The sequence below is a fragment of the Saccoglossus kowalevskii genome, chromosome 21, assembly GCF_978046115.1.
Source record: "Saccoglossus kowalevskii chromosome 21, keSacKowa6.1, whole genome shotgun sequence".
Lineage (NCBI taxonomy): Eukaryota > Metazoa > Hemichordata > Enteropneusta > Harrimaniidae > Saccoglossus > Saccoglossus kowalevskii.
Genome location: NC_140661.1, coordinates 18,667,801 through 18,811,979, shown reverse-complemented (window position 1 = coordinate 18,811,979; position 144,179 = coordinate 18,667,801). Strand labels below are relative to the sequence as shown.

Below are 144,179 nucleotides of genomic sequence, written 5' to 3'. Positions count from 1 at the left end.
ATGGCAATATTGGTTCTCAAAAATCGCTGATAACCACATACCGCGATGTGTCATTACCACCCACTATGCGGAGAAGCCTAAATGAAGACATCATCAAATTAAAGTACTACTTTCTCGTATCGTACATGTTTACGCTGTATTTACGATAATGTAACTTTACATAACAAGGGATACACACAACATTATACTAAATCACAATATTCATAATCGTAAACTTTTTTTTACAAACATTTTCTCGATATTATCAATTTCTTGGTATATTTTATATACGAACATTTGTTTTTATATATTTGTTTTTATTAATAATGACAGCGATGGTGGGATCGGATTGCTTAGGCCGCCTCCCCTGTCGTTAAAGGCTAGGAAGGTTGGATACATGATTTCCGGTGTATTGCCTGGTTGTATTAAAATATAATAATGTCATATGACGAGGTAGCTTTTAGCACAACACATCAAATTGAGGATAGTACCAACAAGTAGTTGACGAGCAGCAATTAATATTCAGTATTCATGCAAATTAGTCGCCTTATAAGGAATGTACTTACACGCCCATCCTACGTATTTATCTTTATGGTTGGGATCGCGGAAGATGAGTGGGTAGCTGCACAGATCTATATAAAGTCCGTGCTTGGCAAGTCTATACAAAGACGGCTACGCCAGATATTATACGTCTTTTTTTCCTGGATTTACAGAAGTGGGAAGCGGTAGTTGAAAACAGAGGTAGGTAATGTAAATATTTCATTCATTCATTCATCAGCGGTTGCACGTTGAAAGGCGCTCACTCGTATCTGCACTTCAACCACTGCGCTGTTAAACACACCAATAACACCGCAGTCTCCCCGGCATTAATCCCCTAAAAGGTATCCTCTGCTAACAGGCTACATTACAGACACAGGGCATTTGATAAAATACAATTTAATGTATCAGTCTACTTTCCAATTGTCATTAGTTTCGCTTTAATGAGATTGTTAATTGAATAAAAGCGTTTTTTATTACAACGTCTATTTGGGTTTTAAAATTGAGCGACCAATATTTGAAAAAAAAGTCATGGTTTTAAAAGTGCATATATCAAAAACAATCAAGCAATTGAATCAGATCAGTTACATAAATTGTTTTATATTTGGACCACATGAGGATTAAATGTACTCTCCTGATTGTATTACCTTATACACATTTTCAAGTACTGTATAACTTACTATGCTTAGTATGTACGTGAAATCTAAACACTCGAAAAGATACTTCATTCGCCGCCGATTAAGAGGTATGTCTTGGATCAAAATCTAACAACACACTAGAAAACTCTGACGTCTACCTCACATTTTAATTTTCCAATACTCACTTAAGCCGTGCAAATGTACAATAGCACGTCCCTTGGGTGGGGAGAACATACGCGAGGCGTCGAAATAATAACCGACCGTGAGACATGACGCGCAAAAAGGCGAGAGTGTGAAAAGTCTCACGCGCTTTGACGTAGTAGGGTTCCGTTGAATCGGGCGGGTGTCAGGTTGTTTTAGCAAAAGTACCGAATACATGTAATAACTGACACATTCAATAAATGTGATAGGAAACTCGTTTTCTACATTATGTGATGTTAAAATAAACAGATGATAGAGTAACAACTTAATCGTCCCTGGTGGATTCGTTGAGATGCTTATATCACGTCTTTATGTACGCTCTGATTATACTTGACATTTACGTGGATTCATCTCTGGCACTGATCGAGCCTGTAACACGGCAAAGTAAATTCATTCAAATAATTCATTCATTCATGTCTGACGATCGCGCTCCTATGTCCAATATCGGTCGAAGAAGTACAATTAAATATACGCCAACACAAAATTGAAACCATTGCTCGGTAATAAAACACTATTAAATGTCCAATTCAATCAGTTAACTGCATAATCGTGTAATTTCTATTCATTGGGGATGTTTCACAGATTAAAAAAAAACAAAAAACATTGTCATTACATCGAGTATCTCAACAGTTCAATGCCTCGATGGAATCTTCCGATGAGAAATACATTCATTTATATTCATGTTGTTTTTCACCTTGGTGTTCATGTCTCGAATCTTTGGCTGCATGAAGCGTAAACACAACAAACTGAAAATCCCTCCCATGAATCCCGCTCGTAGCAATATTCTTTGATTTCCGCTTCGCTCTGAATAATTCACTTTTTAATGCTCGAAATGACAGTAGCTTAAGTCCATATGTGAGATAAACACAAACGATGTAGAGATATATATCGAACAACCCACACGACCCGTTAGCGAAACACCTCCGTGCATCCAAGCTGCTTAGACGTTGTAATCTCCGTCGTATACATATAACAATGCCATGCACGTGACGTGGGATCTCTAGAAAGTCTACTATTGGAATGAAATTGAATGCGGGGTTTACTGTGTAACAAACGACTATTCATGATACCGCGTTTTTTGGTATAATTCAATCAAATCCGGCAAGATCTTCCAATTGCCACCTAATAGTTTTCATAGATTTTACAGATTAGAGAGAACAAAATCGCCTGTTTCCAGATAAAAGTTGGCCGCATTTTAAATGTTACCAAATAACATCAATATCGAAATTGTACAATTAACGCGATGAAGAATGCCAATCGTTTCTGAATACAGCACAGTGAGAATAATCTTATTCCATCGTGTCATCATGATTACAGTTTTAAATGTTAAACGACTTCGTACATCTCTGATTCTGAAACACTGGTTACTAGGTTACCCATCCACGTAACCCGGCAGTTGAAGCAATACTATGCTCAACTAATATCCCCTACAATTTGAAAGGAAACTGCATGGTTATTAAATTTATAACGAATCTAAAGTTCCATTTCGGCGTTAGTGTGTGAGCTGAAGTGGTGAACGTATAAAAGAATCGTTTTCGTGTTTTTTTTTTTCAGTTACCCGTGATAAGAAAGCCGGAATGAAAAATTTATAAGAGAGGGTTCAAATGAATAGATAGTAATTGGAGAGTCATGAGAGCCTTGATGTGTTGAATATAAATTAATCCGTGTTTTTCAAATAGAAAATCATTGCAGTATTTCCGTATACTAGGAGATGTTTTCAATGGAAATCATGATCACCGTCTATCACAAAGCCCCTCTCACTGATTGATGGTTTGGATTTGTAATTTCTTTGAATTTTACGCCGATTCGAACATTATTGAGTTCTTTGTTGCAAAGTGCTAAATAAAGTTCCCAACAGTATTGAAAAGAAGAAATATTTTCTATTACTTCGCTTAAACGGGCAAGACATTAACATGTTCTATATATACATGCGATTTGTTGTGTAAAAGCAAGTATTGCCGTAGGGATCGATGGGTATTTTATTGTATGGCATTACCCATGGGCGAACAAAATGTGTAATGGTTTAATGATTAAGATTTGACAGATTACAATTAATAATAGGCAACGCAGAATCGGTATATGTAAAACGGAGATGTTAGTACGATGGCGTGTGCTAGGGAACTTCGACGGACGTACTATCACTGTGGAACGTGTAATTGTCTTGTAACGGACGCACTAGCACTGTGGTACGTGTAATTGTCTTGTAATGAACGAACTAGCACTGTGGTGCGCGTTTGGTAGCATTGAGGTACGTGTAATTGTCCTGTGACGGATATAGTATCACTGTTATACGCGTAATTGTCTTGTCATTGACATAAGTAGCTCTGTTATGCGTGTAATTGTATTATAAGTGACTCACTAACGTGATGGCGCGTGCATTTGTCTTGTAACGGACATATAGTAGTAATCTGGTACGTCTAGTTGTATTGCAACGTACATACTAGCACGCGCAATTGCAATGAACATGTTCTATTCCATTTTAAAGTTTTTGTGCGGGTTCTTACGTTTTTATGTTCTACCTATACATTAAAACGTGTACTTACTTCTTACTTCTCGAAACGTCTAACTATATTTAATAGTTACTTAGAACAACGATTACCAAATATTATCTACTAATATATCACAGTTATATACGGTCAATGGATTCGTGAAGAAACTAGTAGCACTGTGATACATGTTTTTGTAATGTAATGTAAATAGTAGCACTGTGATACATGTTTTTGTAATGTAATGTAAATAGTAGCACTGTAATACATGTTTTTGTAATGTAATGTAAATAGTAGCACTGTGATACATGTTTTTGTAATGCAATGTAAATAGTAGCACTGTAATACATGTTTTTGTAATGTAATGTAAATAGTAGCACTGTGATACATGTTTTTGTAATGTAATGTAAATAGTAGCACTGTAATACATGTTTTTGTAATGTAATGTAAATAGTAGCACTGTGATACATGTTTTTGTAATGTAATGTAATTAGTAGCACTGTGATACATGTTTTTGTAATATAATGTAAATAGTAGCACTGTAATACATGTTTTTGTAATGTAATGTAAATAGTATCACTGTGATACATGTTTTTGTAATGTAATGTAAATAGTAGCACTGTAATACATGTTTTTGTAATGTAATGTAAATAGTGGCACTGTGAATTGTGCAATTGTACTGTAACAGACATTTTAGCTCCCTGATACGGTCAATTGTATCGAAACATTATAGTTTAAGTCAATGTGCACGAAGTATCCACCGCCCAATTAGCCACCTAGTGGCTGTTTTAGTGAATAAATCGGCGATTCAGATCGTAGCTTGACGATTCAGAAGTGAACGTCAGATCAGGACGTCTTGTTTGGCGTCTTGCCACCAATGAAAGGGAGTTCCCGACGATTTGAAAGTATAATAAAACGATGTCTGTTCATAAAAACTGATATTTGCCAAGAGACAGTATGTGTGTTCACGCCTCATAAACACAGATTGCGCCGATGATGAGGGGGGCATATACGCTAACGCTTCACTTCAAAGTGATTTCGTTATCGATTGATGAGATACTTATCAGTCGTGTCTGTTTCAACCTTATAAATCAGTTGTACTAATCTGATTCATTCAATTTACTGAATTTGAGAGTAGTGACGTAAATATACATACTTGCACGAGTGTGCTAATGTGTTGATTAATCCCTACTTTAACATGACACGTTTTTGTAACTCGCTACGTTGTGCGCATTTAATTCGAGCTAACATACACCAGTCATCCGTATTTCTCGTCTTATACCGGTACAGAGAGCGAACTCAATCCGCAATATTCCGAATTACTCCTGTTTCAATTTCTCGCGTTTTTTTGCTCCACGAATCTCTAGTTGATTCGAATTTTTAACAAGCTAACTATAAGTACTGGTTCGTTATCCAACTTTCTTTTTTATCCGAACCCCGAAGCCTCGATTTTGCGATAATGGAATACATTTCTCAGCCGATTTCTGTCGAATTATATAGCAGAGCGAACATTTTATACCTTATTTTATAACAAAATAACATGCTTTTAACAGCCCTAAGACGTGAAAATGGATACAACTGTTTAGCTTCGAGATTCATTTCTTCTTTTTTTTTTGAAACAACTATACGTACCCCCTAGTTTAGTTGACTGGGATATAATGTATTGCGTATAACAAAGCGAACATTGAATGCTGGGACTACCTAGCATGACATATAGAGCTTGATTGGCGGTTGTGCACCCAGAGCTGTGTGGCTTGTATCACGTGGTTCACACTACCGTGTTGCTAAAAATATCAGTATTTACGTGTATCCATCAACATATATATGCTCTGTGCTTGACAAATTGTGTTGAGTGTAGCGGCTTTTTTTTTCATCACGCCGTCGCTGTAGTACTTGATTGGCTATGCAACGGGAATTTACTCTACGTACCTTATTGTCTCTTAAGCGATGGGTTTTATAAGTGTACTCCAACGACGACGAGCGATCGGCAAGAGCAGAAACGTGAGAAGCAATCACTGACACTCGACCATGACGTTTTCTGATCACGTATAACTGAGGTAGTTTTTCGTCGTCATTGATGAAGAACTTACAAACAACATGTATGATATAGTATCGGGGGTTATCTCGCCCTGTTCTGTATCGATGTAGTAGTAGGACTGTAGTAGTAGTAGGCCTGTGACTCGACTGACTGTAAGACGGCCGTCTACTAGTTCAAAAGATGATTCGTAGCTAAACGAAAACAAAAATCTATAGGAAATGTGATGTCTTGCTTCAACACTGACAGTTCTAAAAAATACGGGTATTATTTTGAAGGGCAAACCCCATATCGGATTCCATATTGTATACAATGTATTTAGCACCTCGTGGAATATATAGTTCATAAATGACGTCATTAAATATTAGTAATGTAATTAATTTTTCATCAAGACGTTAGATTCGGACAAACAAACTAGTAAAAAATACTAAAATTACCAAAAGATAAATTTAAAATTGCAGCGGCGTTTTAAAATTTTGTACATACAGTACACTTCATTTGGATTCACAACAAACGACTGAAAAGACACAGTGAAGTCATGGAGTGGAAATCGTCGTTTTCGTCAGTACTGCATTGTATTTGTTTCACAGAACGAACAACGTTCAATGTTTGTATTTTCAATGGTGCCTCTTATGGGACTTGCATCCGAGAAAGACAATCGAGGATTTCCCTTTCCTTTTCACTACGATATGACGTGAATATACCCTCACCTCATCAAATAACCATCATCGAATATGGAAATAACCCCCAAAATACTTTCCCGTCTGTCGAATTCTGTGCGATGTCCATGTACATCATTATATACGTCACATTCGAAAACTTCCCTTCGTTTGCGTCAGACGCAAAAACACTGTAGTGAGTTACGGAATTACGATTACGTCACTGATCGCAAAAGGTGGTACAGGCACGAATGTCGTCGTGAAATGAATTTCGCTGGCAGTTTGGACTTGCTTTATTAGGACTACAAGCAATGAAAAATGAAAAATAATAAGGTTATGGCGAGAATACCGCTAAGTAATATTCCCTCAGGCGGTACGGGGTCGCATACGGTCGCCGTACTGCCTTAGTACATACTTTGCGGTATACTCGAAGCTGTCTTATACTTATTTCTAGGATTATACAAGCACATCCGTAGTTGGTGATACGAATACTTAAATTACGCACTGAAAGAATTATATGTCGGTCAAAAAATCCACTAGGAAGTCTTTGATTTGTTCGTTTCAGAATAAGGCCAAATTGGGGTAATGAAATGCCTACTTCCTACTTTATCTAACGCTGTATGTTGGGGACAAAGCCCAAATATGATAAATATATAATCGTTGACGTCACTAGACATTCGTGACTGCCACCAGAGTGGTAGCAATGAGTCTAACTGCGTGTGATGACGTCAAACTACGCGAGCACGTGTTAGATCCTTTTGATAGCGTGATACCGAGATTGAAGGATAAAGCCTATTGTCGGAATTTCATTGCTCAATATTTACAACATTTTAAAATTGTACAAACACCACTTCAGTATTCAGCGCCAACTTTCGTAGACAGCAAGTAACGGATCACGTGTTGCATTATAGTGATTTATGGTGTACGTATGTGTCAATGGTATGTTTTTTCTTCCGCCGTTTCTTTTACCGGGGACTTCAAAAATAACTACAGTAGTTGTCAAAATTGCTACTACATATTGTGAACTGTCGTTGCGTGTGTATTGTGTGTTTCGGGGTGTATTTAGGCATATAGATAGCATGAAAACAAGATATAATCATAACTCAGTTTCACGTCCGTAGTCACGAACTTGTATTACACGGAGCTTGTGCCATTGAGTAATTATAATCCCCTGACTCCTATCATGAATTTTATTAAATAACATGTTGGTTGTAAACGGCCTTCTCGTGATCGAGGGAAACTACTATTGTTATATTGACCAACATATTATCAGACATACTAACAAGCCGATAGGCTGATTTGCGATCCGCTAGAAAACGCAAACAATCATTTTGTTGGTCGTTGCGATGGTTTAAAAGTTATCCCGACTTCCGGGTCAAATTACTCGACAATGAATCATATCAACAAACTAGTCAAACAGAGTAGAGTGAGATGACAGACAGACAGACAGACAGACAGACAGACAGACAGACAGACAGACAGACAGACAGACAGACAGACAGACAGTCAGAGAGACAGACAGACAGACAGACAGACAGACAGACATACAGACAGACAGACAGACAGACAGACAGACAGACAGACAGACAGACAGACAGACAGACAGACAGACAGACAGACAGACAGACAGACAGACAGACAGACAGACAGACAGACAGACAGACAGACAGACAGACAGAAATAGCATTCTTTGTGTGTTACGGTAACGTACTTTGCAAAACTTGTCCTAATGTTTTTTTTAAATCGTTATTCTTAGAACAATTCAGTAGAACACAATGTTAAACTAAAAAATGTATTTTTTTTTGACACTTTTTAAACCCAGATTTTTAAAATAATGCAAACAGTACGCCATCATTCAAATATATAGAATGTTATATGGAAATAGCATTCGTATTGACCTGATATTCAATGAATGGAAGCCAATTAAATACCAGTCCAGTCAACATCAACCATGATGTGTGCCGATTTAAACCTGTACGATATTGTATCTGGTCATTATTCTGAATATGTATCACATCAAACTAACAAACGTCACTTTCATATTTATCGTTTTATTAGTGATAAATATCTTCTATCGAAGAAGATATTCACGCGGTGCAATATATTGGATTCCATAATTCTTTTTTCAGCGACTTATAATATATCCTTCTTATTATTTCTCAATTTACGTATAAATGTCACACAACTTGAACGGCTATCATAAATTAGCATACCATTAATGGATATCGTAAATCTTAAACGCGAAAAATTGTTGTAAGATGAAAGCCATTCAACAATCAAGGACAATCTCAGGCTTAACATGATATATCTATACTTATTTATCGTTATGACCGGAGTTAACAGCGGAATTCTTAGGGTATGCCTTGTATATACCACATGTGTCTTTCTTGACTTGCATTCATGTTAATAAAACAAAAATTTGACACCGGGGTGTATTTTGCGTAAGCTGTTCCGAGGGAATTGATGATAAATCAGCGTAATTCCGCCTCGTCGTACTCGACGCTATGAATCCGATTTAAGCGTACCAATCCGTGTTTCTGCTTTATATCGCGTCTCAGATGGCATGATTAGGCTACAATTCATTGTGTTCTACGCATGCGTCGTGCCATAGAAGCAAATCTCGCATTATTGTATTGCATTCAATGCTGTCGATTCTACAATCGAAAGTAAACGCTATTATTTTTTTTATTTCGGATTATTGAGTGAACGGATCAAATTAAATGAGCGAAGCTTGCACTACGACTGCAAAATTTCAGTGGCGGCTCTATAATTAGTTGGTGTTTAGTAAAAACGGATGCATGGTCTGATTGTAAGTAATCATAGTAAACGTATTTATCAAATCCTTGGGAGGGAGAGTTGAATTTCGTGAGATTTAAGTTAATTCGGCAATTTGGATATTATATAAACAACCTGGTGTTAGTGCGTTTGTACCAGGACTCATGTACCACGTGAATATGCATTTAACCTATTCAACTTTAGTCGCATTTCATTTTTTTAAATGTGTGTATAAACCTAGCTAGCGAATAGGAAATGTTGAGCATTTTATTGAAAAATGCATAAAAATCGGCAAATTTGTGATTCGAAAATTTCTCGAGACACAGTTTTATTACAATATTCCATCTCCGCTTTACCATTACGTTCGCGTTAAAGTTTCCACGACTTTAGACTAATTATACCACGTATACGGTATGACATCAATAACTATATTTTACGAATTCTAGTGATGCGCCCTTATTACGTTGGCAACAAGGCAAAAAATAATCAAAACGCTTCCTGGAAGAGTCGAACTAATACTAAATAATTGCACACAAAACAATCACCGGTTGTTGGAACATAATACGCACTCTAGCTCATGTTAGCGGCAACCCTGTAACTAGTGTTATCGTTCATTGCTCACCCACAAAAGCTGATGGCGACAGTTAGTCGGAAAATCACTATAACAACCACACACATTGCATTAAATCAGAACCTGTGAATGTGAAGTTTTTTTAAGTATGCGTTTGTACCACAACAGTTACATTGGTTTTTATCATTAGAATTCATCGTCGTGACCTAAATGACATTCTAGCGATTCAATACAGTTATAATGACGATTTCAAAGCGTCGTTGGTGATTTTAATTTAAAGTGTTTTTTTTTTCGTATCCGTAGTTTTCAAAAGTAGACAATATACTGCTTTGTCGAAAAACGTGTACTACACTGATTAGAAAGTATCTAATCAACTACAACGTTTTGGAAATCATTCTATTCTATTCTATTCTTAATAATAAATAAATAAATAAATAAATAAATAAATAAATAAATAAATAAATAAATAAATAAATAAATAAATAAATAAATAAATAAATAAATAAATAAATAAATAAATAAATAATTATCACTTTCCAATGGTGAAATCATACCATACTACGCGACTTTCCTCGGATTCCTAATATATATATATATATAAAGCACATTGCAGTTGTTTAAAATTTGGGCATGTGCGCATGCGCAGTAACTAGTTGACGAGAACCAGTCTTTCGCATCCGAAGATAATATAATGGCGTTGTTAAATAGACATGTATATGTTCCTGTAAATGAATGTGCTTGAGGGAAACGTTATGATAGCACAACGAGAAGTCATTTTTGTTTAGCACTAGATCATATCCTCGGGGGCGGAGCTACGTCACAGACGTTCCACGTTGCTAAGACGCGCACCACTGTACCATGCATTTCTATGGGCTCTTTGCGCGCTGCTGTGGAACGCCGGTCGAGCCGGTGAAAATTCGAGAAAACAACACAAACTCAACTTTGAAGTAATCCCGAACAATCAAATTTATATATGTTACACACGTAGGGCTGCTAATCTTGTTACACTGTTCAGAGGAGTCTCAACAATCATCCCAAAGTACCGTTTTCTGCGAGTTTTGGGCCTTTGTTTTCACCGCCGCGGGTTGCCAGACGTTGAAAATGCCCGGATGTCCGCCCCGAGGATTGGCCCAATGCAATGGAGCCCCAGGATATACAATAATAGACTACGTCAGCTAAATGTAAATTCTTTATCTAAAACTTATTTATCGCCCAGGAAAGAATCTTCACTACTTTTTTTTACAGTTCATAATGTTCTAAACTCAAGTGTAGAGTGTGTCGATTCTATAAAACTGTCCCGTCACTATCCACCCCATAAGCGAGTACGTTATACATTGGTGTTTCTTGGAGATAAATCCCATTTATTCTCAGAGGAGTCACGATTTACAACACGTAGACGACGAAAATTAGATCATTGGTTTACCTCAAACAGGAAATTAACTGAATTTAATCATTGGTCTGTGATCAGTGCAGCGCAGTATTCTCTTTAAGTTCGCTACTTTTTTGAAGACAGTAGTCGGAACTGTATCTCCTGTGCATTGTACTTTCTACGCGTTAAACTGGCTCCGATCATTATTAGGCAAACGTGGTTTACTGTACCGCGTCCTGTTCGATATGGGACTCATAGCGACGTATACAACGCGTGTAAAATACATTGTTTATTTACATGAAATTCGAACACGCGCTGCGCGACGACCACCGCGCTTTAATTTTTCCAGTGAATGTATTCTCTGTTCATAAACGTATAAGTGACACCGCTTTTCATCACCAAATGCAATTAAATTTGTCTGTCTCTCTTGACGCTTGAAGCCGTGCAGCGCGTTCGGATAACGTTTAAACAACGTATTTTACACGCGCTGTGTACGTCAAAAAATTCACATCGGACACGACGCGGCGCAACGACTTGACGTCTTGCCTGAATCATCATCGATTGAGCTGATATACTGATCCGTGATAATTTCAAGGCGGTACGGTGATAGCAACGGGTCGTGTTCGATATGGGTGTTATGCGACGTACTTTGATACACGTGCAAAATATATAGCTTATTTAAAGGGCGGTGGTCGTCATGCCACGTCCTGTTCGATATGGGACTCATAGCGACGTACACAACGCGTGTAAAATACATTGTTTATTCACGCGAAATTCGAACACGCGCTGTGCGACGACCACCGCGTTTTAAATTCGAATGCGCCGAAAAAGCAATTATCGACACATAGAAATACGCCGGTACGTTATATCAAATCATGATGGAAATGGTCAGATTAAAACAACACCACAGAATATAGGTAAAATTGTTATCGGTAACCAGTTCACGGTTGCAATGACACGACGGATACAAAAATAATAGATGACTCCGTTTTGCTCTCGAAATCCATGGCTATTGTGAACAATGAAGCATGCGGAAGAAGTGAGATGTGGTACACTTTTGCACAAAAAACACAGCATTCGGAAAATACTGATCTGGGAATAACGACGTTGAAACAAATGATTTTTATGACTACCGTGTAAGTCACGTGACACACGCTAACAGCTATCCTGGCGACCCGAGATACAACTAGTACTTAAGGGGAGAAAAGAAATGTACTACGTGTCCTGCTTTATATATTTATTTAATTCCATAATACATTTATTTATTTAATACATTTACTCGTAAGCCAAAGGCAAACACATATTCGAAGATTCCAGTCTCTTGACTATTTGATCATTATTATAATACTCTTCGAAAACCATAACTGCATCTAGCTGAATGAATTAACAATGTGATTGACAGAGAAAAAAATGTACATCATATATTTATAACTTTGCCATACTCCCGGCATCTATATTTCATTAAAAGCCCGTACCATTTTTTTTTTATAAAATTTATAAATACTGAGCAAAAAGAGTTGTGTCTTTTGGCCGCTGGGGATTACGACTACACGCTACGAATCTGACAGTTCGTCTATCTAACGTGTAACAGGACGCTAGTGTCACTCTGTAAGACACAGAGAGAGAAAAAAACATGTGTTCGATTGTTTCTGGTACCTTTATCCGAATAAAACATTGTGCCATCGTAATGCATTTGGTACGAGACGAATAGAAACTTCAACATAACCGTAGGCTAAGAAAAAATGTGTATAACTTCCATACTGTGTGAAGTGACCATTTATTTGAATATATTCTAAGAGATATTGGGATTCTGTTTAAAATGGAAGAACAATTTTGTCGACCATTTCACATTCGAATTAGAAGCCCGAGTACATTCAAAACATGGAACTTCATCAGTGTGTCGTAACAAAGACGGCTACCACGCTGTGAGAGCACATAGACTACCGCAGCGTTCTCGATGTATGACGTTTAGAAAAAGATAGGAAAATATTGTATGTAGTTACAACCAAGCATATTTATTGTTTTGAAAACATCGGATCATTGAACGATAACTTGATTTATTGTCATGAGAACTAATTTTCAAATTAGAACTGAGATACTGAGCTAACCGTAATATGTTTATTTACGTAATATGCAACCTTATTTACAAGCGTATTTCGCGACAGTGAAGAGAATCAAAACTAACGTTCACCGTTAAATGACCCTGTGATGTGTTCGTCGGAACGCAATTACCGCAAAGTAACTACATGCTATGACCCTGTGGAATAGTCGTATAGGTGCAATTGTCGCAAAATAAAGGGTTAACTCAGTGATACAGACATGACCCTTTGATGTAGTCGTCGGGAGGTAATTGCCACAACTCGTTAGCTACCTGATATGCTATTGCGATGTGGTCGTCCATCCGTCGTGATACAATAGACCATTTTCCGTTCACTGCGAGAATCACGCGTTATGCGTGAAATCGAACGTAAAAACAGGACAAACAAAGGTCATAGCGTCGTAGTGGCGTCAAACATCGCGTGGGATTCGACAAACGCGAAAGTATTTCGGAGACATTTCCATGCTTAATAATGTGCTGTCCACATTTCATGATAGGCAATTTCGATTAAGTAAGGGTATTCGGAAGCAATATTCCTCTGTCGAAGATCGGCCGGTCAATGTAAGCTACGAAATAAAGAATTCTAGTTCAAAATCAAATCGTTCGATTTTTGCGGCAGACGTTCGACGCGCGTCTTTCATGCATCTCGCGAGATCTCGCAATTGTAGAGAAAATCACCTATTGCCGCACTGTAGGTCGTTAACTACTCCTTGTTTGTTTCGTTATTTAACACATTTAACACGTGACCTGCTTTGATAATTATCGCAACGTACAACCGCTGCCTTAGTTCTAGACGACCAGTTACAGCGTTGTTTAATAAAACTATTTCACAATTTGACGGTTGTGATGAATGTGAAATCACAAATACACTATAACAAGCATTTGACCTCAAATTCGCCCGCAATGCGTCACATTCTATGCCAAATAGCGATAACAATAAAGATGGTGTTTACATGAACTGTATCCGAACTTTATGTGTCACATTATATGTCAAATATCGACAACATTAATGTTGGCGTGCACGTTAACTGAATCCGAACATTATGTGTCACATCATATGTCAAATATTGATAACATTATAGTTGGTGTGCACATAAACTGCTTATGTTACCTATGTGTCACATTCTATGCCAAATATCGACAACATTAGAGTTGGTGTGCACATAAACTGTTTATGCTCTTTATGTGTCACATTATATGGTAAATATCGATAACAGTAGAGTTGATGTGCACATAAACTGTTTATGCTCTCTGTGTGTCACATTATATGGTAAATATCGACAACATTAGAGTTGGCGTGCACATAAACTGTTTATGCTCTTGATGTGTCACATTATATGGTAAATATCGATAACAGTAGAGTCTGTGTGCACATAAACTGTCTATGTTCTCTGTGTCACATTATATGTCAAATTTCGATAACAGTAGAGTCTGTGTGCACATAAACTGTTTATGCTCTCTATGTGTCACATTATATGTCAAATTTCGATAACAGTAAAGTCGCCGTCTGTGTGCATATAAACTGTTTATGCTCTCTGTGTGTCACATTATATGTCAAATATCGATAACAGTAGAGTCTGTGTGCACATAAACTGTCTATGTTCTCTATGTGTCACATTATATGCTAAATATCAACGGCTGCCTCTGACCTCCATTACTGTTAAAGGTTAAAGGTTAAAAGCCGACGTTCCTTATCAGTAAAGACAAATGAAGATTAATCGCTAGTTATGGCACAGTGTGAGCACGGGGTTATGAACTGGTGATTCGTACTGAGCATCTATATACGATAAACAATGTTGATATCGATATCAAGTAAAACTCAAAGTTGCGTGGAATTGTACGAAATGTACCCAAAACAGTGGTTACTCTTGTTAATAACCAAATCAAGAAAATCTTGCTTTCAAGGGCCGAAGTTGCAAAGCGTCGTAAAACTATGAGATCATTACGAGGATACCTCAAAGTATGTACGAAGACGAACAGCGGGAGTATCGACGGACGCGCATCGGAGGTCGATGCGACGGCGTACTGTTTAAATGCTTACTTTAAGGTATTCTCGTAATAACCTTATTATACATCTTTCCCTTTCAAGGATACATCATGGGAATGCTGAAATCCAAAAAGTTTAGAACAAAATCAGCAAACTTCTTTGTGTGGAGTCCGGTCAAACCCTGGCGGCAGCCATGTTTGTTTTTATTATTCGAGAACGCTTACGTACGTAATCATTCTATATTTGGAATTCGCATTTCCTTATATGGTACGATGAAATACCCCGTAAATTACCGGCAAATTACGGCACGATGTAACTTAGGGCATTACGGTGACAGATGTATAATAATATGCAATATTTACAATGCTTGTAAAATACACTGTTTGTTTACACGGAAATGAAACGCGCTGCGCGGTGAGTGCGGCGTATTAGGGTCGTTCTCGGACGTTCGACTTAAAAAAGGAGCGAAGGTTATCACGTTATTTTGTTGATTTAAACACAAGTCATCAACTTGGGGGATTTTTAGCAAGTACGTTTCTCAGATAAAACTGTATAAAAACACTTTTTTTAGAAATATTTTCATAGATATTAATGTTAGGGCTTTATTTCATAAGAATAAATAGTTCTCGTCAGAAATTCATAATAATTTGGGTCACCCACAAGTACCCATTTCATAACTATTTTTCCACCTTATGTACCCCGAACGAAACGAGATATGACGAAACCAATGATAACAAATACAAGAGGCGTTTGACACATGTGACCATACTTTTTTGTCGGTATTTTGTGGGCAACAGCATAAAATAAAACCATGTGGTAAATACCAATCAAAAAAATCCGGGAACCGTTTTAAAAGCACTCAGTTGAAATAGAGGCTCGAGGTCGTGATCAGTATATTATATACTAACAAAAAAAAAATCCAAAAATGTCGGCATACATTTTTCTTCTGTAGACGGTCTCTGCAGACGCACTGTATTAAAACCGCCATCCATTCTAAGGATATCAATTTCCTTCCTCGATTAGGCGTCGATTGAACGGAGCGTGCTTTGATCGATAGCGAACCTATCAATTTGTTAAAGGCACGTCGCCTGGAATATAAGTACGTTTATTCATACGCGCCTATTGCATGTTATTACAACCAAACAATCATTTTGTGCAGTGATTATCCGTATTCTAATAAAAAGTGTCTCTCAGTCTGAGAACACATGTGTCACATCATATAATCCCTCACAGCGATCCTCAGAATGTATAATATTTTACTAAAGATGTAACGTCTTTCGAAATATAACACCAGCGCTTAAAGGTTCGTACTCAGTTCTTCGTCGGATGAGAACGCATTAATTAATTAAGCATGAGGGAGAAGTGCAGTGCACCTTGTCGGCGTTTTTTTTTAAATCCGTTCTCGTGAGACCCGGTTCAACGATTCTGTGTCGTGATTCAAGTAACATCACCGAGCCGTTTTACTGCTAGTACGCGTTGTTAGTAGTAGTTATGAATTTCCGGGTTGCCGTTTAAGAGTTTCCAATAACTATGCAAGACATGAAACGTAATTCATATTGACACGTTCGTGGGTTTATTCGCATACAGTAAATAGTTGGTGTTCGATAGGAACAGTTCAACAATAGGCCATCTATCGTTCTATATTCCATATTTTTTTTAAATAATGCTAAACGAACGCTTATCCTCGCTTACGGCTCAGATTTTTTAGTACACGACTATGATGGTAATCATGCCGGATATTATTTCTGAAAACCACGCATGCGCACCGATATGCATTCATACAAACACATCGATATTTCAAAACTACATGATCACAAAATCCATATTCAATAATTCATTCACGCGCGATTTGCATCGCTCATGGATATGATCGGAAGTTTCATAATTCTGGGGCGTGATCTGTACGTCCCTGGATTCAAAATCTCCCGTGGTCTAATAATCTCCCGTGGTCTAATAATTCTTTTTAAAAAATCGACAGCTTAAATCCCTATCCCTGGTTACCAATAAATACATACAAACATAATAGTTCTGCGTTTTATTATTCTTCAGGTGGGATATAATACAAATCTCCAAAATGCACACAACAACGCTTCTGGTAGTTGCCGTAGCAACGATTGTGTGTATATATGCAGCGCCGTATGACGATTTTTGGAACAAGCAACCAGAACGAAAAACAGACGATAAACGCCAAACGGGAAAAGTCAAGTATAACCAATTCCATCACTTGGGTATAGGCAAGCGAAGAGGTACGTATTCTATTATATTGTGTAGTTCAGCGTGATGTTAACGTGACAATGGCAGTATGGTTACTCATTAGCGCAATAATACTATTTAATTATAAACTCCCTATCGCTAAATATGACATCTCAATTTACAGCATAATTTTATATCAACCCGTATCATCTCCAGAGTCAGATTCTAATTGGGAAATCTAATAATCTGCTGTAATCAATCATAGGTTAACGGAGATTGAAGCAGAGTATATGTTTGTCCAATACAATGTATATGTTATCGAGGAATATGGGTAGGTTTGTTTTTTAGGGGGGGGGGCAAATTTCTATTATTTTGTTAAAGACATGATTTAATTTATCGTCGATATTATGTGTGTTATAATATAAAATTATATAATAATAACAGCAGTCAGCTGCACTAAAAATCACCATTCTGTTGAACTTGTTGATTTTTGCTAGATAACGCATCGTTTCTAATGTTGTTAGAAATATTGTTTCCATGACAACATAATTAATATTCATAACATTATTATTATTATTATTATTATTATTATTATTATTATTATTATTATTATTATTATTATTATTATTATTATTATTATTATTATTATTATTATGAATAGCAATGATTGGAATAGTTCATACATAGTGTCTCTAAGCATAAGGTGGCCTGATTAATTATTCATGAAGACGTTCGATTAAAAGAAATAAACAAAAATAGATTAGCGAGAACGTAATCACGTAATTATATGGAACGTTTAAATACTAAAAAGGGTGTTTCTCAGGCAATACACGTCCTAAAAATCCAAAGAAAGAAAAACACTTGAAGTTGAAATTTCTTCAGAGTATGTTTGACTAATTAGTAACGTTTTTGATAACTTACGAAAATTGTGTGAAATTGTCCATTTCCTTAAAAAGCAAGACTATGTCTATGTCATGTCTATTTCAAAGTTTATTTAAAAATGGAGAGTAACAATTCTATGTCAAAAAGCTCTCTTGATTTGCTAGTTGAATTAATTGCCAATTTAAAGTGCAGAGAGTCGTTCAACTATAAATGTGATCACATTCCCCTTACATGCATTTTTGTATTACAACATAGCAAAAACAATACATTACATTGCGTTGTTAATCATAAATCGCCGTTGCTATTGATCAACATTTTCAATTGGGTAAAAACGAAATTTCGTATCTATTCAAATACGTGTTGAACACGTGTTTAAGTTAACATTCACTAAAACAATTACACTACAGCAACACTGACATTACTAGACGAAAAGTGGAGATTCTCTAACAGTAATTATTAATTATTAATATGAGAGAGTTGTTATACTTCTCCACTTGCAGTACAATATATTATTAAGTTACACACGCTGTTTAAGTCGTTTTATATCACTCAACTTAATTACGTACAGCTGTTGTTTTCACAGTCAATAGAAGAAGTTTCCTCGAGACATGGACTTACTGAATATAATATTTAAAACAGTCTTCGTTTATCTATCATTTTCACAAGATTTCTCGAAATTCGTCTGCAATAAATATCCTAGACGTTCCGATTGCTCACGGCCTTAATCGCTATCTATTTTCGAATGGTGTTCCAGCAGTTTTGGGGTATTCATTTTACGATTTGGAATTCGTACCGGAAACTTAATTTTTTTTTAAATTGCTGTGTGCCCTCTCTTAATGCACTTCTCTTCAACGGAATTATAGAAATTGAGAGACATATATTCCGATTTTTCGGTTAAATCAAACTATTTAGATCTTTAGACACGGATGTCCGTAATTTATCACGTAATTTATTTTTGCACTTAAAACGGTGCTCCATTATCTCACATCGTCGCGTTCACTGTTCTACAGATGTAGAGAAGATGTTTGAAGAAATAGACGACATGATTACTGAGAATGGTGCGTTATTCGCCGAGGAGAAACAAGTGACGCGACTTTCTCACTCACTAGTAATTAGTGTTAAGGATCTTTTTAAAAATTCACTTTTCAAATCACTGTAATCTCAAATCTTATCACCATACAAGATATATAACATAATTAAAATAAGAAATCAGAGTAAATATGACGATTCGGGGAGAATTGTTTGTCGGTGCATTCAATCCTGCCCAGACGCCATTTGGCACGCTCGTTGTAAGTCATGATCGTAGCACTTTCGTTTTTATTACGTTAGTTTAATGAAATCAACAGAAGACAATCGTAGATTTATCACAACGAAGTTAATTGAATAGGGCTTCGGAACAACTTAAAAGATCAATATATACTATCAATGTTATTTATCCTGCTAATAAAAACGTGGAAGTGAAGTCTTACACATCAATGAGTGCTGGTTGAAATCAAATTATCGTCGTCATCTTTGCCTTGATTGAAAACATACATTTGACATAATGATGATATAACTGAGATTACTACGTCACAGACAGGGGCTTTACCGTGGCATTATACACGGTAGTGGCTGTGAATACGAGTAATATAAGCCGAGGAATCTCAGGATGAGGGCAGTAAATTGAGTTCAAGGAATCGTGAAATTATAGTCTAATAATATTTCTTTAGTTGGACTGCATAAGAAAAGACTTCAACGTGTCTGCTGAATATGCACATATCGGAATAATAGTATTACTAAATCCAGCTTATGTGTTTCTACGTCTTACAGATAACTCACTGGAAACACCGGAACACAAATCAGACCTAGAGAAACTTCTTTACCGATACTTCTTACAACTTCTTGATAACGAAATGGCACGACAGACGTTGACCCCTGGCCAAGAGTACGTGAACGAATCAGTGGAAGATGACATGGGAGATGGTTTAATTTTGTCGTAGGTGAGTATCAGAGACCTGTCACATTATTGACAGGCGTGATCGGATTTGTTCAAAAAAAAATAGAATCTAATTACTCACGATAACTAGCTACAGGTGACATATGATTCGTATTTCCAAAAAATCACTCACTTTACAGACCGTTTGTCATTTAGAATATAGCAAGAAACGTTACATTATTTTTAGTAGATGGATGATTAGAAATGAAACCAGTATTTATTTTTCCGAATGTACATATCAAATCAAGTCTGTACGGAAATGAGGTTCAAGTAGACGTCTGTATGTGTCACGACGACAAAAACAAAAATGTTAGTCTGCTGGAATTCGATAAAAAAGGGGTCTTATTTGAGTCACGTCGATTGGTACATCCGCAAGCACAAACATCAGGTCGTACATGTTTCATTACCGGTGTGCGCGTGCCTGCGAAACGCCGCATCTTCGTTTTCCGGGAAAAGGATCTGTGAACTCCGTCACTTGCAACAACTAACGTCACACAAAGTCTTCGTCACCAGCCCTCTGTTAGCTCTAATTCGTTGCATATTTTTTCTTTCACTTATAGGTCGTTTAGCTTCAATAGAGACGTGAATTGATGTATATTTTATCTTTTATTTATTTCTCCTTGGCTCTACATGTGTACCGTAATACAGTTTGGACTCCTACACGATATTTGATCTACGGGATGGGATCGAATCACCGTACTTGACTCTTCACTCTTCACCTATCTATGCGTCGAAAAATCAAACACAAATCGTCTAGTAGTTATTTCTGTAGCATACTATTTTTATCATCAAAACATTCTCAGTGAACATTTTATTAAACTCACGAGTATATACAAAAATGATTTTGATGATTATTTAATTAAATCTGTAAAAAGTATATAAATATATATATTAGCAAATCCGATATTAATGTATCGATACTTTAATCACAGACTATCAGTAGCACAATGGTACCATACTACTACTACTACTAATAATAATAATAACAATAATGAGTAATCAATACTAATAATCCTCGCCCCTACTATATATTTCATTTTTTTCAAATTTAGGTCCACGCCCCCATAGATTGTATTATATGATATTTTATTTACTCAGAGTTTCTAGACTGTACGGAATATTATCATAGTAAAATAGATAAGGCTGTTGTTTCTAAGCATGCTTGGTTTGACTCGTCTTTTATTTGTTGATGTATATTGCACTTACTTTAAAGCGGCGGGGTCGTCACCTGCGCACGCGTGGGAATTGATTCCCAAGCGGCGATAATGACAACACACGCTAAAAACGCAAAGGCTCATGGATAGACGCTTGTTTGTAAACAATGACACGCTGTGGCCATCTGACGCATGCGCAGGTGACGACTCCCCCGCTTTAATAATCTTCAACGAAAACATTGTATAATGTAGCCACACTGTTAATGCACTTACAATTATTCTGTCGAACTTTGCCAGCATAACGTGACACAGCCGTAAAAACATTGTATGACACAGCGTTCGATATGGGTTGAATACGGCGTATAGAGAGCGGGGAAATTACATTGTCAGTTTCCATGAAATTCGATCGCGCGCTGCGTGGCGACTGGTCTTCGTATGTATGCATAGTTTATGGCGAACGTTATACTGATATTATGCATATGTCCGACGCGCTGACAGCTTTAATCTTTCAATACGCCCAAAAGATTTGTTTTATCTGTTTTTTGCCAGATGTTGGTATGTCTCGTATAACTCTTTATTAATACTGAATGGATTGCACCCGTGAACGAAATTACATACATTAAACCAATTCAGCATATAGTGACCGAGGATTATGCAAATTATTATGTGAGTCAGTTCAAGTCATATCGTATATCGGCATTTTGCAAGCAATTACCTGATTACAACAATGTGATTCTATTATTCGAAAATTATGAAGATTTTTGGGAGAGTAAATCTCGATTCCTGTAAGTTTATTATTCATTTACAGGAGTTCGCGATATTTATCTTTCCCGCCGTTTTGCAAATGCACTCAAGACGTGAAATTGGGAGCAATACTGACCAGAAAATGCACAGATTCCCAATTTAATCTTTTCCCGCAAGACCGTTCTATCCCTGCCAGTCATATACACTAGATTTTAAAGAAGCCTTGGAGTCCTTCTATTGAACCCACATAATTCGGCAATGGCGGGCCATGGATAATTATATGATTATTATGATAGAGACTAGTCGCGAAACAAAGCTTGTATGACATTAATTTTTATTTACGGAACTATTTTTTTTTCGTTTTAATTAATTTAATTTAATTGGGCTTCCACAATTACATCCGGAAGTCAATGAAAGTGGTTGAAATTTACCACTTCGGGTACCTAGAAGTTTCTGCGCATGCGTATACTGTCTTGATTCAGTTATAGCTATTGTAGTTGTCCTTTTCCGACAAACAGACATAATATAAATAATGTTATCAGAAGAGGGGTTACGAATCCGAAAGTACGAAGCTTCAACGAGTGATGTGATAAATGAGAATAGAGATGCGAATGTATTGTTCACAATGGCGACACCGTGACACTGATGGAAAGTGTGACGTCATATTTCTTTTGTATGATATCTATTATAATTACATTTGCAAATCGATATTGCATTTATATTTGACAGTGTTAGCTTAATAACCACGTTGACGCTATTGGGCATTGTCCATCATTCTCACTGTGCGAGATATTGGAAAAGAAAAAAGAAAAAGAAATAAAAACTGCAAATCACGATTTTCGAAGCATGTTTGCAACAGTGTATAATTAGGGATTCACATGTGAAATATGGATTTCATTCTTCTTCGTGCTACGCTCGTGTAATTAGTCATGAAAGGAAATCGACAAGTCTGTCTGTGACGGGACGAATAAACGCGTTCTCATCGCCCAAGTTGAATGAAAGTGATGACTGAGTGGTGGATAGTATTTCTTCGTTATTGATCAATGGTTAAATATCAGTCAACTGACGTTTTGAGAAGAATACATTTTCCAAGCTGTCACATATTGTTTGACATCTACATGTATAAAATGGTATCAGGCCGCGAGCAGCGTAGTTTAGGTCACGCGCTTATTCGCGTTCTATGGCGGGTGTATATTTCATGCGTCATTTTGGTGAAACGTCATTATTAAATTGACCATTTTGAATCACCCTTGTTCGTGCTAGTAAAATATTCCAAAAATATTAGATTTCATACCTCGACTCGACAAGTAAATGTTTGCTCTGAAAATATTGCGAACTTCGAATTCGCAGTCGTTTGGCGGAAATGTTGTGCACAATCGAGTGATCGCGTGGAATAAACCCCGAATGAGCCTTCAAGTTTCTGTCGTAATGATCGCTTAAAACATCACGCGCGCACACTTGTCCTATTTTAACTTGCGATTTGAGTTAACTTTATCGTACACAATTCGTTCTGAACTTATCTAAAATCACAAAGAGTGTTGTTGTTGATAAATAACGTTTGAAGCGCAATAGTCGTCACGCATCGCGCGTTCAAATGTTTTCTCACGCTTGTTGCAGGCGTCGCATGTCCACCGTGGCGCCCAAACTCTGCGTCCAGTGGATGCGCGGGTAAATCTGAACAAGGAAGTAATCTATAAATGAAGAACTGGTTTCTGTTATACTACTATTATGGCTGATGGCACATTGATGTTTCTTACCTATACGTGTGACTTATATGACCTTATAAGGAAGTAGAAATCGATCACTGCTCAGAGCGATTATGTGGTATAAGCATAATACTATCTAATTGTAAAATAGCGGCAAAATAAGAATGTTCACGAATTGACAAAACGTTGTATATTACGCCAGTCAGGTAAAATGATTGAAGAGATAGTCTTTGAAATGGGATAGGATCAGATGAACAATTTACGTTCTCCATTAAGTATGCGTAATGTAAAAAGTATGTACATGCGAACTTTAATCACAGTAGTTGAACACCCATATAACAAAGTTCGAAGGAAATAATATTAAATATCTTCCCCGTTAGCTAATCTGATGTACCATTTCCGTCATCTGCTTTGTACTGTGGCAATAACGTATCCACTATACCAGAGGGGGAAAATAATGTCGATATATGCCGACTGAGCAGGACTTCCATCAAACTATATTGGAGGGTATATTCTAAAGTTAATTTTGTGTGTGACAACGCCCGGATTTTTACATTATGAATGTCGTTTCAGATAAAGAAACGTAGCAATAATACGGATGTAATCTAAAATTACACGGGGCCGTCGCGACATGTGTCTGCTTTGTGAGACCTCCGATTGCCAAAAGCAATCATTTCATTACGCTGCCAAACCGTTATTAGGATTGTATGTATATCATGTGATACAGAACGGAGCAAAAACCAGCTCAGATTGGTGTGGTTAGTGAACAGTTTTCAAGGAGGATGTGTAGTATAATTATCGTCTTTATAACAACGTTTGTTTTTCATTGCCGTTTTTTTTAGGAAACTACAATCAGTGCTTCGGTGTTCAGGGCTTAGTTTGTACAATGAAATAAAAACTAAAGAGGGTATTGGAACGGCTTTCGTAACTGGCGTCGTTGGTGCTTACTAACACGATGAGCAGGCTTAGCCCTGTGGCATTTGGAAAGTGTGAAAATATCACTCTGTCACCATGTGTTGGATATGTGTAAAGCTCTACTAAATGCGCATTGGTGACGTTTGTACCGAAGCGGGTTATATCAAGGCGCAGTAATGCAGAGTCTTAGTATCACGTGTATTCTGAGATCGGATTACTCCACTGCCTTGGTCGATAACGCTCATTTTACCGATCGCATCGAAATGTAAAATACACCCGCAGACTTTATGTCGCATTCTTTAATATTTCATAGAAATGGGGTGTTAAAGACTTTCTCGTAGTCTGTCGTACATTTGGAAGATGTTGTCATGATTTAAGCATAGTTTAATATGAAGACTACTACATTTTTATTTAGCGTAATAGCTTTGTCTATAAATTATTTAACACTATCGGGTTTGCTCGGCATAGACGCCTGGTAGGGTACATGTGCGTTCATTCTATTTTTTCAGTCGCCTATGAGACATTTGTGGCGTGTACTAATCATTCGGCCACGTATAAACGGTATCAGAATGGGTATTAGAAGGTTATTGCCCGATACGAGTGACGTCATTGACTATATCGCCAATGAACCGAAGGCGAGTACATCCCACGACGCCACGGCTATGAACCAGCTTAACGAAATACTAATATCGGGTATTAACCTTTCTATCATATCCAATTGCCAAGAAAAGGGAATTAAATTGTGTGTATGTGTTTCGGAACTACACACATGTCACAGTCAAGAGCTATACTGGCGCTTGATTTAAAGCGGGTGGGTCGTCACCTGCGCACGCTCAGGAATTGAGTCCCAAACGACGATAACAACACACGCTAAAAACGCAAAGGCTCATGGGTAGACGCTTGTTTGTAAACAATGACACGCTATGGCTGTCTGACGCATGCGCAGGTGACGACTCTCCCGCTTTTAAACATTCAGTCGCCATCGCTAAAGGCTCGCGTCATTTCACCGTGTTAGCAATCAACACTTTTTTTTTGGCGTTTACTTATATAACGGTGCCGTAACATGTTAGTAAGTAAAAGTGGGTCATAAGGTAACATATCATTTTTATAAAAAATATTCTACTTGCACACCATTTATTTCTTGGTCTTCATTTGTTGGGTTCAATGCTTGTTCAAAACAGCATGATGTGATATTTCCTGACTATAGTATTTTAGACTAAATGCCAATTATTCATACGTTGAATTATCGTAATGACTTTATTATTATACATCTTCTCCATCAAGCTGCTGGGTGTGTGAAGCTACTAGTAATTTTCGCCATTAAACTCGTGTTCGCCTACATATAAATACAATGTATTGTATATGTATTTCGTGAATCTACCTTATAAGTAGGAATGTAGATATCTGGATGTAAAACATGCGAGCAGCGGTAATTTGAGGAGATCCGGTATGGGTGTTTATCTTACAGGGCGCTGTATGAACAACAGGTTGAACGTCGCGTCGCTGAGTTTTGTCAACTGCTGTGTGTTTTAAAGCGCGGTAGTCGTCGCGCTGCGCATGTGGGTCTCATATAAACAAAGATGGCGACTTTGACTGTTGCGCTGATCAACGAGTACGAACTGAGACGTTACCAAGCTTTAATTAGGTAATTTTCATGTGAAGGTGTCGAAAGAGTTACCGGCGGTAAACAGTGCAAGTCGCGCCCAGGTCAAACCTCATACTTGTGATTTCCATTTGAAGTGCGCATTGGATTGTGGGAAAATCAATGCTTATCAACACAAATTTCGCACATGCGCAGCGCGACGACTACCGCGCTTTAATGTAAACTTCACGGCAAAGTCGATGTAACTAAATCAGATTATAAGTTTGTATAGGAGCTGAGGCTGAAATCGGTGAAAGTATGAGCGTCTCAACAGAAGCGTGGTGCCAAAAAATGGGTTTTAGTCAGAATGTCTCGTCACTGCGCAGGATGGCGGTCGCCATATTGACTTTTAACTTGACAGAATTTGGTAGTAAGTGCGGTCTCATTGTAACTTTACTCAAATGTGGTTTCGTGAAATCAAATCAAGGTCGAGGGCAAAATCAGCAATCTGCCTGTAACACTCGGCAAAACCCAAATACATCGATTCGGAATCGGTTACTCAAATAATGCCTTTCTTTGTTACGAAAATTAATAATTTATAACAGTCGCTGTATGTCCGTCATGTACAAAAAATATTGATTCAATTCTTGCTCAGCTTCAGAATGCTACTACGGATCTTACAATTCACTGCGTAAGATGATCTATGCAACGAAATGTAATCAAGACCACTAAGAAGGCAGGTTTAGACACAGAAATTCCAAAGTTTACAATGGGACTCGGAAAGAGCCGTGACGGGAAGCTTGAGGCATGAATTCTTACATAATGGACTTGATATCAACGGAAAACAGATTGATATTGGAAAAAGTACAGTAACCATCGAAAGACAGTCAGCGTCCGATTATAGTTCAGTTTCAAACATACAAGAATAAAGATCTTATTCTACAGTCTTGCAAGAATGTTGTCGACTTTCGGGTTATTAGAGACTTCAAGACTCGTGTTTGCTATTAAAAAAAGCGTCGCGCCGACACGATAAACTGATAAACGGACAATGTAATTCATATTTACGATGAAATAACTGAGATTAAACTGTTTAATGACAAAAAATAGCAATATGAACGAGGCCAACGTAGTTAAAATGACTAGTGTGAATATTAAAAGACGACCACATACTGAATGTACACGTAGCAGCATTATGACGGCTGATAATATCCTTAGAGTTGCTGCTTGAAATATTAATGGTTTGTAGTCCAAATATGGAAATCAGGATTTTTTGAAATATTTGAAACAGTTTGACTTTATCTTTACTGATACACTATCAAGGTGGCCCCCTTCAGGGCGGATTAGTATTTTATGTAAATCATGTTACCGTAATGTCGCCTCAAACATGTGATGATTTTGTATTGGTTGTCTCTGATACTCCGATGGCTATTTCTCCCTTTTTTTTTATTTTTCCTTCGAGAATTCTCAAGTTAAACTAGTCATCAATATGAATGAGTACATAAATTGTAAATTCTTTCTCTGTGGCGATGTTAATGCCAAAACTGTATACTCTATATACACATGAACCTCCATTCGTCCGTCATGAATAATTGTGATAAATTGACTGTGGATGCTACTGAGGATATCCCAAGACGTAGATTCAAATCACTTTGGTCATTTTGTTTCTCGAACTTTGTAAACGAACCGATCACGTGATTGTTACCGGAAGTGTGTGTTATTGGGTATTCTGGTGTTGGCCACTGGTGGCGTCGTGAACGTATCCCACTGTGTATGTGTTTTCCTAATCAGCGACTTTAGTATCATTGCACAGAAACTCTAATCAGGTTTTATGTTAGACTTGCACATTGCTACACATGATTTTTTGACGAATGGTTATTACAAATGGAACTACAGGGAATCCCGTTTTTGCTGGTAAGATCACTGTATGCAAGATCACTAATAGTTTCATACTAAGTTAAATGAATAAAAAAATTGATTAGGTATTGATTATGCTATGAAGAACATGAAGTCAATTTACATTATTATTTTAAATATAGAAATGATGGCACGTTATTTGTTCAAATTTATATCAACGTGAGAAGGGTTAAATATTAAAGAAATATTAAATTAGAAATATTAAAAAATACTAGATTTCCACTGTAAACATCTTACGCACGATTTATTCGACAAAAAAAAACTCACATCGGGTATATTTACCTAGCATGGGTGAAAGGTTTAATTGTATCATTATACAAACAAAGGGGCGTTGGACGATGTGGACATTTCAATTGAAAAGGTATTTTCCTACTACTATATATTTGATGAAATTGTTGTAGTGAGATTATACATCATAAACGGATATCATCCTCTAGTGGGAGAACAGGAGGGTTTCCGCATGAACTGTTATACTATTGATTATATCTACTAAGTGCAGGCTGTTATTTCGAGATGTTTACATATTAAAGATAGCATATACTGTTTTCGTTGACATTCATATACCCAATCTGCCTATACCCATCGTCGTACAAGCTAGATAATAGTGATATTAAAGCGGGAGGGTCGTCACCTGCGCACGCGCGGGAATTGAGTCCAAAGCGACGATAACAACACACGCTAAAACGCAAAGGCTCATGGGTAGACGCTTGTTTTTAAACAATGACACGCTATCAAGATCCGAACAAGAAAAGCCAAAGTTATAATGATTGGTTAATTAATCATTATGTTGATGAAATGAACCAATGGAATCCATGGAAACGACTATAATTATCACTAATTAACAGTTGTTTCTAACTAGAAGTCTAATCATCACATGTTTCAGTATAGCAAATCACACCAAATGCGGCCTGGTAATATATTAGGGAAACCTTTGTTTTAATATAAAAGTAATATTGGAACAGTCGAAAAATACATTCATGTTTACATTATATTGCGATTTTAGGCACTCCTTTATAGAGGGAGTTAGCTTATACGACACTACGCGATATGAACCATATCTGCATAAGATGGGGAAAAATCATAACTTATTATAACCATAGCAACAAAACAATTGTGGTTGCACATTTTAGCTGTATATGGAAAAGTCAATTAAAATTGGAAACACTATGAGTTAGAAACACTATACGTGTGTATTGTAGTTTCAATACATATAGTTATCATTATAAAAAGTATTTACGTCTAAAAGCCTTAACCATATGGATCTTTCAAGTCATCGTTGCTCTGAGCGATGATGGTTTAGGAGTCAATGTAATTAGTTCTCGATATATAACCGAAGAAAGACGTGAAAACCGAGATAATTGAGCGATTTCAAGAAAATTGATAACCTCATTGAAACCCCATTATCTCATATGGGGAATTTTGACATCGTGACGTCATAGACTGATATTCTCCGGAGACGTCAACACATACTTCATTTGGTCACTTGACAAATTATTATTGTAATAACTGTTTGAATTATGGTATACCTTAATGTTTCAGACATTTGTCAAAGTGTTTTTTTTTTTTTTTTCAAAATTTCATATGCGGACTTCAACATCTTCCAGTGTTATTTTATTAGTCATGATATTGTTAGTACACCTTACTCCAATAAATACGTAAATGCAAATTAGTCGTAAAACGTGCGAAATTAATGCTAAAAAAGAATACTTTAGTTAATAAGTTTCCAAAGTATAACTATAAGTACATTACGGTAGGAAGAATAAATTAAGTTTTCAGTCGAAGGTGATACACACCGATAAACTGACTTTCTGATTTCAAATAACATAGCAGCCTCTAAGAAACACCCGGTATTAGTTTTGTCGACGACAAGCTACGAAACGGAATACATGAGTTAAATAGAATATAAAAATCCGTGACCCGTGATATCGGATCTATTTAACGAGTGTCGTGATTTGCATGATCTTATGCAAATTACGAACACTCAATAAATCCGACATCAAAGGTCGCTCATGAGATATTCTATTTAACGCAGTACTTGCGCTGTCGTGTTTATGCAATTATATTACTTTCTATGCCAGCAGCTACAAAGAGTTTACAATTTCTCAGCACTGTTATAGCATCTGCATCGTATACGTAGGGTTACCGTGCACCCTCCATTGTAGCAGCTTTGACAGTTTTACTTCAATGTTTGGATAATTTGCATATTTATGTTTTAAAATGAGCTAGTCGTCTTAATCATTTGATATTTGGACATACATTTTTCAACCATTCTCCCAAACCATCGCGTGATATAAAAATACGATTTTTGTATTTTCACTAAAAGTAAATTTATCTAAATGTATTCACACTATACTCACACTATACGAATTGGCCGGTTATTTATAATGCATATTAATATTAATATTAGCATTATATGTGTCTCGGCTCAACATATTAATAGTCCATGACTACAAAAGGCTAACATACAATGGTACCCCATTTTCACGAAATAGCATTGCGTAATCGTCTTGGCAGCTTCGTACCCATGTATAAAATTTTCGAATCCACACAAAAAAAACGAAAAGAATGATATTGAATGTAGAATTCTGAATTACAAAAAACATTTTTAGAATTTTATTTTATTAGTTGCAAATTGAAACTAAAACTAAAAACTTAATTATAATCAATAAATATTTCCAGGTTAAATTGAAATTAAGATTACAATTTATGTAGTAATACTTTTGTGTAATATGGCAAAAAAATGTATTTTATCATATGCGAGTATGATATACCTGGATGCAATTTTCATAGTTTAATCATATATGTGTATATGAATATAAAAGCAGTTCAATTAATGAGCACTCGGATATTCCTAACCAGTGCTAGTTCGAATAAAAACTGAAAACATGTTTGTGGGTTGTATATTATAGATATTATTGTTCCTTGCTGAATGCAAATCCCCTCCGGCATATGCAATGAATTCATGGAATGAAAAATGAAATGTAAAAAATATTTAACAAATCAAGTCGAAAAAAACAGCTTCAGTTGGATATGTTCATCTTTAGGATTAATTATGGTTATCTTTACAATTGATGGTTATAAATCATGTTGCTATCACAGTCTTCGGTGTTAGTTCAGTGTTCTCTATCAATGAGTCTGTATTACGGCATGTCTCTGTCCTTGTCTCTACAAGTATATATGTTAGCTGTCGCGATAATAGTTCACCATCTGCCACTTAGATTCCAACATATACGCATTACCGTCAATAATATGGTAACATTATTACTTAAAAATTAATTACTATTTTGTGTTCTCGTTTTTATATTGCGGATTGTGCTCATATGCAACATTGGGGGAATTGACACGCATCTAATACAACGTAAATATTATGCCTTTCAGCTTAAGATAAGTATGTGTACATGGCTTCAATGCTGGGTGAATCAAGTGAAAGAAGCAAACGCAAATCTTGAATTGTAATCAATTGACACGCAAGACAATGACAGCCTCTACGTCATATCATTCGGTGCTCACCAAGCTGTGAAATTGCGAAAGATGCTCTAAGAACAGAATTGGCTGTAAAGCGTGTTAATTATTATGCTGGATAATATAAATGAGATATTTGAAAATAGACATATATAAATATACACTTATTTATCTAAAATTTAAGAAAGAATAATTTCTATCAGGATCACATGACATGAAATACCTTACTAATCCCAGTACTTTAGACTATTGGAAGAAATTTAAATCGAATGTGAAATATTAGTATCAATAATAAGGACAGGGAGATGAGCTATTCCACTTAAGTAGAACAATTGATTCGTAGTTTATACGTGGACAATTATGTGGGTGTATATACATATATAATTATGTTTTACGATATAGAACTCGCTCCTAGAGATTCTTCGTTTGCGAGATTCTTGGTATTGTTTTCACTGGTTGACTGCCATGCGCTGAAGGTGGAATTTGCAGTCAACTGTCAAGTTGGAACTCTGTTTGGCACAAAAGCATGTATCCAGAGATCCAGATACTGAGATATTCTTTCAGATCATTGTACGTGAAGGTATTGGGAATACGATACCTTCCAACAAGCAAAGTAATTACCTACTTAAAGCTTGGTAATGTCTGCGCGACATTCAAAGTCGCCATCTTTGTTCATATGAAACCATATATCGCGTATGCGTGGCACGACGACCACCGCCCTTTAACAAAAAAATAAATAAATTGCTGGCGTGGTGTACTGCTGTACTGCAGTGATTAGTCCCCTTGCCTGTGATGCATTTAAAATTATTCTAGTGAAGCCAATCAAGAGACGTTTTATTTGATCCAGAAAAACATTAGGTTCAGTTTGGGTACCGTTTAGTTTATGATTCCTATTAAATATTGTTTGAGCACTCTACTTTTTTCAATCATTATAATCCATCTTTCTATTACAACCATAGTTGGTGGTGAATCTTCGTCATCCTTACAGATATGAATGAAAACATTTGATTTGTAGACTGTACACACAATCCATCTACCGCTCCAATGATGAAATGCATAATTATATACGTTATAATATATTTGAGGTCAACTCAATTGTATTGATTTTGAGGGCACGTTAGTATGAAATATCTTTATTTCCGCGTTACATATATTCTGTTACGTTATTCTTTAAATTTATCTGTTTTGTGTGTTGTATTCAGTGTTTTCATATTCATTGATATATTTATCCTCCGGCATTCTATGAAACGACAGTATTTGTGTCACCTTTCCATGCTACATCTACTCGTTCTCACTTTTCCCCCACAATTTCCATCAGTTTTAAGATCCATTCAACATGGAAATACTTTTCTAGTTTTTTTTTTGCTCTATTGTTAATACGTGATTATAAACAAATTGAAAACAAATCAAATATTATGATAATTTACCACAACAATTATTTACTAAATTATAATGTTAATTCAGAATCACGTGATATATTTAGGCCGGTTGAGCATTTGATATCCTAATATCTAAGAAGATTACGTCATTTCATTAATAATTGCGAAATAAGAAGCACTGAAGTATCCATCCATTAATCTAAAATCAATAGTTATATAGAGAAATTTAATCCACAACTTTTTAATGATGTCATATTTGTTCTACTGAACAACCTGGAAATAACAATGGCAGTGGAACACGAAGCTGCTGTATGGGAAGTATCCAATTTAAGTATCCAATAAGCTATAATGTAGGTTAGGTACATACTAATATTAATAGGCATATCTCTATAACAAACTGCCAAATTTTAAATTTATTTTCTGAATACAAGCCCTTGTTTGATATATATATAACCTTATTCTTTGGCAGAGTACATACATTTCATTTTTGAGCATACGCAATTCATGAAAATCGCATATTCAATAACTAAAATAACGATATCTCAAAATCTGATCTACTGATTGCAGGATTGAATTGCACATTAAAATACCTTTAGTGATGTTTTTAGACATTGGAGAATTACATTATTTTCATATGCAAATTTGGTAAAGACCACCGACTGATATTAACATCATTATGCCATCAAAAAGCATAATAAATGAATACAAATTCAGGGAGATATTTAAGGTTTAATCAACTGAAGAACCGCAACAAATATAATGTCCATTTCAAAACATAAACAATCACGTATAAATTTAGATTTCGGATGTTTTTAATATGTCTTACTTGTAGTATCTAAAATGTTGACAGTGTATGTTTGGATATGTTTGTAATATCTCTTTTTTACAAGAAATATAATATATCGTAATTATGTTCCTCTCCCAACAATGTAAATGTAATAGCTTGATTGATGTGCGATACGGAGTCGGGAAACTCATCTATACAATTCTTCCACGTGAATTCATTTTCGGATATCCAGATGATGACGATGCAACAGTAAAATGAGAAACTCGTGACACACATTTCAAATTCAGCGTGATAAAATCGTAATGACGTGTTCACAACTTTTAAAAAGCAATGTGAAAATATTAAAATAATAACATTGATGCTATACTTGTCAGGGATTTTCGGTAAATCGTTATGCCATACAGATAGTTAAAATTAGGGGTCTTCTCGCGTTCCATTACATCGCTTCATTTCGCGACACCATTCTCCGCATATGCTGCGTCGTGGTTCACGTATATTATGTGACCTGTGCTAGAGTACATGCGATCAATTTGTCAAAATGTGTTACACGAGATAGGGCATACATGGACAGTCGCTTTTGATCTAAGCTGTTCTGTAATTATCCACTCTAGACACGGAGAACGTTTTGATCGCAGCATGTTTCACGAGCTATCTATGTGGCGCGTGGTAATTAGTCTGCTGATACGTAGATCAATGCATCGCTGGTTAGTTTTTATGAACAGAATTTATTTTTTATCGTTTTAAAAATGTTGTAACTGAGCGTCATCATGTATGAATCATGTTTAATAGAAGACAGATTGCGTAATTGATGAAATAGATAACTGCCTGCTTCCCGACGCATAATTACACGTATATCAAAGTCGTCGCGCCGCGATACGTCCTATGTGACGTGTACAACGGTTTAGACAATTATTTATTTATTCACATACAAATTCGAACGAGAGCTACACAACTACTGTGGCGCTTCAAACGAATTCTGCTACAGTTGGACTTATTTGTAAATTATCACATTTCATCGTCCTTGGTACAACGACAAGCCTTGTGGCACAATATGTGATTACGTCCACTCCAGGGTACCCGACTCCAGGTCGACTTAGCGAAGCCATCTGTATGACAGTAAACCCGACAATGGAAAGTCACAATTAGAACGCATCTAAATTTGTCCCCCAGCTGCGTTTACACATTTCTTTTTTTCCTGTTGTCATTTGTGAGTATTTATCAAGGTGATAATTAGTTTAACCCACAACATAATACTACATTAAATCCGTTAATATCTATCTCGATACAGCTGTCATCATAATTATCGATAATAGAGTGAACTCCACTGACAATGTGAACGCATTCATGCATTCATTCGGTAAGGTAAATAAGCTTATTATACGTATTATCGTGATTTCCATTGATCTTAAGTCATTTATTAGCAACAAATCTATTCACATATGGATATGTATAATTTAATAAATGATTTCTCATTTTGTATGTTTTCCTATCCATTACTGACGCGTGCTCTAAAGCAGTCAATTTTGCAAATTGTATTATTATAGTAGTATGTACATTTCTTGAATATTCGATCGTTTTGAGAAACTCGTATACTGGTTCTGGTCAATGGTAGCTGCAATACCTGCGCGACTACAGGTTCGTTTTGGTCTTGCTATGCTGGTAAAACAAATAAAAAACAGGAGGATAGCATACTATGAAGACAGTTCTAAATAAAAGTTTGCTCTAGTTTCATAATGCACACGGTCGCCACAGTACGCCACTGATAGCAAAATACGACTTCAATATAAAAGTAAAATACTAGTTCCACTGCCGTTTTTACATGAACACATAAAAAAAAACTCTCGTTATATTCTGATTGATTCTGTTTTCCTGAATTTGGGCATTTATTATGGTCCTAAAAACAACATGAACATAATAAACCGTGGAACTATCACCCGTCGACTTTTTAAAACTATATTGTCGCTGACTCTCGTTCATATATAGACACATATATCTATGGAAACTAGCATGGTACAACGTGCTGGGCGACGATTCACTATTATTATCGTCTCTCCTGTGATTATGAAACATAAATGTATATAGTATATAAAATATCTGACTTTACATGTTTATTACATTAGATTTATAATATTTTCACAAAACATTGTATGCCTAATATATATATCATAAGTTAAATTGCGTGTGATTGCCCATAAATAATAGTATCAGCTTTAGTAAAATCACGTAAGCGTTGGTAAATGCTTTTTGAAAAACTAATTAATATATTTTTCTTTTTTTCGTGCATTTGTTTTCTAGAACGCATTGTAGCGTGGTGTATTGTACCTGCACAGTGTTACGTGAGCTGAAATAACATAGTCATGCATTATAGTACAGGGGCCTGAGGCTCTTCGCTTCCTTCGTATTAGCTTTACTACCGTGGTTAATACGTTTTAATACGACTAGTTTGTGACACAACAGCGGAGGTGAATAAAAATCAACGTTCACTCTCCAGATTATGACACAAGATATCCACACAGTGCGTATGTAATTTGTAAAAGATCGTTCAAGATGATGTAGCTCTAATGGCGAACCTTGAGGCTTATTCGAGTAAACTCGCCCCTTTAATTGCACTATTGCATTTATTATTGGATTCTTCAACGTATTTATTTATTAACACCCAAAGCATTTAATACTCTATTCTTAAAATGCGCCCTCTAGTGACACAGAGATACTATGACGTAAATCGCTGACAACGAAGTGTGGACATTCCTTTGATCTGTAGTCGGCATCAATGGTCATTAAATTATCTTCAGAGATTTTACAACATTGTAAATTATGAACGAATAAACCGATGTCACGCATTTCATTGGTCGTCTGAAATCAGGATTGAAGATATAGTAAAATGAATAGGGCGTTCAAGTGCAACAAAGTACAATCAGGTTCATGTTGGGATGAACTTAGAAAAATAATGTAATCACCCGTTCAATAAATAGAAGTGGTAAGTTAGCATCAATATATAAATGAATAATATTCATTATTTTAGTCAGTCAGTCAGTTAGTCAGTCAGTCAGTCAGTCAGTCAGATGTAGATACATCTGCATCGGAATATTAATGGCGCCCACTCAAGAAACTCTCCTCTTGCTGGGAGATACAAAACATTATATATCACTACATACATAATTTGTATTCTTAGCTTCACTGTAAAAATTGTAACTACTGTATGTATATGCTGTGTGTCTCATTATGAGCTGTTCCCATAAACATGCATACCCAATGTAACATAGCATATTTTGTGGATGTATTCTATTATGAGCTGTTTCCATAAACATACATACCCAGTGTAACATAGCATAGTTTGTGGATGTATTCTATTATGAGCTGTTCCCATAAACATGCATACCCAGTGTAACATAGCAGAGTTTGTGGATGTAATCAATTATGAGCTGTTCCCATAAACATACATACCCAGTGTAACATAGCATATTTGTGGATGTATTCTATTATGAGCTGTTCCCATAAACATGCATACCCAGTGTAACATAGCAGAGTTTGTGGATGTAATCAATTATGAGCTGTTCCCATAAACATACATACCCAAAGTAACATAGCATATTTTGTGGATGTATTCTATTATGAGCTGTTCCCATAAACGTACATACCCAATGTAACATAGCATATTTTGTGGATGTATTCTATTATGAGCTGTTCTCAGAAACATACATACCCAGTGTAACATAGCATATTTTGTGGATGTATTCTATTATGAGCTGTTTCCATAAACGTACATACCCAGTGTAACATAGCATAGTTTGTGGATGTATTCTATTATGAGCTGTTCCCATAAACATACATACCCAGTGTAACATAGCATATTTTGTGGATGTATTCTATTATGAGCTGTTTCCATAAACATACATACCCAGTGTAACATAGCATAGTTTGTGGATGTATTCTATTATGAGCTGTTTCCATAAACATACATACCCAATGTAACATAGCATAGTTTGTGGATGTATTCTATTATGAGCTGTTCTCAGAAACATACATACCCAGTGTAACATAGCATATTTTGTGGATGTATTCTATTATGAGCTGTTCCCATAAACATACATACCCAGTGTAACATAGCATATTTTGTGGATGTAATCAATTATGAGCTGTTCCCATAAACATACATACCCAAAGTAACATAGCATATTTTGTGGATGTATTCTATTATGAGCTGTTCCCATAAACATACATACCCAGTGTAACATAGCATAGTTTGTGGGTGTAATCAATTATGAGCTGTTCCCATAAACATACATACCCAATGTAACATAGCATATTTTGTGGATGTATTCTATTATGAGCTGTTCCCATAAACGTACATACCCAATGTAACATAGCATATTTTGTGGATGTATTCTATTATGAGCTGTTCTCAGAAACATACATACCCAGTGTAACATAGCATATTTTGTGGATGTATTCTATTATGAGCTGTTCCCATAAACATACATACCCAGTGTAACATAGCATATTTTGTGGATGTATTCTATTATGAGCTGTTCCCATAAACATACATACCCAGTGTAACATAGCATATTTGTGAATGTAATCAATTATGAGCTATTCCCATAAACATACATACCCAAAGTAACATAGCATATTTTGTGGATGTATTCTATTATGAGCTGTTCCCATAAACGTACATACCCAATGTAACATAGCATATTTTGTGGATGTATTCTATTATGAGCTGTTCCCATAAACATACATACCCAGCGTAACATAGCATAGTTTGTGGATGTATTCTATTATGAGCTGTTCCCATAAACGTACATACCCAATGTAACATAGCATATTTTGTGGATGTATTCTATTATGAGCTGTTCCCATAAACATACATACCCAGCGTAACATAGCATAGTTTGTGGATGTATTCTATTATGAGCTGTTCCCATAAACATACATACCCAGTGTAACATAGCATATTTTGTGGATGTATTCTATTATGAGCTGTTCCCATAAACATACATACCCAGTGTAACATAGCATATTTTGTGGATGTATTCTATTATGAGCTGTTCTCAGAAACATACATACCCAGTGTAACATAGCATATTTTGTGGATGTATTCTATTATGAGCTGTTCCCATAAACATACATACCCAGCGTAACATAGCATATTTTGTGGATGTATTCTATTATGAGCTGTTCCCATAAACATACATACCCAGTGTAACATAGCATAGTTTGTGGATGTAATCAATTATGAGCTGTTCCCATAAACATACATACCCAAAGTAACATAGCATATTTTGTGAATGTATTCTATTATGAGCTGTTCCCATAAACGTACATACCCAATGTAACATAGCATATTTTGTGGATGTATTCTATTATGAGCTGTTCTCAGAAACATACATACCCAGTGTAACATAGCATATTTTGTGGATGTATTCTATTATGAGCTGTTCCCATAAACATACATACCCAATGTAACATAGCATATTTTGTAGATGTATTCTATTATGAGCTGTTACCATAAACATACATACCCAGTGTAACATAGCATATTTTGTGGATGTATTCTATAATGAGCTGTTCCTATAAACGTACATACCCAGTGTAACATAGCATATTTTGTAGATGTATTCTATTATGAGCTGTTCCCATAAACATACATACCCAGTGTAACATAGCATATTTGTGGATGTATTCTATTATGAGCTGTTCCCATAAACAAACATACCCAATGTAACATAGCATATTTTGTGGATGTATTCTATTATGGATGTATTCTATTATGCACTATTAGCATACGTTATAGGGGCTGCTTCTCGCTAGCCCCCTTGTTTATTAGTCAATCCTAATACTTACCATATTGTTTAAGTTAGTTTTTGTCTACGTTAGTGGGTAGGAGCTTATCACTGCGAACCAATTAAAAATAATTATATTACCAACCAGGTGCACTGGTCGCCCTAGGATTCTGAGTGATATCTGTAGAGAATATTTATTTAGCTCCATTTTTTCATGCTGAAACACATCAGCTTTCCAAAGCTGATGTAATGGTGCCTGGGAAGGTGGGTGGGTGGGTCAGTTAAGTAATTGAAGTGACTAATAAACAAGGGGGCTAGCTAGAATCAGCCCCTCTAGTTTATGGCACCACTCCAATTACTACTGTTTAAGTTAGATATTTGGACAAAGTTAAACAAAGTAGGGGTTGAATCCAAATATATGAAGCAAAGCCACATGCACACAAAAAGTGAGTGTCAGTATAAAACCATAGTAGACATGAGATATCACGATATTTTCCAGACATTCCTACACACTTGGTGAACTTGAGTCACTATGTGTGTGAGTTTGTCATCCTTTGGTTCACAAAGATCAGACCCAGTCTCAGACAACCAACGCCTTCAAGAGGGAAGACTTGCAGGTAATGGGAAATAAATGTGTTGCGTGGTAGCTTTCAGTACCCCTGTCTACCGCTGCACCGTTACACAACCTGTGGAAGTTAGCTAAATTCTGATAATGCAACGTGGCTGCAAACGTATCCTGTTTGGTGATCGCATTTGAGTATTAAAAGCCGATTTTCTCCCATCTCTGTAATAGGATACAACTCGCTGCCAACTACTGTTTCGTCTCTGCATGGTAAATGACCATATATGTACTACTGTACGCCAGTATTAACTTCCGTTAATGACAGAGTGTGCGCACTGGACACAAAATCTGCTGCCAGATTCAACCATAAGCTACCTAGCTTGCAAATCTCATGTTGTTCATCGTAGATGGGGCCTTCTTATTCATATTTGTCGTATGGCAAATAAGGACTATCAGTTGGAACACATAGAGGGATAGAAATCATGTTGTAAACATCAAGAACGGTAGTACCACAGTCGCAATCACGGGCTGTGTTATAACCACACGGCGCTATCTAGGAGGGAGTGTTTGCAGGTTCCTCAGAAAAATCTCATGCTTATCTGAGCGTGAGGATTGCCCGTATGTATGTAAATGAAACAGCTTCAGTGATGCAAACATGACCAGGTAACTTACAATATTCCTGCTTGGCTGGTGTATCAGTTGTGACCAGAGGAATGGTGTTCAACCTTGACTCGGCCAGTGCAGAGCTATCAACGGCATGTGTGTGTTAGTAGGGTAAAACTAACCTGTAGGGTAAGGTAAAACTAACCTAGTTTGTAGGGTAAAACTAACCTGTCTCACGACGGTCTAATCCCAGCTCACGTTCCCGAGTGTTGTTAATATCTCAGTAGAAATGGAAGGAAAATGTATGCACCTACATTGTTCCCAGTTGATTGACATTGCATCCCATGCCAGAGATGTCTGGCGAGGGATGTATGTCCGGTCTTTGGGTGTTCAGAAGTGTGGCAAAAAAGAATTATGGATGATTCTGGCCAAAGATTGAATAGTTCCATGAGAGAGATCTTCTACAGCACATTTGGTGCACGTCCATGATAGTATGGTGTTGTGGATCCTCCTGATGAGCACTCACTGATGTTATCTTGCCAGCCACCTTCATTAGTTTCGAATGAGTGTTCATTGGCTGGGAAAACATTCGGTATGCGCACCCCGATTCTGTTGTGGCGATTAACCGAGGGACGGAATAGACCCACCGTCCCTAAGTATTGAATTGTTGTTAACTGTTACTTGCCCAATGAACTCTCATTGCTGATGGTGCAGAAACCAGTCGTCTATGATATGGATATGACAACAAGCCCAAAATGCGGAGTTGAACTACCGTCACCATGCAAAGACTAAACGTCTAGAGGTCCATGTTCTGATCGCTCGTGTAGTAACTCTTTTCAATTACCTAACGTCGACTGAGGGGTTCAAGAGTGACAAATCTGCTAGTGGTCTCAGCTCGCCCGAGACTTTTGGTAATATAAACTGGTCGCATAGAAGCCAGAATCGGTCACTGTGCAGGAACATGTTGCGTCCCTGTCTAGTAGGGATGATGTCTCTGCCTGTACTGCCTTTGCTTTCACTTTTGCTTTTACCAAGAGAAATTGGATCTGATGGATGGACCACCAACATCCTGGTCAGATTGGCCAACCGGAAGTACAGCCTCAACCACTGTGTTGATCCAAATCAGCTTTCATCACTTCGACGTAATGCTTCCTAACACTCGTGGGACACCATATCAATTGCTAGATGCAGGCCTCCTGATTCTGAATAACCTATATTGGGTCACATGCCATTGGCATGAAGGTGAGAATTTCAATCTTGATCATCTTCTGGACAAAACTGGAGAAACTGCTGGTGTAACAGTGGCGGCGGCATTGGGGAAGGGCAGGGTTCAGTCCCCCCCCTCCCCGGAAAAAAATGCGCGAGGGATGGTGAGCAGACCCCCCCCCCGTGCAAAATTTTGTGCCGCCGCTTCTGTGTAATATCTGCAGGAGTGCAGATGGCTAGCGAGTTTTTCCTCAACCGATATTCCACGGCGAGGATCGTCATCCAGTTTCCATGCATTGAAATCGCAATTAACGCAAATTACACAACGAGAGAATCACTCACGACATGACACACAGGAAGTAGGTCGTCATTACACAGGCAGAACATCAAAGTGGCATATGTTCGGAACATTACAACTTCCATTTTCTTCTTTTCGAACAGGTGTGCCAATCATCTTGAAATAGACATATAGCTAACATAAATAGGTAACTAAACAGCTTGCAAACTTTGTCGCTGAATTAGTTGATCATACTTCGAATGAATGCACACAGCGACACGGTTCCTAACAGCTGAATTAATTCGATATTTCCGTGTGCGCGTCTTAAAGTGGGGGAGTCGTCACCTACGCATGCGTCAGGTGGCCATAGCGTGTCATTGTTTACAAACAAGCGTCTATCCATGAGCCTTTGCGTTCTTAACGTGTGTTATTATCGTCGCTTGGGACTCAATTCCCGCGCGTGCGCAGGTGACGCCCCTCCCGCTTTAAGTATCTCAGTACATTCTATTTATTTACTTACAGGAACGCCGCTACTTGGACGTACATTACGGCCAATTTATTGGCTGCTATTACATACATCTTGTTCTGTTTCGAACTATACATTTACTTTTTACTAAATTGTGGACTAGTTTTATCAGTGGTCTTCTTACATACTAACAGTGAATCGACAAGCAGTAGTGGTACGGGTTGAAGTATCCGTCGGAAGCGGCGAAATTCTCAAATGCGACTTTAAAATTGAAAACGCGTATTTTTTAATGTATTAAACTATGGGTAATATAGGAAGAACATCCACATTAATCATATTTCAAACAGTGATCACAAGAATTATTTCACTCTGTAGTTATTAAACGAGTTATGTTTTAGCATTTTACGGATCTCTGGATTGTGTCGTCTCAATCCCAAATTGCCTATACGATCCAATCATATTTGTCCATCAGGGGGTGTAATAGGGATATAAATGCATAGCTGTTTGTCACAATACCCAATATCACGTATATTATTCTTAGCATCACAAGTATTACCGATTATCTTCTTTCGATAATGTATATTTGTTTTACCGCTCACTGTAGTGTTGATATACCCAACCACGTAGTGTGGCAATAAACAGTAACATATCATGTATGTTAACTGGCCACAACAAATAGTATATTAACAATATACTTCTTACATTTAAATGTATTGGCTACAGCAATCCACAACAAAAGTTAAAAATTGCCATTCCAACTGCATTTCCTTCCAGTGATCGCGGTTTACGATTATTTACACTGGAATGGGTTCTTAAAAAAGAAACTAACATTAGTCTCACTTTTCAACAAAATAAGCAGACACAGTACGCGATGGAAACGAGAGATAAATCTAATACAAATCCTCGATTAATTGAGTATGTCTCCCATGGGGATGGATATACGTCTTAGTCACTTCGTGTTGTATCAACAACGGGAGACGGGCAGACAACTAAATAATCGGGACATTGAAATTGTGGATTAGAAAAAAATAATACGTGATGGGTCGGCATTGGTTATTATAGTAAGATGCATTGAATGGTGTGACATGAATGATGGCAATCTAATCAGATCGTCGACCTTCCTTGTGGTAAGATAGAAATTATTACTCCGCGGTGATTGTGTTATGTGTCAGGGAAATCAACATAAAGTGCTTTAGAAATTAGTCAAGCATGAGGAGGCGTCATGATCCTTGCAAGATAAGTCACCATTACTCGTGATTAACGTGAAAGCGTAAATAATGACACGATAGTCATAACATATTCAAAGAGATCTGTATTATCCCCATCGCACTTATAATATATACTGGGACATCAGTACACGATGTCTTACTCAAAAAAAAAATCCGGGCATGGTTTAATGACATGCACCTTGCCAATGGGCACCACCATTTCTGACTTTATCGGTAGAGGTTTCGTTATGTGTACTTTTTTTTTTACTCGAGGAAGTGTTATATTCGTGTGCGACGTTTTGGGTTAAGGTTTAACAAAGTAGCGGAAAATGTACATCACTCCCAAGCCTTCGGGTATTGATTTAATATAGGCAAATTGAGTTGTGTAAACATTTGGAACAATCCGGATGCCCACCTCGTGCTCACGTAATGCAATATAATATGCCACAACGGGGTGCTTAGTACGTTGTGAATATAAAGTCTGAAATTGAGAAAGAGCATGAAATCAAATTACTTACTGCCTCAAGTTGCCATGGCAATTTACCTGAAACATCTCTTAGCGAGATAACGCGTACTATTTTCCTACTTTTCCCGGAAATTCGTCCTAACAATCGAAAGCTGCATATTATTGTCATATTCATATGAAAATATTATATTGAACATTTTGCCGTAATATTGAACATCTGGATGTGAAATTCAACATGTTGCCATGGTTTTCTTTGAAAAGATGTTATAGCTAAATAGAAACGGTTACTGGTTTTCCATGCCACATTTGTAGTTAAATGCAATTAGTTCTCAAAGCCCTCTAAATAATTACAATTTTGTTGAATTTATATGTAGATTATGTTGCTTTCTGTTCTCCTATTCGGATAACATCGGTGTAGTTCAATATACTACTACAACTTATTATATTATGTTATACTCGTCGCTTGCTCTATTTCTATGTGGTTAAACTTGTCTGTGTGTGTTTTTTTTGTCATGAAGGAACGACCGAAGAAACGTACGAAGAAACGAACGAATAAATAAATAAATAAATAAATAAATAAATAAATAAATAAATAAATAAATAAATAAATAAATAAATAAATAAATAAATAAATAAATAAATAAATAAATAAATAAATAAATAAATAAATGAATAAATAAATAAATAAATAAATATAAATAAATTAATTAATTAAATAATTAATTAATTATTAAATTAATAAATAAATAAATAAATTATTTATTTATTTATTATAAATTGATTATAAATAAATAAATAAATTATTTATTTATTATAAATTGATTATAAATAAATAAATAAATAAATAAATAAATAAATAAATAAATAAATAAATAAATAAATAAATAAATAAATAAATAAATAAATAAATAAATAAATAAATAAATAAATAAATAAATAAATAAATAAATAAATAAATAAATAAATAAATAAATAAATAAATAACAGGTGCTTGTAACCAGAAAGTAGCATTGCACGTTCAATGCATGAAGCAAGTTGTTTGCAACCTTGATAACAACTATCGTCCATACTTCAAATAATTATGATATCTATAATAGACCCAACAGTTTTCGAGTTTTCGAAATTGCCGAGATTGTTTCATTACGTCATACTTATGCAAACTGGCGTAGTGGTATGGGGGGTTAGTTTACATCACAGAGTGAGAGAGTGACGCAATTATATACAATCTATTAAACATAATAATGTAAGCTGAGACGTAAGTAATTATGATTTGCTCATAACTTACAATGGGTAGTGCTTTTCGAAGTTATAAAAATACATAAAACGTGACCCTCCATAAACATTTGCACGGAGTATGATGACTTCGGGGAATAATGCATTGATAGCTTACCATTCACAATCAAATTATCAACTGTGTCATTGTTACTAACACATATCACATAATTAAAAGATCCAACTAATAGTGTCGAACATGACATATAATGCCAACTACTAAACGCATAGATTAATATTAATTAAGCCATATACCGTAACATTTTCTGAATGGAGACAGTGTGAATGAGAGTCATTGAGTTATTATATGAAAGTGTTCAACAATCTGATTAATTGCAATAAACAACCCCACTATATAATAGTATTTTAACAGTGTGTTAAACAAATCGTGTTATTAACCAAGAATATACACTATCTTTGGTTGTCCAATTATGTGTATTACCCATATATAATAATGATATGAGATTTAATATTCTATGGGCCACAACACTAATCTTTCATTATTTCTACCTCAAACCAAATATCGGTCAGAGAAAACCCACATTCTAAAGACCTTCGAACTCTCCATCATGTGTCCGTCTTTTGATGATACCATTCTGACAACTTCAATGCAGACCACCAACCATGTCTTACATTCACAAATCGCATATTTGTTCAAAAGAAAGAAAAGGAGTTGAACGCTCAGTCAACAGCATATCATCCAACATGTTTAGTATCCCAATGTTTAAGTTGGTAAATTCATTCTTGTAAAGCCTAGACATTGAATTCATAAATATCCAAGGTCGATGTATCGGTTATTTGGAAGCGGTGCAAAAATAAAATGTGACTGTGTCGCACACCTCACGTGTTTTTGGGCCTGTAACTGTGTTCATGGATTTTTAAATGACAGTGCAATTTTTAACCACTCTGCGGCACTGCTCATGAATTATACTTATATATTCGTTTTCAACTGTTTCAACATCTTCGCATGCATTTGTATTAAGATTGTTAACATGTTGTTTAAAGCTTGCTACAAGAATCGAAATACTGATTGGATGTTTTCTTAGCAGCATCAAACTCACTATCCAGCATTGTGACTGGTACCACGCAAAGACATAAAGTTACAACTGAAACAATTCCATGATATTAATTGCAGTTTGATGTTTGTCTTCAATATATAATTTGATTTGTCAATACCATTTTTGACTAATGGAAATGCGTGAGCCAGTGAAACTATTTATCAATGCTACCTTTACGGCTGATGGTGTTTATTTTGATGGTATTTGTCAAATTTAAAACAAACAAATGAAAACACGATTCGAAGGCATTAGCAAATAATGAAAAATGACATTGAATACGGATAAATACACACTCGTTCAGAACGTAATTTGCGTACCATACCGATATATGGGGCAAGAACTAAACTATTATCTTCTGACGGTGCTAAAGTGCTCGTTTACACAACATGATTTGACCCTCCCTTTTTGGCTTCGCACCGAAATCGTAGAAATTATGCTCCAAAATAAAAGGACTCTTTCTTCTGTAATTTGTGTCTAGTTCCTTTTCTATGTGCAAAGTGGCAGTGTTTGTTTGAGCCACTGTGTGACGGATTTATATAGACTTTACATTTGGTGTCAGATATGACATTTTTAAGAAATGATTTTTGGTTATCTGTCGCATATCTAACACATGTTGTCCATCAAAATAAGCTTGGTCAGTGGAAGTAAACTTTATCAAGGTAGCACGAAGAATCAACAATAGACACATCTCATAAACATCAGAATATTATAATTTGAGGTACAATCCACTCGTCCACGTGCCCAATTCACTGGCAATATTGTGGATACTAAAAAAACGGAAGTTCAAGTTGATTTGCGGTATCGTTCTAGTCGAGAACTTGGTCTTTCCAATTGTTGGCCGTCCTACATAAAGTAATTTTCATATTAGTATTGCAATATATTGAGCGGCGTACACTGAATTATTGCAGTGCAACCGTGTTTGCGGCTACATTTAATAACCAAGACCTATTTTTCATTTCATGTAAATAAGATTATTATATGATGTTCGGTGAAATGATAGAACTGAAATGTACGCGACACAGTTTGTATATTTCACGGAACAGATTGGTGCGTATGTAGATATGTTACGCAGCTTATTTCCACCGTGTTTAATTTCTGGATTTTGTTTAATCATTTTAAATGTTTTGATATTGGATCACACAAGGTGTACATCTGTTTCATTATTCCAGTCATTTCAAAGTCAGTCCATTCATTGAAGACATAAGAACCTAATGTATGAAATATGTCATATAGCCCCACATTCGTGTGTGCTGGTTGTCTAGTTCATTAGCGACAGTACCCGAAGATATATATTATAGATATATATGAATTATCCTAGGCCATATATTTCGGATTTAATATATATTAATCTTTAGCAGACCTTCCACAAAATCTTGTATGAATAAATCAACCAAATCTAGTTAAATGTCAATGACGTCATCTTCTTTCAGGGTAAATGATAAGGAATCTCCATGGCGTTCGTCCACACGTGTAGTATTAATTAAGTCTTTGGGCGCCAAGGTCAACTTTCGTCACCTTTCACATAATTAAACCTCATAATTTTGCTTTTAATTTATTTTTAAAAATATGTTGATCACGATGGGAGATTATGGCCGCTAGTCCAAAAAGAATTTATATATAAAAAACGTGTACAAAATTGAAAAATGTTGCAGCGAAAGTGCTACAGACTATTAGACAAACTGAACTTCATAGGATGGCCGCTATTTTTTGTGATTGGCAGCATCAAACAACATGCCCCAGGGTAATTTAGAAAAAAAAGGTAAACAACAAAATACATTTTTATTCGTGAAAAAATTGTGAATAGTACAATATATTATTACACGTATTAAAAAGGTGCGTGGTCACCATGGCAATTATCTATTGTTATGTAAGTATACATAAATGTGTCGAGTGAATGTTTTGTTCAAAACACGATCTATTATATCGCGATCCAGTGTGACCTTACGTACACGAAAATAAAAAGAAAATGAAATACTTCAGTCGGCATCTCCGCCATATATTGCATTGGTAGATCAATGCTGCAGTTTTATTAGTACTGGCATAGATATTCTTGAGATCTTTGGTGATTTGTAAACCACATGCTGATTATTTTCTGTGAATAATATATTGTCGTGGATCACTCGTTATTCCGATACCGTGGGAGGATTTTTTCAGACATGCGGGAGTTGACAAGATCTGGTAGCAATTGACGGCAATATGCGGACGTAATAAATGGTGTCTGTGCCTGCGAGACGAATGTAGGTGTTGAAGTAAACGAAAAAAAAGCTGGCCGCCACGAGCGGTTACATCATATCGGTTGGGTTTAGAATTACCTCTGTGAATTATCGCTGGATGTTTTCTATCATACTAGTATACAGAGTCGCATCAATCAACGTGTAAGGAGTTCAACGTATGTGTGCTGTGCCAATTACTGGGAGAAACCCCGCGGACTAAAATTGCGACTGAAAAGCGTGAACGTACACAAAATTAAAATTACCCTTTCATGACGGAGAGCGAGTTTTCTCCACTTTGATAGAAAGATTACTACAACGCTTTGTCATACAGATATCATCACTATATCTTCTGGTAAGCCGCCTGCCTCTTTAAATGAAGATAAGATATTCTACAACAATTAATTCGGAATGTAAAATAGTTGCCTCAAAAGACCCAACCAGGGAAACCAATTTTTTTACGTTCTGTTTTTGTTTTGTTTTTTGCATACCTTCTATTGGGCCATTCACTCTTTTACGTCATTAAACATCATTAATTTCCGTCACCGCTTCTAGTGTTCCACCAATTTATGTAATCAAGGTATTTGGAACAATGAACGCGGAACAGAATTGAACACAATATAAGAGGCAAATGCAAGTCACGTGGCTTTCTCGTTCTTAACGAGATTTCGGCGGCCATTTTGTGTCGAAGGTGTACGTTTATGTGGCCCAGTAAACACTGTGACACAAAGTAATATTTCAAGATGTATGTCACGACAATCTATAAAAAAACGCCAGTAACATGTTATTACTAATCTTAGTTTTCCCACACAATATTTACTAATTGAATATCGTTCACGCGACACTGAAAAAAAAAGAATATTTGAAGACGTTTATTTTTGTCCGTAACGGCGCAGAATGGGCATCATTTGTTACGCTTACCTGGGTTCTAACCCTCCCGTTGCCATATTTTCTTTTTACAATATTTGAAGAAAAACTCTAATGCCAAAGTTTGTACATTAGCTAAGTTAACAATGTAGATAAAAATGTTGGTTTCCAAGTTTTATTTGTATATACGTTGATTACAAGCATGACAGTTTCCATACTTCATAATTGTAGTATTACACCTGTGTATGCTGTGAGATAATACACCTTCCTTATAAATCGCGCCCCCTAGTGAGGAATCACATCTGTGACGTAAACAATTGACAGGAACGCCGTTCAAAACGTCGATTTTGTTTTGAGCTGTAGTCGTCCATCAATGGATATTATGTTTTTGAGTAAGTTTATTGTACTCTAGACGACGAACGACTACACAATCAAACACAGTTTGAACGACAGTGCCCTTACCCATGTATACGTCATTTTGACGTCACAGAAGCGCTCTGTCAGTAGAGGGCGCGATTTATAGGAATAAAGTATGTGTGTCAATCCTCGGGGCGGACATCCGGGCATTTTCACAGCCTGGCAACCCTCGCGGTGAAAACAAAGGCCAAAAACTCGCAGAAAACGGTACTTTGGAATGGTTTTTGAGACTCCCCTGAACAGGGTAACAAGATTAGCTCTACGTGTGTAACATATATAAATTTGGTTGTTCAGGATTACTTCAAAGTTGAGTTTGTTTTGTTTTCCGGCGTTCTACAGCAGCGCGCACAAAGCCCATAGAAATGCATGTACAGTGGTGCTCGTCTTAGCAACGTGGAACGTCTTGTGACGTAGCTCCGCCCCCGAGGATAGACCATTTTTCTCCTTCCCAAAGTTCCTTGCGGTTAGATCATCGAAAGTATATATTCGTGGAATAGAACTCTGCCTGGGAGATTGCATTTTTCGTTCACTACAATTGAAGATCCCGCGTTAAACAAGTCTCATAGCGTCGTGGTGACGTCAAAATGTCGTGTTTGATTCGACAAATACGAGAGTTTTTTTGGAGTATTTACGCGCCTGATGATGTTCTATACACATTTGATTATGATCAATTTTGATGAAGTAAAGATTTCCCAACGTCATATTCTTCTCTGAAACACCGACATTTCGACATTGAACAATAATAAAGAGAAGTTAAAGTTCAAAAAGCAAATCACCCGATTTTCGCGGAAGACCTTCGATCCGCGTCTTTCACGCATTGCACGAGATCTCGCAGTGAACGGGAAATCGCTTGTGCAGAACCGTGGCGTTTTTTTTTAGAATTAGCGCCAGAAACAAATCTGACACAAAGTGTGCATAGAAGTTGCAGCTACTGCAAGCATATGACATACCAAATAAGGCAAGACGTGGATGACACTCTAAGTGGGAAACACGGTCCTAAATCTAACAGAAAATCTTTGCGGTTTTACTACATTGGTACAGTAGATCATATGTGGAAACCTTCACTGCATGACATCATCAGTGTTATGTATGGCATATATGGCCTACATATGGTAAAACGTGCGATTTGATATACACTGAAGTTAGGCAAGGCGGGTACTTTATAAACAAATTATAAACATAAATATTTATAAATGCAAATGTTATTCAAATCCAAAGAATATGCTTCCGTTGGATATAAAAGACGTTTTACCATTGGCTGATGTATTGCCATGTATCCGTTAACGCGTTGTGATTGGTCAATTTTTTTTAATCATCATTTGAAATTTTTAAAACATATATAAATATCCTATATAAAAATATTCATGCCTTCGCTGAATTCACTGTAAAAGGTTTATTGATTTATTTGTAATTTATTTTTATATAAAGTTTGTTTATAAATATAAGCATGCCTATATAACATCGGTGTTTAACTGATTTAAACATGAAGGTCGACTTGAACAGTTTGATGCCCAAATAAACTGGTCACACTCGGCTCCGCAGCGATATGTACGCACGTAGATGCAATAAATGAATTCCATCTGTTCAGAGAACAGTGATTTGCCGTAGGATATAATGTTTAACCGACCATTTTACGAATACATGCTACAACCTACATGCTCGTATGCTGTTATCGTATCCTTTGGATGAATCTCTCGTAGCATTATGTTCCTATTCGGTTTTCACCTCCTTTCCTTTTCCCTAACCTCCTTAAAACGGAAAAATTTGATTCATTCACAGGATATTTATTTTAACGCGAATCACTACGAATTTGCTGGAGTTGAACATTTAATAGCGCTATTCTTGGGAACGAACATCTGGGCATTGTTACCGCCTGCCAATCACAACCGGTGGAAACAACGGTCGAAAATTCTCAGAAAACTGTACTTTGAAACAGTTGTTTAGACTCCCCTGAACAGCATAACAAGATTACCCCTACATGGACAGCATATATAAATTTCGTTGTTCAGAATTGTCCCATATAGTTGACATTGTACTATTCCCTCGACTTTAGCCGTTTTCACCGGCTCGACCGGCGTTCCAGAGCAGCTCGTGCAGAGCCCATAGAAATACATGGTACAGTGGTGCGCGTCTTAGCAACATGGAGCGTCTTGTGACGTAGGTCCGCCCCGAGAATATATTAAAACTACACTGCGTCCATTGTTCTACGCTGGGGTGTCGCTACGACAATAGTATAAGCTGCAATATAAGAAGATTTGAAAACATGTCTCTTATATCGGTGAGCATACATTGTGATTATTTTAGTGGAAAAATCATGTGCAACTTTCATTTTTTCTGTGACAAATTGTGTAAGGATCTCAAATCGTTTAATAATTTAATAGCGACTGACACTGGACACTGTTTTCCCACGATAAAATTCACCTGACACGGACACCGAAACAGTTTACCTAAATAACCAGGCAGGTGTGTGTTAATACTTTACTACTTTTAAAGCACGTGGATCTGAAGCACCGATGGATTTCACCAAAACAATGTGCCTTTTTGATTGATTGGGTTCTGTATAGTAAGTAAGCCACCCGTAATTAGTCAATCCTCTTTGCAGACATTCTAAATATTGTTCAGTATCCCAATCGGTCGGCGCAGCCACCATTTTCCTCTTGTGGTGAATTCATTTGGGAGAAATGAACTACTTTTCTTGTTATCAAAAGGAACCTTATATATTCTTGCCGGTAATTGGTATGGAAATCGCTAAGGTATTTATCACGATTCGTGAGCTGGGATTTGCCTGCAATTAGCCCTAAACGAAAAACTATCTCTATCTTTGTTACATGCGGCGGTGAATGGGGACGGAGTTAACTACCGTACGGCTAACCACGCAATATTAAGAAATATACATAATCTTATACCGTTGACCTGCGGCAAAGACAAAGTTTAACGACACGACCCGAAAAGAAAACGGAAAAAAACGAGAGGAAAAGTCTTAAATGTGTTTACCACCAAATATGAAAAGCTACATAAATTTAGTGTTTATAGTCGGGTATATACGAATCACGTACGAGTACGCCAATGAGATTTTTATATCCACATCCAACTGAAGTCGAACAATTCAAAGAGATGTATTTAGTCCAGGACCACTTGTCATTACATTTTAACATAACAATACTAACTGCCTTATTCACTATATTTTCAAAAACAATCGGCTACCGTGTGTCTTCCCATAGAGGTAATATTATTACCACCATGGTCTTCCATAGCGTTCCAACAAATCGCGCCCTCTATCGACAAAGCATTTTTGTGACGTAATATACGATATTGCTTTATTTATGGTCAACAACAAAAAACTGCGTTTAAAGATTTTCTATATTCTAATTGACGAACAATTACACAAACAACTAGACTAAACGACATAGCTTGCACCCATTTAGATCATTTTAACGTCACAGAAATTCTTCGCCACTAGAGGGCGCGACCCAATCAAATCTTCCTTCACGATGGTACATGTAAATACGCCCCTACCCCACCAAACCTAATAATGTATCATGTTGGTCATGGCAGGATGTACACGAATGTATATTGTTCTGTGGATCGACAGTCGGCTAGAGGGCTTCTACAAACTCCACATCTCCCTAATTCAATCGGGACACGTAACAACTGCGCCATGCCCAAATTTGCTAGATGCAGCCAGCACAGTTATCAGCAACTGTATGTACTTACGCAATACAATGTTAAAGGGGGTACAAGAGAAGCAAAAACAATGGGCTGGCTTCTGGTGGTAATGAGAGTTCTACATTTTATCTAAAATATGGCTGGGACGAGTTATTTCTACATTTTAACTAATATACGGGGTCTTAATTCTTTAATTTATCTCAACCATCATTATGTTTATTTAGAAAATACAGAGAAAGCAATTGTGACGTAATTGTGCTGGCGACTAAAATGCACAATTCGAATATAGCATCAACTATATGCCACTCTAGTTGGAGACTGGACCACAAACGAGAAAATCATTTTGTTTCACATTTGCGTAACCAATATCCAAGCTGGCAGCTTTCGGAACATAGGGCGGTCACCGCCGAGAACGGCATGCACGTCAATAAGAGCGCGCGCCTCTCTTACTGAATTTCTGAATCCGCCAGTGGTATGGCAGGATTTTGTTTTTTAAAATGTCTTCCTGGTAGAGTACACTAAAGTAATTTGTCTGTGTTTAATATATTCGGTGGCGCGAGTATGCGGAAAAAAATTAGGGGTTATTATTCATAAATTGTTATGACCCACAGTAAGGAAATTGTGAATCTGTTCGAAAGTGTTTTATACAGAGACTGAGTCTGACTGGTACACTATAACATGAGACGCGCAGACGACCAGCTGACTTGAATAATAAAAAATCGACCAGACCAGACGACCAGCTGATCGACACTCACCGCTACTGACGGCATATTTTGGGTTGGCTGCAAGATTGTGAAAGGAGCATTAGGTGTCGGACGAGGCTACTGCTATTGCTATGTCCCCTAAGTTATCGTAAATGAAACGCGAATGATTGGACGAGCCTAAACAATGTCAAAATATGCCGTCGTGCACTCACTAAAAACCGTTAAAATCTCATAATACAAATGTGTCACATAATAGACTCAAAGACACTAATAATCCATCAAGTATTGTACTACAGTCGCTACTAATGACAAATGTTGCGTTGACTGCGAGATTATGAAAGCAGCATGGACTGTCGAACGAGGTTATCGCCCTGGAGTTATTTCTATGCCCCCTAAGTTATCGCAAATCTATCACTAATAATCCAACAAGTACTTGTACTAGAGTCGCTACTAATGACACATTTTGATTTCACTTCGAGATTGTGAAAGCAGCATGAACTGTCGAACGAGGTTATCGTCCCGGAGTTATTTCTATGCCCCCTAAGTTATCGCAAATCTAACACTAATAATCCAACAAGTATTGTACTGGAGTCACTACCAATGACACATTTTGCGTTGACTGCGAGATGGTGAAAGCAGTATGGACTGTCGAACGAGGTTATTGTCCCGGGGGGGGGGTATTGCTATGCCCCCTAAGTTTATCGCAAATGACATTCGAACAATTCGACGATAAGCTGAAATGTTGTCAACATGCCGCCGAGTGTTGTTTCATGAAAATGTACTTTAAATTACAAAAAAAACATCTGTAATCTGGAACTATCAAATCTGCAAAGAAATGACCCACTTTGAGAGAGATGGGAAACATTATTTCATTAAGCAATCTTCTAGTACCTAAATATTCTATAAATATTTATGAGGATTGCAATGCGAGTAGGCTCTTATGGTAAGATGAATCACGTTTAGTCCAACACACTGGAGACCGAAGTGTTCGTTCGTTTAACCTTTCACACATAGTGTTGGTAGAATTAAATACGACACATCCACTTTGATAATCAATGTTGCTACTGGTGTTATAGTGCTACTGAACGCAATTGCCGTTGATCATGATCAGTGGTTTCTATTAGTAACAGTCACGCCCTCTAGCAATAAAGAGCTTCAGTTACGTAAATGGTGTAATAAACGCCGTTGGGGGCGCCAAATTGTTTTTAATCTGAGGACGTCTGTCAAAAAAATATATTTTTGTGGGTGTTTCTTGATTTTAAATTATTTAAATGATGAACGACTTCACATCCAAATAGAGTTGTCTATTTGAATGGCATTGTTTTACACCCATCTAGGTCAATGCCATTTTTATTTAAATGATGAACGACTTCACATCCAAATAGAGTTGTCTATTTGAATGGCATTGTTTTACACCATCTAGGTAAATGCCATTTTAACGCTACGAAAGCGAGTATCTGCTCGCAAGAGGGCGCGATTGTTAGAAACGGTGTATTCAGTTGTAAGCACACGTGTAGATAAAACATATTGCTTCTTGAATCGAATATATTATGTGCGAAAATGACATTCCAGGAATTGAAATGCCCTCGAGTCAATGTTAACAATTTACGAGAGATGTGAATCTAATCAACGTGATTGGCGCTACTAACCCGTGGGGTCTATCTCGCTCTGAATAATATAGGGGTCAGCGTGGTTTAATTGTTGATACGTCACAATATGACACAGTCCCTGTCTGTTGACACCGTAATGTATATACTAATATATATACTAAAGGGTGAAATCGGAGCAGATACTTGACAGATTATGTTCTGATAACTCTTTTAGGTAATGCACGGGATCTAAACATCAACACATGCCCGAGATTCAGTTCCGGAATTGTGGAAATGATGTATCGACAATCAGTCAAATTGAATCAAATCGTCCGCCATATGAATTTATGTGTATTTTATGATACATGCGCAATGTATAAACCCAGTCTGTCCTGGCAACTTAAATGTCTGTTAGTCAGTAATCTTAAAGCGGGAGGGTCGTCACCTGCGCACGCGCGGCAATTAAGTCCCAAGCGACGATAACAATACGCACTAAAACGCAAAGGCTCATGGGTAGACGCTTGTTTGTAAACAATGACACGCTATAGCCATCTGACGCATGCCCAGGTGACGAAACGAATATAAGCACATAACGTACCATGGTATAATCTGTATGTGTAAGTTTGAACAGAATCAAGATTACCATGTTAAAACTATGCTTCTGGTCACGAAACAGCATATTGAAAAACAATGGTCCGCTCGTCGGCCGCTTGGAATCGGGTATAAACAAGAATATTACGCACACTAGGTGCCTATGATCTGTGTATGTACTAATTTTATCTATCACCTGCAATCTTGCTCCGCAGGGAATGGCAAGAATACCTGACACTGATTGCATTGTTAGTCAGTACTGCTAAAAAACGACAATAAGCCACCATGAATTAGATCGCGAATACTGACGACAACACCTCGTTCCAATTGAAGATTCAATGAAACTAAGAGTTTGCGAGTTGTCTGAAAAGAGAAGAATTGAATATACTTGAATTTATTATTAATTGATATTCAAAACAAGTAATTTTTTCATTCGCTCCACTCAATGCATTTCAAATAAACGGTTCAAACCCATCAATTTATTACAAGATGTTATATTCAGTTTCAAACATGAATACAAATGTATGTAAAATCGGCGACACACGTTATACTACGTCAGAAACTTTTTTATACAGCTAATGACACTTGCAAATACTGATATTTTGTGGCCAAAAACGATTGCTTGTCCATTAAATTGTGTGTTAAATGGTGATCACTGGTAAAGGCGCATACTAGTATATAAAACACGGTTAACGAAATTATCAAGTGCCATACCGTCAGAGGGCGCTAAGTCGAAGCACATTAGTTTTTAGTGAAAATTGTCACAATTCTTGGGGCGGACATCCGGGCATTTTTCACCGCATGGCAACCATCACGGTGAAAACAAAGGCCGAAAACGGTATTTTGGGATTGTTGTTGAGACTTCCCTGAATAGTGTCACAAGATCACCCGTGTGTGTGTAACGCATATAAATTTGATTATTCAGAATTACTTCAAAGTTGAGTTCGTGTTGTTTTCTCGAATTTTCACCGGCTCTTCGCTCGGCGTTCCGCGTTCCTCAGCAGCGCGCGCAGAGCCCATATAAATGCATGGTACAGTGGTTACACTATTATCTGTTTTAAAATCAAAGAAGCTACCATCATAATGTTTATAGTTTAGAACATTTATAAATTTGTCAATTACTAGATCACCGGAGATGTTGAGTTTGCAAACTGAATATATTCAGCTCAACACGGTTCATCATTTTCATAGGATTTTTAAAAGACAAGTCATTAGGCCAAACAATGGTCCGGAATCGTTAATTTTAGAGGAAACACTTTTTTACTGCTCAAAATGGTGAGCATTTGACATTTCGGCCTATTAAAAAAAAAAAAAAAAAAAAAAAAAAAAAAAAAAAAAAAAAAAAAAAACGCCACCCAATTTTTCATATTTTTCGGTCGGTCGCTGAGGGCAACAAAACAATTTATTTTGGCCTTACCTATTGCAGGTAGAGACCAGTTCTATAAAGGCATGGGACAAGAGTGGCAAATAACATAACTGGTAAATATATGAAGGCACGTGACCACGTTAGTATGCAAAACTGTTGCAGATATAGAATGTGACCAGTGCTACAATGAAGACATGGGACAAGAGACGCGACTAATGTATCTGGTCACCTCATTAATAAAACTATAACATTTCAAGCACTGTTGCGGATAGACGATATATGATTACGATCTCCCATTAATTATGCCAGAATGCTGCTTTATTTTATTATTATTTTTAAAAACTATTTGATGGTGCACACATTTTGCAGGTTTGATCAAATCACACTTCCCAACTAAACGTTTTCACCAGAATAATTTGTGTGTGTGTGTGTGTGTGTGTGTATGTGTGAATATGAATCACATAACAGTGAACAGTGTGATATGTATCTGCATCATATGTAAATATGTTATAAAAGCCAAATAAAAAAAAGCTGTAGCATTACTTTTGTCAGAATTCATTAAAGAAAATCGTCAGACATACCGTTAAAAATGAATCACAAGGACAATGTCATTACAACAACATATAATTTAACCATAAACAATTACTGTGGAGAGTTGTGCTTAGACCTCGAAAATTGATTTCTAATTTGACGGAGTCGATCTTTTTTATTTAAGTTTCCCCCCACAAATCTGTATGTTTAACATCTAGTTTATCTACAATGTGACATTTGAACACTTTCACACTCTGAAATATTGCAGGATTTGCATATAATACCATTTTAAAATCTGCTTGGCAGTACTCTGTCTATAATTCATAGTTCTTGTTCCTGTATTGCACGATTGAAACATGACTGTCCCATTGTTTAATAATACAGGTGGCTCACAGTCACTGCAGTGAGCATGCTTTGGTGTATCATTTCTCCAAGTAATTTTTCATGGTGTCATATTGAACAAATTGTTATCGTAATATGCAAAACATCGAGTTCGTGTACGCTATCTGTTTACACCAAACACTGACGAGTTTCATCTTTGTTCGTAGATATCGGTTTTTACAAGGCTATGCTGTTTTGCTGAAATATACCGACTGTAGATGCTAATCTGGTTGCCTGGGACGACCACAAAGTTCTGACAATCTTCATCCTTATCATCTGAAAAACGCACGTTCATTCAAGCCATGAATACTATTGTAAATATCGATACAGATCTCTAGCAGAGACAAAGTAGAAATAAAACTATGCTCAATCAACAGTCATAATCCACGAATTGAAATTACAAGTCCGGGAACAACAATTGAAAACGCAATTCATAGTCAAAATATCGAGTCAAGAATATACAAGGAAGAATTTGATACATCTAAAAACTGTCAATTAACAAGCTACTCTCTGATTGGTCTGACGGTTATGTGTTAGGGTTGGGTAGCCAATCAGGAACAATCTTGTAGATCCGTGTAGCTTCGCATTGCAATTATTGAAAGAGTGAGTTCAGCCAAGAAGTAAACATGTTTTGAAAAAAAAAGACACGTAATGCTTCTTATATGACCCGGATCATATAACAATCAAAACCACTGTTGATATTCCGCATTTGAAATAATGCATGGTTGAGTAAGTAATTAACTTGCAATAACCATATCTTGAATATATTTATGTTATCGTACACAATTTGATTTAAAGCTCAGTCATATTTCCGTGAATACGTCTATGAATTGGGATTTAACGATCTTTCAAGCCTAAAATGGCCAGTAGTTGGCTGTATTGAATCTCACAAAAATCTGAATTTAAATATTATTAAATGAAGTTTGACTAAAATAGGTCGATGTGTGTATAAGAAAAAACTCTAACGGAAGAATGTTTGATAATAAACAGCTCTTGCTGGTGAGTCGTGGTCTACATCAGACATTGTAATGTTCCAAATAAGTTGCTCATCAAGGAAAAAAGTCATTAATTTTTCCATCCAGCTTTTGGAATATAATCAGTAAAAAAAATGCGATTAGCATTAATTATTGGTTAAGTGCATTACTAGTTTGCGCAGCTGATTAAAATCAGTGTGGTAAAAACGTTACATTTGCATCCACTTCAAATAGGCCGAATTACATATGGTCCTACAGAGCATGTCAATGGCAATATATGAATTGCATTATGGGAGAGAACCTTCTATTGTATATAATGAACAACTATTATCATCCTGGACATTTTTTGAAATGTTTTCATAATATAATAGCCTGACGTATGCTATATAATCATAAGTTATCTGTGTCATCAACTGTACAGTCAAATGGTGGTACTGCTGTTTCATTAGCCTGACTTTATACTACTCCACAATTCAATAATAATGTATACCCATATTGGTTTATCATCTGAATTCCTTGGGTATTCTGGAGAATCAGGATCGTATTTCATATTGCGATCACTAAATGTAGTCTTCAGACTTTACAGCATTATGAACTTAGACCATAAGTGAGTAAAAGTAAAGATTTATTCTTGACAGTTATTTTGTCGTAACCTCGTCAAACCATCATGTACTGTAGGATTGTCAACAATGCCGTAACGTATCTACCAATGCTGGATTAATCCAGAGTGACAATTGAGTTAACATTTTGTAAAAGTGTTAAATATCCAGTTCGCCATTATAATTCTTGACTTCATTCAGTCTATTGAAAACACAGTTTCTAACACATTCAGTCAGCCGAATGAACAGTGATACGCACGTCACGTTCGTAACGCTGTAGGCTGGACGACTGTTCTTTATCTGCCTTAGGTATAGGTTGTCACAGTAGCACTTTTTTAGAAAATGTCTGAATCACAGATCCTCCTTGCCACCTAAATGAATTCGTATAAAGTGGACGAATAGGTAAATAAATTGATGACCCATTTAAGCAAGTCGAAAATGTTCAATAAGTTAAACAAATGTTGACAGTATAGCCTACAACTAAACGGTATTTGTTTGACATGCTACATATGATAATAATGAGGTGAATAAAAAAGAATATAATGGTGTCAAAACAATTTTATCTGAACACACATACCCAATCTAAAGTATATTGTTATGGTATGTGCTTTGTAGTAGTCTCGAACCATGCATTTTTGCTGAGTGGTACCCGTCTACAAGCATTTACAATAAACCTAGCGGTTTTCAAGACTAGTCCAGACAATGTAGCACAGCTGACTGGAGACTTACGTTTCCCACATTGCATGGCATATTAAGATTGAAGACTATCTCCTTATACCTAATTATTTGGTTTACCCACAAAAATCTAAAAACTGGAGGTGTAACATCGACTGAGCATATAAAAACCATAATACATACCTATTCAATAATAGAAACCCCATCACAGACACACAACCATTGCCACCTTATTTTTGTCATGCCATGGTAGGAAGTGTGATATTCAGAAGACGAGCATTGATATCGAAGTAATGTCACCAAGAGATAAAGCTTGTGGCTCACCACATCAAGAAAAGATAAGGCGACCTAAAAAACGAGAGTTGCAGTTGCCCGATGATCTAGAAATAACAACAATGATCCCCGGCATCAGTTGGGTTGAAAAATTGGGTCTAGGTAGAACCCTAGACAAAGTTAGATCATCCTCTGAATGCTAATACTCAAGAAAATTATAACGACTAATTCAACACTATATTGTCAACTGTGGCATAGTGGGATAGCTACCGATAAGAGGTGAACTTGACATGACATCAATCCCTATTATAGTGCCTCTATAGACAACAATGGTCCCCGGCATCAGTTGGGTTGAAAAACTAGGTCTAGGTAGAACACTAGACATAGATGTATCATCTTCTGAATGGTAACACTCAAGACAATTATAACGACTAATTCAACACTATATTGTCAACTGTGGCATAGTTGGCTAGCTACCGATAAGAGGTGAACTTGACTTGACATCAATCCCTATTATAGTGCCTCTATAGTTTCTGTCGGACAGAGGCAGGTTCATCACCAGCCACAATTCGCCTGTTGCTTTTGGAATAAGGGACAAAAGTGTGCAGTAGTCTGGGGTAAACACAAAAAGCTGGATGGTCTTTGTTCAATAAGATGTTCACTTTTGTCAAGTGTCAGGTGATGTTTTTCGTCTCCTGGCAGCAGTCCAACTGGTGAAAACACTCTCAGAGGAGAAAAATAAGCAGAATCTTGTACACTACCATCTATTAGCATTTTATACTTCTCTTTTGTGAATCATGGAACATTTGCAGTTGTTTGACGATGGGCATGTCCAAGATTGGAGGTGGGACAGATAGGGATCTTTGAGCAGAATTTCTATTTCCAAATCCCTAATTGGCTGTGAAAAAAATGTTGTGGGTGATCTAATTTATCTTGATTCGACTAGCTGGTGCTCACACCACTGTCATTAGATTTGGTGTAACTTGCTGCTTTTATTTACCATTGAACACCTAGCCTTTATCCTTGAGGTAGTAGCTCTGGCTGTATGCGAGATCTGAGGAAGGAATACACGAGTAGCTGGATCATCAACCAGAAGCGGCTTTGAATGTTGGGCAATGATTGAAATCCAACATTCAGAAGATCCAAACAGAAAAATATTTGGTGGTAATGAAGCTCATCAAATCTTTGCCGTGATAACATTAAAATCCATCTTTTCCTGTTTTAATAACTTGATAATTTACCGATACAACAGCTTGAAAAGTCAGCAAAAAAAGTATTTGTGCCTGTGTCATCATTTGTGTTCAGTGACGTGATTTTATTTCAGTCACACAATACATTAATGGTGTGACTGATTGTAAACACAATACGTGGAATGTGCCATCACTGAAGACAGAAAAATGTGAACCAGAGTAGATTAACCATGGGTAATTAGTGTACATAATTGTTATGTATATTTATTACGAAGATAAACTCAATAACAGATCTGGAACAAGGGTAAGTTCTATTCTGTCATTGGAATTCTGCTACTCATTGGGACAAGAAAACTAAAAGGAAATTTTCTATGTCCAGGACAGGAAAAGAACACTGGAGGAACAGCTTTGCATTCCCATCTGATAAGACATCATTCTCCCAACTAGATATGATGCGAGCCAGGGAAGTGGGCAGAATGTACTCTGACTTTACTGTTGAACAATCAACGACCATAAGAGTTGAACCAACCATCTTCTTGGTGATAGGTGGCTATGCTAACCATTAGGATCACATCAGATTGATATGGTGCTATACCACTCTGGGCCGAAAAGGACGGCATCCACTTTCTCTGTTGAGATTTTATATTGACTGACAATACATCAAAGACTGAACATTCAAATGGGGAATCAAAACTGTACCTGTTTTAACCTTGCACTAATGCCTTGCCTTTATCATAAAATATAATTGCAGTCATACTTCAAATTTGGTATCCCAGTGTGCTTTGCATACTTCTTGAAACTTGAAAGTTCTTGAGTTAGTAGTTTGCAGATTGATGATTTGAATAACTACATGTTATTCATTTGTATTCGGTTCAAAAGAGTTTCCCCAGGGAAATATTCTGAAACTTATTAAGGACATACACATACATTATTTATTTATTTATTACTTTTTCTGTACATTGTCTAATAGTGGTGAATGTTGTCAATACGTAGTAGTACACAGTGTACAATAAGGGTATACAACGCATGATTGAGAAGCTGTGGACAGTCACCCATAACCTAAACACATATTCTGAAAGTGCAACATTCCTCCTGACAGACCACTATATGTCTATAAGCAAATGTAGATGTCATTCCAATGTGAAATAAGATAAACATTGAGCCTGAGTTTGTTTGTTTTTTTATTTTTCAGAGTACTTTATATGTATACGTGTCACAATCATCCCATGTTTTGTCGATTTCCTTCACCTCTTCTATGATCTGTAAAGAAATCAGATCAAAATTAATATATGCCAGATGAGACTGCTCAAGAAGAATTGGACAAAGTTATAATTCTGATGGCCAGGAGTTCCTTGTTATATATATATATATATATATATATACATGTATATATATATATACATATATACATATATATATATATATATATATATATATATATATATATATTCAATATATATGTACTAATGATTACAACCAAGTGAGTGAATCAAAACAATGTAATAGTGATTACAATCAAATTCGAGATTCAAATCAATATATTAGTGATTACAATCGAGCTAGGAATACTGGTTAGTGTATTAGTGATTAAAATAAGGCTGGTGATTCAAATCAGTGTAAAATGATTAGTCAACTAGTAAATCAAATTAGTAGTGATTAGTCAATATCACAAATATGTTTAGTAGTGATTACAATCAGACCAGTGATACAAGTCTGATAATAAAACAAGCCAGTGAAGTCAGTGATTACAATCAACCTGTCAGTGCCAGTGGATATTCAAAGATCTGTTAAAAAGGGTGTTTAGTTGATAGAAGCATGTGTGAGCAGACGTGAATGGAAGGTGAGTGTACGTGGACATGCCAATGAATACAACTGGTACATACCATCTCTCCACTCATCCCATTGTCTTGCTTTTTTTAATGCATCCTCGTCATCCCTTTCAATTTCTCTCTCCTTCTCAATTTCTTTTTTTTCAACAGCTTCTCTTTCTGAGAGTGTTTGCTGACCACCACTGCTGTAAAAATATATACTGTAAAACATGTCTTTTTCGCGAGCATGTTGTTTTCGCAAATTTAGCGAGAGAACTGATTCGCTAATTCAAGATGTCGCTAATGACTTTATTATGAATTCAAAATGGCCGCCAAACATAAAAAATCAACAATGACAAGAGAGATTCGCTAAATCATTTCGCTATTACGTCATTTTACCTCAATTCGCTAAAATTGCATGCCGCTTTATCAACATGTTTTACAGTAGTGAATGTAACAGAAACCCTAGTTTGTAGATTACCTCATTACCCACATTATATGTATGGCAAATTGGTCATATCCAATTTTTACCTTTTCCCTATTTTTATGGTTAATAGTCCTATCCTATGTTCTGTATGTATGCAGCTAATCCAATCACCGATAGTGTAGAGATTGTTGCATTGTATTCATGATCAGTAGACCAGAGCTGGAATTCCACTAGGGGTCAATGCTTATAATATAGGTGTGAAATATTGAATGACTACCAAGGTGATAGGTGATATCCATAATATCAATCAACATTGAAAGCTGATATTATTGATATTGCTGAGGTCGTCAGGAAACAAAGATGTACTTTCATAAATATATGGACTTATTTGTGATGTATGTGTGAATTTTAAACTTGAATGGTCCGGGCACAAGATGTGCTTCTGCATAACTAATTTTTTCAGATAAGATGACCACCAGTCAACCATTTGGGATTTGATGGCGACAAAAATGCATGTGTGTTTGAACTTGATTGTCAAGTCAGAGATGTTAATCCGGAACTGCATTCATTAAAACAAAATGGCTATGAGTTGGCCATTTCGGACCCAATCAAAAAAAAAAAACATAATTTAAAGTGAATCAAGATCCCATTGTGTTCATTTTATGTTTAAACAAAATCTGACCATGTGCAACTGAAATCAGGCTCCGGAATGGTAAACATGATTGTGTGATTTTGATACATTTATGGTCTTAAAAAATTGACTGCAGAATGATTTGAAAATGATTGAATCATGACTGGAGCCTTAAAAATATGCTCACCTGTTTTGAATCTTTCCTTCCATTATTTCTTTCTGAAAATAATCTTCTAAAGTCATGGTAGGAATGCTGGGATAGCCAGCACCAAACACCTTGGCTTGTATGTCATCACGAGTCAGAATGAATGGTTTAAGTGGCTGTAAAAAAATACAATATATGTTATATAACAAAGAATTATTAAATAAGGGTAGGTACATGTAGCTAGAGTGATATACAATAAAGATCCCATTTGAAGTCACGCAAATTGCGAGATTATCACAAAATTACTTAACAAATGTACATTTCTAGAAATACAAAATGCTAATGGGGCACTGATTAGCATTTATGCCAGGTCACATTTCCAAGTAGTGTCGAATACAGCGACAATTCTAAAAATCGTTTTTGGTCAGATGTGCACCACCAAAAAAATGCAGGCCCAATTTTTTTTTACTTTGAATTGATTAAAACTGAAATATTTTGGCCATCGATCACAAAGTAATTAGAATAGTTGGGTGCGCAACATTAAAAGAAAGAAAAAGTGCAAATAGTGGTTAATATTTTGGTTGGTATCTCAGGGTATTAATTGCCTTATTCAAATTCTTTTTTCTGAGAAAAATGCTTGTTCAAAGATCAAAAACATAACTTCTTTTGCTTCTCTAGTTGGAGAAAACAAAAGATCACCATTACATAAGAATAAATACTAACCTGTGCAGATGGAGGAGGACGACCTTTTGTCGGTGGTGGGGCTGTGGCTGACGGTGGAGCATCTCCTGAAATTTTTTTCATTTTTGCCATATGGTGTAATATTTCTATTTCTTGTTGGACATTGGAATACTCATCTAGTGAGTCGCTGATCCATTTTTTAACAATCAGAAGATAATACTCTCTCTGAAACCAATGAAATACTGAATTAAAGCTGACAAATACGATTTATTGAGGGGGCTTTGTTATACAATGTAGGTTGTGGTAAAGACCATGCATATACACAAATATATTTTTTTACAGATGCATTATCCCCAAAATGTTGTTAACAAGGGGGAAATAAAATAAAAATACACTTGATGACACTTTCTTTATGCATACCACATTGCAGTTACTAGCATACATTAATGCACATAATTTTACAAATTAATAATTCAAAAAAAATATTAATATAAAAATATTCTATTAAAATACTATTATATTAACCTTCTCATCACCAGTTTCCTCTTTTCACCCCAAATTCACAAAATAGTTTTGTTTATAGTCTGCACTTTCCTTCAGAAGATTGGGGCAAAAATCACCAAATTATGTGAGTAAAAACTGAAAATTTACTTGAAAATTGTCTCTGTTGCAGACAAATTTGGGCAAGAAAGTCTGGTGATGTAAAGGTGAACAAGGGGCTCTTCAAAATTCCAAGAGAAAAATTAATATTAATGTGTTCAAGTTACCCTGTTACCCAGGCAGTGATCATAGTGCATTGTGGGACGATACACTGCATTCAAATCAGAATGATTTAGGATTGCAGGATGAAAACAGACCATTTTCTGCTCACTGCAAGATCTTTCAAATTGTGTGAAAGACCGGACCAAATGTTTGCCGACAAAATTTAATGATTTGATTTTGAACTTGAATTATTTTTTATAAGTCAATGTTGAAATATTGATCTTACAATCAGCTACAATAGATCAATCTGACAAATCATTTACTGAATTACAACATGTATATGAAATTGAGGCAAAACCCATAACTACAGAACACAGAAACAATACGATCTCATGTACTTGGCCGAGAATGAACACCAGTGCTGGCAAGGAGTTTAAAAACAGGCCTTATTTACACATGTACCTGTACATCTTCATCTCGCTGTGTAATATCCACAGGACTACCAAGAGAATTCAGCCTCTCTTCTCTTTCTTTCTTTTCTCTGTATCTTTTTATTTTCATTTCTCTGTTGGCTGCCATTCCCATAAGATTAGGTCTGGCAGCAGACATGTCTGATGATGGTGATGGATTATTTGGTATGTCCTGCAAAATTAAAATCGTCATAAAGATTTAGAGAATTTGAAAATACTCTCAACAAATAATAATAGGCCTACCGGTAGTTATTTGCATATAACCAAACCCTCAATAAAAAAAATCATTCTAAGAAAACAATTTTGTTGTATACATTGATTGAATGTAATTTTTGTACCTTCGTTGGATTAGTACAAAAGATACTATTTTACATGTTGTACAAGCTAGTAATGTAACTATTGTAAAAAAAATAAAAAAATTGTCATCTCTGTTTCAGACCACTAAAGAACAGACTAGCAATGCGGCTTTTCCTTTGATCAGATGCGTGCCACGTTTGATTTTGGGCTTAACTTTTTAATCCAATAAACAACCGATCGAACTAACGCGACTATATCGTAATAACGCGTTATCCATTATTATTTCATCAAATCACGCGAGATACTGCGAGATGTACACAGGTAGTAGTATTAGTTGAGATGTAGTTTAATGACTTCAATCGCTTAGTTGCGTGAGCATATCAAGTTTTCAAACGCAGTGTCCACAAAAACTACGAATTGTCCACACAAAGGAACACTGTCGACGCCAACACCGCCATTTGACCTTTATAGAAAAAGTTTGATAAATGTTGGGAAAAGTCAAAGTAACGAGAGATATTACTATACATTTGCTCATTATGTATTCATAAATATCGTAGACGAAAGTAGGAAACATTAAAAATGCCGTAAATTGACCGATTTGGAACAGAAACGATGACGATGGAATGATCAGAACACATAGATGTTATTTCAGGTTAGATCTGAAAGTATGCGCCTGCGCGTTCTGCAATAGAATGACATTACGAAAACACACGAAGCAGGTAAATGTGAGTACGTTCAAGAATCTTTGGGTAAGCTTGTGTCAATAAACTACCAACAAGGTCTGCCGTGGCAGGCATCGTACCGACATGATCTCCAATTCACACCTAAAACAATATGCGTTGCTAGTCTGTTCTTTAGTGGTCTGAGTCTCTGTACATCTGAATAATAACCATGGAACATTATTGTTTATGTTGTTTACAAAGTTAATCTATCTTTTGTTATCCATTGTAATTTTAATCCAGAAATTAAATTTATTGTGAGATTAGGCTCAACTGAAAGACCCCCCTTTAAACACCTATAGTGTATTTCATAATCAATATCCATAAACAATATGCATGCAGTGTTTGTTCTAAACCCACATCGTACTAACTAATAGACCTACAGCAAAGGTGATCACAATGTCTCTTATCAGTGTACAGTCAACATGTCTGATCAGAGGTCCAGTAATCTGGTATATTTCACTGTTTGATTGTATTAAACTCAGCCCATTTCAATGATTCAAAAAAATTAACATGATAGCAATGTTTTTATGCCAAATTTATGTTTACTCATGCACATGCCAACATTTCTTTGAAATCTAGTCAAACTTGTGGGAAAAAAAGTAAAAGTCACTTGTGGTTCTGTAACAGTGACTTTTTATTGTAAACTCAGACCACTAAGACCACTAAATTCTTTAGTGGTCTGAGTTGTAAGCTACCATTTTTAGCTGTTTATAAGCATGCTTACTGTATTTACAGTACTTATGAAATTTCTTGGCACATTGGGAAGCACCACATCTCCATATATTTGTCTCTGAAACCTCATGATTATAAGCTGTAGTAAATATCATTCATGACACATGGATGATGTAGTAAACAATTTTATTTGTGTTGCTATGCATTTTTGGGATTTTATGATAATAGGATATTAATTCAGAAACTGTCACTGTGAATGCAGATCACAAAGCAATGTGGATTTCTCAGACTCTCGAATTTTATGTATTAGTCTTACCTCAGTGGTTAAACCATAACACTTGCATCTTTTTAAAAAGTCTTTGAAATACACGCTAGCTTTCTGTACTTGAGACAATCTATCTTGGCTTGTTAGCTTCAGCATCAAATCTCCCAGAAATGCTGGCAGTAATAAGTACCTATCAACAAATCAAAGTGTAAGTAATTTATAATTTTACTAACACTTTCAACTTTTCTTCTCTTGTCAACCTTTCCTTTCAGTTTTCTCCCTAGAAATTTAAGCCACTGTGACGTTAGGAATTTGAATGCTAATTTGCATACATTTACATAATATTTGCATAATTTTTCCAAATAGAAACTGTGATCTATAAGATTACACAATGCACTCAATTATTCACTTATAACTGCACACATGTTTTCAGAATTTTACCAATTTGTTTTAAAAAGTCAGCAATATAGCACAGGGGGAAATAAACCACTTTGGTAGTCAGGATATTGTAGTGGTTTCAGACCAGTTAAAACAAAGCACTGTGGCCATACAGCCACGCTGTTTGTATCTTTGGGAGAATACTGTGTGTCATACTACGTTATATAGAATATTTTAAAGAAACGCATGTAGATTTTTACAGAATGTTAATAAAAGTTGTATAGAAAGTGTTTATAATATTTTCTAAATTTCTCAATTATTTAAAATGTTTTTTGAAGCAATTTTCTCAATGTATGATTTTCCATTGAGTCAATGCGACCGGCCAAGGAATAAGCAGAACTTGTCACGTGACGAAAAAATCGACATCAATGACACATCATTGGCTTAGAGGGCACACTGAGAAAAAAACATTGAAAATGATATAAGACTTATAGATAACTATGGAATTCATTTTATATGGTGGAATAATGTTGATAGATGTACATAAAAATTCTATCAAAAATATAATGCTGTTCTATTCACTTAACATTTAATTCTTACTTGAGAGATGATGTGGGTACTTCTTCAATTTCTTCATTATCACTAAACAAACTGAGTTCACTAACCATCATAGTACATTTTTCAAATAATTTGATAGCTTCTTTCACTTTCGTCTGTCATGGAAAAATAAAAAAACATGCATATCAGTTAAACAACTAGTGCAGAGCATGTAAACGTCAACTGTGTTTAATTGACCGATGCAAACCTCTTGTTTCAGGAATAAGGGAATAAGTTTGCCGTGCGAGGGTATTGAAAGATAATGGTATTTCTTGAAACGTACTCATAAATTCAAATACTCAGAATTTACTTATTACTTCTGGGTAATACAAGGATATATATTGACTTAACAAAAATTGGAGATCACCAGCCTAATTTTTAAGAAAATTATGATTGTATTTTAGTGGATGGCGTCCATTTTGTCGGTATTATAACGCTTGTACCATAGGTTCCCATGGCAGGATTGAACAAAATAGGTGAAATAGGCTGAAAAAATTGTATGTTGTGAATGATGGTGTACTTTTAGTTGTTCTGAATTTCTAAAGTCATCTGGGTTTTAAAAAATGATATTTTTCTTTAACATTGTGTACTATGGAATTGTGCACAAAATAGAGATTTTTACAAAATATTAGTTTCTCCGCAAAACACAAAAGAATGCTATTTCATGGTGTCATGAGACAATAGTTATGTGATTTTACAAAATAAACTAATGAACATTATCATGCAATTTATGACCAAAATACTCAATAACTAAGAGTAGGTTTCTTAATTCTACCTAAAAATCTAAGACCAGGAAAAACGAAAATTGAATGGTCCAAGTCGTCGACGAAAATACATACCTGATAACCGTCACTATTCGTTGCATCATTACTAGATTCTAATTCAATGTGAATTTTCCAAGCACTATCGAATATATCTGACAATTTGGGTACTTGCTTCTCTTCGTGGTTCGCCATTTATAAACAATGACCTGACTGTGACCTCTGCACTTTGACGTCACCTAGAGGGCGCTATTGCTGTGATCAGCTGAGTGCGTTTCACGTGTTGTCAATTCCCGAGCCTTGATTCCATGTGTTCCTATCACTTTGTGGAGCTGTAATCAAGATTCAGAGGTGAGTTGGAATATGACGATTTGCTTTGTTCTTATTAGTATGTGCAGTTTCACAGTTTCGACAGCAATGCCCGGTGTTGAAAGCTGTCAGATAATACACTCTGTATTTGAGTAAAACGCATGCTGTGTGACTGTTGGATCACAGATACTGAGATAGTTGTATGAGGTTGGATTTACATCCAGCACACAGAAGCATAAAGATGTAATAGTGTGGTTGGTTACTAATAATACATGGACGTCTATGTCCCGATACGTTCTTTATCCTAGCTCAAACAAATTATAGAATTGAAACAGTACGTAATGTAATTCAAGATTACAAACAAATTTATTCATCCACGCTCGATCCCCTAAAACACCGTGACTAATATTTTTTCTGCCTGATCACCGTGAACTATTGGATTTGGACATATTCTTTCTTCCCCCCAAAGAAGTTTATGTAATGACTTCAGCAACCAATAAGAACAATACGTATACAGATCGCCAGGCCCCTGTGATCCAGCACTGTGTCGTAGAGGTAGTCGGATGTCTGGTTGTATCCACTCACTTCGCTTGTGTTGCATGATGGCTTACTTGGGGTGCACATATGTATCGCCCTCTAAGCTGAATGCTGATTGCTGATTGGATGAATCTAAATTTCAAAATTAGGTTCATCCACAGCAGTGATATAAACATTACAGTTGCTGTGGTTGGTCGAATGGTTTTCAACTGCCATGTTGAGTTCTAAATGATATTTATATATTATAAATTTATTTTTTATAAATTATTATAAATTTAATTGTAGTAATGCTTAATGTTTATTTTCAGAAATTTGTCATTTTCGAATTGTATGAAAATGTTAGCAGTGAGAGGATTGTTTCAACTCGGGAGAACATGTTATTGTTTTATTGCAAGGCCTAAAACAACTAGACTGGTAACATCAACAGTGTCATGGAAACCATCACTATGGCAACCACATATACGTGGAGTGTCTTCAGTATATATACAAAAAAGGTTCTACCAACCAGATACTATGCTGCGTATCATTCTGCAGTGCCACGATGTGCCGCATATATTCCGAGTTATTTCCCAGAACCCTACTAAGGCATACCCACATCACTTAGCGATCGGTATTAGATACGCGGTAGAAGTTTGCGACGAGAACAATGAAGGGTATGAGTTTATCAATACCAGTGAATTTCAACAAATATCCGATAAACTAGCATTAAACTGCGGCACGTTGAGCAACGTGAATCTTTTACGAACTGTAGAATGTCTGAAGTCAATTGGTGTTGCGAATAATATGACTTTACTTGTAGCGTTAGTGAATGAGTGTAGTCGTCGAATTCCTGCCTTTGCAGTTCACGATGTATCAAAACTTTTAGAATATCTTATTATTCTTAAAGTGGATAATACAGCTTTAATTGATTCTTGCGTTAATCGTATTGAGTCACATTTAAATCAGATAACCAATGGGAGAATACTCGTCCCTTTGTTGGGTTATTATGAGAAGAAATTTAACGAATTGACTGAAAAAAGCAGTGACGATCATCAAACTGAGTTGAAAATCTTGAGTCAGCGTGTCACCCCTATATTGGAGGTATTTTTACGATATAACAAGTCTCCGGTAATTCACGATATTCTTAAAATTGGTAATTTAGCATCATTCTGCCTACAGTGGGGAATTCAAAGTGATGACCAGGTGCTGCTGGAGTCGCTACTCCATAACCGCACATTCTTTCAATTCCCACACGAGGAATTTATCCACACACTGTGTTGTGAAATGCCGCAGCATTTCAAGACTTTAGACTTGTCGACAATCAGTCTTATAAATCGCTATGTTTCGTGGCACGCTGTAAGGGACACAATGTTATTGGACGCCATCTCCGAGTTCATCACCGACAACATTTCTCGTCTGAAAGTTGCCGATCTGCAGCGACTGTTACTGCCACTGGGAAAGTTGAACTACCTGCCAAAAAATTGTTCGCAATTGTTCGCCAAGATTGATGAGGTGAGAATGCAAATTATAATTTTCTTTTTTTTATCAGTAATTGTTCATCCTTACATGTATTTCCAACTGGTATGTTTTTACCTTTTCATCACCAGACTTCATTGCCCAAATTTTTCTGCCTTTTTTTCTCTCATATTCTTCAAAATATTGCTTGAAATGAACCTTAGTTTTGGAGCCAACATTTTAGTCACTTTTTAGTTTTTACTAAAAATTTGGCTTTTTTTTTTTTTCAAATCTTCCAAAGGAAAGTGCAGACTATAAACAAGATTATTTTGTAATAAAAAGAGGGAACTAGTGGTAAAAAGGTTGAATGTAGTTGATTTAATGAAATTTGTTATCTATCTGTATGTTGGACCAATAGTAGCATGATAATCTGAAAAACTGACAAATATATTCATGAGATAATATTATCTTCTTGTTGATAAAATATAATATTATATTATCTGCATTGATTTTCGAAAACAAATTGGCCAGGATGTTGTCTCTATTTACAGAAAAATTCCTTTGTACACCTGTTGTGTCAATGATGAATACAGTCGCCATTTTGCATTATTTGTGTGAATGCGATATTTCTTCCTTTGCCAAATATAATACAACTCTACAAACCTTATATTCTCAGATGATGCAGAAACATTTTTGGTTGTCTCCCATGGCGACAGTTAATGTGATGCTGTCGTTAATTCAGATGGGTCATTTCTCAGCGTTGCTAAGCAATCTTCTATCACCAAATTTCTTAGAGAATCTGTCAAGTAAGTTTGCTGTGACGTATCTTCTCTAAAACCATTGAACAATTTATCTAAAAATGACAGTTTTAATCATGTTACCACTGCATCAAAATGAACTTGTGCTCAGCTTGCTTCCAAAAGTAGAATAGGAACAGTAATGCTTGATAAAAATTATTGTAGTGAAGACAAATCGACTTAATTGATAAATGTTGTGGTGCATCAGGATTCAATCAGTATGTCTTCAACTTTAAGCTTTGATCTTTTTGCCAAGTTGCTCAAAATTGGAAGGCCTTCAATTAAATGTTATCGACAGTACAACTTTAACAGATAATTGACTGAAGCGGATGACTGTCTTCTTTATTACTGACTTCAGGTTAATGAGATGCGACCTCAAAGTCAAATAAGACTTATGGATAGCGTCATTGTTAGTGGACTACGTCACATTATGCGATAGTCTGGTAAAGATATAAACAAAACAAATGTTTTAAAAATATCAAATGATGATTGAACACATTAAAGATGGTCATTGAGACACGCATGCACCAGATATATGGGTTTCATATAAACAAATGATGGCGACTTTGACTCTTGCAAAGACCAACGAGTACGAACTGAGACGTTGCCAAGCTTTTATTAGGTAATTGGAAGGTATCATAGGAGTCACCGGCGCTAATCAGTGCAAGTCGCGTCCAGGTCAAAATCATACTTGTGATTTCCATTTGAAGAGCGCATTGGATTGTGGGTAAATCAGTCGCACAAACCACCGCTCTTTGACAAATATGCGTCAGTAAATCGTCCAACGAAAACCAGCACCCACGAAAACTTGTGGGTAATGGACATTACCAAATAGCTTCTATTCTCAATAAAAATGTAAACTTTAAATTTGAAAGATGTATTAGAGTCTTCCAAAGTACCAGTAAATTTTTTAGACATATGTCATAAATTTTCTTAATTACCAATCATACCTTCATGAAATTTACATTAAATACACCTAAACATGATTTGTAACAGTAATGTATCTTGTCTTACAACAGATAGCGGTGCCTATCGCTTTGACGACATGAAACCCAAACTATGTATACTTGACAAGGCAATTGAGTTGGATTACCCAGCATACAATGGGGCTAGACTTCCTGACGATATCAAAGTAAGTGGCTATAGTTGCATCATATGGTGGTTAGTAAACCTGGGTGGCTATAGGACTCGTACCACTAATTGATAGACAACAATGTTAACATATGAGCAGATATCTATATGAAAATGTCAAAGTCGGCAACATGGCTCTAAAAAAATGGGAAATCAACATGCCAGTAATCAACCACATGAATAAAATAAAAAAAACATATATTGGCCAGCTCAAGCTCTGATAAAACTGAGATAAACAAGGCATACCTACTGTAGTGGTACTGCACATAGAGAAATCACTGGAAAAACACCAAGATTGGAACATCCAAATACACACAGAATAAACCCACAGGTACACAGCCACTAATTAGTAAACAAAAGACCACATGTTAGTCTCATCTTTGACCCAAGTGATGTACGCCCTCAAACAGCACTATACTGTACACCTGTAAATTTCATTGGTTCTTGGAAGGCATTTAAATTGAGGTCTATGAACAGTGATTGGTTGATTAGTGTAGTGGGATAGATGTACTAAATGAAGCCAAAAAATATCATTATGGGGGTACTGGTAATTTTCACTTTCAGATGGCGTCAGCAGTTATACCTCTACTGAAGGCTAGGGTTTTCTTTTAGTATTATTTGATCTGTCAGTTAATCACTTTGATTAGTTCCTTGATTCAAGCTATTGTGTAAATTGCGATATGATATGTCAAAACTAGAACTGACATAAGCATAGCACGTGATGTGAAATGCATCATATGTAACAATCTAAACCGTAAATGTGTTATTTTTCTGTGTGTTTTCAGTGATTTGTTGTGACTCATAAGAATGTTGATTGCCTTTCCAAAGCCCTTCATAAAATAATAAAGTCTATTCAATTTGTGAAAAAAATGAATTAAGTGGAGTCACAAATGATTGATTCTAAATTTATCCTTCCCTGTTTCCGTCACAGCACAATCAGAAAACTCGCCAGGAGGTTAAAAACTCTGCTTTTTGTGTATTGTCTGAAGTCATTCTGATTTGATGTATATTTACTATATTCCTATTTATTTTTCTCAGATAACAGCATTTTATAGTCAAAAAGATCGATTCAAACCGTCTCAACATTTACGTGACGTGACAACGTGTATGGATAAGATAACGACTGGTACGCAATTCTACAACTACAGACCTGTCTTGTTGCCTGGTTACAGAGCAGGTAAGTACCACAAAGGAGGTACCTAATTGACCAAATTAAATAATTTCTTATAAATAATATCACCACTTGAATATTAAAATTCTGAATACTTATAAAAATGACATTGTAACTTTTATACGTGGGTTGGCATAATAATTATTTACCAGAGTAATATTCAAAATGTCGATGTTTATCAGACCCTTGACTTATACCAATGACGAATTTTTCTGAAAATAGCAATGTATATTGCTATGTGATATTATGTTATAGTTATGAGTATTTGGGTGAATACATTACATTATGTCACATCATGTGTGTCTAATATTCTAGTATCACATGACCATCGATCACTGTAGTCGAGTGTGAAATATCACTAACTTTTATTTCACACCAAATGTGGCTATGTATGCTAAACGTCATTAGTTTATGTGAGTGCTTTAACAATACACAGAGAAAACCGAAACGTACGACAGAATCATTTTCATTGCTGAGATCAGATAGCAGGAACTACTAAGGGACGACGTCAAAAAATCGATGTCGGATAAAAAAACTTATTTCCTTTAGTTTGGGGGTGGGGGGTTTTGACCTCAAAAAGTTTCCATCCTACAAAAACGATTTTATTTTTTAATGAAGTCAAAAAAATCTTGGAGTATTTGTAGCTCGTTTTTTTTCTATCCAATCATTGACAGAAATAGCTGAAAAAGGAAAACAAAAACAGAAAAATGGTTTGTTTCGAGTGTAAATCTGTGCGTCAAATGAGGTGCATTTATAAAATCTTTTTACACCCCCGACAGCCAACTGCTATGCAATACTACTGTCCGATTATCAACTTGTATTTAATGGTGAATGTAGTCTGACGCCATGACCAATATTTACCAATTAAGTTTCAGTGGGGGGGTTTGGAAAAAAACTAAAGGAATTAAGTTTTTTATCCGACATCGACCTTTTGACGTCGTTCCTTACATGATTCATATATAACTGCAAGTGTGCTTTGATTGGCAGACTTAAACATCATGTCTAATTAGCATAAATTAGCATATGATTCATAAGTGTAGTTCAGTAAAATATAAAAAAATCTTCCGTTTTGACCTTTTGAGTTGGTCATGTGATAAATAGATTATAACTTGATACATGTATCATGTATTCGTAGAGATGGTTGATACCTTTACCATCATGTAAATTATCAACTCGCCTTCAGTTCACGAAGGATACTAGCTAACGATGTCTCTCAACTAGAATATGTACAAGTGATAACATTTTAAATGTTTTGTTGCAAAATCGTCTTCATTGGTCCTAATAACACAACCAGGTCTTATAAAAATACCTGTATTATGATAAGGAAAGGGTATAGCGCCCTCAGTGTTCATGTCATTCTTTTCCTTTGTTCTAGATTTTGAGTTTTTCCTTGATGAGGATGGCAATTTTCTTCCTGTCAAAGATTTTGTTGCAGATCCAGATATTGACGCTGTTCAGGGAAAGGTAATTTCCCAACAGAATGATCTTAAAATCACCTCAGAAACATTATCCAATCAAAGACTAGTACATGGTTTCACCAATCAACAGCAAAACAATACGATGTCATTACCTGATTTATCCAAACAGTTTGCTGGCAATCTGTTTCAGCAGGGAAGTCTTAATCCGTATTTAGTGAAAGAACCTGAAGCTATTGATAAAATAGAAGGGTCAGATAATGCTGGATATTGTGATGAATCTGATGATGGAAACCTGACCAAAAATGAGGGTTTTTACAGCAAAAATGCTGCTTATGATAGCGATGATAATTGCAACGTTGGCAGCGATGCCTTTTACGCAACTTATGGAAAAAAGCCAATAATGAATCCTTTTGGTCTGATATTCCAGAACAGCACTTCAAATAATGATAATGCGGAGAAATCAGATTCTGATGATGAGACTACATCAGCAAATTATCAAAAGAAAGATTCTTCGGATTATCTTCTGAAAGAGCAGCAAGAGTTTGAATTTGAACAACCGGATGAGATTGAGAACCAGCAGAGTATGGAATTTGTTGATAAACAAAATGTGTTGCCATGGCAACTAGCAGCAAAATCAGACTATTTTAGACGGTGAGTATATTAATATTTTGGCTTAGAAGGGAAAAAAATATTTCAGGATTGGCTCGTAGACTTTTGTAAGTTGAGAATGTTTATGAATCCATGTGTGTTGGAAACTATTTCAAACAGGTTTACAAACAGGTTTGTAAAATTTTTGTGCCAGGCGACAGTTTGGGACATTGAATGTCACTGTTGTCTCTCCTGACTTTATTTTTGTATGTGCAAATTGCAAGTGCTGACACATAGTGCATTTTTGCCACAGAAGTTATATTCATGTGTGTGACTACATGACAGGGCTGTGCGGCCATCTTCCTATCAAATGACAATTGAATGCGCTATCATGGCATCAACCATGCAAGCACCTGCGGACCTTAACCAAGGTTCTCCCAAAGTCGCATTCATTAGTGAATGAATCTTGGCCAGTGGGATTGGTCTTCCCATTGAGTCTGTGGCACACTCACGAAGGTAGGGGTCGACCCTTTGATGTTCAGCCTAAGGTAGGATTTGAACTTGGGTCTACCTACCGATCATGAGTCTGATGCGACAACCACTATGCTACCAGTGACGTGCTTGACATTGTAGAATTTAAACATTTAGCAAAATACCCAGTATACAAATGTATAATAAATGCAATTATTGATTTATGTGTGTTTCTGTTGGAGATGCGCTAAAAATAGTGCAAAAAAAACAGTTCAGAGTGAAGAAACTAAATATTGACTAATGTATATGTTAAGGAATGTAACTTTGTAATGTAATCTAAATACCATTCCATGTAAATTATATGTAGGCATCAATCTAACTTCTTACTAACCAGTGACATCAGAGAATGCATTTGATGCTTACAAATGATAAGAACACAAACCAGTGACATCACAGAGTGCAGTTGATGCTTAATATAATATATGTTTTTCTTCTCATTTTTTGACTTGTTTCTTTCATAGTGTTATTGTTCTAGTACAAGACAAGCTATACTACACTCATAAAAGTATAATGCTGTTATCCAGACAAGATATGCAAATCAGACACCTAAAAGCTATGGGTTTTGATCTTATCCAGGTATGTACTCATGTTGGGTTCTATCTACCCGTACATGCAATGTTATTTCACAAACTTGCCTAAACCAATGATGACCAAAATCATCATTCAACTGTAATGCTGTCGCTGCTTGGCTTCTGAGTTGGATGATGATTTTGGTTTCAAAACTCTGGGGAAAGTGTTTCTTTGTGTAATTAGGTGTTCGTATGCAAGGGATTTTTCCACACAAAAACTACAAATTTAGTTGAATTTTGTTAGCGGCTGGCTTAATGTTGCCCAAACGAATCACTTGCCTGTGAATGTTTATTTTTTCCCTGATTTTTAGGAATTTGAAAAACCTGTTTCTCAACTTTCCTATTTATTTACTATATAATGGGTTGCAAGTCATTTTTAAGACTTTTCACTTTTTTCTCAAGAACTATTTAACAGATTTCAATGAAACGTGATACAAAGATGGTCTGGAATAATGCACAGACTGATTGTTTGGTTTTTGGTTGAAACTGTGCATATTAATGACCTAATTGTCATATTAATTAGCCAGTGTTTTCTTTAGAACTACTCAACAAATTTTGATGGCACTTAGTTGTCTATGATAATGCACAAACCTGATTAGTTTTGGGTTACAATGTTTGAATAATTAATCTCCTAATTTGCATATTAATTAGCCAAATTTTAAGCATTTACACTCGTTTCTCATGTACCATTTAACAGATTTCAATGAAACTTGGTACATAGATTCATTGGGATAATGTACAAACCAGATGTTTTTTTATTGAAATTCATGCATATTCATTAGATAATTTGCATATTAATTAGCAAATTTGAATATTTCAACTACTCATCAACTTGGCACAACAGTGTTTGGGGATAAGCCCTATACTTGTTTAGTTTACATTTAAATTATGTGGTTACTAATTTGCATAAATTAACCTATTTATAGGTGTTATATATATATATATATATATATATATATATATATCAGTACCACTCATCAAATTTCAATGAAATTTGGTACATTGGTTCTTTTGGGTAGTCCACAGATCTGATTCTTTCAGGGTTGAAATCCATATATAAATGTGTAATCACCTTGTATGAATGGATTCATGTAACTTCATTAATATGCATAAGTATAATTTCTCAAGTACTAGAGCTATAATGGAGGCACTTGACAAGAGACTAAAATATCAAATGACTATATACGGTCATGTTACCTAATTAATATGCATAACTATAATATATTAAGCACTGCTGCAGATAAAATAAAGGCATTTGAGATGTGACTAATGTACCACTTGTTCATGTTTGTGCATGTGACCTCATTAATATGCATAACAGTAATACAGTGACATCTCGCTAAGTTGCAGGTGTCATGATCCAAGCAAAAACAGTGACTTATTGGAGTCGCAACTTACCAAGTGGTCTCGTGAAAGGGGGGGTTCATGCATTGAGAAAAAACACATACGTTTTCGTCAGATTCTACAAATTTTCTTCATTCTTTACCAACCCATGAATAGTGGACTCACCGACTGCTAGATCACATGCAACCATTGATTTGGATTTTTACGTACAGACAGACTGAGCTTTCGCTTAGACATTCTGTTCAGTTGATAACTCGAAATCAGAGAGTGATGGATTTAACTCACTGTAGCAAGCTATGTAGAGCTATATCAAAAGGGAACCAGCCGAGAAGTTCGTAAAATCACAACTTGATACCCCTGTCGACATCTCGGGCCGCCTTCAGCCTTTTTATCTGAGGAATTGACATATAGTAGGTGTTAAGTGCAATGAAACATTTGTTCTCTTACTTCGAAACTGTCAGCAAAACACAATAGAAATTTTTGGGAGCCGTCCTTGGAAACTATTTGGGTACTATCCTTGACTTAGCCGAAATTGTGACTTACTAATGCGCGACTTAGCGAGGAGGCACTGTACGTCGGATAGAGGAAAGTTTGAGGTTACAATAAAACATACATGATTTTGCATGCAATAAACACAATTATTACAAATAACTTTATTTGAATTGGAGAATGATGTGCTTCCAATATAGTAAATATATTATTCCTTAATTGTACTTCATGCCTCCAACACCCTTAGCACGCAGAAGTTCTTTCTCAGCTTTCTTTGATTAATTAATTGATTAGGCTTAAAACAAGATTTGTTTTTGCTTATGAGTTGTTAAAAAAAAATGTTCAGTGAGCGCCTTTTTTTTGGTGCAATTTGTTGATGTATCTTTACAATATATTTCCAAAAATCAGAAAAAAAAGGGTTGTGAGTGGCTCTTTTTAAACTGAAGCACTCATTGACCAGAAACAATATACTGGTAAACATTTTTTTGCATAATATAAAACCATGAATTCTCTTTTATGAAGAACATCTTTCCTTTTCCATTTCAGCTGCCATACTATGAGATAGACAAATTAGACGATATAGAGCAGTTAACAGAGTATGTGAAGGCAAAGATATTTACACCAAAAACAGCAGACTGAACCAGGCTATAGTAATGACTAGGCAGAGGTATGTGTATAAATCTACTTTTCATTCATATATCACAGAGATGCACATATATAACCATGTAGTGCCCATCTATATATAGACATACATGTAGTGTACATCCAGTCATGCCCATATATAGACATATATGTAGTGTATGTCCATATATAGACATACATGTAGTGTACATCCAGTCATGCCCATATATAGACATCTATGTAGTGTATGTCCATATATAGACATACATGTAGTGTACATCCAGTCATGCCCATATATAGACATATATGTAGTGTATGTCCATATATAGACATACATGTAGTGTACATCCAGACATGCCCATATATAGACATATATGTAGTGTATGTCCATATATATATATATATACAGTAGAACGTCGATTATCCGTACTGTTAGGGGGACATGCTTTTGTTCAGTTATGCAAACAGTTATGATATGCGATCTTGTGTGGGCGTGCTCAAATTTACAGGCTCACGTACACACAAATTCTAACGCACTTGACTGTAATGAAATCAAACAATAGTACATGTAGAGTACGTCATTATAACATTTTTATTTAATTAGTAATACATTGTAATAAAAATGTTGCGCACTGGAATGTTAAAAAATGTTTCAAAATGTCCGTAAAATGTAGCAATAATAAAGTTCCTTTGCTTCTTTCTTGGGAAAATCAAGTCCCGGAACAAAGTGAAGACGGATTTCTCTAAACGATCGTCATTGGCTGTTTTCATTATCTTTCGTTTCAGTCCTGCACTTGAATCCATTTTACTGGAAAAATCCAGCAGCTTTTGTTTTGCCTTGATATCGGATATCGTCGATTTAGCAACACATTACTCGGTAGATAGATTGCTTGCGGTTTCGCCACGTTCTAGTCGATTTATAATTGACACCTTCGCGTCCAAATCAAGCACACAGTGTTTGCGTTTCACTGGGGTAGCCATGCCAACGCTAGATAAGAGACGCTGATAAAGTAAACAGGTGAAAGGTCGCTTTGTATTCGCTGTGTATAGATCGGCTCGATGTTACCAGATTGCTCATGGATTTTTGAATGGTAAACTGCTACAAGATGTCCCGATTTTATTGGATTCAGCAAAGTTTTTAACACCTAGAACGATTGACATAATAAATTGTTGTAAAAATCCAGGTTGGCTACTGTGATCACCGGACGTAAACACTTCGACGCTGAGAACCATCAAACGGCCCGCCGACTGTGGTCATTGGTTGCCGTTGTCTGCTGATAAACCATCAAAGAGGCACACCAAGGTTTTGTCGTTTCGCCTCTCTTTTTCACTGCACTATTAAACTGGCGTCGCTTCTGTGGCAAGACATCCCAGAAGTTATTTTCTTTTTTTTTTTATTCCGAAAAGGATGTTACTTCTGATACTAGACATTCAAATTAAAAATCGGAAAAAACATGGGATCGGCTTATGGCCGCGTTTCTTTGACGGCAGTGGAACCCCGTACAATTTTCGTGGGAAAGTATCCAAACTGCGATGACTTACAACTTGGTAAAGTTAAGGATCTGACTGTAAACAGTGGAGAAGACATTTGATGAAGTTTGTGTTTTTAGGAAATTGTTTATTTTACAGGGGAACACTGGTGTTGCATAATAGGTAATTCGTGTCATTGTTTGCGCAGACACTGTAAACAATGAACGTACACGTGAAAGACGTCGGATTACATGTTGACAATAGCTTTATTGAAAGTGTTGCACCAGGAAATCACACAAGACGACTGTAGTATTTATTGTTCACAGTTGACTTTTGTATTATACGGAACATAGCCAGACCTGCATACAAACTTTGGGGGACACACAGTAGGTTCGGATAACCGAACATTTCGGATAATCGACGTTCTACTGTACATGTAAAGTTCATCACATAGATTAAAATCTTAGGTATAATCTTGACTATAAATAGACAATATGCCCATGTATGGACATGTTACTGATTTATAAAATGTCTTTATTCTGAATAAATTATTGCATAATTTAAAAATATTCACAAAATAACAACAACAAATATTTTAATGAATATTAACCTTTGGCACATGTACAACTAGAATAAAATATTAATGACAAATCCCGAAAACATCACAGAAATATCATCTGCTAAAATATAGAATTTGTAAAAAGATGTACATTTGATCAATCATAGCTCCATTATAAGTGACCTCATTTTGAGTATTTAATACAAAATGTATCTCGTAAAATTTTTAATACTGTTGAATAATAAAAAACAAACATGTGAAAGATAGGTAAGATTTCTTTGAAAACTTTCATGAAAGTTGGCCTCAAAGGTCATTTATAACAGATTATTGAGACAATTATAATAAATTTTGTCTGAATTTGTGCGACGTTCAGGAAAATAATATAGCAAACCATCTGTGTTCAATGATTTCCGTTGTCCAAATGTTGGTGATGCTTTGACTTTATAGGCTGCTACTATAGATAAAAATGGCCGCCAACATCTCATTGAGAGTGAGAGAGCCGTGAGACTTGTTTCTTCCCTTCATTCTTTCTGATTATTGCATTTATTGTTTCACTAGTCTACATAACCATGGTATTTAGAGCAATGAATGTGATGACGGAAGAGAATATTTAAAGGAGAATAACAAGTCATGTAACTGAAGTCATATGACTCTCATATCCTCAAAGAGATCTTGACGGCCATTTGAGTTTTATATTTTATATTTGAAACATGGGTAAATATTTCACATAGTTCCAAACCCCTCTAAGAATGAACTCACAGTGCAATTTTAAAACACTTGTTAGCCTAGGCAGCAAATTTTGTTCCTGCTCAAATTTGGGTAATTTTGTACTGAACATACAAAATGTAAAATGTGTTAGGTTAATTCAAAAAATTTTTAATTTTCACAACATATTATGCTGAAAATAGCAGACTATAAATGGAACTGTTTTGTGGATACTGCCAGAAGTTGACGTTCAATTTATTTTTGATAACACAAATCACCATCTCTGACATGATATTATAATATTAATATGTCATTAAGCAAGAAAATATGAAACAATAGCAGTATAAGTCATAAATAAGAATTTCATCGAATCACAGAAATCATACTAAAGCATAATATAAATTCATCCCATAAATCATGGCAGTTCTGTGTAATAAATACAGGTAAAGCAGTATAATAAATTTTCTATATTACCATATAATGTAATATAAATCCTGACAATCTGATTGGTCCATGCAAGCACATTGACTTTTTAATATCACGGCTCACTATCACATAGTATACCAATATATCAAGATGTTGGTGATTTTAAAAAATAATTCTTGAATTATTATTATTGAGAAATATATGAACTTAAATATTTTTTTTGGAAGTTTCAAATGTCTTTTCAAATTCCCCCAACCTTAACTTCTCCGCACACAGAAATTTGGCAAGGTTTGTGAAAAGGTCACAGTTTGAATTGACTCAAAAAAATTATGTTACCAGCATATCCTTGATGTGTAGTAATTTTCACTTGTTTCTCACCGAAGGCTTGAGTCAAATAAAAAATACTACACTTGTTTAATAAATCTGATATTGTTAAGTTACATGGTACTAAATATACCTTGTTACTAAGAGTATAATTTAAATATACCATGATATTAGAGTGGAGTCTAAATATACCATGATATAAGAGTGTAATCTAAATATACCATGATATTAGTGTGTAATCTAAATATACCTTGTTACTAAGAGTAGAATATAGATTTACAATGATATAGAGTATAATCTAAATATACCATGATATTAGAGTATAATTTAAATATACCATGATATACAACAATATTAAGGAGTAACATCTGAATATTGGATTATAGTAAAAAGATAAAAGTGGATCAATTTTCTCGTTGCATAATTAATTACAGAAGATGTCTTGAACTGAAGTCTAAAATCTACTTGATTTTAACATTGTTGTTAAATTTTGCAAAAATGAAGTTAATATTATGGAGAAATAAAATATTACATTAACAAATTAACTACTGTAACATTGAATACACTCTGTTTTTCTGGTTCAATGTTTTAAAGTTGAGGATTTTCTGTTTTTTTTGGTTAAATGGTCAAATTGGTCAAAATCTTATGTCAAATTGTAGGTTGGCGACATAGACCACTTTCCTAAAAGTAATGAAACTGGGGGTGCTGTTGTTATAGTGAGAAAAACAAACATATCAGTCTGCTTATATTCGATAAAAAACAATTTTATCTTTGTAACATCAACGTTTACGTTACACACCCCATATCCAGCATGCACGCACATGTGAAATGCCATATCTTCAACTTCCAGGGAAACTGGTCTATACGTGTAGGGTGAAAAAATTATACATTTTGATAGGTGTGGGGGGGGGGGGGTACTTTTCGTTGATTTATTGATTATGTACGTTAGTTTTAGAAGAACAAAAAAGAACTATTTTTTAAGCAATTGCTTTGAATGAAACTGTAACAAAATGCTGTTTCATGTTACCATGGAAATATAGCTCTATGGTTGTACATAATGTGATGTGGCCTCTATGTCGGGCACAAATGACAGGGCATACAGAGAGAAATTAAGTTTTGTATTTCTGGTTGAACTGAATAAATAACATCAGATCAGTTAGCTTTGTGATTTTAAAATCATTTACATTCAGTCGATATGAGGCAATTACAAATGAATATCGGGTACCTCATCTCGCATCTCAAATTCACTGGGCTTAAAAGAACTCTGCTCAAAAGTGCTTATGCGCTGGTAGTCATGGTTATCTGCTGCCACATCTTGTTCTTCATCTTCGTCATCAGTAGGATAATAGTTTTCTCCATCATAATCATCCACATTTTCTCTCTCTTTATCATCAGTATTTTCTGTTTGCTCTTTGTCTTCTGTTTTTTGTTGGGAGCTGTTGTTTTCAATAACAACTGCTTTGATGTCTGTTTGGGTCTCGTTTTCTATAGTGGGTTTATTTTCATTCAGCTCTGTCTCACGAATATCATCAGCTAGTCCTCCGTTGAAAGTTGAATCTCCTTCATAAAGGTTCAATTCATAAAAGTCGACATTTTTACTAGAAAATAAATGTAGATGAAAATAAAAAATGATTCAACTATTACTATTGTTACCACGGGTTTGCAATATAAAGGCATAAAATTAATTTTTTTCATTATTTTGATCCCAGCAATAAGTCGGTGTGAAATTACTCCAAGATTGTGCCTTGACCAATCAGAGAGCAGCTTTTTTTTTTCAGATGTTTTGATTCGACTGCAATACTGAGTCAAACTTACCTTTGTGATACCAAATGTGAGTAAAACACATAGTGATGCGTCATGTGATGCATCATGTGATGTGTCATGTGATGTGTCATGTGATGTGTCATATATTTATGAAAATGGCATGCAAATAGGGGATTTCCTGTTCACTGCAAAATCTTGTGTAATAAGTAAAAAGAAACAGTTTTGATGTTTGCAGCAAAAATTTGATTTTTATTGTTGAATAGCAAAATTCCTACCTTTCATTAAGGATTATAGAATTGAGAGATATCTATACTTCATCAGTTCAGAAATGTGCATGTGTAACCCTTTGAGTGCCAGATAATTTTCCCGCCAAAATTCAGTACAAATATTTTCAAATTTTGTAGAATTTTCACATTTTGTAAAATTCTCACGAAATTTCATCATCATTTTGGATCATACAGACAGTTTTAGTTATTAGTCCCCGTTCGGACGCAGACTTATGTTTTGCCCTGTGTGCGTCCATCCGTCCGTGCGTCCGTGATCACCTGTATCTCGAACATGCATTGACCGATTAAGTTCAAACTTCACTCATACATCACACATTATATGGGACATATGCACATGCATTTTTTTCATGATCCGATTAACGATAGCCGAATAGCGGCCATTTTAAGGCCGAAAATGCATCAAAATCGCACATTTTCACCATTCCGGACCCGGATCTCAGTTATGCATGGACGGATTTTGTTCAAATTTGGTACATACATTAAACATAATAGGACCTTGATGCACGTCATTTTTTTTTTTGGATCGGGTTCGAAATGGCCGACTGGCGACCATTTTGTTTTAAAGAATTCAGTTCTGGATCCGTATCTGAGACATGCTTGGATTGATCGAGTTCAAACTTCACACACACAAGGTACATCATGTCACAAATATGTATGTGCATTTGTTTCATGATCTCATTAACGATAGCCAAATGGCGGCCGCTTGAAGGCCGAAAATGCATTGAAATCGCACATTTTCACCATTCCGGACCCGGATCTCAGTTATGCATGGACGGATTTCATTCAAATTTGATACATACATTAAACATAATAGGACCTTGATGCACGTTATTTTTTTTTTCGGATCAAGTTCGAAATAGCCGACTGGCGGCCATTTTGTTTTAAAGAATTCAGTTCTGGATCCGTATCCGAGACATGTCTGGATTGATCAAGTTCAAACTTCACACACACACAAGGTACATCATGTCACAAATATGTATGTGCATTTGTTTCATGATCTCATTAACGATAGCCAAATGGGGGCCGCTTTAAAGCCGAAAATGCATTGAAATTGCACATTTTCACCATTCCGGACCCGTATCTCAGTTATGCATGGATGGATTTTGTTCAAATTTGGTACATACATTAAACATAATAGGACCTTGATGCACGTCTTTTTTTGGGGGGATCAAGTTCGAAATGGCCGACTGGCGGCCATTTTGTTAAAGAATTCAGTTCTGGATCCGTATCCAAGACATGTCTGGATTGATCAAGTTCAAACTTCACACACACATGGTACATCATGTCACAAATAGATATGTGCATTTGTTTCATGATCTGCTTAACAATAGCGGAATGATGGCCATTTTAAGGCCGAAAATGCATCAAAATCACGTATTTTCACAATTCCAGAACCGGATCTCAGTCATGCATGGATGGATTTTGTTCAGATTTAGCATAATGTGTTGTACATATGCAGGTGCATTTCGGTCATGATCTGCTTTGAATGTATATGTCACTCAAATATGAACGGAACGGGGACGTGTCATTGACAATGACTTGTTTCTTTTAGTTTTTGATCAAAAAGTTTTGTCATTTTTATCAACATTTCATGTGAGAAGAAGCAGACTACATGAAATCATTTTGTAGATGGAGCCAAAAGTTTACAATGATGCTCCATCATCATGTCTTATGAGTTAACACCATTTACATACATGTATAACCAAAATTCGGGAAATTCAGTCTGCGATAATCTCTTTCGGACCAAAATTAGGGAAATTCAGTCTGCGATAATCTCTTTCTGACCTAAATTAGGGAAATTCAGTCTGCGATAATCTCTTTCTGACCTAAATTAGGGAAATTCAGTCTGCGATAATCTCTTTCTGACCTAAATTAGGGAAATTCAGTCTGCAATAATCTCTTTCTGACCTAAATTAGGGAAATTCAGTCTGCGATAATCTCTTTCTGACCTAAATTAGGGAAATTCAGTCTGCGATAATCTCTTTCTGACCTAAATTAGGGAAATTCAGTCTGCGATAATCTCTTTCTGACCTAAATTAGGGAAATTCAGTCTGCGATAATCTCTTTCTGACCTAAATTAGGGAAATTCAGTCTGCGATAATCTCTTTCTGACCTAAGTTAGGGAAATTCAGTCTGCGATAATCTCTTTCTGACCTAAGTTAGGGAAATTCAGTCTGCGATAATCTCTTTCTGACCTAAATTAGGGAAATTCAGTCTGCGATAATCTCTTTCTGAGATTATTGCAGAAATCTTTGTGACCTGTAATATCTATAACATGTGACCGAATAATTATGCATAAATATAAGTGGTCACCAATAGGATATGGTCAACATTCTTAAAGAAAGCGAGAGGGGGCAGGGGTGTAGTAACCATAAACATGTAATGCTGTGTGGAAAAATAATTTTGTTTAAACCATTACATTACTTGGGGTTTGTAACTACGGTGGCATGATACCAAGATCCCGTTACAATCTCACTCTCGCTTAAGCGTTCCAACTCAGAAAAATGCGAATACGCATGCCCGAGGTAACTAGGATACTGGGATGTCTAGGTGGATCAAAATAGCTGCTCACGATATGACGGATTACGATAACTATAATTTCTGTACATTTTCGATGTATTACATTTTTTCACTATGAATGTGGTAATACATGTTTTATTGTTTTATTACAAACCGCCTATGTCATGTCAGAAGGTAGTAGCATCAGTCTCGCTATCTACGAGATGAGACTTGAATGGGATCTTGGTATGATGTCACTATGCAGTACTATGTGCTTTGCAAACCCCAAGTAATGTACCTCTGTTTAAACTTACTTTTTCTTTTCCTTATCTTCTACTCGATGACTCTTTATGATCAAAACCAGCATGATGAATAAAATGATTACACCTGCTAAGACACCAGCAACTATTCCGATAATGTCACGCTGGGTTAAACCTGTAATTAAGAATACAATTTCATTAATATATATTAATATTCAAACTCATTAGCATATTTAATAATCAAACTAATTAGCATATTTAATATTAAAACTCATTACCATATTTAATATTCAATTCATTAGCATATTTAATATTAAAACTCATTACCATATTTAATATTCAAACTCATTACCATATTTAATATTCAAATACATCAGCACATTTAATATTAAAATGCATTACCATATTTATTATTCAACTCATTAGCATATTTAATATTCAAATACATTGGCATATTTAATATTAAAACTCATTATCATATTTAATATTCAAATACATTAGCATATTTAAATTCAACACATTGGCATATTTAATATTCAAACACATTTGCATATATAGATATTCAAACTAATTAGCATATTTAATATTCAAACTCATTAGCATAGATATTCAAACTCAGTATAGATATTCAAATTCATTAGTATATATATTCAAACTCATTAGCACATTTAATATTCAATAACATTAGCATATTTAATATTCAATAACATTAGCATAGATATTCAAACTCATTAGCACAGTGAATAATAATATTTTCAACGTTATTGTTACCTGGATTTTTTGATTCTTTGATTTGACATCTATTTCCAGAATATAATTCAGGGCATCTAGGGAGAGACAATATTATCATTATCCTCAGTAATATAAAGTGTCACAACTGAGCTAGTTCACAAAAAATGGATTTATCTATCCCCCCCCCCCCCCCCCGCCATTTGTGTAAGTTTTTCAATCCAAAATTAACTTTATATCCAAAATTCTGAAAGTATTGAAAGTATATCTTACAAGCATTCTATGACATCTGGTTGCCTGGCAACACAAACACCAGAATTTAAACAATACATCATATTGTTTTCGCAGGTAGATGTGCAGACTCCGTTGACGATCTCACAAACCATGTCCTCGGGACATGGGAATATTGTACACACATCGATCTCAACAAATTCACCTGAAATATGTACACAAGTAAAGTGTTAGTTTAATTTTGAATAAAATCTGTTGTGGTTGAGAAATTATGTACACTTGCTTTAAAATTAACAAACAAAATTACTGGAAAATGATAAAATAAGCAAAAAGGGGCACCGTAATGTTGGCGTGGGAAATTATGCCAAGATTCTATAGAAATATTTCCCCCATACATGTGTACATGTATAGATATCGTCACAAAATATGACAATAGACCATTTCCGTTAATTGGGAAATCCGAACCTTATACAAGAAATCAAATGTAAAAACAGGACAAACAAAAGTCATAGCATCGTCGTGGTGGCTTCAAAACACACATCATTGAGATTTGACAACACAAAAATAGTTTCATGTTCTATACAAATTTAACAATGGTCAATTTTGATGAAGTAAGATATCTCAAGGCAATATTCATTTAAAACATTTAATAATCCAATCAGTTTTTTTTCAGTCAGCAACTTTCACACTATATGCAAGATCATACAATGAACAAAACATAAAAATTAAAATACAAAAATTAAATTGCCTAACTTTATATGACATTTATTTTTAGATTTCTTAATGTCTAATGAAAGATGACATATAATGTAATAATATCCACTGACCGGTTTTATCTTCCACCAGGACCTTATCAATTGTAGACTCAGCTATTGTGCCGTTATTTTCTACAAATGATTTGAATATTCTGACTGCTGCGGCTCTCTCTGACTGTGACAGTGGCTCCTTGTAGACAATTTCCACTTCTGATTTCACACTTCCCTTGCTATGAAAATACAATGTGAATATGGATATGACTGGCAGTTTACAATCTCCATATGAATGCATGTGGGGTGATTACAATCATATGAATATAAGTGTGGCAGCTTACACTCCGTATGAATACAAGTGTGGCAGTTTACACTCCATATGAATACAAGTGTGGCAGTTTACAATCTCCATATGAATACAAGTGTGGCAGTTTACACTCGCCATATGAATACAAGTGTGGCAGTTTACAATCTACATATGAATACAAGTGTGGCAGTTTACAATCTACATATGAATACAAGTGTGGCAGTTTACAATCTCCATATGAATACAGGTGTGGGAGTTTACACTCTTCATATGAATACAAGTGTGGCAGTTTACAATCTACATATGAATACAAGTGTGGCAGTTTACAATCTCCATATGAATACAAGTGTGGCAGTTTAAACTCTTCATATGAATACAAGTGTGGCAGTTTACAATCTCCATATGAATACAAGTGTGGCAGTTGAAATTTCTCCATATGAATACAAGTGTGGCAGTTGATAATCTCCATATGAATACAAGTGTGGCAGTTGACAATCTCCATATGAATACAAGTGTGGCAGTTTACAATCTCCATATGAATACAAGTGTGGCAGTTTACAATCTCCACATGAATACAAGTGTGGCAGTTTACAGTCTCCACATGAATAAAAGTGTGGCAGTTTACAATCTCCACATGAATACAAGTGTGGCAGTTTATACTCTTCATATTAATACAAGTGTGGCAGTTGACAATCTCCACATGAATACAAGTGTGGCAGTTTACAATCTCCATATGAATACAAGTGTGGCAGTTTACAATCTCCATATGAATACAAGTGTGGCAGTTTACAATCTCCATATGAATACAGGTGTGGGAGTTTACACTCTTCATATGAATACAAGTGTGGCAGTTTACAATCTACATATGAATACAAGTGTGGCAGTTTACAATCTCCATATGAATACAAGTGTGGCAGTTTAAACTCTTCATATGAATACAAGTGTGGCAGTTTACAATCTCCATATGAATACAAGTGTGGCAGTTGAAATTTCTCCATATGAATACAAGTGTGGCAGTTGATAATCTCCATATGAATACAAGTGTGGCAGTTGACAATCTCCATATGAATACAAGTGTGGCAGTTTACAATCTCCATATGAATACAAGTGTGGCAGTTTACAATCTCCACATGAATACAAGTGTGGCAGTTTACAGTCTCCACATGAATAAAAGTGTGGCAGTTTACAATCTCCACATGAATACAAGTGTGGCAGTTTATACTCTTCATATTAATACAAGTGTGGCAGTTGACAATCTCCACATGAATACAAGTGTGGCAGTTTACAATCTCCATATGAATACAAGTGTGGCAGTTGACAATCTCCACATGAATACAAGTGTGGCAGTTTACAATCTCCATATGAATACAAGTGTGGCAGTTTACAATCTCCATATGAATACAAGTGTGGCAGTTTACAATCTCCATATGAATGCATGTGGGGTGATTACAATCATATGAATATAAGTGTGGCAGCTTACACTCCGTATGAATACAAGTGTGGCAGTTTACACTCCATATGAATACAAGTGTGGCAGTTTACAATCTCCATATGAATACAAGTGTGGCAGTTTACACTCGCCATATGAATACAAGTGTGGCAGTTTACAATCTACATATGAATACAAGTGTGGCAGTTTACAATCTACATATGAATACAAGTGTGGCAGTTTACAATCTCCATATGAATACAGGTGTGGGAGTTTACACTCTTCATATGAATACAAGTGTGGCAGTTTACAATCTACATATGAATACAAGTGTGGCAGTTTACAATCTCCATATGAATACAAGTGTGGCAGTTTAAACTCTTCATATGAATACAAGTGTGGCAGTTTACAATCTCCATATGAATACAAGTGTGGCAGTTGAAATTTCTCCATATGAATACAAGTGTGGCAGTTGATAATCTCCATATGAATACAAGTGTGGCAGTTGACAATCTCCATATGAATACAAGTGTGGCAGTTTACAATCTCCATATGAATACAAGTGTGGCAGTTTACAATCTCCACATGAATACAAGTGTGGCAGTTTACAGTCTCCACATGAATAAAAATGTGGCAGTTTACAATCTCCACATGAATACAAGTGTGGCAGTTTATACTCTTCATATTAATACAAGTGTGGCAGTTGACAATCTCCACATGAATACAAGTGTGGCAGTTTACAATCTCCATATGAATACAAGTGTGGCAGTTTACAATCTCCATATGAATACAAGTGTGGCAGTTTACAATCTCCATATGAATACAGGTGTGGGAGTTTACACTCTTCATATGAATACAAGTGTGGCAGTTTACAATCTACATATGAATACAAGTGTGGCAGTTTACAATCTCCATATGAATACAAGTGTGGCAGTTTAAACTCTTCATATGAATACAAGTGTGGCAGTTTACAATCTCCATATGAATACAAGTGTGGCAGTTGAAATTTCTCCATATGAATACAAGTGTGGCAGTTGATAATCTCCATATGAATACAAGTGTGGCAGTTGACAATCTCCATATGAATACAAGTGTGGCAGTTTACAATCTCCATATGAATACAAATGTGGCAGTTTACAATCTCCACATGAATACAAGTGTGGCAGTTTACAGTCTCCACATGAATAAAAGTGTGGCAGTTTACAATCTCCACATGAATACAAGTGTGGCAGTTTATACTCTTCATATTAATACAAGTGTGGCAGTTGACAATCTCCACATGAATACAAGTGTGGCAGTTTACAATCTCCATATGAATACAAGTGTGGCAGTTGACAATCTCCACATGAATACAAGTGTGGCAGTTTACAATCTCCATATGAATACAAGTGTGGCAGTTTACAATCTCCATATGAATACAAGTGTGGCAGTTTACAATCTCCATATGAATGCATGTGGGGTGATTACAGTCATATGAATACAAGTGTGGCAGTTTACAATCTCCATATGAATACAAGTGTGGCAGTTTACACTCTCCACATGAATACATACAAGTGTACCAGTTTACAATCTCCATGTGAATACAAGTGTGGCAGTTTACATTCTACATATGAATACAAGTGTGGAAGTTTAGAATCTCCATATGAATAAAAGTGTGGCAGTTTACAATCTCCAAATGAATACAAGTGTGGGAGTTTACACTCTTCATATGAATACAAGTGTGGCAGTTGACAATCTCCATATGAATACAAGTGTGGCAGTTTACAATCTCCATATGAATACAAGTGTGGCAGTTTACACTCTCCATATGAATACAAGTGTGGCAGTTTACAATCTACATATGAATACAAGTGTGGCAGTTTGCACTCTCCACATGAATACATACAAGTGTACCAGTTTACAATCTCCATGTGAATACAAGTGTGGCAGTTTACATTCTACATATGAATACAAGTGTGGCAGTTTAGAATCTCCATATGAATAAAAGTGTGGCAGTTTACAATCTCCAAATGAATACAAGTGTGGGAGTTTACACTCTTCATATGAATACAAGTGTGGCAGTTGACAATCTCCATATGAATACAAGTGTGGCAGTTTACAATCTCCATATGAATACAAGTGTGGCAGTTTACACTCTCCATATGAATACAAGTGTGGCAGTTTACAATCTACATATGAATACAAGTGTGGCAGTTTAGAATCTCCATATGAATAAAAGTGTGGCAGTTTACAATCTCCAAATGAATACAAGTGTGGGAGTTTACACTTTTCATATGAATACAAGTGTGGCAGTTTACAATCTACATATGAATACAAGTGTGGCAGTTTACAATCTACATATGAATACAAGTGTGGCAGTTTACACTCTTCATATGAGTACAAGTGTGGCAGTTTACAATCTACATATGAATACAAGTGTGGCAGTTTACACTCTTCATATGAATACAAGTGTGGCAGTTTACAATCTCCATATGAATACAAGTGTGGCAGTTTACACTCTCCATATGAATACAAGTGTGGCAGTTTACAATCTACATATGAATACAAGTGTGGCAGTTTAGAATCTCCATATGAATAAAAGTGTGGCAGTTTACAATCTCCAAATGAATACAAGTGTGGGAGTTTACACTCTTCATATGAATACAAGTGTGGCAGTTTACAATCTACATATGAATACAAGTGTGGCAGTTTACAATCTACATATGAATACAAGTGTGGCAGTTTACACTCTTCATATGAGTACAAGTGTGGCAGTTTACAATCTACATATGAATACAAGTGTGGCAGTTTACACTCTTCATATGAATACAAGTGTGGCAGTTTACACTCTTCATATGAATACAAGTGTGGCAGTTGACACTCTTCATATGAATACAAGTGTGGCAGTTGACACTCTTCATATGAATACAAGTGTGGCAGTTTACACTCTTCATATGAATACAAGTGTGGCAGTTTACACTCTTCATATAAATACAAGTGTGGCAGTTTACACTCTTCATATGAATACAAGTGTGGCAGTTTACACTCTTCAAATGAATACAAGTGTGCCAGTTTACACTCTTCATATAAATACAAGTGTGGCAGTTTACACTCTTCATATGAATACAAGTGTGGCAGTTTACACTCTTCATATGAATACAAGTGTGCCAGTTTACACTCTTCATATAAATACAAGTGTGGCAGTTTACACTCTTCATATGAATACAAGTGTGGCAGTTTACACTCTTCATATGAATACAAGTGTGGCAGTTGACAATCTCCATATGAATACAAGTGTGGCAGTTGACAATCTCCATATGAATACAAGCTAGGTCCTTGCTGAGATAAACAGTACAAATGTATACAGTTTGCTTTGTATAAATACATACCTGAAGCCTCGTATATTTATGTTTTGATAATTGTTGTTGCTTTTATACAGCTTGTGGAACTATTAAAGACAAACAAATTATTCATGTTATCTGTATAATATCAGAGGTACATTACTTGGGGTTTGTAACTACGGTGACATGATACCAAGATCCCGTTACAATCTCGCTTTCGCATAAGCGTTCCAACTCAGAAAAATGCGAATACGCACACCCGAGGTAACTAGGATACTGGGATGTCCAGGTGGATCAAAATAGCTGCCCACGATATGACGGATTACGAGAACTATATTTTCTGTACATTTTCGATGTATTACATTTTTCACTATGATAGTGGCAAGAAAAGTTTTATTTTTTCATTACAAACCTTGACCATTGATATATGTCATGTCAGAAGGTCGTAGCCCCAGTCTCGCTATCTACGAGAAGAGACTTGAATGGGATCTTGACATGATGTCACCATACAGTACTATGCGAGTTGCAAACCCCAAGTAATGTACCTCTGACAATATACATATTCATTAACAAATATTAGTTCAGTGGGATGTTCACAACTCCCTGGATAGCTCCCTATGATACATGTAACTGTTTTGATTAAGTACCCTAACAAAATGTCCCTTCCAAGATTACTCCCATGAAATTGGAATGGATTGGATCACTCTTTTTTTGCTCTGGATGGTGACCCCCTTGTCTACTCTATAAAACGTCCTCCCATTTGGATTTACTTTTACATCAAACTGTCTCATCATATTCTACATAATCAATGTGATATTTGTTAATGGCCAATAACTATAATTAATAGAATGTGGTAGCTGGTAATCATAGTCTTTAATAATTTATAACGAGCTTTGCATAGTATCTTAATAAAGCATTTAACATTTAGTAAAATATTAAAACATCCAAATGGAACAATATGAACATCAGGATATTGAAAAAGAATGGTGTAAAAAGTGTATTCAGTTCATTTAATAGCTTATAATGTTTCACAGTGGTTTTATAATTATAATTCCCAACATTTTTCAAAATCTATAATGTGAATGTACCTTGTGTGCCCACAAAGAAAAGAAATTGGTGTACCTCATCTTTTATTTCTTTTTCTAGTGCCTTGTATTGATCACTTGTTTTATCCATGTAGTCATCATTCCAATCCAGTTGGGTCAGCGTAAATTTCAATCCAACAACATTTTTGCCTGTAAGAATGTTATTACAGAAAGAAGTTTGATCAGGGTATGAAATACATAATTTTTAAATTACACATGCAATATGTTGCCTTTATAACGATATCAGATATAAATAGATTGATTCACAGTCAAGGACAGTTTGGGAATATCTTTCATGAGAAATTCATAACAAAAGTCTTTGTATTCACTATTAGAACTTACTTGGAGGTTGGAGACTTGTTCGTGGAAGAGGCATAGTTGATTTTGATTTGCTTGTTAAAGCTAGTGATGGTGTCTGACTTGTTGAATTTAACAGTGGTCTCTCACTTGTTGAAGCTTGTGATGGTGTCTCAGTTGTTGAAGCTTGCGATGGTGTCTCACTTGTTGAAGCTTGCGATGGTGTCTCATTTGTTGAAGCTTGCGGTGGTGTCTCACTTGTTGAAGCTTGTGATGGTGTCTCACTTGTTGAAGCTTGCGATGGTGCCTCACTTGTTGAAGCTGGTGATGGTTTCTCACTTGTTGAAGCTTGCGATGGTGTCTCACTTGTTGAAGCTTGCGATGGTGTCTCACTTGTTGAAGCTTGCGATGGTTTCTCACTTGTTGAAGCTTGCAATGGTGTCTCACTTGTTGAAGCTTGCGATGGTTTCTCACTTGTTGAAACTTGCGATGGTGTCTCACTTGTTGAAGCTTGCGATGGTGTCTCACTTGTTGAAGCTTGCGGTGGTCTCTCACTTGTTGAAGCTTGCGGTGGTCTCTCACTTGTTGAAGCTTGTGATGGTGTCTCACTTGTTGAAGCTTGCGATGGTGCCTCACTTGTTGAAGCTTGCAATGGTGTCTCACTTGTTGAAGCTTGCGATGGTTTCTCACTTGTTGAAGCTTGCGATGGTGTCTCACTTGTTGAAGCTTGTGATGGTGTCTCACTTGTTGAAGCTTGCGATGGTGCCTCACTTGTTGAAGCTGGCGGTGATCTCTTACTTGTTGAAGCTTGTGATGGTGTCTCACTTGTTGAAGCTTGCGGTGGTGTCTCACTTGTAGAAGCTAACGGTGGTGTCTCACTTGTAGAAGCTAGTGGTGATGTCTTTGTTGTGGAAACTAGTGTTGGTGTTTCTGTTGTGGAAGTTGTTGTTGTTGCCACTTTAGTTGTAGAGTCTGTTGTTGGAGAAGTTGTTGTTGCCACTTTAGTTGTAGAGTCTGTTGTTGGAGAAGTTGTTGTTGTCACTGTAGTTGTAGAGTCTGTTGTTGGAGAAGTTGTTGTTGCCACTGCAGTTGTAGAGTCTGTTGTTGGAGAAGTTGTTGTTGCCACTGTAGTTGTAGAGTCTGTTGTTGGAGAAGTTGTTGTTGTCACTGCAGTTGTAGAGTCTGTTGTTGGAGAAGTTGTTGTTACCACTGTAGTTGTAGAGTCTGTTGTTGGAGAAGTTGTTGTTGTCACTGCAGTTGTAGAGTCTGTTGTTGGAGAAGTTGTTGTTGTCACTGTAGTTGTAGAGTCTGTTGTTGGAGAAGTTGTTGTTGCCACTGTAGTTGTAGAGTCTGTTGTTGGAGAAGTTGTTGTTGTCACTGTAGTTGTAGAGTCTGTTGTTGGAGAAGTTGTTGTTGCCACTGTAGTTGTAGAGTCTGTTGTTGGAGAAGTTGTTGTTGCCACTGCAGTTGTAGAGTTTGTTGTTGGAGAAGTTGTTCTTGATTCTGCAGTTGAAGAAGTTGTTGTTGTTGGTTCTGCAGTTTTAGAGACTGTTGTTGGAGAAGTTGTTGTTGTCACTGTAGTTGTAGAGTTTGTTGTTGGAGAAGTTGTTCTTGATTCTGCAGTTGAAGAAGTTGTTGTTGTTGGTTCTGCAGTTTTAGAGACTGTTGTTTGTTCTGTAGTTGGTGAAGTTGTTGTGGGTTCTGTAGTTGGTGAAGTTGTTGTTTTTTCTGTAGTTTGAAAAGTTGTTGTTGGTTTTGTAGTTGAAGAAGTTGTTGTTTGTTCTGTAGTTGAAGAAGTTGTTGTTTGTTCTGTAGTTGGAGAAGTTGTTGTTTGTTCTGTAGTTGAAGAAAATGTTGTTGGCTTTGTAGTTGAAGAAGTTGTTGGTTCTGCAGTTTTAGAGACTGTTGTTTGTTCTGTAGTTATGGAAGATGTTTTGTCTGTCTCATATGTTGTTTGATCTTCAGTCATGATATATGAAATGTCTGTAAAACTTGTTGGGTTATCAGATGTGAAACCAAATGTGTAATTTGTATTCAAGGCTTCAATTTGTTCTGATGTAATATTCCAGTAGTTTCCTCCTGTGTTCCATTCGTTTACAACCACAGCTCTGTTGAAACAAAAAGAGCAGTGTATCCACCAGATGTGTTTTGATAAATGCACAGGAATGAAATTGCATGATTATATATATCTGTATATCTGCATCCTGACCATCATTTCATTGTGTCTCATTTTACATTAATTATTATCGGCCTTAATAATAAAATATCATCATCATAACACCTAAGAGAGATGAGGTCTGGTTCAAACTATCAAGGTTGCATGTATTTTACATAATGTTGTCTCAGAAATGTTATTTTCAGCAGCAGAAGCTACTAAGTGTCTGACAAATAATTTTATTCTCATTATTACAGTTTAATTATTTAGGATAATAATCAAGTTTACTAAATCTACCACAAATATCATTGTATATTTTACAAAAATTGCAAAATTTGCCAAAATATTGTTTCCATGGAATTAAAGCAGGATTGATACTCTAAATGTTATAATGTACAAGAGATTAATTGCATCTGATTTGCCATGTTACATCAGTAGAATGAGACGTTACCTGAACACAATGGTCTCCATGGCAATCTCTGACTGCCAGGTGACTGATACCTCACTCATCTTGGGCTTTCCAGGAGAATTCGCAATTGCTGAATTGATTCCCCCACTACAATTTAATAAAGTCAGATTGCCATCAATGAAGCTACCAATGACTCCTGTGCCATTAGTATAATATGCTTGTATGTAGAACCCTTCAAACCATTCACCGTTAAGAGTAACTACAGATGGAAGGAAAGATAGTTTTAGCAAAGAATAAAAACAATTTCAATTATGTCTCTTATTTAGTTGCTCGGACACTGACCCCTGATAGGAGATTATAACCTGCCAGAACTGCTCGGACATTGACCCCTGATAGGAGATTATAACCTGCCAGAACTGGTAACCATTAATTGACCATAACTGGAAACCAATAATAGACCAGAACTAGTAACCAATATTAGAACAGAACTGGTAATCAATAATGGGCCAGAACTGGTAACCTATAATGGGCCAGAACTGGTAACCAATAATAGACCAGAACTAGTAACCAATAATAGAACAGAACTGGTAATCAATAATGGGCCAGAACTGGTAATCAATAATGGGCCAGAACTGGTTATCAATAATGGGCCAGAACTGGTAACCAATAATAGACCAGAACTAGTAACCAATAATAGAACAGAACTGGTAATCAATAATGGGCCAGAACTGGTAACCTATAATGGGCCAGAACTGGTAATCAATAATGGGCCAGAACTGGTTATCAATAATGGGCCAGAACTGGTTATCAATAATGGGCCAGAACTGGTAACCTATAATGGGCCAGAACTGGTAACCTATAATGGGCCAGAACTGGTAATCAATAATGGGCCAGAACTGGTAATCAATAATGGGCCAGAACTGGTAATCATTAATGGGCCAGAACTGGTAACCTATAATGGGCCAGAACTGGTAATCAATAATGGGCCAGAACTGGTAATCAATAATGGGCCAAAACTGGTAATCAATAATAGACCAGAACTGGTACCCTATAATGGGCCAGAACTGGTTATCAATAATGGGCCAGAACTGGTTATCAATAATGGGCCAGAACTGGTTATCAATAATGGGCCAGAACTGGTTATCAATAATGGGCCAGAACTGGTTATCAATAATGGGCCAGAACTGGTAACCAATAATGGGCCAGAACTGATAATCAATAATAGACCAGAACTGGTAACCTATAATGGGCCAGAACTGGTTATCAATAATGGGCCAGAACTGGTAATCAATAATGGGCCAGAACTGGTAATCAATAATGGGCCAGAACTGGTAATCAATAATGGGCCAGAACTGGTAACCTATAATGGGCCAGAACTGGTAACCTATAATGGGCCAGAACTGGTAATCAATAATGGGCCAGAACTGGTAATCTATAATAGAACAGAACTGGTAATCAATAATGGGCCAGAACTGGTAACCTATAATGGGCCAGAACTGGTAATCAATAATGGGCCAGAACTGGTAACCAATAATAGAACAGAACTGGTAATCAATAATGGGCCAGAACTGGTAACCTATAATGGGCCAGAACTGGTAATCAATAATGGGCCAGAACTGGTAATCTATAATAGAACAGAACTGGTAATCAATAATGGGCCAGAACTGGTAACCTATAATGGGCCAGAACTGGTAATCAATAATGGGCCAGAACTGGTAACCAATAATAGAACAGAACTGGTAATCAATAATGGGCCAGAACTGGTAACCTATAATGGGCCAGAACTGGTAATCAATAATGGGCCAGAACTGGTTATCAATAATGGGCCAGAACTGGTAATCAATAATGGGCCAGAACTGGTAATCAATAATGGGCCAGAACTGGTAATCAATAATGGGCCAGAACTGGTAACCTATAATGGGCCAGAACTGGTAACCTATAATGGGCCAGAACTGGTAATCAATAATGGGCCAGAACTGGTAATCTATAATAGAACAGAACTGGTAATCAATAATGGGCCAGAACTGGTAACCTATAATGGGCCAGAACTGGTAATCAATAATGGGCCAGAACTGGTAACCAATAATAGAACAGAACTGGTAATCAATAATGGGCCAGAACTGGTAACCTATAATGGGCCAGAACTGGTAATCAATAATGGGCCAGAACTGGTAATCTATAATAGAACAGAACTGGTAATCAATAATGGGCCAGAACTGGTAACCTATAATGGGCCAGAACTGGTAATCAATAATGGGCCAGAACTGGTAACCAATAATAGAACAGAACTGGTAATCAATAATGGGCCAGAACTGGTAACCTATAATGGGCCAGAACTGGTAATCAATAATGGGCCAGAACTGGTAATCAATAATGGGCCAGAACTGGTAACCTATAATAGAACAGAACTGGTAATCAATAATGGGCCAGAACTGGTAACCTATAATGGGCCAGAACTGGTAATCAATAATGGGCCAGAACTGGTTACCAATAATGGGCCAGAACTGGTAACCTATAATGGGCCAGAACTGGTTATCAATAATGGGCCAGAACTGGTAACCAATAATAGAACAGAACTGGTTATCAATAATGGGCCAGAACTGGTTACCAATAATGGGCCAGAACTGGTAACCTATAATGGGCCAGAACTGGTAATCAATAATGGGCCAGAACTGGTTATCAATAATGGGCCAGAACTGGTTATCAATAATGGGCCAGAACTGGTAACCAATAATGGGCCAGAACTGGTAATCAATAATGGGCCAGAACTGGTAACCAATAATGGGCCAGAACTGGTAACCAACAATGGGCCAGAACTGGTAACTAACAATGGGCCAGAACTGGTAATCAATAATGGGCCAGAACTGGTAACCAATAATAGAATAGAACTGGTTATCAATAATGGGCCAGAACTGGTTACCAATAATAGAACAGAACTCGTTATCAATAATGGGCCAGAACTGGTTACCAATAATGGGCCAGAACTGGTAACCAATAATGGGCCAGAACTGGTAACCAATAATGGGCCAGAACTGGTAACCAACAATGGGCCAGAACTGGTAACCAATAATGGGCTAGAACTGGTAACCAATAATGGGCCAGAACTGGTAACCAACAATGGGCCAGAACTGGTAACTAACAATGGGCCAGAACTGGTAACTAACAATGGAGTAGAACTCATGGTTTGTAATCAATAATAGCCATTGGTGGTAAAAGTGGGATATTTTGTTGTAAACAAGTCTTAACATAAATCGCCACTATTAACTGGCAAGGCTTTAGCGGAAGCCCAGTATAAAATAAGTTAGGGTGTGTCCCACAATTTATTTATACACTCTGTTGTGACTTCAAGTGGAAACAGTTTCTGACATTGATTTATTCGCATTCCTTCTCATATTATTTAGTGCATTTTATAACTCATTGTGGTGAAAATTCTTCTCTAGTTATTAATGCAGTTTGACTTGATTGTTTCATTGCAGGTTATGGATTGCTTTATTACGGTGTTTATTGCGGTGAACTAGTACATATAGTCTGATGTGTACAGTCAAGAAATACAAGACATTCTTGTTCTTTTTGTGAAAAGACTGAGACATGAATAATAAATATAAATGTCTTGCAGGAAAAAATAATGAATTTGGTAAAATTTAACTAGCCATATTCGTACCAATTCTCCGTAGTTAAAGTGTCAAACTTGACGTAAGACCAAAAAAAAAATTGTTTTGTTGCCCTTAGTGACTGACTGAAAAATGTGGTTTGTTTTTTTTAAAAGGCCCAAAACTCATCATTTTAAGCAGTAAAAAAGTGTTTCCTCTAAAAATTAACAATCCCGGACTGTTGTTGATCCCCAGGGGTCCCGGGGGGGGGGGGATAAGTGGTGACTTTGAACTTTGGGTTGATCTGCATTTAAATACAAAAGACTGAAAGAAACACTTACAATATCGGCATTTGTTTACACGATACTATTTCTCCTTTGATATTTTAAAGAGCGTTGGTTGTCGCGCAGCGCATGCTTGAATTATGCTGAAAAAACATTGTATTTTATACCTGTTGTATACTTTGTATGAGACCCATATCAAACATCATATGATAATCACCATTATTTTAAGGTTAGAACTATATTTTTGGATGATGTGTGTGTTTGTAGTATACATTTACTAGATGTTAAGTTTACACATGTTGTGAGAGAAATATTCGGAGCTTGTAGAAAACCATGTAGTTACTGCTATGATGCGTTTGCTTTGGCTAAAAAACAGTGTGCTTCTAATAGGGCTGATTATTTTAAGGAAATTAAAAAATTAAAAAAAAATTAAAAACATTAAATCCCCAAAATTGAAGTTGTGTCAGCTTATTGTCTGCTAGGGAGATATGTCTTCATAAAATCAAATGTACGGTATATGACTGTATAGTATGTTGTGGCCCCTGATTTCCTTTGTTTTTACAATTATTTTGTTTATAAAATGTGAATTTCATTTTACCATATTATTACAAATTCCATAACTAAGACATTTTTCAAGATCACTTTGTATGATTTTCTGTTGAATCAATGACGTGCCAGTGATGTGTCATATCTGGTTGGAGGGCACACTACAAGATTCACAATGTGGTCTTCAAATGTTTTTTTTTTTGAATAAAATATACATAATATAAATATTACCGGTAGTTGCTTTCAAAATTTATTTCAGTGGGCTGTGTTTTAAAAAAAAATGTCATTTTCGTCTCAATTGACAAATCTTTTGAGCTATTGGGGTAGTGATGCATCACCCGTCATGCCATGAATAACTTTTTCTTCAAAACTGTTGAACCGTTTGGCTTTTTCTTTTCGTGTCGAGCCAGCCAGCTACCTTGAAAAGTATATTAATGAGTAGTATGGCATGTGAAGCTGATCCACACGAATTCATGTAACTGTGATAATCACATCCATCATTTTTCGTAGTCCTTTCACTGACCCAAATTAACCCTCGTTTGAGTTTTGTAAACTTTAATGTAGTGTAGAATACTTTATTTTTGCTTGGAATTTATTTTTGCTGAAGGAATGATTCAGTAAAAATATAATCCAGCGAATATATTGTCATATTTCACATTTAAAGCGGGGGAGTCGTCACCTGCTCATGCGTCAGATAGCATGTCATTTTTTACAAACAAGAGTCTATCATGAGCCTTTGCGTTTTTAGTGTGCGTTGTTATCGTCGCTTGGGACTCAATTCCTGCGCATGCACAAGTGACTACCAGCCCGCTTTAACTCATTAAAAATCAGTAAAACTAAACTGCATGCAGAAACCCTAAAAGTCTTTTTAGTGGAAATTAATTCCAGCTAAAATAAAGTATTTTACTGTAATGCAAGTTGCTTGAACATATTTTTTGCATGTGTGTGATGCATGAATATTCAAACATTTTACTTTGTATATATTCATTTGGAATCACAAAAGTCGGTATTACTGATACATAAACTGAAAAAAACGTGTTGCTTATATATCCCTAATACATACCACATCGACCTGTACTGCCATATCTATGTAAACTATAAAACCTTAATTTGATACAAATTATATCATCAACATTTCTTATCTAGGATATGGGATCAACCATTTGAAATGATAGGGGTGGATGAACATTTTTTTGTACATGGTGTCTTATCTGTATATTTTCATTATATATATATTAATTTTTCTACAATAATTTGAGATCACCTACTCATACATGGAAATATCCATAATTTGTCAAAATTTTATTATGTCATACAGATCAAAACAAACATTTAATCGTTGACAAATTTAAGGGTCACAAAGATATTTCTCAAAAATGCTGGTTGTAAATTTTGTAATAGCGACCATTTTGCCACTTCTTATCATTGGTTGTTATGGTGACATCTCAAGTTTTTTTTACTCCTGTGTGCAAAACACACAATGGGAGTCTTTGCAGTTAGCCTGTCTGTATGTGTGTGTGTGTCTGTGTGTGTGTGTCCGTCTGTTCCACTGATATCTCAAAAACCATATGTTGGTTTTTGATGGAACTTGATGCTCTGGACTAATGGGCAGAATTGGTAAAGTTTCGATTTCAATCCATGCATATTAATTACCTAATTTGCATGTCGATTAGCTAATTTTTAGCTGTTCCAGGACTGTTCCACTTATATTTAAAGAACCACTCATTGTATTATGATGAAACTCAGTACAATGCTTGTTATAGGAAATTGCGCACCTAGTTTGAATTAATATCTGTGCATATTAATTACCTAATTTGCATAATAATTAACTAATTTTTAGCTGTTCCATGACTTTTCCACTGATATTTAAAGAATTACTTATTGTATTATGATGAAACTCAGTACAATGCTTGTTATGGGACATTGCACACCTAGTTTGAATTAATATCTGTGCATATTAATTACCTAATATGCATAATTATTAACTAATTTTTAGCTGTTCCATGACTTCCACTGATATTTAAAGAACTACTCATTGTATTATGATGAAACTCAGTACAATGCTTGTTATGGGACATTGCGCACCTAGTTTGAATTAATATCTGTGCATATTAATTAGCTAATTTGCATGATAATTAGCTAATTTTTAGCTGTTCCAAGACTGTTCCACTGATATTTAAAGAACCACTCATTGTATTATGATGAAACTCAGTACAATGCTTGTTATGGGACATTGCGCACCTAGTTTGAATTAATATCTGTGCATATTAATTACCTAATTTGCATAATAATTAACTAATTTTTAGCTTTTCCATGACTGTTCCACTGATATTTAAAGAACTACTCATTGTATTATGATGAAACTCGGTACAATGCTTGTTATGGGAAATTGCGCACCTAGTTTGAATTAATATCTGTGCATGTTAATTACCTAATTTGCATAATAATTAACTAATTTTTAGCTTTTCCATGACTGTTCCACTGATATTTAAAGAACCACTCATTGTATTATGATGAAACTCAGTACAATGCTTGTTATGGGACATTGCGCACCTAGTTTGAATTAATATCTGTGCATGTTAATTACCTAATTTGCATAATAATTAACTAATTTTTAGCTGTTCCAAGACTGTTCCATTGATATTTTAAGAACCCCTCATTGTATTATGATGAAACTCAGTACAATGCTTGTTATGGGAAATTGCGCACCTAGTTTGAATTAATATCTGTGCATATTAATTACCTAATTTGCATAATAATTAACTAATTTTTAGCTGTTCCAAGACTGTTCCATTGATATTTTAAGAACCCCTCATTGTATTATGATGAAACTCAGTACAATGCTTGTTATGGGACATTGCGCACCTAGTTTGAATTAATATCTGTGCATGTTAATTACCTAATTTGCATAATAATTAACTAATTTTAGCTGTTCCATGACTGTACCACTGATATTTGAAGAACCTCTCATTGTATTATGATGAAACTCAGTACAATGCTTGTTATGGGACATTGCGCACCTAGTTTGAATTAATATCTGTGCATATTAATTAGCTAATTTGCATGATAATTAGCTAATTTTTAGCTGTTCCAAGACTGTTCCACTGATATTTAAAGAACCACTCATTGTATTATGATGAAACTCAGTACAATGCTTGTTATGGGACATTGCGCACCTAGTTTGAATTAATATCTGTGCATATTAATTACCTAATTTGCATAATAATTAACTAATTTTTAGCTTTTCCATGACTGTTCCACTGATATTTAAAGAACTACTCATTGTATTATGATGAAACTCAGTACAATGCTTGTTATGGGAAATTGTGCACCTAGTTTGAATTAATATCTGTGCATGTTAATTACCTAATTTGCATAATAATTAACTAATTTTTAGCTGTTCCAAGACTGTTCCATTGATATTTTAAGAACCCCTCATTGTATTATGATGAAACTCAGTACAATGCTTGTTATAGGACATTGCGCACCTAGTTTGAATTAATATCTGTACATATTAATTACCTAATTTGCATAATAATTAACTAATTTTTAGCTGTTCCATGACTGTTCCACTGATATTTAAAGTACCCCTCATTGTATTATGATGAAACTCAGTACTATGCTTGTTATGGGAAATTGCACACCTAGTTTGAGTTAATATCTGTGCATATTAATTACCTAATTTGTATAATTAGTGCATTTTTTAATTTTCCGTTCATATTTCAAGTACTACATTACATGTCAATGAAGCTTTGTACATGGATGATTAACGACAATGCACAGATGTTTAGTTTTAGTTTAAATCTCTGCATATTAATTACCTAATTTGCATATTAATTTATAATTTTTTTACTTTTCCAGCAATATCACGGGTTTTAATCTCAAAAAATCAGATTTAAATTGACCTTGTGGTAGAGATGTTCTGGAATATATTAGACTGAAAACCACTAATGTAAAATCAATTGTATTTTGCCTAAGTATTATAAACTTAAATAATGTGAATCACATTGTTTTCATGTTGTACATCTCAAATTGTTTGGAAGGCTAATTATTTTTAATATGTCTCCAATACTCTGAGCGCACAATTACTGGGTATTTTTTGTTGTCTTCGGTTATTTAAAACCCATCTCATGTTTCTCGGCCAATCAGAATGCCCCAATTGTGTTTGTTTTCATAAATTGCCCTAAGACTTTATTACAGATCACGTGACATCAACGATGCAACACCAGGTTTTACTATACTAAGAAAAAACTTCAAAGGTTCCGATGGCAATGCAACTGGCGATGTGACAGCTACGCCGCCCATCGAACTATCTGGAGCAAGATGCCGGTCATTGACTTTTTGTGATGTAGGATTTTTGTGTGTTCGATCTTGAATATTCATAAGTCAATTATTATGCAAATCTTGCGTCTGAGGTTTACTTGCTACAATTTCAGTATGTACGTTGCGTGAGAATAATGACCTCAATTTCCGAAAGGTCAAATCTCACGCACAGGTGTACTGCATTCAGTTCAAGCATTGCGAATAAATGTTTTACAGTGTTTACATATTCATTTTGAGAATAGGAGATGGTTCCCATTTTCTGTTATATAGTGTGTGTGGAATTGATGACTTAACTCACTAAATACCTTTTTCCGAAATATATTTCTATAGATGGTTTTCGTGGTGGGTTTTAAGTAAAATAAAACCCTCGTACTCAGACTCTTTGGATATTAAATCTTCCCGCAATAAAATTTACAGTCTCAAATTGAGATTTTATATTTCAGAAAAGTCCTCGGGGCTCGTTGTCGCATACGGGCTTGATCATACACCTGATGCTCTGACAATTGTGTTATATGGAGATTTTTCTCAAAAAAGAAAGTTTGCACAATTTGCAAAACATCTAATGTTGTTCACTATTGATGTCTAGGCTTTTTTGTGACCGTATAACCAACTTGAACCAAGTCGCCAAATTTTAAGATTCGCGGATTTCCACAACGTCTTCTAACCCAACGTGGGCGGACTTGCACCTTATCAATAAGACTAGCGTTTCTTGACCGGGACGTAGAGGGACTGCGTCTTCACCTATTACGTCATTTGTTGTCACAGAAAGTTTTCTTTGCACGAAAGTTCTCGTTTTATGTAACAAGTGATCTGGAATTCATCCATGGCCAGAAAAAGAAAAATTAAATAGACCATTATAAAATCTGGGTAACATCGTATGTATAGTGCCGCAAACACAAGTTTCCAAAACACAGATATCTCAATCGTTGAATGTCGCTCGCTCGGTGTATCCGGTTTTAAGACCAGCTTTCTCTGTTACAACCACCTGTACATTCTGAGCATTTCTATCTATCAAAGTTCAATTCAACTTCAGAGAAAAACTGTTATTTTTTTTATTAAGATTTATTACTTATTGTTATTGCATGGAAACATAAAAATGGCGTACGCTAAAGTATGTCAAGTGACTCCTTAAATTATATTACCCCTTGACGTACAGAACAATGAACGTAAATGTCTACGCGTTGGTATTCAACGTAAAACGTGTGTAGAGTTGTACAGCCCACGATATACACAGTGATGGCGTCAGGCGTTGCTGTTATTCTACGAAAACCTACGGTACCTGCATAATTCAAATATCACACTTGTGAGTAATACAGAGCGACTGTTATACAACAATGCGTTGGCATCCGAGTGGTATTTGTTCGAGTTGAAAGTACCAACGACTTCCGCGTACAGTGTTTTCTATGCTGCGTTTTTTGCTGGTCTTTCTGGTTACGCGAGTTGCATTATTAGCTCAGCTCTCGTCTTCAACTTCAGCGTTTGTATACTTTGCCGAGAATCTATTGTGAATCGGCGCATCTTCAATTACATGTATACTAATTATTTCGGGGATGGTCGTAACTCGTTGATTCACGTGGGGGATTTATTTAATAAAGCTTTGCGTTTAGGTATGTCCGCATACAATTATTGATCGGGATTTCAGAAGAATAAGAAATACTGAAATGTCTAAAAAAAAATAACAATCATACGTTTTACTTACCTTCTATAGCATCCCCCTTTTCGTACCGTGATGTATTTGTCGTTAGGTTGTACGGTGAATCTTCCGACGACAGCGTTATCGATTCATTAAACGGACGCATTGTATCACAGTCAAAGTCACTGTCACTGGACACCACCGATGACAATAATAATGACAATAGAGTTAAAATGTGAACACAGTGACTTAAAAATAGCGGCATGGTGCAACTGTTAAAAAGTGAATGAAGGTGAGCCAACACCCGTCACAACTCAAGTGGGTCGTAAGTGTTGGAAACTTAGTAACACTCTACGATAACGTCGCTTTATATCCTGATGTTCGTTCTTCGCAAATAAATAGTAAATTCAAATCATGACGAAATACACAAGTGCTCGCGTAATACACATATTGTTTGTAATAATGTTTATGCAATTTCAGCGTTTTAAACAATTTAAAAGCCATCAACATGTAATAGGGATACTGTCATCCCTATGGGTATAATGGAATATGCTGTCATAAATATGGGTCATGGGTCTCTGTTTTAGTATGGATGTCGACCTCCACGGTTTTAGGCTTCGGGTTACAGTCTGGGGCTCTTCATTGTCATGGTTACCTTTCGCTCTTAAAAAATGGTAGTGCCCTACTCGAAAACTGTTTCAAAAAATTGTCGACGAAAATTATTTAGTTTGTATTTGACATTGTACATGCGAGGGCAGTAGTTGACAGTTCTTAATAAGGACTCCTTTCTCAGAGTTGCAGTATTGTTTTATCTGATGATTTGACTCAAGATCACAATCACGGAAGTTGGTGACGAAGACGAAGCTGTACAAAAGATAAAATATACAAATGTCTAGTAGTAACAATCAGATAGGGGTAGAAAATATTGAGAAAACAATTTCGTAAGTTAGCAAAATTTTCCACACCGTCTCATAAAAGGAATTTTTGTCGTAAATGGTAAGAAAGGCTTCCTCTTGAAACTGATAAGAGCCCACAATAGGTGAGTTCTGTTCAACTGCGAGATCTCGCGAGTTGCGTGAAAGACGCGCGCCGAACGTCTACCGTAAAAATCGAACGCTTTGATTTTGATCTCGAATTTCTTACGTTCTATTTCACGCATAACGCGGGATTTCGCAGTAAACGGAAAATAGTCTATTTGAGACTTATGGAGGAGAAGTAGAAGAAGGGTCCACTAATACGTACATAATATTTATGTTTAAAAGTCAGTGAGTTCAAGTTCTTTAAAACGTTGTACATAACTGCATATGCAAAAATGAAAAACAAATGTGTGAACAAAACGTTCTTGATACATGTGTAAATAAAAAGCTTTCCCTTCGATTTCAAATAGTCAGATCTGTTTCAAGAGAAAATGTTGCTCGTCGTTTACGACTTCTTATCTGATTTTTAATATTAAACATCAATTCTTTGCCAAACTGGACTGGACAGGTGAGGGCGCTACTCGTATGAGTGTATTTATTACTGCACCAAGTGTTCAATTTAGTAAATGTTCGTTGAGGACTTTTTTTTTTCGAAATAATACGCTTGTTTTGTGTAATCTTGTAAATGGGAGTGGGGCTTGGTGGTATATTGTACGTGTGGCAACACGCAGTTATTTTCACCGGCCGCGGGTGAAAAGTCATAACATGGAGATATAACATGATATAACATGATCATTCCAATATGCCGGCCATCAAAAGTGGATTTTCATGAAGTTGTTATGACCACCCCAAATTTATATTGCTTGTCTGTCAAAATGCCATATTAAAGACACAGTCACATTTTAGTTCGTAAGTTGTTGCAATATATTTTGTCAGGGCCTCACGGCAAGAATTGCTGGCTCACATTTGTATACGGGTGTTACCGTGTATCATATAAACAGCTTTTGTCCTGAACAAAACTAAGTCGCATTGTAGGTTTAGCGACTGCATTGTGTATTCATTACACTCCCCATTAACGTGATTTGTGGACGTGAATACGTACCCTCCTTATCCGACAATCACATATTGTTCTTTAGATTCGAAGCGGAACCATGATTGTGCAATCCGCACTTGTTGATTATGGTGACGCTTTGGGGTTTTTTTTATAACTGAATACCGTGCCCTCCGTTATGGAATAAATGGTGCACTTACATATAGGGGCCGGGAATCAACACTTATGCGAATGAAAACGTAGTACACCATTGGGCAAATTGACCCACTAAAACACCGCGACACCAATATGGTCAAAGTAGGATCTCCTTCAACGAACAACCCTCCAGAAATAAGCCACCACTTCCATATTCCCTTTTTGAAGAGTACTTCCGTGTCGCTTATTAATTATTATTATTTACCTAAGGGTCATGGTACGATGACATGGGCATGCCGACAAGTTTACAGAGAAACGTAACAACGACCGGTCACAGTTCGTCATTACATGCTCAAATCCAGTCGTATATGAGATTCAAGTAGCAGTTCAGCGATATTTTGTAGCGTGGCGAAAGCCTGTTTGTATTATGTGCCACATTGGAATACCTTGGAGCACTATTTGTTGAATTTCACCAGGCGTGGTGGGAAAGAAATATAGCGGAATTGTAATTTAATTATAAATACAAATTGCAATGTACAAAATATTATACTAGACATTTACGATGTTGAAGATATCATGTTGAATGATTTCATTTTATTGTTCTAAAATGCATATACAAATGCAAAGAAGATGAGGTATTATCAATGTGTTTACTGTCTCTAATGAACGCTTCATAGGGCAGTGGTCGTCGCGCCGCGTCCTGTTCGATATGGGACTTATAGCAACGTACACAGCGCGTGTAAAATACATTGTTTATTTACATGAAATTCGAACACGCGCTGCGCGACGACCACCGCGCTTTAATGTGTTCATTAGAGACAATCAACATTTTAAACATTATTGACTTTACATGGAGACAAGGTTTACATTTTTGTCTTAGATTTTGAATAAATGAGTAGTAACCCTTCCTCTGCCTTATTAACACTGCTTAGTTCTACCACAGTCCCTCAAAACCTTAGAACAAAGACGTTTCCTAACCGGGTGTTGAGGGACTGTGGTTCTACATGGAATCAAAACAATCACTGTAAACTGATAATTAAAGGGCGGCAGTCGTCACGCCGCGTCCTGTTCGATATGGGACTCATAGCGACGTATACAACGCGTGTAAAATACATGGTTTATTTACATTTAAACATCCCGTCTTTTTCGTTTTGTATTTGTTTTATATTATGTAAAACCAGTATGTATGTTTTCTAGAAAATAAAAAAAAATAATCATAAATAAAAAAAAATAGTCCGTATATATCGCTATTTATATGGTACGAATTTGGTGACACTTGAATTCTACGGTGCGATGTCGTGGCCATACCTTGATAGACAAAATCAAAACTTCGCGTGCGACGAAAAACATGCTAACTACATCGTGACAAACGCAATTCATTCAAGGTAGAATTTTAGTTTTAGGGGCAAGTGACGACGCATACACCCCGCAATATTTGCATCAAAATAAATACTTTTTGCAGATTTGAAGTCAGAAAAAACGGAGAATGTTTGTTATCAAGTTGTCACCATATTTATATCTTATATATCTCCCTAATTCGTATTGTGAGTAAGTTCAACTGTTGATTTCATCACCCGTATGTAGTGTGTTTTTTTAATTTATATTTGGTGCAGACACAGAACGCCGTTGACATGTAGTATAGTACACACGCGCGGATTTAGGGGAGGCTCGCCAGCCTTCAGCCCCCCCCCCCCCACTTCAGCCCGCAAAAAAAAAATGACAAACCCAGCTCACGTCAATAGGAGCGCGCCCCCTACCTAATTTCTGGATCCGCCAGTGGTTTCACATGTTTCATATGCGGGGCTGTGTGACCATCTTCTTGTCAAAATGTCACTATGGCAATTTAATTCGCTCGAACACATCTTTGGACGTCAATCAATGGGTAGGGGGGGTCGACCTTTTTTTGGTGTTCAACTTCCTTTAGAATTTAAACTCTGGTCTACCAATCATGAATCTAATACAAATACCACCATCTTAACGGTTGTACGTTAGGTAGTATTTGTTCGTTGATTTCCATTAAAAAGAAATCCGGTGAACTGTTGACTAAGAAATGATATATTTTTACATATATACACAAATTAGTAATTTTCCTGATATTATGAAATATGTCGCAATGATGGTTATATAACATAATTAAATTAATTAAAAGTCACGATCAATAATAAAAATAATATTGAAAATATAAAAACTAAAAATTTGTCGGTGATAACTCTGCTTTCATTTTGATTTACAATGTAATGCTCATCCGAGCAAATAGATTTTCGGCGAAACGTCGTGCATCGTTGGTTTAAGTATTCATCTCTCCCTGGTACTTGTACAACTGTGGCGACACGTGGACGATCATAGCGTGGGCGATACCAGGAAGTTTTTAATTCCGCTGTGAATATAAACAATACTCATCAGTGACTCATAGACCTTGTTGCGTGCATTGCCACATTAAATGGGGTTCGATGACAGTTCGCTTGGTTTCCTATGTGCAATCGAAGAGGGACACGACGGTGACCATGCCTTTTGAAAAGCGTGACGTTTTCTGTATTGTTTTTGTTCAAGATAATTAAAAGCACAAGTAACAATGAAAATTACAAATCGAAATCCAATTTATACATTTTTAACTTAAAAATCGATTTACATTTGCACATTTGAAAACTTCCTTTTACTTTTGAAAATTAATTTACATCTGAAAATTTACTTTCATTTTTTAAACTGAATTTACACTTGAACATTTACTTGTATCTTTGAAAATGGATTCATAATTTCGCGGTTGTCGTAAATATAAGTGGTGAAGTCACAACAGTATTATTATGCTTGATTCGGCTTCTTTGTATAAGAAAAAAAACCCACTAATTTAAACTAAAGTTGGGGGTATGTGGCTATATGTGTAAAACATCTCCCGGGTTTTTAGACATATACAGTTTTGTTGTGCATTATGGGATGATTACCATGCTCGAATATTGCTAGTCAATTTTACTTCACTGTTGTTTAACTGTTCAAGTTTAATTTGGTTTCATGGACTGAAGTATTGTGTACAGAGAAAATAGAATAATACAAAAGCCATAAAACATCAAATTGTATTATATTCCACACATCGATAAAATTCAAGGGATGCTGTCGTCGCACAGCGCGTGTTCGAATTTCATGTAAATAAACAATGTTTTTTACACGCGTTGTGAAACGTCGTTATGAGTCCCATATCGAACATGACGCACCACCCTTTTAAAGCACGCATCGCGAAGATACCGACACGTCTTAGGCAAATAAGTTATTATGATTATGGGAATACCAACCAACATCTAGGAATTGGTAATGGTGATGATAATATTTAATTTACGTAATAACCAATTTGACGATGCGTATCATTTCTTACTCTACTCCTCGGCATGAGACTACTTCAACTGTTAAACACGTATATTTCTACCATTAAGTATCCATTGCCATAACGTGTTACACAAGACACCAATAAAACTACCGAACTGATCTAAGAATGCAACTTTATGACATATGTTTAATGATTACTCGTTTTAAAGGCTTCTTGAATGCTTATTGAATGCTTAATGAATGCCATCATTCAATTATTTTCGAATATACATTTAAAGGTTGTACAATACAATTATAATTTGCATTCGAATGTATTTCTTTTCATTTTGAAAAAAAAACAAAAAACATGTAACCATGGTGTTTCATTTTCACTTATGGCCAGCAAATTGTAAACATCACAAGGCCGAAGTGTTTATTGATAACTATTTTTTTCTTCTACAACAACGGGTTACACAATTAAAAAACAAATCATGTTACGTCGTTGAGGGCGGTTGACCTCTACAAAAATAAATTTCATTGGGGCAAAATAACGATAGCTTACCTGTGATTTTAGTTTGTATATCTGTCAGCCTCCTGGAGATTAACTTCCTCAATTTTAACCTGTTTGATCGTAGCGTACACGTGGTAATACCTATTTGATAACATTTGCTACATTTTGACATTCTTGTTTGCCACAGAGGGCGCTCTAGTACCTGAACATTTTGCGACTGTGATGCGCACTAACGGATAATTATTAATATAAACGAGACAATCCTCAATGTAGACTGATTTAGTATTTCGAGCATTAAAGTGGTGTGAAGTGAAAGCACCACAAAAAGACCACACCAGATCGCATCGCTGAACATTGATGACGTCATAGTTGCATATTTAAGTGATCCAGACGTCATTCCTCTCCGCACTGTATCGCAGACACCGTAAAGAGACGTTTGGTTGATCGACGTCGGCGGAACAGCGCAACGAGGAAGACTAGTCCAAGGGAAATTGGAGCCGGTATAGAAGCACTGCCGGTGAGTGTACATTTCTACATCGCAAAATATAAATGTCCATTGCGAGTTTTAAACATGTAACATTATAACTCACATTTAGAAGGAAATTTGACACATCGAAGGAATATATTTGTTGGTGAATAGACGTCAATTTCAAAATATTGATGATACGTACTGTCTAAATTGATTGCATCGAATTCTGCTCTACAGTTCTCAAGATCTACTAGTATTTTGAGTAATACATACGTTTCATAAAATAAATGGCTGACTTAATATATATAGTTTCTTAACTTTATAATTGTCGATTTCGAATATATACTTAATTGGGCTCTATCTAAAGTGACGTTAATTTAACTGAAATCTGACAGATTCATCAAATGGTGACAAGAGCGTTGATTTATTTATTTTATTTACTAGTATATTCAGATGATCGCAATATGCAGACAAACTTACAATATTTTTCAGCATCCCCAATGCTGAACATTTCATATCCAATAGTAAATCTATCAGACGTGTGATATAAGTATACTTGAAAAAAAGATAATTTAAGATATTAATACTTGTTTTCTATCAATTAAAGGTATACGTTATTAATCTGTGACGTGCTCATGCGTACTACAAAGCAACCTTGATGAAATAATAATTTAATTTTCAGTATTTCTATTCAATTAACGCAATGTCAATTCCCGATACTGTGTACTTGAGATCGATGCAAGCTGTGCCTGTGACATTTAATAATGTTATACTGTACTGCACTAGACTGAACACTCAACTCCTTAACGAGTTTCCTAAAAATTCGCACTCGTGTTTCTTACGCTTCTCAGTAGTTCTGTTGCATTACGCTGAAAAACGTCGACTTCAAACTCCCTTTCACCGAAATATACGACTATGCCACATTCTGTATCTGCATGTCACATCGTCATAATTAACATTGATATGATTATAAATAGATGTTTGCGTGTATTTTTATTTTACTAATGACAGTCGTGATCTAATAAAGAACTCAGGATTCCCCTGAGAAACTGTGACAGCAATGTTTTCAGACAAGTCCCGCATTTAGCACGGACGATAATGGCAAATCAAGTAGTGATGTTTATCTTCGTAAAACATTGTGTATGCCAAGCGAAATATAATACAGGGTTGCATATATGGATTAGATGGGTCTATTTTGATGCATTTTATACCAAATTAAAGATCCCAAAGAATAGTAAATCTTTTAATATTCCTATGAATATGTGAATGAATGTATGTCAGAAATTGAACCAATTTACCGTAATATATCTTTACAAACAACACAATAAAATTTAGCCATTTTTGCTTTTCTCAACACTTTCTAAGAGTACATCGTGGTGTGTATATAACAAGGACTGTGACACAAAGAACACAATTAAACAAATATTTCATTTTGATACGTGCAGAGTATTTTTAACTGCTTGTGTAATAATTGGACGAGGGGCTTCGTCAGTAAGTTCGTTTACACTTACTATTTAGGACGGACAGATAACCCGAACCGAATTGATATACCCTTCTGATTGAATTTCAGCAGTTGAAGCAAGACAGATCCGGTTTTTTTTTCATTTAGTTTAAGAATCCAATTTAAATAGCGGAAATGTCATGATATTGGTATGTTGTGTTTAAGCCATGCAATACAAATATGATAAATCGACGTTGATAATTCGACGTTACTAAATTCACGCCAGTAAGCTCATATTTCTTATTATTATCATCGAATTTTCACCCTTAAAAGTTTTTCTCATATGGATGTGGTACTGAATCAACAGTGAGAATAGTTCGACTGAAAACGGAAGACAAGCCTCAAATAATTCAACGAGACTTGAAACTAACTGGGTTCCAAATGGCAAACTACGAAGCACATCAAATCTGAGTATCCAATTGAATCACCGAGCTGGACGAGATATTTTATACGGTGTAGTGATACCAGGGAACTAGAAAAGTCATTTTTTTATTTTTTTCTAGATTTTTAGAGCATGAATCATTGGTTACATTATCATTCATTTACAGAGAGTCCAATAGTAAGAATTTGAGATGCAGCGGTTTGCTTGCCAGATATGGGAATGTGCCGCCAGTATCTAGTCTCGCCCCTTTCCGAAAAGACGAAAACAGATACTATTTATTTCCATACAATTTTTTGTTACATATTTTGTATGGCAACAGGATTTCCGTTTTTAGGCTTTGATAATACTTTCTATGGACTTCCTCGTCAGTAATAGCAATTTCTTAGCTAGAAGAACTATTTTAGTTGATTTCCGAAGATGATATCCAGATTTGTTTGGATACAATGGTTGAATTTGTTTTCAAACTATGTGGCTAAAAACGGGCACCATTTGGCGATTCATACTCATATACCCTCATATACCCTCATAAACCCTCTTCCCGCGACACATTTTAACGTAGTACAGACCATCATAGTTAGTTAAGAGCACATTAGATGAGTAATTACACCAGCGTCAGACACTGAAATTGACATTTGTACACGGCAACGATGGTGATATTCATCCATCAGATGACGTAGTGCAACATTTTACGTTACAGTGGGTTTAACGTATTTTAATTTTCTCACTTAGGGATATCAATGTGGATTTTATAGTCCCGTATACAAATTCACGTATACACAGCAATCAATACGCGACGAGACAAGAGCAGATTACACCGGTAATCTTGAGGCTTAACTCAAATAATACCCGCCACCTGCTACTTCTACCGTGTGGGCAGGAAACGTTCTGAAAGCTCCAATGAGGCGATGTGTAACTTAGCGCTTCCGACCACACTCAAATATTGAATAACGCGCGTGGCTTTCTCAAAAAAAATCATGCTCTATTTGGTAAGATGATTTGTATGCAAGGTGGCTATCGTGAAATGTACATCGGAATCAAACTGAGAAATTTCCGGCTTTGGTTTTAAGATCTCGTGTTCAGTGAATCAGAAATCGCGAGAATATATTAAATGTATGTACGAATGGCCTGTGATAGTGACGCATGCATAAAAGAATACAGGAGTCCAAAAGTGTGACATTTTCCGGGTCAAAAAATACATTTTTTTTTCTAGTTGTCTAATTCAATTAAGGTCGAATAATAAACTAGCTCAATGTTGATCGTTGCATCATTTACGATAAACGTTTTAGTCGCACTGTATGCTTTCACTACAACGCCGCTGATGTCATTAACGTCGGGTTAATTTCATATGAAGACTCGCTAATGATGTTATGAATTCCACAATACTCCCGTTTATCAAGGACACGTCTTTCCGCCTTGTCTAATGTGTTCTTTTTTAAAGTATACATACCTAAGGGATGTTCGATCGTGTTGAAATTGCAGTTGCCAAGTTGACCAATGTGGTTAAATGAGAAGAAGTTGGGAGGGGGGATTAAATCAACACCATTCTTGGGAATTCATCCGAATCGCACTGTTTCCCGAATTGGATGTGCGAATAAATGTTCATAGCCTAAGAAAGGGACTTCTCTAGTACATTTATACATGTAGACCATTGCCACCAGTACCTCAGGCTCAAATTCCATACAATCCTGCCTTTCCGGACAACAAATTAAAGTTACAGAAATCGATAATCCGTTTGGAAAATTTTGCGAAAAATATATAACTATTCACAGACAATCGAATTGAGAAAGAAACAACGGTGATTTGTATATTTGATCTCCTCTAATAGGCCAATTTACCAAAAAAATGCTGAAATTGTGGACCCCTTTCCAGCCAATTTGGCTCAAAAAGAGACTCCATTCCAGACTTATTTGATTGCGAGAAACGGGGGCGAGCATAAGTCAGCACATACGTACAGTTCTCCAATGGAAGTGTCTCCTGTCCCAGCACTCCACGTAACGTTTCTTGGAATTGTTAAGTATTTCTTCACACAGAAATGCCGACGAGCATGCGCAGTGACGCGTTATTTTGAATTCCGAGTTAAATTTAATCGTCACTTTGACGTTAGTTTATCAGTTTCGTCAAAACAAGTTCAATTATCAACTCATAATTGTGGAAAAATTTGGTAGTGATTCTTATAATAATATTCATTTTATTGCGTACAATGGCGCTGTTCCATGGTAACACGATGACGCATGTGCTGCGTGTTACAATATCGCATTTTAAGAAATATTGCTGCTTTTAAAAACGTTGATCTATGACGTCACACAGAAATCAAAAAATGAAACGTTCTAGTACTGACAAAATGACCGCCATTCATTAAAATATAAATATATATATTATTTATTTATTTATTTATTTATTTATTTATTTATTTATTTATTTATTTATTTATTTATTTATTTATTTATTTATTTATTTATTTATTTATTTATTTATTTATTTATTTATTTATTTTATAAAATCGTTAAATTATGGGTATTTTTATGTATCAGTTGTCGTCTACCTTAAGAATTTTAAAGAATTAAACAACGCCTCGTGGATTCATTAAACACGGCACCTGCCGGATTTCGGGAGTCCGTCGTAGATATCCGCCCTATTATACAACATTATTTAGGTTGCGCCACTTGCACTTGATGCAGGCATTCTGTGAATATAGCGATGTTCAAATAAAACTGTATACCCTAAAATTATATATTGTGCTAAACCAAATGTATTTTCGCATCACTTGTCTTTTTACCAAACGCTTCAGCGTGGTATTAAGAGTTTGTTTTCAGGGGTGGGTGATACCAAGGTGGGAAATGGATGCACATATGGGGTTAATTTCTTGAATTGCAATATAGAGGGTTCAAGCTGAAATACAATATATAGTGTTTTCATGTTTCGTCTGATATTTCTGTGGTATTCTGCTGCTGTAAGTAATGCACGATTTGTTCCGAAATTCAGTATATTGTGTGTATTCCAGGGTTATTCGTTTTTTGCTGAAAACACCCCTATTTTTTTAGTGGCAGAGTCGAATAGTCTGACTCCCACTGGGAAATCTGCATTGTTGCTTGAATGTGAGTTAATTAAACACCTTTTCCAGACCGGCGAAAGAGTATACAACAGCCAATTTTAACAGCCTGTCACGTGATTTTAGTCTGAATGTCAACATGAAGAGGCTAGTCCATTTTACGCAGGAGTAATTGGGAGTAGAATATGTGAGGGATAGTATCAACAGAGATGTGTATAGTGAAAAGTAATATCTATCCTTCATTTACATCTCTGAGCATTTCTGTTTTAGTATATTGGTTTGAAAATGTTGAACTTGCATGATTTGCAATGTGTTTTTTTAATGGGACTCCCCTATTGATCGAATCCCGGGTTTGAACGAGAACGGCACACCACGTGATTCGTTTGAATACAATGCTGATGGCAAACATGCCGTGTGACTGCAGTACTGCACTGACGGGATGACTTACTGGTACTGCATGCTACAACTTCGCTTGTGATGTTGCTTGTTAGCCATGGATTATATGAATCTTGATTACCAGTCAAATGTTGCTCATTTGACGTTGGTAATCTTTATTTGGAACTGAGTAACTTCCTGGTACTTCGTACTATGATAAAAATCAGTCAACATACATCAAGTTCTCTCAATCGTAGTATTCCATGTGATGTACACCTAATATGCCAAAAATGTTGCTGAACGATTTGAACTGAATAAAAATAGCAGACGAAAATTTGTTTACAAAATAAAAATACTTCGGTTGCCAATGAAAACCGGTAAAAAACAAGCAATATGTTTTCGGCTGTTATCATGGAAGGGACATGAACGTGAAGCTAACGTCTGTTTATAACTAAAACCGGGCACCTTATACGAGGTTCGCAAAATAACATGGCAGTCATTAGAAGTCACTTTATTTTATTGTTAGGACGTATTCAGCCGTTAAATGTATTATTTCCAACCGTTTTGCGATAGTATTTTCTAGATTGGAGGCAGCATTTACATTTTATTCAAAGTTCAAAGCTGCGTTGGGATTCCGTTGACAGTGGTAACAATGTCGGCGCCGGTGATCTCTTACCAGTGCGCAACGTAGCCACAATAAAAGGCATGATCATTTGGGCACTGCTATTACAAGACTTTGGCTGTTGCCATGGTAGCGGTGGGTCAGGATTGTTTTTCCAATTAGTGATGGTACGACCTGCCTGTCAAGTATGAACCGTGACAAAATCAGCCAAGCCAAAAAAAATCACAGAAGAGTTAAAAAGCCATTCCTGCTGAACAGTTACTCTAACTTCGGGGTCAACTTTCTCATTAATGAAAACAGATATCAAAAATTCAAATAGTAACTTTTTGCCCACACTCAAGCCGAGTACAATGAGCTATGTCTGAGGTGTTGTATCACAGGGAGTTGGACAAACTTATGTATTTTAATAAATTATTGAATAAAAAAATGTTATATAACTTTTCTTTTACCCCCCTCCCCTTCCTGGTATCTATTTCAAGTATTTTTGTCAGGTTCAAATCGCTCACCAGCATTTTTGGCATGTTAGATGTACATCACATAGAATACTAGGATTGGGAGAACTTAATGTTTGTTGACCACCTGGAATCTGAGTTTTATAAATCTTGAAGGGCTCTCGGAAGATCCACCCGCTGCCTGGACCCGCAGTGAAATCTCCGATTAATATGGAGCCGCAACCATCAACATCGATATACCATGAGGTTTCTGTTGGCGACGTTGCGGCGTTACTCAGTTCCAAATAAAGATTACCAACGCCAAATTAGCAAAATTTAACCGGTAACCAAGACTCAGTCCATCCACGACAAGCAAGCAACATCACAAACGAGGTTGTAGTGTGCAGCTCACGAGTCAGCGACGACCGATTTCAACGAAAGTCATTCCGTCAGTGGAGTACTGCAGTTGCACGGCATGTTTGCCAATGCACAGATCTGTGGAGGAACTTTTAACTTCAACATCAACCGTGTATCGTAGTCGCCCAGTTTAAGTTCTGGTTCTGTCGTGGTCCCAACTAAAGGGCGACAGTCGTCGTGTCGCGTCCTGTTCGATATGGGACTCATAGCGACGTATACAACGCGTGTAAAATACATTGTTTATTTACATGAAATTCGAACACGCGCTGCGCTACGACCACCGCGCTTAAACATCCACGAGTTATTTATTCGGACAATGACTTAAATTAGACGTCTGATTATTTTATTTTCACACGTACAGCGACACGCGTTCTACACTGACAAGCGTTGCTAGGTCGCAGCACTGTCTTGGAGCATATTAATGGGCAATTGGGTTCCCCGATCTAAATTTCTATCCCGGTTTGTTGCACGTTCTTTTTTTAATATGAAATAATCAAATATGGGACATGTGTATAATAACAGAACCCCACACCCTCTCCGTGGCTTCGCTCGTGAAAGTACGGCAGCAGGATACACCGCATCACTCGTGAAAATAACTTCCATACGCAATGAAAGCCACGGGGAGGGTATCTGTCATAATACTTCATTATCACTGAAAACATTTTCCCCCTGAAATAAATTCCAGTGAATATGCCATTTCCCCCATACTCTATTGAGACACAGCGCAGTGAAAATTGGATTCACATGTAATGCTTGAAAACATGTCAGAAAAAATAAATTAAGTGAAATTCTACGTGACTTCATAATAGTTGGAAATGAACACATTACACCCGACCCTACCACTCTATATACAATGTAAACTACACCCCAAAACATCCTTTCACCCACAGTTACTACCGTGTTTCACCAGTGTATTCTATTTGACGTCAGGAGAAATTGAAATAAACAAATTAATTATAATTTCAGCCTCTAGTTGACCACTGATTAAATAAACTACCTCGTCTTTATGTCAACTTGCAGTTATTCGTTGCCTACACCAGTGACTTCAAAATATATGTTTCAATCCCAGGAATTTCACTCGCTGTTAATTGCATAGGAGTGGCAGTCTTTAATGAATTTCTATTGTCATGTCAATTTCTTGCGATTACTCGAACATTAAGGCTAGCTGTAACCACATACCGCCTAGGTGCTGTAATTAAATCCTGGTGTAAGCACCATATGAACTATGAACAATGCATGTGAAGCCAGCTGTGGGGTATATTCAATCCTATAGATTTCTCATTGTTTGGTAACTATTTGCTGCAAATGCAACAAAAATCAATATAAAAATATTACCCACACAGCATTCTACAGGTTACTTGTTAATATTTTATATTTCCCTTTTCCGTGATGTGGCAAAATTCGCCCATACGTCACTGTGTGTACACTAATATACTAGGAGAAAGGAAAGTTTGAACATTATATTACAAAACTGACTGACTGACTGACTGACTGACTGACTACTATATGTTGTTATAATAAATTCAGTCAACGAATACGGAACTTAATTATTTAAAACATCAGACACTTTACATTTGGATGGTACGTAACATTTTACGGGTTTTGGAAAATTTATGTAATGCACCGAGGAGTGTGTACAAAAAACTTCACTCGAGGATCGCGGGGTTTCTTGCAAATTCGACGTGGAACGGAATGTTAAGAGAATCGATTCTACTGATCCCGGTGATATTTAATTTGACAATTGAAGTGCAATATTAGTATAAGGCAGTATTTGCATATCGTGATTAGTTTCCCGTATGTCAACAATGTATATTTCACGTTGATGAGATAAGAGGACGGGAAGCTTTAACGAGTATTGCTGTCTCATTCACTGTGAATATTAGTGTATACACTGACTGTTATGACGAGTATTGCTGTCTCATTCACTGTGAATATTAGTGTATACACTGACTGTTATGACGAGTGTTGCTGTCTCATTCACTGTGAATATTAGTGTATACACTGACTGTTATGACGAGTATTGCTGTCTCATTTACTGTGAATATTAGTGTATACACTGACTGTTATGACGAGTATTGCTGTCTCATTTACTGTGAATATTAGTGTATACACTGACTGTTATGACGAGTATTGCTGTCTCATTCACTGTGAATATTAGTGTATACACTGACTGTTATGACGAGTATTGCTGTCTCATTCGCTGTGAATATTAGTGTATACACTGACTTATGACGAGTATTGCTGTCTCGTTCACTGTGAATATTAGTGTATACACTGACTGTTATGACGAGTATTGCTGTCTCATTCACTGTGAATATTAGTGTATACACTGACTGTTATGACGAGAGATTGCTGTCTCATTCACTGTGAATATTAGTGTATACACTGACTGTTATGACGAGTATTGCTGTCTCATTCACTGTGAATATTAGTGTATACACTGACTGTTATGACGAGTATTGCTGTCTCATTCACTGTGAATATTAGTGTATATACTGACTGTTATGACGAGTATTGCTGTCTCATTCACTGTGAATATTAGTGTATACACTGACTGTTATGACGAGTATTGCTGTCTCATTTACTGTGAATATTAGTGTATACACTGACTGTTATGACGAGTATTGCTGTCTCATTTACTGTGAATATTAGTGTATACACTGACTGTTATGACGAGTATTGCTGTCTCATTCACTGTGAATATTAGTGTATACACTGACTGTTATGACGAGTATTGCTGTCTCATTCGCTGTGAATATTAGTGTATACACTGACTTATGACGAGTATTGCTGTCTCGTTCACTGTGAATATTAGTGTATACACTGACTGTTATGACGAGTATTGCTGTCTCATTCACTGTGAATATTAGTGTATACACTGACTGTTATGACGAGAGATTGCTGTCTCATTCACTGTGAATATTAGTGTATACACTGACTGTTATGACGAGTATTGCTGTCTCATTCACTGTGAATATTAGTGTATACACTGACTGTTATGACGAGTATTGCTGTCTCATTCACTGTGAATATTAGTGTATATACTGACTGTTATGACGAGTATTGCTGTCTCATTCACTGTGAATATTAGTGTATACACTGACTGTTATGACGAGTATTGCTGTCTCATTCACTGTGAATATTAGTGTATACACTGACTGTTATGACGAGTATTGCTGTCTCATTCACTGTGAATATTAGTGTATACACTGACTGTTATGACGAGTATTGCTGTCTCATTCACTGTGAATATTAGTGTATACACTGACTGTTATGACGAGTATTGCTGTTTCATTCACTGTGAATATTAGTGTATACACTGACTGTTATGACGAGTATTGCTGTCTCATTCGCTGTGAATATTAGTGTATACACTATGATTAAAAGAATACCAATGTGAATGGCGCCTCGTACACCCATTTACGTCACAGAATCGTGCCGTCGCTAGGGGGCGCAGCTAATATGAACTGCGCATGTGCACAAATCTAAATAAGCTGACCTGTAACACAGCCGATCGATGTGCACAAAGTAGTGGGTTAATTTGCTTAGGTTTCAATAGTGAAATTATTTTTCATGATATCTTGGAATTTTTTCGGTGACATAGAATGATATGGTTGGAAAATTTTTATAAGAATTGCATATAATATAGTCAGGTTTTCAGTACATAATATTTGTTTCATTATGGGAATTTCTCTTCCATGATGCATTGCAAAGATGCGCAGTTACGTGCTCAGTGGTGCACAATTTTAAATCGGCCCAAAGTGCCTTAAAGATTGAAGCGTTAGGTATGGGTCCAGGTAAAATGACACAACTCAAAACGAGTTTTTACTATTAATGTCACATTTCTTTCTTTTCATTGAAAAACTATTTTTCGATGTAGCTTTCTCGTTTATCTCGGCTGATGCATGACACAAACTAAATTTTATTTAGGATAAAATCATCTATCAATCAGGCGTCGCCGCATCGTTTGACGTAATATCGATTACAGTTGATATTCTCATTCAAAACGCAGTAGTCGTATTCCCAGGTTCTAAATGCAGCCAACAGAACGCGGTTGTATAAACATTAGCTCAAATCGGCTTTACGTTGTGGATTAACATTTGCCGGGAGTAAGCTGAAATTGTAGACTTTTTAAATGCGTACATGGATTAACTTATATAGCCACAGTGAGTTGGCCCCCAGGGTGAGTTTGCTGTCAGGTGTAATATATTGCAGCTACATTACCCGCTTACACATCACAGTGTCAGGAGACTGGCTCTGTTTCAAAGCACCGCGAAGATGTTCCCAACGTCACGGATCAATCACGTTTAATACACGTGATAGTAAATCCGATGACGCATCAAGTTTTCATTCAATCATTTGATGTTCCCACGTTACTATTACAACTGTGTCTCTTTCAAAACTCGCGACCTACCCCGATTTCTGCGTTCATTTTTTTTTTTCAAGGCAAATATGGGAGTTAGGGAATAGAAATATATTTGACGGCGATTTGCCTTCATTATTAACCCCCCGATTGATCATCCAAAGAAGCAAGGTCGCGTTGTTTCGTATTTTGAGTACCTTCGGGAACGGTGAGTGTTTGCTAAGAAACGTACATATCCGGGGTTGTCCCCCGAGTTTGCTCTATTGGATTACAGTTGGAATACGTTAGCAGAGACCTGAAATAACGCAGCGTGCAAAGAATAAGTTACTCTGCAAAATGTGTAATCCAATACGCATTTGTAAAATAATCATTTGTTTGAATAAATTAACTAACGGTGATATATGTCGTACTAATTTCCGAAGGTGTTTTGTTTTATTGTGTTAAATCGACCTTAAAATGATTCCCGTGAGCAAAAAATAAATTCAGACTAATATATTATAATTATACAATCACATTTATCCGGGGAAGGATGTAACTTGCTCGAATAATACATTCAATTAACGAGTTTTGAAAGTTTTAATTAAAATTTCATGATAAGACACGTCACCGCAACACCACATACTAGTACACTGTTTCATGCAACAATGAATATGCATAAAAATGAAATGAACATCGTCGTGCGATTTATGACCAACTTTCTCAAATTTAGGAGTAGATTCTACCATATAAACAGGTGTTTTATTCCTGCGCCCAGAATTTACGCATGCGTACAAATGTTTAAAATATTTTATATTATATTATATCATACTATAACCCAATTTGTTTATCAAACGAAATTATTTAATCACATTTATATTGTTATTCATATTGTTTCTTTAAAACATCGTGCGCCATAATTTTTTTGGTGGAACATTTTGCTTGTTTTTTTATAAAATGGTTTTGGTAATTTTGGATCAAATGGGCATAATTGTCTATTGGCTGCATTTCTTGATCAAAATTTTGAAAAAATTACGAAATTTATTATATCGATTCAGAATTTGTGAATGATGACGATAGTGGACTTTGGTGTTCAAAGTGTATACACTCCAGCTTGCTTTCCACATAAAGACGAAACATTTGTGCTTTGAAGTAAAACAGTGGTTATCCACTATTACGTGACATCATAAAAATGAAATATCAAATAATAAATCAATGTAGTGAATCCAACATATTGTTACCATGGTGACCCAGGGCAGGTCTAGTTTGACGGATGGGGAGGAGTTTTTCATTCAGTTTCAGTTTTGTGTATGTGAACACAATGGTGACATGGATATTATAAAGCTACCCCGACCTCAGCTGTGTAGGAGTCATGAACCATGTATACGTACTCTGTCGCAATGTACGCATTGTGCAGTGATATAATCAATAATACCATCGGGATATCGGTGGACGTAGAGTAGGTATCATGTACTTACAAATCGTTAAATACAGCTATTATAACCATCGCTTGACGAGGACAATGGGAGTATTTTGATCACCAATAAGTTTACAAATACACGTCATAAAGAATCAATATATTTTGTTACAAATCGACTATTCCGTATTTTTCATACGAGATAGTTTGAGTAGAGCCTACGATACACAGGTTGTAATTCGGTCACATGTATTGTTATCGTAGAAACTACGTATGTATGTGTTGTCATTGTAGTGACAAACTTTGGAATAGCACGCCTGGATCAATTTTGTAACGAGTTAGTTACGTAGACGCATTCCTGTCTGCACCAAAATGAAAATCAAGAAATATAGGCAGAATTTCATCCATCGTTCAAAAAAACTGAACGAAGATGACTATTTAGAGAGTGCAAAAGACCCTCTTCTCATTATTCGTTTTTCATAATATTTTAAAAATACTAGTAACTGATAGATTTTTTTCTATAGTGACGTAAGATTCAAACAGCTTGACTAAGTCATAATGTGTTTCTCTTCTTCTTCAAAGAACACCAGAGATTCACAAGCATACTTTTGTATGAGCTGGGATTTGTTTTAATCTCCATATCAATACAAATGTGGCGTTCGCAATCTCCACATGAATACAAGTGTGGCGATCACAATCTCCATATAAATACAAGTGTTGCGTTCGCAATCTCCATATATATACAAGTGTGGCGTTCGCAATCTTCATATGAATACAAATGTGGCGTTCGCAGTCTCCACATGCATACAAGCGTGGCGTTCGCAATCTCCATATGAATACAAGTGTGGCGTTCGCAATCTCCATATGAATACAAATGTTGCGTCCGCAATCTCCATACGAATACAAGTGTGGCGATCGCAATCTCCATATAAATACAAGTGTTGCGTTCGCAAACTCCATATGAATACAAGTGTGGCGTTCGCAATCTCCACATGAATGCAAATGTGGCGTTCACAGTCTACATATAAATACAAGTGTGGCGTTCGCAGTCTCCATATGAATACAAGTGTGGCGTTCGCAATCTCCATATTAATACAATTGTGGCGTTCACAACCCCCATACGAATGCAAGTGTGGCATTCGCAATCTCCATATGATTACAAATGTGGCGTTCGCAATATCCATACGAATACAAATGTGGTGTTCACAATCTCCATATGAATACAAGTGTGGCGTTCGCAATATCCATACGAATACAAGTGTGGCGTTCGCAATCTCCATATGAATACAAGTGTGGCGTTCGCAATCTCCATATAAATACAAGTGTGGCGTTCACAATCTCCATACGAATGCAAGTGTGGCATTCGCAATCTCCATATGAATACAAGTGTGGCGTTCGCAATCTCCATATGAATACAAGTGTTGCGTTCGCAATCTCCATATGAATACAAGTGTGGCGTTTGCAATCTCCATATGATTATAAGTGGGAAAATTTACAGTCACCATATGCTTGCCTCGTTTATCAAAATAAGCCAACAAAACAACCGTATTTAGCAAGAGGATATTATTATTAGCATTAGTTTTGAGTTGATAAATACACGTAAACACAGACGTCTGTAGTCAAATAATAATACCTGTGATGCAATCTGGCAGCTATAGAGTAAGACGTCATTAGTTAACCACGCGATGTTTAAACGTAAAATTGTTTAGTAAGGCGTTCACATTCTCCATACGAATACAAGTGTGGCATTCGCAAACTCCATACGAATACAAGTGTGGCGTTTGCAATCTCCATATGAATACAAGTATGGTGTTCACAATCTCCATACGAATACAAGTGTGGCATTCGCAATCTTCATATGAATACAAGTGTGGCGTTCGCAAACTCCACATGAATACAAGTGTGGCATTTGCAAACTCCATACGAATACAAGTATGGCGTTCGCAATCTCCATATGAATACAAGTGTGGCGTTCGCAATCTCCATATGAATACAAGTGTGGCGTTCGCAATCTCCATATGATGATAAGTGGGAAAATTTACAGTCACCATATGCTTGCCTAGATTATCAAAATAAGCCAACAAAACAACCGTATTTAGCAAGAGGTTATTATTATTAGCATTAGTTTTGAGTTGATAAATACACGTAAACACAGACGTCTGTAGTCAAATAATAATACCCGTGATGCAATCTGGCAGCTATAGAGTAAGACGTCATTAGTTAACCACGCGATGTTTAAACGTAAAATTGTTTAGTAAGGCGTTCACATTCTCCATACGAATACAAGTGTGGCATTCGCAAACTCCATACGAATACAAGTGTGGCGTTTGAAATCTCCATATGAATACAAGTGTGGCGTTCACAATCTTCATACGAATACAAGTGTGACATTCGCAATCTCTATATGAATACAAGTGTGGCGTTCGCAATCTCCATATGAAAACAAGTGTGGCGTTCGCAAACTCCATACAAATACAAGTGTGGCGTTCACAATCTCCATATGAATACGAGTGTGGCGTTCGCAAACTCCATGTGAATACAAATGTGGCGTTGGCAATCTCCATATGAATACAAGTGTGGCATTCGCAAACTCCATACGAATACAAGTGTGGCGTTCACAATCTCCATATGAATACAAGTGTGGCGTTCGCGATCTCCATATGAATACAAATGTGGCGTTCGCAAACTCCATACGAATACAAGTGTGGCGTTCGCAATCTCCATATGAATACAAGTGTGGCATTCGCAATCTCCATACGAATACAAGTGTGACATTCGCAATCTCCACACGAATACAAGTGTGACATTCGCAATCTCCATATGAATACAAGTGTGGCGTTCGCAATCTTCATATAAATACAAGTGTGGCGTTTGCAAACTCCATACAAATACAAGTGTGGCGTTCACAATCTCCATACGAATACAAGTGTGGCATTTGCAATCTCCATATGAATACAATTGTGTCGTTCACAATCTCCATACGAATACAAGTGTGGCATTCGCAATTTTCATATGAATACAAGTGTGGCGTTCGCAAACTCCACATGAATACAAGTGTGGCATTCGCAAACTCCATACGAATACAAGTGTGGCGTTCAAAATCACCATACCATTTTTTGCGAAACATGTCTTGAGTCTAGCAAAGTTTGTTAATATTTTGTTTTATATAACTAAGGTGTAAATTTATTTTACAATCGAATAAATATAATACGTGTGTGTATATTCATTTCAAATTTAGGTATACATTTGTACTTTATAAGTGCAATTTATCTGTATTCAATTTAATGTAATACTCTACTATATCTATTTCTGTACTCAAATACTCCGTCAGGAATCGACGGCGTAGAGTGGAATTGTCGGAAACGGAAACCTCGGAATGTAGTCTTAGAAACCTCGGAAACACATAAAACTAACCCTAACCCGATTTTTCGACCCCCATTTATAGATCATGGATGGTTTTGACGTTTCCGAGGTTTTCCTGACCACTTTCAGTTTCTGGCAAATCCGCTCTTTCGTGAGACAATAGTTATTCGTTACACCGGCAGTAAAAAACTATATACGTCTGGGAATAACGGAACATCTTCAAGTTATACCAATAGTTCCGCTCATTACGCGTGATTTACATTGTATTGTAAGCAAATACATTTCCGCTTCACTGCACCCTTAAGTAACTTTTGTAACACAAGATCTTAGATCATATCGCCGACAGAATTTGTAATCTCACGTTTTTAATCATTTTTTCAGATACGCTGTACTCAGTGTTCTCACAAGAAGGTTGAGAGATTTACCGCTTTGCTCTGGATAAAACAAACGTATGTGCATCTCAACTTCAAGAGCAAAGGTTATAAAACTCACTTGATTATTCCAAGGAATATACATCCATAAGTAATATACGCGTAGTGAATATTTAATGCGTGTTGTCCTTTTAAATCAGACGTCTCCTCCGGCTTGACTGGCCATTAAGGATGGACGCGTTACGCGGCCTTGCGTCTTACAGTCGCGCGTACTGTAGCAAATTATGGACTCAGTTGACGAGGACAAAATTTCGCGACGAGGATCGGATACCGATACAAGACGAAGTCGCTGCTTCGCAACCACGGAAATCACGCTTTCAGCTGATCGTGCTGAGCGCCGCCGTATGTGGTATAGAATTCTGTTACGCGGCAGAGACGGCGTATGTGAGCCCGACATTGCTTAAAATCGGCGTACCAGAACAATACATGACGCTGATATGGTGCTTAAGTCCAATGTTAGGTATCTTTTTAATGCCGTTTATAGGTTCTGGGAGCGATAGGTGTAATTCAAAGCTAGGACGTAGAAGACCCTTCATTTTACTTCTTTCTGCCGGTATTGTCATTGGGTTGATATTTGTTCCAAATGGAAAAGACATAGGGTTGGCATTGGGGGACATCGGTGAAAAAGGACTTATATTTCCTCACGCTACTATAAATGGGACTATTAATAATTTGACAAACAGCAATACAACTATGCTTCCAGATTATAGCTATTGGGATTACATTGTATTACATCATCATCTCGGGCAGTATCACGTGATCGGGATTATAGTCACTGTCATCGGCGTTGTCATCTTAGATTTCAGCGCGGATGCCTGCCAGGCGCCATGCAGAGCGTATCTTTTAGACGTGTCTGTCGAGGAAGACCACGTCAAAGGTCTCGCTTCGTTCACAATGATGGCTGGCTTAGGTGGTTGTCTCGGATACACTATGGGGGGTATTGATTGGACCCAAACTGTTATAGGAGTTGCTTTAGGTTCCCAAGTCCGTGTCGTGTTTACCATTGTTTTGCTGATTTTTGTCGTTGCTGTGGCTTTAACGGTGACAGCAAGTAAAGAAACGCCACTTTATGAATTAGAGAAACAAAAACGTCGCATAAAAATAGGATATACCGAGATGAGTGAGGATAGCGAAGGTAGAGAGATCTACGAAATGAAACATTCCTACGGCACCGACAAAGAAAAAATCGCCGGTGGCATTGTATCTAAGACTGTTGAGCAATTGCAAACGGAAACTGGTTACCAAGTCATTGACGAACAAAACGAAACAAATGAGATGGAGACCAGGGAGTCGGAAACGAAAACTCCCGAAAACAAAGATATAGTGACGTCATATCAAGATGAAGATATTGAGGATGCTGCTCCAATTACCATGAAAACGTACCTACTATCTGTCATATACATGCCATACTCAGTGCGTATACTGTGTTTAACTAATCTGCTTTGTTGGATGTCCTTAGTTTGTTATTCTCTTTATTTCACCGATTTCGTTGGACAGGCGGTGTACGGTGGCAATCCCAAGGCTCCGTTGGGATCGCATGATCGCCTCAAGTACGAACGTGGCGTGCGAATGGGATGCTGGGGGATGGCCATTTACTCCCTCTCGTGTTGTTTCTACTGCGGATTTATTGACAAGTTAGTGTACCGAATTGGTGAGTATGCACCTGTATTATAAAGTGTCTATATAGCTATCATGGCGTCACGCCTTATATGCACATACTGAGCATGCGCACGCATGTACATTAAAGCGGGGGAGTCGTCACCCGCGCATGCGTCAGATGGCCTTTGCTTTTTTTAGCGTGTGTTGTTATCGTCGCTTGGGACTCAATTACCGCGCATGCGCAGGTGACGATCCTTCCGCTTTAAACATACTGTTGTTCAATTTTGCATCACATCGGTGTTGTTGCTCGTTTATCACACAAAATAACAGTAATGTTGGTTGAAAAATATACACACTAGTTTTACAATTATAATAATATAGTGGCAACAACATGAATAACTTTATTTAGGTGAAACCAAATTCCTAACTTTCTAGGCGTTTGAACACTTTTAACAGATAACAAATCTAACTTGAACGATTGGTGGTGTGTGGGCTAGTAGGGGAACTTCCACTAAAATAACGGCTGCATGTTTACAAAGTTAAAGCGCCACGTCACGCGCATTGTATACGTCGAAAGGCAGCTGCGAACACGACGCGTTGCGACGCTTTAACCTTTAACCTTGTCAACATGTGCAATACAACATTTGAAAACATGTGACGTAAATTATTCATAATCATTTATCACCCGGATTTAGATGCATATCACTAATATATCAAGGTGTACATCACCGACCGATGATATAAGTTCAGACTTTAAAAATTAGAATTATTTGCCGTTCAATGTGCGATTCTCATTTACCTATCAACTTGTACTTATAATTTATATTATCGTAACAATTTGATTCAAAACACGTGATCGAGTTAGTAATACGTGTAATTAAAACACCTAGGATAGGGAGCCAGTATTATTACATATATCCGTATACGATACTACAATACGTCCAATACATGATTTATTATTACATTACTAGTAACACAGTGAAGCATTATAATTACATGTATTTATATACGATACTACAATACGTCCAATACATGATTTATTATTACATTACTAGTAACACAGTGAAGCATTATAATTACATGTATTTATTTACGATACTACAATACGTCCAATACACGCTTTATTGTCACATTACTAGTAACACAGTGAACCAGTATTATGTGTATTCATAGACAATACTACAACACGTCCAATACACGCTTTATTGTCACATTACTAGTAACACAGTGAACCAGTATTATTACATGTATCTATATTACAATGTCACAATACGTCCAATACATGCTTCATTATTACATTACTAGTAACACAGTGAACCAGTATTATTACACGTATCTATATTACAATGTCACAATACGTCCAATACGTGTTTTATATTTCAGGTGCTAAGATTGTCTACATCACAAATATACTAATCTACAGTATCGGTATGGCTATTCTAGCTATTGCTCGCACTCCCGCCGCTGTTATTATATTATCATTTACTTCCGGTGTTATGTATGCGACCATATTCACCATGCCATTCCTTATATTGGCTTACTACCATTCCAGTGACACGGTATGTATGATTATCGTCTAGCTTATTATTACTAGCACTATCCACCCATGGTGTGGATAACTTTGGGATATTTTTGCGCATGTTAACAAATATTATTACTTATGATATTATTTGACAGCGAATGAAACAATATTCGTTCAATGCACTCTGGGGCGCGTGCTCTTGAATTTATACACTCTACAGCGCATGCTCCTGAATTTATACACGCCAGAGCGCATGCTCCCGGGTGATTTTCGTCGCGCAACGCATGCGCGAAATATGTGGGTCTCATGTAAACAAAGATGGCGACTTTGGCTGTTGGGCGCAGATCAATGAGTACAAACTGTGACGTTACCAAGCTTCAATTAGGTATTTGTAGGTGATTGGAATGTGTCGAAAGAGTCACCTGCGGTAATTAGTGAAAGTCGCGCCTAGGTCAATCATCGTACTTGTTAGTTCCATTAGAAGAGCTCGTTGGATTGTGGGAAATCAATGTTTATAAACACAAATGTCGCACATGCGCAGCGCGACGACTGCCATCCTTTAATTCGCCATATATTACGGAATCAACGGTTTTCAATGACATAGATACATATAAATCAGCATCAAAACGTACAAGACCGAACTCTATAAACAATTCGTAAGGATTAAACGACTATTCAGTGACACCAAACGCAAACGTGAGCGAGACATGTTCACTGTTCTATGGTTACAGTATTTGAGGAGAAGAACGAGTCTCGTAACTATCTTTCTATCGGCCATTAGCGTCTCACTTGTTGGCTGTTTTTATTTTTCTCAAATGGGATTTATTTGAATACATAGCACTCTCGAGTTCCAACCTTGTATGTGTTTGTTGTGCGTGCAACTCTAGAGCGAAGAAACCCGGTTTCTTGTGCGGGTTTTGACGTAACGTAGTGCGACTATGAACCAACAATGTCTATTATCATAACCGAGGAAAAATCAACGTGAAGCTGATTACAAGACAGTGACTGGTGACCAAGCAGGTTTTTTTTTTGGACGTATCAAATTTTGTCTTGTATATATGCAGAAAATGACAGTTTACACTTCTATTTCCTCTGTAGTTCGAGAAAGTTCGTGCTGGTGAAAGGAAAGCGGGACGAGTTCGAGGTCTTGGCACCGATATCGCATTGGTCCAAAGCATGGTCTTTCTGGCACAATTAATATTATCATTATGTATGGGAACCATAGTACACGCCGTACACAGCACTATCGCAGTAGTCGTCAGTGCATCGCTTCTGTCGTTCTTTGGAGCGATCGCTGCTTCCAAAATCATGTACTTAGATCTGTAACTGAAATACATGATCCTGTGTTGTATCGTCTTTGTGTTTAGACCACCGCTATCTTCGCTTTTACTTGTGTAGTGTATGCCTGTATCAACAGAGCTATGTGTCCGTGACAGCCATCATACAAGAAATACTTATAATGGACATTCCAAAACACATCGTGCGGCCAAGATGTTCACATTCTTCGGGATATTTACGTACAGTGCGTAGTAATATCGATATTTTTCAAATAGCCGTCGGTTCTTTTTAATTCGTGTGCCGAATATGGCCAATCTACTAATGTTGTTCTGTCGTACATTGTGACAAAGTGATCAAAATGAACGTTTTTATCCGTGTATTTATGTGTACAACTTTATGATTTAAAGCGCGACGTCATGTTCGATATAGGTCTCATAGCGACGTATTCTCGGGCGGACATCCGGGCATTTTCACCGCCTGGCAAACACCAGGCCTCACGGTGAGAACAAAGGCCGAAAACTCAAAAAAAACAAAAAAACACACTAATTTGGGATAGTTGTTGAGACTCACCCAAAAAGTGTAAAACATTACCCCTGCATTTGATTGTTCAGGCATATTTCGAAGTTTAGATTGTGCTATTTTCCCGATTTCAGCTGTTTTCGCCCGCTCTTCCACCGGCGTTCCACAGCAGCATGCGTAGAGCTCGTAACGTAAAACGTTCTATGACGTAGCCCCGCCCCCAAGAATACAACGTGATTTGTACGCGCTGCCTGATAGCTGTAGCACTTTACTGAAGGCGTATACGTGTATATTTCCAGCCAACAAATTCCCTATTCATGTATTGTGGGCGTGGTCTATCTGGGTAATGTGAGGACGGGCAATAAGAAATGCAGAATTAAAGAAAAAACTAGTACATGTATATATATATATATATGTTGAAATCTGTAATAAATTATAAAAATTAGAATCAACTTGTTGAGTTTACATGTATTTAGCTGTGTGTGGTATTTTTCTCCCGTTGAGGCACGTATGACATGACACCTTAAAGTGGGACCCGGTTCTATCAGTCAATGTGTATTGCACCTAAGGAATGGACCATTAGAAACTGTGGGCGATGGAAGGGGAAACTTTGCAAAATATTTTGTTTATGATGAATTTGCTGTATTTTTTTATTTCCTCTGTGTGTGATATTTTTATATAAGCTTGCAGAATTTATTTTCTGTTATTTATCCCTGCAAGTTTTTCTTCCACGATTATTTCCTGTGCACTTTTTTTTCAATTCTGTTATTACCCCCCCCCCCTCGAGTTTATATTGGTCCGCCCCTAAGTATGGTAACATACAAGTTTAGTTGCCAAACGTGGCCTCAGTTGAGTGGTTTGACCTTAATCCAAGATGTGAACTTGGCTATTAATTATATCTCAAAGTGTGGCATGTACTCGGACGAGTCACTACGCATATTTACAACCAAGATGGGTCATGCTCGCTGTGGTTTGAATAGGGCCTACCTGTTAGACGGCGTGGCGGTTTGTATGTTGAACTGTTTTATTTCGATTTCTCATAGTAAGCTCAAATCCGTGTGTTGAGCTGGTACAATCATCATCTATCATCGCGTATCCTGTTTATTCGAAATACCTGAATCTTAACACAAGTGCATTATCTCAGTCTCATGGCTATTTCTTTTTCCTCCCAGCTCAACAGCATCGTGTCATGTAAGAAACAACAACACATGCACGACACCAAAATCGTGTTCAGCCATGTTGTTTTCATACTATTTGAGGTCACTCGGCTCTGGTCGAACTGAATTGAACTCTGGCAGATCGGTCGGCTCTCGTTTGGCCCCGAACGATGGGAGGAGCAGTAGTTCGGCTCCGATAGCATGCTGCCATGTAAACGTAGAATATGCGTGCCAAGAAAGTTAGACGTTGTTTATTGGAATAAAATAACGCAAGCGATTGATAAGAATGATTATTAATATTTTCCCCGATGCTCTTCGAATGTTTTTATTTTTTTATTTCAAGGTAAGAAATGGCTAGTTGAAGTTGCATCGTCTTCAATGCGGCTGTTTCACCGCGAACAACTCTAGCTCTGTTTTATTAGATCTCTTATCAGAGACACTTGAAGGATTAGCTTGTTTGTAAACTGTCAGCGTGTACAGTGGGACAGTAATGTTTGTCAGAGGATTATCCCTCGTTGTTCGTTTGCATAACAATGGAAACCCGAACGTTCCTGGAGTACGGACTCAAATGCCATTTCTTCATTTTCACGCTCGAGCTTCAAATTATTCTTTATCTGACACTCTTTATGAGTTCTATGATATCAGTTGTTAATATATTTGGCCATTTTTAGTGTATATTTATAATAATGCAGCAAATCTACAGTGTTTTATCATGGAAGGTTTATGGTTTAATTAACCAAAACTGTTTTTCGAGTTTTTCTCGAGTTGGAGTTTTGACTGAGTACGACTCATTGGGACCGCCGCCAAATCAAGTGCGTTCGGACTAGGACATTCATACTCGTAGTTATCGTTCAAAAGATTATGATGGTGCGAAATATGTCTGGGTTTTTAAAGAAAATGCTTTGTCACAGAATAATAGTCTGTTAAAGGTGCAAAGTGTGAAATAATTTGGGGACAAAAAACAAACCTGCATAGAAATCGGAATAATAGGTCTTTTGATTACCGTGGACAAATTTCAATGGACTTGATTACGAACAACGCATGACGTAAATTTCACTAGGAAATTCCACAGTGTGCTCTCGCAATCGCGGACTTAGTCATTTTTACAAGGTTCGCCATTGTTGATGTCACGTGATAATTATGTAAACAATGACTGTCTAGTTTGTGCGAACTTGTACCTCTATACTTAGTCTTTTGAAATATATAAGCTAAATTACTGTTCTGAGCGAGACAACAGACAGAGAATGTTTTATTCGAAAACGTCACAAAACCCTTCTCGCTACCTTAACGTTGATATGGACAGTTATGGTGTTATAAACACAGCCAACTTCGCCAGCTAAGGTTCGATTATTCGGCCGGTGCCTTGAGTTTACATCGAGCTCGCAAAACCGTGCAATATGGACGATGAAACACAACTTAAAACCAATTATATTATATTATACTAAGTCAGATTTAGAAAGAAACGACTTTAAACAATTGATTTACCAGTAAAGCAATAAGGAAATAGCTCCGGTAAAGAGAATTGAGCATTTGGAAAAAAACAGGAAATGGGGAAAGTGGAAGAATTAATAGATTTATATTTGCCTTCATGGTAGTAAACTTCCACTTAACATTTTCATCATCAGCGCTAACAAAATAGTTATAAACTCAGGAAATAGTCATTGCGAAGCTACTTACAAGATTGTGTCTGATTGGCTACCCACATCTAACAGTCAGACCAATCAGGGAGCAGCTTATTTGTTAACCGTTTTTTTTTTTTTTTTCGGCGTAGTAGTTTCTGCCTTGTAAGTATGTTCCGACTCAACTGTGAAATAAAGTAAACTCGGGCGATTCCATAGAAGTAATAATGTTCGGTTCAGAAGTCTGAAGGAAATCGAAAAATAAATTGCTATTAAATCGTTTGCGCCGTGCCTCTAAAGAAAGTGTTGATCGAAAATTAACGCACGCCGTGTTCCTTCACGTGCATGTTACTCTGATAAAACGTCAAGACCGCGCCATACCATAGCATCCTTCTTCGAAGACAACAACGACTAGTGGTAATAGTGAAAGCAAAGACGTAACTGGTTATCAAATAAAAAGGGAAATTCGTGTGGTTATAGAGAACGTATATTCAAAGAACAAATAAACTAGATTATTTGTTAACGTACAACTGTTTATTAACGGTAAACTTTATCGCAAATATTGATGAAGTATTCTTGCTTGTGTGTGCATCTTCTATTAGCTAGTCCAGAACTTGTCTGTTGGTGGTTCAGCACACAGACAGCTGGCGCACAAGTGATAATAAAATAAATACGATATTTACTATATGGGGGCGCCATCTTGAATACGGCATGAAACTAAATAAGCAGAGAAGTTGTGAAACGCGTTTTTCAGATTCTTACAAATGAGGGGGAAAAAACCAATATTTCACAGCCAAACGATCCGTTGGGGGTAATATTAAGCCAACTGCTAACAAAGTTCGGCCGAGTTCGTCGTTTTTACGTGGAAAAAACCCTTGCATACGAACACACAATTACACGAAGGGCATAGAACACTTTCCTGGGGTATTTGAAACTGAAATTGTCATATAACTGGAAGGCCGTTGCTGATTGGCTGCTGAGTGAGAATGACAGTTGTTAGCGGTTGGCTTAATATCACTCTAACAGACCGTTTGGCTGAGAAAGTTTTACTATTTGTTCCTGATTTGTAGGAATCTGAAAAACGCGTTTCACAACTTGTTTCTTTATTTAGTTTCATGTCGTATTCAAGATGGCGGCCCCCATATCGCACTTGTGGGCCAGCTGACTGTGGTTCAGCACTGAATGACGGTTCTCTTTTTGTTTATAGGAATAGGGGGTATTTTTTGTTTTGTTTAAGGTGTTATTTGTAAATCGACTAATGACGAAATAAAAATGGTATCGTGGTTCGAGGAACACAGCCTACAAGAGTTCCACTGTGATAATATAGACATCAGTCACTGGCGATTATGGGGGGGGGGGTATTTCTTTTATGTGGGCACAAACAATCGTAAAAGTGATGTAATTGTATTTCATACAACTTTCAAAATATTATGCATAAACAAAAGTATTCTAGTGATGGCAGGTGTATCCTCTTGGATCGTACTGTAAGTGAGAAACGTCTTACTTTGATATCATTCACTATATGACCCAAACGAGGATGTTCCTGTTTTCTTCCACCACTTAAGAAGCGACGTTATAGATTTCGGAAATGACGTAATAATAGATTTCGGAAATGACGCTACTATTTTAGTTGGGAATTTAAACACAGTTAGAATTTTTAACATTGACAAAAGTGGTAGTCTGCGTAATCAGAATAAAAAAGACACAGATGGAAATCGAGGAGTTGCAAAGAGAAATTGCATCTCATTGACATTTGGCGTATGACGCATTAGAACGAAAATAGATTACACACATGGTGTAGGCGTAGGCCCCATTCGACGCAGAGTTGTATTTCGTTCTTGAACATAAGAGGCATGTCGATTTTTTTTCGCAGTATTATAGAGGAGTCAGAAGTAGAAATGCATTCCTTCTCCGTCGCGTGAGATTATAGAATATTTAGAATG

At 36.4% G+C, this 144,179-nt stretch overlaps 5 protein-coding genes and 1 long non-coding RNA gene across 7 annotated transcripts; 3 read left to right on the top strand and 3 right to left on the bottom strand.

Moving 5' to 3' along the window:
- The first annotated feature begins 583 nt into the window (after positions 1–583).
- On the top strand, positions 584–21,544 carry LOC102802818 (uncharacterized). The gene is made up of 4 exons (XM_078008317.2): positions 584–720; positions 17,385–17,581; positions 20,220–20,389; positions 20,946–21,544. Exons 2-3 carry the CDS (start codon positions 17,410–17,412, stop codon positions 20,387–20,389), a joined length of 342 nt encoding a protein of 113 aa, XP_077864443.1. The 5' UTR covers positions 584–720; positions 17,385–17,409; the 3' UTR covers positions 20,946–21,544.
- A 39,289-nt stretch (positions 21,545–60,833) lies between these two features.
- On the bottom strand, positions 60,834–61,738 carry LOC144349963 (uncharacterized). The gene is made up of 2 exons (XR_013420107.1): positions 61,683–61,738; positions 60,834–61,195 (listed from the first exon to the last, which is right to left on the bottom strand). It is a non-coding gene; the product is annotated as an uncharacterized LOC144349963 (long non-coding RNA).
- Positions 61,739–64,126: 2,388 nt separating this feature from the next.
- Positions 64,127–71,767, bottom strand: LOC100367818 (immunoglobulin-binding protein 1b-like). Of its 2 annotated transcripts, none has more exons than XM_085495406.1 (8): positions 71,597–71,767; positions 70,761–70,873; positions 69,834–69,972; positions 67,819–67,998; positions 66,697–66,879; positions 66,016–66,149; positions 64,846–64,976; positions 64,127–64,222 (listed from the first exon to the last, which is right to left on the bottom strand). In XM_085495406.1, exons 1-8 carry the CDS (start codon positions 71,711–71,713, stop codon positions 64,182–64,184), a joined length of 1,038 nt encoding a protein of 345 aa, XP_085351532.1. In that variant the 5' UTR covers positions 71,714–71,767; the 3' UTR covers positions 64,127–64,181. The 2 variants fall into 2 exon arrangements, with proteins under 2 accessions (XP_085351532.1, XP_002733705.3); XM_002733659.4 differs by having other exon boundaries at positions 64,846–64,973.
- Positions 71,768–71,805: 38 nt separating this feature from the next.
- LOC102804167 (FAST kinase domain-containing protein 3, mitochondrial-like) lies at positions 71,806–106,107 on the top strand. Its single transcript, XM_085495308.1, has 10 exons — positions 71,806–71,869; positions 72,673–73,855; positions 74,475–74,604; positions 75,615–75,727; positions 76,765–76,903; positions 78,273–78,361; positions 78,743–78,966; positions 79,896–80,010; positions 82,383–82,503; positions 104,939–106,107. Exons 2-9 carry the CDS (start codon positions 72,695–72,697, stop codon positions 82,473–82,475), a joined length of 2,064 nt encoding a protein of 687 aa, XP_085351434.1. The 5' UTR covers positions 71,806–71,869; positions 72,673–72,694; the 3' UTR covers positions 82,476–82,503; positions 104,939–106,107.
- LOC100366750 (uncharacterized) lies at positions 84,445–112,142 on the bottom strand. Its single transcript, XM_085495307.1, has 10 exons — positions 111,905–112,142; positions 101,505–101,721; positions 98,944–101,006; positions 98,639–98,751; positions 97,565–97,623; positions 92,539–92,696; positions 91,754–91,916; positions 91,523–91,578; positions 90,806–90,926; positions 84,445–87,539 (listed from the first exon to the last, which is right to left on the bottom strand). The coding sequence occupies exons 1-10, from the start codon at positions 112,101–112,103 to the stop codon at positions 87,146–87,148; spliced, it is 3,543 nt and encodes a 1,180-aa protein (XP_085351433.1). The 5' UTR covers positions 112,104–112,142; the 3' UTR covers positions 84,445–87,145.
- Positions 112,143–118,162: 6,020 nt separating this feature from the next.
- Positions 118,163–139,908, top strand: LOC100366598 (membrane-associated transporter protein-like). Its single transcript, XM_006815115.3, has 4 exons — positions 118,163–118,263; positions 134,493–136,193; positions 137,525–137,700; positions 138,762–139,908. The coding sequence occupies exons 2-4, from the start codon at positions 134,714–134,716 to the stop codon at positions 138,987–138,989; spliced, it is 1,884 nt and encodes a 627-aa protein (XP_006815178.1). The 5' UTR covers positions 118,163–118,263; positions 134,493–134,713; the 3' UTR covers positions 138,990–139,908.
- The last annotated feature ends 4,271 nt before the right edge of the window (positions 139,909–144,179 follow it).

Bases quoted from the DNA above. Each gene is read 5' to 3' on its own strand.
- LOC102802818 (XM_078008317.2), top strand. From the start codon at position 17,410: ATGCACACAACAACGCTTCTGGTAGTTGCCGTAGCAACGATTGTGTGT. The intron at 17,582-20,219 runs GTACGTATTCTA...TACGTCTTACAG, and splicing joins GGGTATAGGCAAGCGAAGAG to ATAACTCACTGGAAACACCG.
- LOC100367818 (XM_085495406.1), bottom strand. From the start codon at position 71,713: ATGGCGAACCACGAAGAGAAGCAAGTACCCAAATTGTCAGATATATTC. The intron at 70,874-71,596 runs GTATGTATTTTC...TTTCCATGACAG, and splicing joins CGAATAGTGACGGTTATCAG to ACGAAAGTGAAAGAAGCTAT. The intron at 66,880-67,818 runs GTACATGTGTAA...CATTGGTTTCAG, and splicing joins AGCGAGATGAAGATGTACAG to AGAGAGTATTATCTTCTGAT.
- LOC102804167 (XM_085495308.1), top strand. From the start codon at position 72,695: ATGAAAATGTTAGCAGTGAGAGGATTGTTTCAACTCGGGAGAACATGT. The intron at 76,904-78,272 runs GTAAGTACCACA...CCTTTGTTCTAG, and splicing joins GTTGCCTGGTTACAGAGCAG to ATTTTGAGTTTTTCCTTGAT. The intron at 80,011-82,382 runs GTATGTACTCAT...TTTCCATTTCAG, and splicing joins TGGGTTTTGATCTTATCCAG to CTGCCATACTATGAGATAGA.
- LOC100366750 (XM_085495307.1), bottom strand. From the start codon at position 112,103: ATGCCGCTATTTTTAAGTCACTGTGTTCACATTTTAACTCTATTGTCA. The intron at 101,722-111,904 runs GTAAGTAAAACG...TTCCATCTGTAG, and splicing joins AAAGGGGGATGCTATAGAAG to TTACTCTTAACGGTGAATGG. The intron at 90,927-91,522 runs GTAACAATAACG...TCTTAATTACAG, and splicing joins CAAAGAATCAAAAAATCCAG to GTTTAACCCAGCGTGACATT.
- LOC100366598 (XM_006815115.3), top strand. From the start codon at position 134,714: ATGGACGCGTTACGCGGCCTTGCGTCTTACAGTCGCGCGTACTGTAGC. The intron at 136,194-137,524 runs GTGAGTATGCAC...TTTATATTTCAG, and splicing joins CAAGTTAGTGTACCGAATTG to GTGCTAAGATTGTCTACATC. The intron at 137,701-138,761 runs GTATGTATGATT...TTTCCTCTGTAG, and splicing joins ACTACCATTCCAGTGACACG to TTCGAGAAAGTTCGTGCTGG.